General features: G+C 43.5%; 2 protein-coding genes across 3 annotated transcripts; one reads left to right on the forward strand and one right to left on the reverse strand.

Moving 5' to 3' along the window:
• Positions 1-5,510: 5,510 nt before the first annotated feature.
• On the reverse strand, positions 5,511-23,016 carry CCT8 (chaperonin containing TCP1 subunit 8). The gene is made up of 15 exons (XM_050962854.1): positions 22,865-23,016; positions 19,748-19,838; positions 18,907-18,986; positions 17,037-17,186; positions 16,547-16,727; positions 15,012-15,073; positions 13,107-13,244; positions 11,534-11,712; positions 9,757-9,823; positions 9,585-9,672; positions 9,057-9,172; positions 7,913-7,984; positions 7,670-7,834; positions 7,064-7,183; positions 5,511-5,810 (listed from the first exon to the last, which is right to left on the reverse strand). The coding sequence occupies exons 1-15, from the start codon at positions 22,922-22,924 to the stop codon at positions 5,733-5,735; spliced, it is 1,647 nt and encodes a 548-aa protein (XP_050818811.1). The 5' UTR covers positions 22,925-23,016; the 3' UTR covers positions 5,511-5,732.
• A 77-nt stretch (positions 23,017-23,093) lies between these two features.
• Positions 23,094-117,676, forward strand: MAP3K7CL (MAP3K7 C-terminal like). 2 transcript variants are annotated; one of them, XM_050962303.1, is made up of 6 exons: positions 23,094-23,160; positions 29,704-29,851; positions 51,005-51,113; positions 67,098-67,159; positions 99,356-99,471; positions 116,480-117,676. In XM_050962303.1, exons 2-6 carry the CDS (start codon positions 29,834-29,836, stop codon positions 116,658-116,660), a joined length of 486 nt encoding a protein of 161 aa, XP_050818260.1. In that variant the 5' UTR covers positions 23,094-23,160; positions 29,704-29,833; the 3' UTR covers positions 116,661-117,676. The 2 variants fall into 2 exon arrangements, with proteins under 2 accessions (XP_050818260.1, XP_050818269.1); XM_050962312.1 differs by lacking the exons at positions 23,094-23,160; positions 29,704-29,851 and adding an exon at positions 47,970-48,291.
• The last annotated feature ends 26,503 nt before the right edge of the window (positions 117,677-144,179 follow it).

The following is a 144,179-nucleotide window of genomic DNA, read 5'->3' on the forward strand; positions in this document are numbered from 1 at the left end:
AATTCTGTTGGTGAAAGGCAAGCTTTCAAACCACACAGAACTCTCTTCTTCAGAGCCTATTTTACCCTACCTTGCAGGGTCCTTTACAGTATGTGTCAACTACTTATGCTGAACAATCTCTTCCACCTTGAATTTTGCTGTGATGCTGGGAGTACCTTTTCCAGCCCTGAAGAAGAGTTCTGGGTGGCTCGAAAGCTTGTCTCTCTCACCAACCGAAGTTAGTCCGATTAAAAAATATTACCTCACACACCTTGTCTCTCTAATGTGCTGGGCCCGAGATGGCTACAAGTACACTGCATAATCTTCGTAAAGGCAGTTTGCATGGCCAAGCTTTATCTTAAAATTTGGACTTTTTTATTACTTGAGATAGAATCTACTGCTTATAGAATATCACTTCTCACTTTGACTGTGGATCGTATACTGTTCAGAAAAACTTGTCAAGCTAATTTAGTAGTAGTAATGCAATGGATCAACTTTCATCTCAGCTCCAATTTCACTCAGCTTGGGTTTGAGTGAACAAAAATTGTTGCCATCTAATCACTCTATAGTGGATTCTGTAAAATGTGTTCACTTGACTTTTATCTGATGTCAGTTACTATTGATAGCAGTCTGAGCCTGATGATGGAATGGATATAGAACTGAACTTTGCTGTGTTCAGCAGAGCACAGCATCAAAGAGGAGCTAACGAGCAGAAAAGGATTAAACATCTACTGTAAATGTTCTGAGATCAGCATCCTAGTGGGCCAGGTGTGGTACAAACATAGTAAGTAGATAGTATCTATGCTGAAAATCTAGACAGGTTGGGAGGGGAAATATAGGCACAGAAAAGTGAAGGTCACACAACTGGCTTGTAATTGGGCAGGGAATATAATAAAGGGTTGACTCCCAACCCAATATCCTACATGTTTAACTAGGATACCTTATTGACTACAGCATTGTAGGCCAAAAGCTGTATGCTTCCTTGACGAGTATATAGATGCTATTTTGGATAGATCATAGAATAGGGGCTCAGGCCCTATGGTTTGACTTTATTTACCCCTCAAGTTTTTCAAGCAAAAAGCAATGTGTGGAAAATGTAGTTTATTGAGATTTTATGTACCACAACCACGTACCTTAATTTCTTAATGGATTTGTATACACAGCAAGTAGAGTTAGGCTCTGCCCTCTTGAGTAGAGTGCAGAAAGACTACTAGGCCTGTACCACAGAAATACTTAACATCAAGCATTGATTGCGTCTTTCTAGGGAATAGAGCCTTTTCATTTTAAAAGAGGAAGGTTCTTGGCTAGGTACCTCACATAAGATCTCCACTCCTGTATATGTTCAGTTTCATGGCAAAACTAATGTGAAAGTTAAAAGTAGTCAGCCCATATCTAAAATTAACAGCAAGTGAAACAGCCAGCACAAAAACACATTGCTTATCTGGCTATGCTGAAAGGAGGACAGGAGGCATTTGATGTGGGTTTAATTAGGCTTCAACTTTATTATTAGAGTGGAACTACCCTGCAGATAAACGTGGGGTTACCTGCATGGTACACTGTTGTTCCATAATTACCCAGGGGGCTTTCACCAGCTCCCTATTTTTTCCCTCCAGCAAATCGATTACTGGGACCTTATCATACTTGGAGTGGGGGGCTTCCACCAGGTCCCTCCAACCAGGGCTGGATTAAGATTATGAGGGGGCCTAAGGCTAATAGGAGGGAAGGGCCAGGCCTAAGTATGAATTACATCTTGCAAAAATTTTTTTGAAATCATCAAACATTTATCTACGTACATATTATTTATATAAAATTAACAAGTCTGTTCTACTCTCACTACGCTCAATTCTTCAAAGATATACTTCTGAGTAAGAGGTAGCATGAGGGATGCTACGCTGTCCTCTTAGGCCTCATTCCTCCTAGGTAGTGGAGTGCTCATCTGTATGGGGATGAACACTGCAACATTCCCCATCCTGCTCATCTCTTTCAACCTTTGCTTCTACCCTCAGCTCTCCACATGGCACAGTGCAAAGCCAAGCCCTGCAGGTGTTTCCCCCAAGCTATGGCCTCTACACCCCATACCATCTCTCTGGGAGGCAGCCAGCTTTTAATATGTGTTAAAAAAAAAAAAAAAGCCACTCAGGTGTAAAATCCGCTGAAGTAGTAGTGAGAAAATTACGTTGGGTGGCATTGTATTTTAGGCTGTCTTGCTCTGAAAAGTGCCTCCTGGTGTTGCACTAGCTGAGGACAATGAATGTTTTCAAATTGAACCCAAATATTACTTGTGGGATGATACCCAGTTTGTGTAATTAATCTCCAGTGATTCACCACATCAGGCCATTCTGTCACCAAGCTCTTCTACAATTAGAATCATAGGACTGAAAGGGACCTCAAGAGGTCATCTAGTCTGGTCCCCTGTACTCATGGCAGGACTTAAGTATTATCTATTCTAGAATGTGTGATCAGCAGCTCTGACGTGAGGTTTTTTTAGGCATGAGTTCTGAGTGCACCAGCCCCTTATGTTTGCATTTGTTAAGCTTTCTGTAAGAAATAGGTAACATCTAGAAGTGACACAGATCTTTAGATGGTTGCCCAGTCATAATATTTAGCACTTGTGTAGTATGTTGACTTTTCAAAATCACTATACAAACATTAAACCATCTAAAGCCTTTCAGCTTTTGAATGACTAGTAATTGACAGATCTGTTCCCTGTTGTGTTCTCTGCCCACCTGAATAAAAATACTTCATTGAAAATCAGCATCTTAAAAGAATGATTAAGAATCTTTCAGAAGAACAGTCCTACCACAGCTACTGTAGTGACACCCTTGTTACATTAGGTCTGGTGTTTAAGGCTGGGGTAGAATAGAGATTTTTGTTTTGTTTGCATATGTAAATCAAGCAGACCTTGTTCATTTTTTTTCCCCTTAAAGTGCTCAGAGTTTATGGGATGAAAGTGAAGATACTGCTCATACCAGGAGTGAAAAAGCAGAAGGAACCAAAATCTATTCTTGGGCAAAAATCTGTTCTCCCTAAAGTCAATAAGGCTACTTAAGTGTCAGCAGGAATTGGCCTGTGTTCTTATTCCTTTCTCCAATCACTCAGATTGCATATGTACCCTACATTTTCCACTTAGGAAAGAAGTTAGTGTGAGTTGGGGCAGAAAAATGAGGACTAACTTCAGATTTATTTAGCTTTAAGTCTTTGGAATGAAACTCAAAAGAAATCAACTGTGAGGTACTTATGGATTGAACTGTTAGAGAACTAGCAAATGGACAGAATCTGCCTTTAGCCTGTTCATCCAGTCTTTCTATCATAGCCTGTTAAGAAATGGATTTAAATCCTTGAGAGAGGAGGGAGAAAACTACAACATTGTGTGTTGAGCTTCCTCCAGTCCTTTCGCAACCTTTTAAAAGTACAAAGATGTGTTGGCCTGTGGAAGTAGGCTGAGCATAAGGAAAAAACTTAGTTGCCTGTGCATCCCCGTATAGAAAAATACATCACAGAAAAAAATTGGGATTCCTTTTGATTTTTAATACAGGTCAATACAGTATCTCTCAGTGCATCATAAATCTGAAGCTCCTCAGTGGAAGGTACTGTAAATGTTAAAGTACTGGTATCCAGAATGGGGGGGGGGGGGGGAGAGGGAGAAATAAACATAGGGAAGGTTTTACTTTGTATAGTGACCCATCCACTCTATCTTTATTCAAGCCTAATTTAATTTTATTTTCCTCCCTGTTCCTCACAACTTCTTGTTAACTGCTGCAAATGGACCATTTTGATTACCACTACAAGAAGTTTTTTTCCTGTCCCGCTGGAAATAGCTCACCTTAACTGATCACTGTCGTTCGTGTGTGTATGGTAACACCCACTGTTTCATGTTGTGTGTGCGTGCATGCATGTGTATATATATCTTCCTACTGTATTTTTCACTGCATGCGTCTGATGAAGTGGGCTATAGCCCACGAAAGCTTATGCTCAAATAAATGTTAATCTCTAAAGTGCCACAAGTACTCCTGTTCTTCAAGTGAAGATGTGGCTCTTAAGCTTGTAGTTAAGAGACTTTCACAAAACCTGAGACCAACCACTGTTTCCATTTTACAGACCAGTCAGCTTAACTTCAGTACCTGGAAATATAATGGTGCAAATAACCAATCAGTCTGTAAACACCTAGAAGATAATTAGTTCAGTAACATTTAACATGGATTTGTCAAGAACAAATGTCATACCAACGTAATAGCTTTCTTTGACAAGGTTACAAGCCTTGTGGTTTGTGGGGATGGGGGAGGATGAGAGCAGTAGATGTGGTATATCTTGATTTTAAGGCTTTTGATACTGTCCCAATGACCTCAAACTAGGGAACTATAATCTAGCTGGAGCTACTATAAAGTGGGTGCATAACTGTTGAAAAACCATTCTCAGAGTAATCACCAGTGGCTCACACTTAAGCTGGAAAGGATATCAAGTAGGGTCCTGCAAGGATCAGTCCTAGGTCCAGTTCTGTTCAATATCTTCATAAATTATTTAGATAATAGCATAGAGAGCACACTTAAAGTTTGCAAATACCAACCTGAAAGAGTCTGCAAGTGCTTTGGAGGACAGAATTACAATTCAAAATGAAGTAAACAATTAAATTTGATTAGGACAAATGCAAAGTATTCTGTTTAGGAAGGAACAATCAATTGCACACAAAGAAAATGGAAAATGACTGTCTACGAAGAAATACTGCAGAAAAGGATAGCTGGGGGTTATAGTGGATCACAAGCTAAATATGAGTCACCTTTAACACTATGGCTAAAAAAGCAATCATTCTGGGATGTATCAGGAGTGTTGTGAGCAAGACAAGTAATTCTTCCACTCTACGCAGATAAGGCCTCATCTGCAGTCCAATTCTGGGTGCCACATTTTAGGAAAGATGTGGACAAATAGGAAGAAGTGCAGAGAAGAGCAACAAAAATGATTAAAGGTCTAGAAAACATGACCTATGAGGAAAGGCTGAAAAAACTGGGGTTGTTTAGTCTGGAGACAAGAAGACAGAGGGATATAAGTTTCAAGTACATAAAAGGTTACAGGGAGGAGGGTGAAAAATTGTTCTCAACCTCAGGATAGGGCAATGGGCTTAAATTGCAGTAAGGGAGGTTTAAATTGGATGTTAGGAAAAACTTCCTGTCAGGGCAGTTAAGCACCAGAACAAATTATCTAGGGAGGTGGTGGAGTCTCCATCATTCAAGGTTTTTAAGAACGGGTGTGACAAACACCTGTCAGGAATGGTCTAGTTATTTCTTAGTCCTGCCCTGAGTGCAGGCGATGGGACTAGAACACCTAGGGAGGCCACTTCTAGTTCTACACTTATGAGTCTATGACGACATCAGTAAAATGGTGCATGTTTAACTATAATTTCCCCAAATTGTGATTAAAGATTGTTAATGGTATTTAAGGTTTATTTGTTTTCATACACAGGGAAACAGAAGCTGTAGAGAGATTCAAAACAAATTGTTCCTTTAACCAATATAGGTAATTAACACTCAAAAGCAACATGTGTGAAAGTTCATTTTATTTAAGGCTGCAAGTCTAATAGGACAAGTTAACAAATTGAGTCTTTTTATATTGCAAGTTCATTTATTGAAATTATAGTGGTACTGCACTCTTTACTGGATACAGTTTCATAACTTAAGGTGAGGGAGAAAACATGTCAGGCCCCAACTGGAGTATTACAAGTTGCATACAATCCTAGTGCACTCAAAGTACAGTGAAGCTGTTCATTCACTTTGGTCATCATCCCAATCTTTCTTTCCTGACGGAGGTTTGGGCCCACCAGCTGGTTTTGCCATGATGATCTTGGGGAAAAATTAATTAGGTTAGATAACACTCACTTTGGACTTTTCCTTTCTATAGCTTGAGACATGCAGTTTGAGCAGCTTATGCAGATCTGTTACTTTTGTACATTTTAACAGACAAGCTTTTACCAGAGGGTGTGTCCCATATTTCTGCAAATATATTGCAAGTTGGCACATCATAAAATGCTGTTTTCCCCAATACAATTTCAGTATTCCCTCAGTTACCTTTTTTTAAAAGGGAGAGGGGGATTCAAGCTGTATACTTTCACATCTAAGGAAGATCTGTTTACTATCTAGCTAGTGTGTCAGATAGTGACTGGGTTACTAAACACAATGCAATATATTACAGGAAGTGTTTAAAGATAATCTGTAATGCACAAAATCTGAATAAACTGAAAATTTATTTTAAATCCCTGACATCAGGATTTCCCAGCATAAGCAGACTTCCAAAAATGCCAGCTACAACTCGCTCAAGTAGCACTGCAAAATTAATTTCTGTAAATAAAAGAAATCACTACAGCACAGCAATCTGCCATAAATCGTATTTCAAACAAGTTGTTAAAAAGATTAAATTGCTCACACACATGCCCTTGAAAGCCTACAATACATATTAGCTCTGTGCTGAGTGTGGATACATTCATGCAACAGCTGTCTCTCAACTCAATATAACAAATACCACCAGATTTTACAGCTTGCTATTTTACAGGTTCATCTTTCCGTTCATCCATAGCCCAGTGTCTTTGTTGTTTAGGGGCTTTTGGACCGCCTGCTGGTTTTGCCAGAATAATCTACAGAAGTTTTACATGCATCATACACATTTCTGCTAAAGTTCCATAAAATACGAAGTCATTAAACTATCCAGAAAAGCCTTCAGCGCATTCCTTCCATTTTATTGTACAAGATGCATTTAAAATATAGATGTGGAAGGTGTTTTTTTTTTTTAAAATACATACTACACATTTTCTTTGAGACAGTTACACGCTCATACCTGTGAAATTAAGAGCTACCAACTATGGGTCAGGTTGTAAATCCAATATGTATGGATCTCAATGATATGGCACCTTGCCTCACCTTTCCAAGATCTGAATCTAGCAATATGGTCATCAATAATATATCCTGGTTTCACAAAAATAAACTGATTTAAGGTCATCAGTTTACTTTTTATAGCATGTATTCCTGACATGTATAAAGAGGTCTCAAGTTAACTCAGAAGTTTGAAATCACTGTCTCCCAAAATCATATCTTCAACTCACCTGATCTACTCTGAGCACAGTCACTGCAGCATTTGTAGCCAGCTTAATACCCCAGTGTTTTCCAAGATATGTGTCTAACACACCAGTTTCCAACATATCCTTTACAGCTGCAGTTTCAGCCTGTCAGAAAAAAATATGAACATTGTTCAAAGTTTCACAGCACCAGATTTTCCTACCTTATTTCAAAAACTCTTCTACCTTTGTAAGCCTAAACACCAACAGCCACGCCCACCAAATGGTAATAAAATGACTGTCCTGATTTTATCCCCTTTCCTCCAAATAAAACATTCATTTGAGCAACTTTTAGAAATGTGAACCGAATCATAAGTGGAATTATCTGAGCAACTGTCCAAGAACATATCCTCACTTCTCACATACAACCATTGTGTATGTAGTAGTGAAATTTGTCTACTGAAGAACAAGACATCCATTCTCATGGTAGACTAAGCTGTTTGTCTAGCTCACTGATTAATATATTGTTCCAATTACTTTAAAGCTGAACACCTAAAATCTAGAACATAATTTATATCCTTAGGTATTTTATGTGGAGTATTTTTTTGCACAGAACCAAGTATTTTGGCAGGCATAATGTATGACATCATTTACCTCAATATCAAATCCAACATTTTTGTTGCCTTCTTGGTGCACTGCATAAAGGTTGGAGAGAACTTCATTGGCCTTTATTCCTGAATTTTCTGCTAGTGCTCGAGGAATGGCTTCAAATGCCTCAGCAAATTTCTTGATAGCATACTGGTCAAGCCCAGGACATGTCTAAAGCAAAGTTTGAAAACTGTTTAATATTTTAAAGGAAGAGAAATGGATGAAGCAAGAGGAAAACACATTATTTACCTCTCCATAAGATGCGATCTGCTTGGCCAACTCAATCTCTGTTGCACCACCACCAGGAACAAGACGTTTATCCTGTGAACAAAACCCCACAAGATACATAGTTATAAATGCAAAGCGGTTTGAGGTAGTTTTGTTTTAAAGTAACCTGATTAGATTTTTAGTTTCTAGAACTAATTTCTGCCTTCATAAACAGATATTTTTCTTGGTAGAACATTACACAAGTGCAGAAGTGGCACTAATTTCAAAAAGTGAGGCATTTTATTAGTATGACTAAAGGTAAAAATCTAGCATCTATTATTTCTAAATGTCTTTTAGTAAAATAATGAACTTTTCCTAAACAACTAAATGGAAGTGGTAAGAGTAAATTTGTTTTTAATCTCAACTGACAACATGACTTGTTGGGAAAAATAGGAAAGGCATGGATGTTAATACTGCTCCTCAGCCAATCATCTATTCTGGGGAGTCATCATGGAAGAGGCAGAATAAAAACTGCAAGGGACTTAGACCTGGACTCAAACGGTGGCAAAGTTGAAAGTTTAACATCTGATAGTTTCCAAAAGCTTCATGTTTTCTAGCCTGTATTCACACTGAGGATTCCCCATCTTATTTTAAAATCAGTATCTTAATTGCACAGTTTAAAGACAAAACTTTTGGAACAGACTAAGTTGTCCTAATTTATGAACTAAATATTTTTGTACAGTATCTAAGCATATTTAACATCCTTATCACCAATGATAGATACCAAGATCCAGATTTGCTGCTGCTCTCAGTTTCCAATAGGGAAGGCAGGAGGTTGGGAAAAATGGTCCACAGAGTGCCACTTATTCACGGATTTTCTGGCCAGGGTGGAGTTTAGCTCTGCCAGCTTGTATTGGTCTCAAACAGTCCATCTTCAGTGACAAGATGATCTAAGCACAGTGCACTCGGGCCACAACCCATCTCCTAACTCCAGGGCTGCATGAGTGGCATAGGAATCAATTACACACCCGCTCTTTGACCACTGGAGATTTCCCCCATGCTGAGGACATACAAGTAGTTTCTGCATTCCAAGTGACAGAAGGGAGCAAAGCATGCCATAAAGTCTTGACATAAATATCTTGGTCTACAGCTGTTTTAAACAGAGAAGTATATTCATTTTACTCACCCTAGTGAGTACTTTGAAAGTATTAACACCATCATCTATAGCTCTCTCTATGTCATCCATTAGATTGTCTGTAGATCCACGGATTACTATGGTAGAAATGGCACCATCTTCCTTTTCTGTTAAAGACAGACAGACTTTATTCTCTAGAAAACATATTAAGATGTAGAACATTTATAAGGCTACGTCCAGACTACCCACCGTATCGGCGGGTTAAAATCGATTGCTCGGGGATCGATATATTGCGTCTCATCTAGACGTGATATATCGATCCCCGAGCGCGCTTATATCGATTCCAGAACTCCATCAACCCCAACGGAGTTCCGGAATCGACAGGGAGAGCCGCGAACATCGATCCCGCGCGGTGAGGACGGGTGAGTAATCCGATCTTAGATATTCGACTTCAGCTATATTATTCACGTAGCTGAAGTTGCGTATATAATATCGATTTCCCCCCCGTAGTGTGGACCAGCCCTAAGTAAGGTTCTAGTCATGGCACAGAACCATGATCTCCTATGAATAGAAACATACCATGCTTAAACACAACTACTTGTGTATCCCCAACCTCCGACAAATAAACACTGTCACAGTGACCCATTTCTTCTAGTGTAGGTGGAATCTGGAAAAAGAAGCACAAGTCAGAAAAAGATTCCGTTCATACAAAATAAATATCTCCACTGATACTCATCTGCAAACGGCATACCAATTTGGGAAGAGCAGTAGCGCCAACAGTTTTACACAGCCTCCTGAGATCCCATTTTGAGTTCAACCTTTAAAAAAAAAAAAAAGGAGTACCTTTTAGTACATGTTTCCAAGAACAATTTGAAGTTTATATTAGTTTGCATGTAAAAATAAAGGTTTCCTCCATAATTTGGCAGTTCTATGTAATATTATCATAATTAGTTTAGTGGTATCGACTACAACACTACCATGGCATCAACCCCTTTAGTGCATTTCTGCAGTTGCTACTCTATGGTTACAGGAATTCAGTGCTATTACTACAGACACTGAAGTAGTAATTTTTTATTTTTAAGCACTGTTCACTAGGAATCAAATTTTTTTTTTATATCTGTCTAGCACTTTGAAAGTTTAACTATTAATCCTCAACATCTTTGTGACAGAGGAATAGCTAGTATCTCCATTTTACTAATGGAGAAAATGAAGTTTAATAAGTTTAATGCTCAAGGTTACTAGGCCAACATCTGGTCTGCTGTATTAAACCATGTTTCATCTCAAATAACCTCATGGGATCAAAATACTGTTTCTCTGAACATGTTACAACTTTTTTGAAGTGTCACTGATTCTGTTTTGTAAACAGAAGAGTACCTTTTACCTGCACAAGCCTTTTTGAGAGGATCAAAATATGAAAATTTAACACTAGCTGTTATGTCTTTTTCACGGGGCTGTCCTACTTTTAATAATTATACCTATACTCAAAAATGTTCATTTTTATAAACTGAATTTTAGTGCCCATGGAAGATGCTTATTAACAGTCCCAGGGAAGAGTTCTTCCATTAATCCACTACCTATATTGTTTAGACTTCTGCACACCACTACATACTCTGACTTGGAGGAACCACCATTGTGATAGCCCTACTTCTATGCACTCTAACCACTTTACTAAAATCACTAATGTGTCTTTTTAGAATATTTGATTTTGTTGACTGGAAAATTATTTTCAAATGATGACTATATAGACAATGCAACCATTACGCAAAATACGGAGTTTTGGTAAGGTGCAATCCATTATCAGGAAACCTCAAACTATGTTTGGTAACAGACGCACCCTAATCGTAACTAACTTAATAGAGACTCAATTTCACCCTCTACTGGATGAAAAATAATCATCCACATTAGGTAAGAATGTTTCTATTACAAATACCTTTGTATTCTGAGGACTCTGAAGAGACAACAGCAAGTACATCTCGACCCTAATATAACGCTGTCCTTGGGAGCCAAAAAATCTTACGTTATAGGTGAAACCGCATTATATCAAACTTGCTTTGATCCGCCGGAGCGCACAGCTCCGCACCGCCAGAGCGCTGCTTTACCGCATTGTATCCAAATTTGTGTTATATCGGGTCGCGTTATATCGGGGTAGAGGTGTATGGTATGTATAGGTCGGGGTAGGCAACCTATGGCACGCGTGCCTGAGGCGGCACGCAAGCTGGTTTTCAGTGGCACTCACACTGCCCGGGTCCTCACCATTGGTCTGGGGGGGGGCTCTGCATTTTAATTTAATTTTAAATGAAGCTTCTTAAACATTTTAAAAACCTTATTTACTTTACATACAACAATAGTTTAGTTCTATATTATAGACATATAGAAAGAGACCTTCTAAAAACATTAAAATGTATTACTGGCACGCAAAACCTTAAATTAGAGTGAATAAATGAAGACTCAGGACACCACTTCTGAAAGGCTGCCGACTCCGGTATAGGTATTGACATTTAAATTGTTTGTACCATTTTAATCCTTACCTGACTAACATAAGGTTGTATTTATTGGCATAATGAAGTGCCATATCTGCCACTTTGCCACCTGTTACTACAACATTTGCACCAGCATCAGCAATTGCTTTGACTTGCAGATCCATTAGATTTTCTTCTCCCTTGCTGAAATTCCTAAGTTCGTCAGCATTTTTTATCAGTACAGTGCCCTATCAAAAGGAAACATTTTTCAATTTACAAAACACATGCATATTGTGCTTAGAGGTTTTACATGACATTTTAAACCAAAATGAACTTGCCCCTCTCCTGTTCACCACTTCAACTCATGCTACTTTATCACTATTCCTCAAGTAAAAGCATGAGTGAAATGGGTCAGATACTAAATTGCAGGTCAGCAAGCTCTGGACCACCAGGAGAGAAATTTCACAGTTGAAAATCCTCTTTCAGGAATGCCTTAGTTTCTTGTCCAGAGTTCAGATACAGGAACTGTTCATATCTGTTCCTGTAGCTGCTCAAGTGTCAAGACAGTGCTTCCAAAAACAATACTAACCATACAGAATTTTACATACACAGAAACCATCCTAGCTGCCAGTTTACTTCTAGAGTTCAGTGTGATTTATGGAGAATGAGGTGTAATATCCTCCACATGGCTAGCACCAAGTGACCAGCCACATTCTGCACCAGCAGCAGCTTCTATATGGTCTTCCAGGGTAGCTCCACAACACATCATACTAATTTACTCTAGATGTCAAGTAGGCTTATCTCGCTCTGGCAAGAGGAAAGTCACAACCATCCTCTCCAGACACAGGTGGAAAGATGTTTCCAGCTACCACTGTTATCTTTAAAATCTAAGGAAGGCTTTACGGAGGCAAAGAAACAGTAATGTCCCATTTTGAACAAAAAAGATGGATTGCCATCATCCACATGCTCATGTCAGTGCAGTCTAAACCATCTACTTCTTTTGACAGCCTTACATTGGACAGAAGGGTGTGATGAACACCACCACTTTGCACACCGGACATGAGTTCTCAGGGGAGCTATACTTTTGCTCAACACTATCCTCTAGGATTTTTCAAAAGGAAAGAATTGAGTCACTGCAATGCAGCTCCATTCACCTCTACCAGAGTCTATAACTTTTCAGGTAATTTTGTCAACCACCATGATGTACTATAGGTATCTGCAATTAAGTCAGTTAATTAATTTGCAATTAAATCAAATGTCATATTAAACAACCTAGTAGAGCAAACTACTGTGTGTTGGACACAGAAGAGTATCTTGAGCCTTAAACTCTATTTTGACTCAAATTATATTTGTATGCTAACGTTTTGTGTTATCTGTCAGTGGTCTCAAGAACAGTTTGAAAATGCATCTGCTCAAAGAAAAACTTCATATTAAAGTTAGAGAAAAATATGGTTTAGACAGCTATGATAGAAAACCCTGAACTTCATTTTAACATAGAAGCTCAAGTCCCCTATTAAAAAAAGTTGTCACTGTCACCAACTGTCAAGGATATTTAAAGTTAATATAAACCTCAGAATAATACAGACCAAGAACTGCATATGTACATACATTGCTATGGGACTTCTTTAGGGCACCTACATACCTTAGTTTCAGTTATCATGCCATCAAAAGGACAGGAATACACAGCTATTTTGGCATCTTTGACAGAAGTAACATCTCCTTCAGTTTCTTTTTTAAAAACCATACCATGCAGGACTGAAGAGGCAGAGATACCAGAACCCTAAAGAGAATAAAGGGGACAGATAAAAATCACATTTCAGTACACCAATCCAGTACAATAAAGCTACACTTGCTCTTTTAAAAAAGGAAGTCTCACGTTTGAACGTGCTTAGACATGTTTCTATTCCAGGATAAGGAGAAAACACTACACTGATTTAGGAATAATGAATATTCTTCTCTAGAAACACACAGCTGAAGATTTATTCCATGGCAGTAACTATTAGAAATTTATAGTGATCCCTTTTTTTGCTCCCAGTCAGGGAGAAGGATTAACAAGAAAGAAGCTGAGGGGGAGCACAAGTTTAGCCCAACCTGTCATCCTTCCTGAGGTCTAATATCCCACTGACAGAGTAAGAACAACAGGATCAGGCCCTTAAGGTTCTGCATCCTCCCCTACCCCAGCCTGAACATATGGGTTGCATTTTAATTGAAGATACGATTACTGAAAACATATTGGTTGAGCTTTTAGCTCTTGAAGCTGATTTGTTTAACGACCAAATACTTAAAGAGTTCTGCCCCTGAAGACTACAGGCAATTCAGCTCTTAGGCCAAATACCTCACAGAAAATATCTTGAAACTAGGAATGCCAGAGTTTGGTAAAAATAATATATTTGAATGTGCTATAACAATATATCTGCATTACTGAAGCCGTGTCTCAATCTATCAAAAATAAAAACAATCTTAAAGCCTAGCCTGGGTGAAGGACAACAGAAATAACATTTTAAGTGAGCTATTTTCATTACAGTTATCTAATACAGTAACAGGAATACCAGAATTTATTCATGGGGGATTTCTGCGCAAGTGCAGAACTGATATCCCCTGCAGATATTCCCCCCCTCCCTCCTCACAAAATAATTGATTCTGACAGGGAGGCAAAGAGAAGCCATGAGAGGGGTCACACTGCAATTACACGTTTCACCCACCAGGGGCTGATATGGTGCCAGAAGAGAGGGCAGCCAGCTGCTGAGAGGGAGGAGGCAGAGGCTGCCTTCCTCAAAGTGCCGTGCCCACACGACCAGGTTAGGAGGCACAAGGTATGGGGGGACAAACAGAGTGGGGCACATGGGGATGCTGGGGACTCACAAATTGGGATTCAGAAGGGCTAGTGAAGGTATAGGAGTTAGTGGGGTAACAACATTAACCCAAGGGCTGAATGGGAGTGAGGGTACAGGGCCAAATGGGGATATGCCTGGCTGAACGGGGAGTGGGCGTGCAGGGACAAATGTGCCTGACTGAGAGAGTCAGTGTCTGCGTAAGGGATGCTCCCCAACTCCCTAACAATCCCTCCCACCCCCCTGCAAAAAACCTGTTCCATTCTTCTCCCACTCACACCCAATAACCTTCCAGGTTCACTCCCAGGGCTCCTTCCCAGCTATTACTTCCCTCCTGCTCAGCTCCTCCGTTGCCACTGACTCCCGCAAGCTTTCACACTGCTTCTGAGTGTGGCAAAAATGTTTTTGAATTGTAGTTTAAATGAATTACTACTCAAAGTTCCATATTTAATATGCCTAGAAAGAAATCTATTTGTCAAATATTTCCTGAATCTTTTTTTGTTGTCAGTTCAAACATACTTGCTGACAAGTATTGTGAAATAAATTACCAAAATAATTGAAACTGGCGTGATTATATTGTGTTATTTTGACAAATAAAATATGCAGAATTTTGAAGAATTTTTAAATATTGTGCGCAGAAGTTTTAATTTTTTGGTGCAGAATTCCCCCAGGAGTAAGAATTAGTCATGCTTTAGTGAAAAAAGTTCATAGCTTACCAAGATTTTGCATACTCTGATGCTGTCAACATTGAAATAACCAGAATTAGGAAGAATAGATACTGTTTGAGAAAAGAAACATGTATTATATAATTTAAGAGCAAAGTACAAATGTGACACTACAAAATCATATGCATTGTTTATATAGAAAATACTGCATTAATAAGATATTTAGTTTCAAAAGTCTTTAAACAAATAAAGAGATCAAGAAATGAACTGCCAAATTTTACATCAGCAGGAAAACAGTTACCCTCCTCGATGATCAGTTATAGATAAGTATAGAAAGCGGAACTCTTCTCTGTGAAATAGGAGTATCTGGCCAACAAGAGAACACAAATCAAAGAAGCCAACAGATTAAGTTTAGCCTGTGCCCACTTACGCTGAATTTGGCACAGAGTATTTTGAGGAAAAATTTGCACTAATGATGAGAGTTGTATTCTTGAGCTCTAAAAGATGGAGAGCTCTGTAGCCGGGTGGACCCCTACTCCTGCCCTGAAGGGCTTACAACAGCCCAGGAGAGAGCTGTGGCTGGGGCAAGAAGCCTGGGCTGATTAGGGAAAGTAGGTTCAGCTGTGGCCATGCCCTAATCAGGCCCAGCTGGCCCCTAAGAGAGGCAGTAAGCCAGAAGCCCAAAAAGTCTCCCTCTGCCTGTAGAAGGAGAAGGGCCTGGCTGCAGGGAGTTAGACCCAGGGTACCTGAGTGGAGCAGGGCTGGGGAAAGGTACAGGAGCTGGGGAGCACCTGCCTGGAAAGCCCCAGGCTGCAGCCTAGCATAAGGTGAAGAGGTACTGGGGGTTGCAGAGGGCAGCCCAGGGGCAGGCAAAGGCAGCAGATCCAAACCCCTTTGCCTATGATGAGTGGCTGATACTGCAGTATGCCCTAGTGAATGGAGGCTAAATAAAGACTCGGCAGTCGCTAAAACTGAGGCAGAGTGGGGATAGTGGGTTGGGGGTTCCCCAGGGAGGGAAGACCCAGATTGGTGGGGTACTGCCAGGGGCAGCACCTCAGTTAAAAGAGGCACTGGGGTTCAGGGAGGGACTCTGGGCCAGAGGACAGGCAGATCACTAGTCTGCAGAGGGCGCTCCGGGCTGGCAGTGATCAGTAATTCCCAAGGACAACCAGCAGGAGGTGCCGCAGGGGTGAGTCTGCACATCTACAAGCTCTATATAACAAAACTCACGACCATCACACTTAGATTAAGTCATGCATTTAAGAGCATGAGTGCAACTGCAAAGATGAAAATAAATTTTCATCTTGAAAATGTATGTCTTGCTAGAAAGGCATTTGGACTAACCACAGCTGGGCCACAATGACCATGAAGAGAATTCAGTGGGTAAGAGGAAAAGAAATACCACCTCCCTCTCTCCCTTGCCCCCAAAGGCTTGAGACCTGATATATTTAGCTCATTTAGCCTAATACATGAATAGCTGGCAATGCCTTTCACCTATGATGTGAACACTTGAACAACATAACAAAGATTAAAAACAAGCTTGTATTCAGTTTAGATAAATACAAGATGCAAACTTGTTTACTTACCACATGCCTGAGCAATAAGCTTTGCCAGGAAGATTTCATTGCCATATTGTTTACTCATTACTGAAGTGTGCAGCAAAGATGCCACTTCTTCAACATCATGCAGATTCTTTGCAGAACGGCATACTAAGTCAGGAAGAATTTCTAGGGCTTTCTTGCAAGCTTTTTCATAACCTTCTATCACCTATAATGCAAATGACAAAGTTCAGTGACATTCTAACCTCCTCCACCTAACTGTACATTCATGTTCACTATGTTTCCTTCTGAAAAAGAGTCACAAAGTATCAATGCATACATTATTTATATACTGTCATTTGAAAGTTGACTAAAGGGAGCAACTCAAAAGGGATGGCGATCATCAAGTAATACATTCCAATATTCAAGATTATTACAGATGTGATTAAGTAATACACAACCCAAGGTCACTGATTAACCCGTATTAGTTATCATCTACCAATGTTCATGCAGCATGAATATTAAATTAAGCACATGCCTCTGAAACTGAAAGTCCCATCCTCAGAAGTTCCTCTGCTAGCTCAAGAAGGGTTCCAGCAAAAACAAGGACAAAGTTTGTTCCATCTCCAACTTCTTGCTCTTGCATATGGGAAGCCATTACAATCATTTTTGCAGCAGGGTGTTGGACCTGTTAAAGGAGTTAAGACATATTAATTTAACTGTTAATATCCCAGTTAGTCAACTTTAAAAGTATATACCCCTAAAGTTCTTTGTTTGTATCAAATATAAACTCCTTTTTGGTTGAAAATCTGATCTAAAATTAATCAGGATTATGAACTAGATGGGGGGGGGAAAGCAAGTTAAACAGTAAATTACACAATAAACAAGAGTATAAGATATGAAAATTGCAAGACTCTGGAATACTGCTGTGGGGTTAAGACACTTAATAGAAAAAAGGCACTTCCTTTCTTCCCCACTTCTAACTGACAGCTGCATTATTTTTATGGGATACCAGTGTGGCCTTACAATCACACAAGTAGATTACCTTAGACTTTCAACTTACCTTGTCAAGATAAACTTCAAGCAACACTGAGTTTTGTGTATACATATATACACAGTTGATCAGCTCTAAGATACACTTAAATAGCAAAAATGGCAGCTCTTCCGTCTTCCAATAAACAATTTAATAGATAAGTGCTTTATTTATTCTTGTATATATTTATAGCTACAATTACGGTGTCTAAGCCATGGTGAGATGCAAGATTGATTATAATAAGCAATTAAGACTCCTGTATTTAAGAACTCTACTGAAATTTTACAGTACTGAAAATACTGGAAAAACAAGTCTAACCGTGCATGTAAATATAGATTAAAAATATCTAATTAAAAAAGCAGTAAATACATTTTCTTAAACACTTCTGCTGTGTTTGTTCACTTGCTAATTTTAGAATTCAATCATTTATAAGGGTCCCCTGTTTAAAGTAAATTAGGAAAGTTCTATTGCAGTGACACTCAGACCTCAGTGGTTCAGGAGCCAAATTAACAATCAACATCACCCAAAAGAGCCATAATAGTGTGCATGCATTGTTTATTTACTATTTTTATATATTCTCACAGCAAAATAACTGATCAAGTATTATTTTATCGACTACAATTGGTTAATAACATAGTAAAATAACCTGACTGGTTAATGATATTACAGCACTGTGGATTAATATCATGTGCTGCAAAGAGCCGCAGGAGACAAACTGAAGAGCCACTTGTGGCTCAGGAGCCTTAGCCTGAGTATCACTGTCCAGCAGCATACACACAACATTATCCATGGGTTGACACAGAGGTATCACACAATTGAGTTTCTATTTAACTGTTGCAGCAAATGACGTGTCATCTCAGCTTCTGCACAATTCTATTAACTTTCTCATTGCAGGATAATGTCACATCCCCAACATCCCTAAAACCGAAAGTGAGAATTCTACGCAGGTAGAGGGACATGTGAATGTTGGCACCAACAAGAAATTAACATTGCACTTATTTCTCTTAAACAGGAGTCTTCCACAGAAGATGTTAGCAATTACAATCCATGTCTCTTTCATTCCTAAACTCTACTCCTATTTTGAGGAGGAAGAGAGGTAAATACTAATAATAATATTCAATAATCAAAGTGTCTTTGCAGCAGGGCCTGTCACTACTAGAGCTCTGAAAAGCCCTTCTATTTTTTTTTGTCTGTTGTGTGTATATTTTCTACACTCCTCTCAGGATCCAATTATGAATTGGATAATTTAGAAACTGTGGCCCTGATCCTACAAACTTACCCTTATTAATAAAACCGAGTAAAAGTCTTAGATGTTGAAATAAACTTTAGCTAGTTGTGTGCAAGTAAAAATCTTTTAACATGAAAAAGCACTTACCTCCAACTCCCTTAAGATAGTTGCGGCATCGTTTGTCACAAAAAGCTTCTCAAGGTGATTGATAACCATTTTGTTCATTCCTAAATGATAAAAAGCTTATCAATTCTTATTTTACACAACTGTAAATACTTTACAGTGTGAATTGGTGTTATTTGGTTAATTCCTCTCATCTCATGCAATCGATGGACTATTTTTGTTCTTCATATGAAAGTATTTATAAACAAAGCAGTTTACCATAATCAGTTTCCTCTGTAAAGAAGTGGTTTGGGATATTTTGACCGTCATAATTTTTAGCCCTACAAACATTTGTAAATTTGGATTGAGGAACCTGTGAGACCCCTCTCTTCTGAAACAAAGTTTTGAAGTTACATTAAGGGGATACTAACAATTTAAACCAAATTAGTTTTTTGTAAGCCTATTCTTACATAATTTAAGATTACTAACAAAAATGTACCAGCACAATCTGTTTTTCAGTTTACTTTGTGCATTTGATAGTGCAGTGCGTAGTCAGGTTAACCATACCCCCTACAGAGTCAATGTTTCTTCACCTTCTGTGATCTTTCACATAGCAGCAAATAGGACAAACAAAAATTAAATTACGACAATGATGATAATTCTACAAAAACAGACTTGAGGACTCAGAGGCAGGTATGGTACATTAAACTTTTTTTTAAAAAACTGATCAGACTGAAAATTCTCCTTTATTGAAATCATGTGACTAAAGACTTTTATGACTGAAGTTTTACCACAAACAATGGAATAGTCATTCTTCAAGAAAAACAAATATAGCTTCTTTGTACGTAAGCATTACAATAAACAGTATAAAATTAGAGAAAGTTACCATTTGGTCCAAGAGCTGTACGGGTGGTTTGGGCAAGCTCCTTACATGCCTGTATGTTCCTAAATACAGCTTCTTCTAATCCTGAAAAATGCTACCCAAAAAAAACCAAACAAAGAAAAAAAGTTTATTGCTTAGAATCGAAGGTTCTAACAAAAAAAGAATTACAGTCATTTGTCATTTCACAGCCAGGATGAAATGCTGGCTCCACTAAAATCAATAGCAAATCTCCCACTGAGTTATTTTGGAGTGAAATCCTGGCTGCACAAAAGTTTAAACAAAAATTCAATCCTCTTTCAAAAACAGTGACAAAGAAGCTAACATACACTGGCTCTCACCTGCAGAGTTTAGCAACTAAAGCAAATTTATGAATATGAAAGAGGAAAGTTGGGTCAACACTCAACAGACTGAACACCATAAGTCTGTCCAAGTAAATCAGTGACTTCTGGTGAGGTTATGGACTTATGGAGGGCATGACAAATGTCCTCCACACCTACTTGCCTGAGAAAAATTTATGCACCATCATTCCCATCAAGACCATACCCCCAAAGTTATACCATTTACACCACTCCCACATCAGTAAGTCAACTATACCCCACAAGATAAATAATTTCAAACTCCCTCCCACATACACCTCTACCCGATATAATGCTGTCCCCGGGAGCCAAAAATCTTACCGTGCTATAGGTGAAACTGGGTTACATCGAACTTGCTTTAATCCGTCAGAGTGCGCGCACACATACACACCCCCAGAGCACTGCTTTACCATGTTATATCCAAATTTGTGTTATATTAGGTCGCATTATATCAGGGTAGAGGTGTACATACATCCCTTTGTAAATTCAGAGCTCCTGCTATCAGTTAATAAATCATGTCTCCTTTCTCACACACCTCTGCAAAGTTCATCTGGGTGCCCTATAAAAGTCCCAGAGAAAGGTCTGTTTATCAAGCTCTCTCACAACTTCAGGAAAGGTAGAAGCAGCTCCAGCTGTTCTGTTCCTCTGTCTCTTCTTGTTAAAGGAGAACCAGCACCTGTGCCATCTTGTTTCCCCTTATCTCCTCTCCTTTCTACAAGAGTTCAGCAGCTCCTGCAACTATTCCCTACCTCCAACTAATCTCTTGTGAATAAAGAAAAGCATAAAGTTCCCTCAGCGCTTGCGTCTCCCATTCTCCATCCTGTTAAGCAGCAGTGCTCAGAAACCTCTGTTGCTTTCTTCTCCCTTCCAGAGAAGGAATCAGGAATAACTTGTTCCAGAGGTGGCCAGCCTGAGAAGGAGCCAGAATTTACCAATGTACACTGCCAAAGAGCCACAGTAATATGTCAGCAGACCCCTGTCAGCTCCCCCTCTCTCTCCACACCTCCCAATCGCTGTTTCGGGGCATGCAGGAAGCTCCGGGGGTAGAGAGAGGAGTGAGGGCATGGCAGGCTCAGGGGAGGACAGGAAAGGGGTGGAGTGGGAGCAGGGCCTGTGGCAGAGCAATGAGCACCCCCCGGCACACTGGAAAGTTGGCACCTGTAGTGCCAGCCCCGGAGTCAGTGCCTATACAAGGAGCCGCATATTAACTTCTGAAGAGCCGCATGTGGCTCTGAAGCCACAGGTTGGCCACCCACACCTAATCCCTCTCTGTCCATTTATTTGAGCAAAGCTTCTATTCTCCTAGGAAGGTTTGTCAACTCCTGCCAAAATGCATGTTAAATATATTAATTCAATGTTGAGTGTAGTATTGTACTAAGCATTTTGCTTCTCTAGAATTTTTTTTGTATACAGTATAGTAAGAATAGACTGATATGAGGTCATTCCTTGGTAACAGGGGTGAGTTAATTTATTAGCATTTGCATTCCACAGCTGGGGCTTGTCTGTGCTAAGCACTGTGGGGATATATATCAAAACAATTCCTTTCCCAAACAGCTTGCAATATAGAAAGCCAAGGAACCTACACAGGGTGAGGGATCAGAGTCTCAATAAAAACAGAGTTGTGGTTGAATGGCCTGACAGCTGCTCAAATTACCCACTGTCAGTTGCCTAGTGCTTTGGGGGCATTATTGTTAAAACTTTCATAGACTCCAAGGCCTCAGAAAGGACTTTTTTGTATCTGTAGATTATAGGCCATAGAATTTCCCCACAATAATTCTTAAATCATATATTTTAGAAAAACATCCAATCTTGATTTTAAAATGGCCAGTGGCGGGAAAAGGTCACCAGAACTCTTGGTAAATTGTTCTGATGGTTAATTACTCTGTTAAAAATGTACATCTTTCAATTTGAATATCTAGTTTCAATTTCCATCCATTGGATCATTTTATATCTTTCACTGCTAACCTGAGGAGCCCATTATTAAATATTTGTTCTCCCTGTAGGTACTTTTAGATTGCAATCATGTCACTCCTTCACTTTCTCTTTGTTAAGCTAAAAAGACTGAGCTCTTTCAATCTATCACTATAAGGCATGTTTTTCTAATCCTTCCTGTGGCTCTTCTGTGAATCCTCTCCAATTTGTCAACATCCTTCTTGAGTTATGGACACCAGAATCGGGCACCAGATTGCAGTGGTGGTCACAGAGCTACAAATACCTCACGCTCCTACTCCCCTATTGATGCATCCCAGGATTACAGCAGCTCTTTTGGTCACAGCATCGCCCTGGGAGCTCCCATTCACCTGCTTGTCCACCACAGGGCACAGCTGCTCTCCAGGGCAGAGGGGGACTCAGGCAGGAACGGGAGCGGGTGACGCCGCTCGGGACGGCTCCGGAGGGGAAGGAGGCGAGGCCACCTACGGGTCCCGAGCGGCGCGAACCGGGGTCGGGAACCCTGCAGCCGGCTCGGCCCCGCCCGGCCCCTTCCCAGGGTGCAGCTGCGGGCCCCGCCGGCAGCCTCCAGGGCGGCCACGCGCGAACCCCCGTGGAGCGGGACACGCAGACAAGGGAGGAGGTGCTGCCCCGAGCCCGCATCTCGTGGCCGGAGCCCCCTAGTCGTCCGAGGGGGCGGGGCACCGCGGACACGACAGGCCCCGCCCTCCTCAGCGCGTGGAGCCGCAGGGTCCAGCCCGGGCTGCGCTTCTGGAAGCTTCTCCGGCCCGGCCCCGGGGGCGCGCGGGGACCCCAGGCCTGGCCCCGCTCTCACCTTGGCGCCTTCTTTCAGCATCTGGGCGAAGCCCGGGGCCTTGGGCACGTGCATCGCCATGTCCGCTCGGGGCAACACGCCGGCCACGCGCCGCGATGCACGAGCTGAACCACGGGAAACGGGAGAATAGAGGGAGCCTGCGCGCGCAACTCACAAGCACCTCCCCTGGCGCGCAGGCGCAGAAGGAAACAGCTGCGCCAAGCTGGGGCGGGCTCCCTCCTTTCTCCCAGGGAGAAGCGAATGATCCCTAGAGAACATCGATCGGTCTGGGCTGGTTCGTGGCCGCGCGGGAGGAGGTGGAGTCCTTGTGACAGCGGCCGGGACGAGTTGCGCGCGCTCCCAGCGGCCGGGCTGCGCCGCCTCGCCTCGCTCTGCAGCCGCGCCACGGGGCTGCGTCCCCCTGCCCGCGCAGCCAGCCTGTGCTGCGGGTGCAAGCGGAGCCCTGGGGAGCCCCCGTGTGTCCGCACACACGTCGGGCTGAGTGGGGGCAGCAGGCGCCCAGGGCTGGGCGGGGGTAGCTCAGCAGACCCGGTGTGACTCAGGCCCCCCGCCCTGTGATTTTGCAGTGTGGACACGGGTCAAGTCGGAGCTCCTAGCCTGAAGCCCTGCGCCGGGCACAGTCGGCTGCCATAGCACGGCTATGGGAGCCGGGGCCAGCAATTGTAAACCCAGGCTTGCAATGTAGTGTGGATGCTCAGGTGTGGGTTTGGAAACTCCAAGTCCAGGTCCCACAGCCCAGGTTTTCAGCACAGTGTAGGCATCCCTATAGTGCCCAGGGCTTTAGTTACTTGGCCCAGCATTTCCAGAGAACGGCTCCCTATCCCCCTCTTCCATGCCGGGGCCCCTCTCCCATGTGGGAGGAAGAGCAGGGTGTTTGCAGCCCAGCTGTTTGTGGCACCCTTTCCCCCAGGCTGAAACCCCAGAGTATGCACTGTGGGTGTCGACTATGGTGCTGCATCGTCAGTAAAGCTACGTTTTAGTCATGGGTATTAGTAAAAGTCATGGACAGGTAAAAATACCAGTGAATAAAATGTGGGGGGGTTGCTTGAGACCACCGCTGGTGGATGTGTGTGGGGTGATGGGGCGAGCAGGTCCCTACCTGGCTTTGCACCCCCCCCCACAACAGCAGCAGAGTTTGGGTGTGGGAGATGGCAGGGGGTTGGGGCCCAGCCAATGGAAGCTGCAAAGCCAGTGTTCTGGGCGGAAGCAGCGCACAGAGCTACCTAGCCACACCTCCGCCTAGAAGCTTAGGAGGGGGATGTCACCGCTTCTAGGGAGCCTCCAGGTAAGCGCTGCTCAGAGCCCACCTCACCCTGTTCTGTGCCCCAACCCCCTGCTCCCTCCCACACCCAAATTCTGCTGTGGGGTATGGGCATGGTGACCTGGGACTGCCGCAGCAGCAGTTGCTTCCCCTGAGCCAGGCACACCGGCTGCTGCAGAAGTTGCGGAAAGTCATGGAATCTGTGACCTCCATGACAGACTTCACCCATAATCATCAAGGCAAATCCAAAAGGGACATAGCTTGCTTGCAGATCCGGCACCACCCAGATCAATCTTGAAATTGTATGGCTTACTAGAAAGGCATTTGGACTTGATGATCTGGCAGGGTGTTCAGTGGTCTACACTTCAGATATAGGTGGACATGGTGTTATGGTGCTCAGTGGTGTGAAAAAGACGCACCCCTCAGCAATTTAGTTATGTTGGCCCAGTGTTGATTCAGCTAGGTCAGTGGAAGAATGCTTCCATTGACCTAGCCACTGTCACTCAGGTTCCTACAGCAACAGAAAAGCCCCTTCTGTCCCCGTAAGCTGCATCTAACTATGGGGCTATACCTGTATCTGTCATCTCACCACTGAAGCTTTTGGTGACCACGTGATCGCCAACTGTGTAGAGGCCTTCCTTGATAAATGTCCTTCATAATACACAAAAGCTGTGCAGAGAAAAAGGAAGATGCATTCAAATAATAACAATAATCAGTTTAGATTCAGGTTAGGAATTGTAAGCCTTAACTTCTTAGTCCTTTGCTTCTCTAAATTAATTTGTTAGTGGTTATATAAATGAGTTTAGTTTATCTTCTTTCTGTAACCAAATTCTTTCAGCACAGCTTTTGTAAAAGACATACTATCCTTGTTACTTTAATAACTGAATTAAACTAAACTGGTTTATGCCCCACTTCATGATGGTGCAGCATGTCTACTTTAGGGTTTCCACTGGTGTGTAACTAAATCTCTTTATTCTAATCTTATATTTATTTAGCTACACAAATTTTCTTAATGTAGACAAGCTCTAAATAAGGATTGTCACTTAAACAATCTCAAGAGGGTGCACTTACCTTAATGTTATGTCTTGCGTAATTTAACAGACTCATGTGTTTTTATAACATCATGTAACACAGTAGAAAAGAGAAGTAAGAACTACTGTAGAAAGTGAAACTGACAGCAAACCACCTCGTTAATTAATATTTTTTAAAATGTAGGCCTTTCCTCCATAAGTCTACAAATCAGAGCTAGGAAAATTTGCCAGCGAGCAATTTTTGTTATATTTATAGTCAAGGTGTCCAGGAGTATGAAACCTCATGAACAACTGTGTATTCTTTATACCAGTGGTTCCCAAAGTTGTTCCGCCGCTTGTGTAGGGAAAGCAGGCCGGGCCGGTTTGCTTACCTGCCATGTCCTCAGGTTCGGTCGGAGGAACAAGTTTGGGAACCACTGCTTTATACAGTACCAATTCTAATAACACAATGCATGAACTAGCTCCATGTTAGAGGAGAAGGATGAGCTAGTGTTAGGGTGCTAGCTTGGTACTTGGAAGAAGTGGGTTCAGTTACCTGCACCATCACAGACTTCCTGTGTGAGCTACAACAAGTCACTAGTATACACTGAAAAGTTTTGCAGCTTTTTTAAAGTGGCCAATTCTCCCGCTTTCCCCCCTCCAGCATGCTTGCAGTTATACCGGTATAAAAGTGCTTATGCCAGTATAGCTTATTCTAAAGAGGCATGTGAGTTTCCATCATATAAAGCTCTTTGTAGCGAATTTGTAGCTTGCTTTACTGGATGTCAGATAATTTAGTAGTAGTTAATTAATTATATGTAGGGCTGCATGTCTATCATGGAGGTCACGGATTCTGTGACTTTCTGCCACCTCCGTGACTTCTGAAGGGGCCAGTGTGACTGATCCCAGGGCAGCCCAAGCAGCTGGCTCCAGGCCAGCCACACCAGCTGCTGCTGGAACGGCCTCGGGGACAGCCACACCAGCCACTGCTCTGGTGGCCCCCAGTAGTGGTCCTAGGTGGTCAGAGCAGATATGCCCTAGGCAGTGGTCCCTGGGCGGTTGGCCAGAGCCGCCACGGCCCTAGGCAGTGGTCCACAGGCGGCTGGCCAGAGCAGCTGCAGTCCGCACCCCCGGGCAGTGGTCCCTGGCCAAAGCAACTGCAAACCCGGCCGACCATAGCAGACACGGCCCTAGGCAGTGGTCCCTGGATGGTGCAGCTCCAGTCTGCTTCCCCGGGCAGCAGTCCTTGGAGCAGCCATAGTCCGCAGCCCCAGGCATAGGCGGCAGGTTATATACATTTGCGGTGCTCGGGCTCCAGGAATATTCAGGGCTGGGGGCCCTGCTCCAGCAATATTTGGAGCTGGGTCTCTCCCCTGGCCCTGCCTGGATTGGGCCCTGGCCCCCACGGGTCTCTCGCCCCCCGCCGCGTCCCTGCCTGGAGCGGGTCCTGGCTTCCGCCTGCCACCCCTCCCCCTGTGTGTCCCCCCCCAGCCGCGCCGCATCCCTGCCTGACAAAAGCCTCTCCCCTGCCTGCTCCTGCTGTGGGAGTAGAGCGATTCCGGGCAGAACTGCTGTCTGCTGTCCCAGGGTCCTAGTGCCTGCTTTCCCCTAATGGCAAGGCAGGCTGCCCTTACCCTGCCCTAGCCCTGAGCCTCTCCAACACCCCAAACCTTCATCCCCAGCCAGAGCCCTCATCCCCCCGCACCCTGATCCTCAGCCCCAGCCCTGAGTGCCCCCACATCATGAACCCCTCATCTCCCTGCACCCTAATCCTCAGCCCCAGCCAGAGCCCTCATCCCCCTGCACTCTAATCCTCAGCCCCAGCCCTGAGCCCCCACCGCAGCATGAACCCCTCATCCACAGCCCACACCCCAACCCTCTGCCCTGAACCCCCTCCTGCATCATGAACCCCTCAGCACCAGCCAGAGCCCTCATCCCCCCACACCCTAATCCTCAGCCTCAGCCCTGAGCCCCCTCCTGCATTATGAATCCCTCATTCTCAGCCCCACAACCCTCACTCCTGCACTCCCTCCTATCCCCAAACTCCGTCCCAGAGGGCGCACCCCCTTCCCTTCCCACACACCCCTTCCCACCCCCAAACTGCCTCCCAGAACCTGCACCTCTCACCCCTTCCTATGCCCCCACCCCCAGCCCAGAGCCTGCACCCTAACTCCATTCCAAAGCCTGCACCCCTCACCCCCTCCTGCACACCCACCTCCTGCCCCAGCCCGGAGCCTGCAGCCAAACTCCATCCCAAAGCCTGCACCCTGCACCCCTCCTGCAACCTAATCCCCAGCCCAGGATCTGCACTCCAGACCTCCCCTCCCAGAGCCTTAGGCAAGTGGGGGCGGAGGTTGGGGGGTGGGTTCTGGGCACCACCAAAATTTCTACAAACTTGCCACCCGTGGCCCCAGATAGTGGTCCCCGGGCAGCCGACCGGAGCAGCAGCAGTCTGTGGTCCCAGATAGCAGCCACTGACCGTCCGGAACAGCCGTATCCTCCGGCAGCAGTCCCTGGCCAGCCGGAGCTGCCGCAGTCCACTGGCCCCTGGCAGCTGGTGTTGCAGGCCCCGGGCCCCCTCCCCCCCCCGTCCTCCCTCCAGCAGCACCCTCTTCCCCCAGGACACCACTACAGGTCATGGCAGTGAATTTTTGTTTATTGCCCATGACCTATTCATGACTTTTACTAAAAATACCCTTGACTAAATCATAGCTTTAATTATATGAGCTTCAGTGATGGTATCTGCAGCCCTTCTCTTCCTGAGTTTCTCATTTCATAGCTGCGCTGGGTACTTAGGTTTATTGGTAGCACCTGAATTCAGGCATAATGCAGCCAATGTGTTTTTAGTATTACAAAATAAAGACCCTGAGCCTGATCTCAGTTATAGTGGTTTTGGTCTGTTGTAATTCCCTTCACTTCAGTAGATTCATTCCTGATTTTCACTGATATGAATGAGAACAGAATCAGGCCTATTTAGGAAAAGAAACCTTTAACTTTTCATTAAAAGTACCAAAACCCCTCTGTCTCAATGGAGGACTTCTACTCACTCCTCCCTCCAGTCACCCATCATGATAACCTTTGGCCAACAAAGGCTGGATGTTACCATTTCAGAGCCCATGAATGCGGTTCTCAGCTTTTTCAGGTAACAGTGTCTCTGAAGCACTCCCAGTGCCTGTAAGAAGCAAGTCTTTGCTGAGGTGCTGAACCAAGGATTTCTGCATAGTATTATGGAGTGGTAACCTTGCAAGCATTGGGCCAGTCAGAAAGTGACATTCCCTCATTAAATCTACAGTAATTAAAATGTCATTAGTTAATTAATTAGTCAAATTATTACAAATACTGAATGTAATTTGTGGAATGTTGAAACTTGACTAAGACTCAAACTCTCAAGTCATGTGGGCCGCCAGTAACCATCAGATGGTAACCACTTTAGATCATCACTGACTTGAATCAGCAACCTAGGACAAAGACTGTGTATCCTCTACCTTATCCCTTGAACAATCTGATTTGTCCTAATTCAGATGGCTTATTAAATGCAGGTTTTATTTGGAGAGGTAAAATTAACAAGTGTTTGTATCCTTTCACAATGCTTTAGATAAGTGAATAATGTGGGTGGTGTTTTAGAGTATTAGTCAAATGCTTCCAAAAAATTTGTTCTAAGCACAAATTTAAAAAAAAAAATTAAAATGGCTTTGAAGCCAGAACACTTTAAAATCATATAAAATATTAGTAAATAGACCTTTGTTCCTATTCAGTCAAGAATGGGTAGTAAATATTTGTTCAGGGCTGGACGTCTAGTCATGACTTTGACTTGGCCTTGATCTTTATTTAGCTACTCAGCTACTCAGTTTATATTCTACAGGGACATTGGCCATAGCAGAGGACCATCCAAAGGTCAGAGAGTTGGCTCTTGGCAGTTGTCTGCTCCTTCACCAGCCAAAATCTATTACTGCACAAATGGAAATCCCCAGTTCATCTGTAGACACATGTTTCATCAAATTTCAGGATGGTAAAATTGCAAAGATGCAAAGAATAGTATGTAAAAAAGTAGCTTCATTTCCAGTTGTCTGTACAGTACCAGGAGTCTTCAGCTGGAAAATGGAAAGTAAAAAATGTCTGATGAAATTATAAAATTGAAACTATATTTAGCCAAGGGGCCTCCAACTTGACCAATGAAGGGCTCCAGTGGTAACTTGCCAGGAGCCTGAGAGCTATGCTTCATTTTTATAAAGATATGCAGAGTTCATCCTCCATCATATGAAACACAGAGGTGTTAGATCACAAAGAGTACAGGACTGAGTATGGAATGAGAACTATAATCTCTCTTATTATTAGTTGTATTAACATTGAAGTAGTTTCTGGAGGTCCCAGTCAAGTTCGCGTCACATTGTGCGAGATTCCACATATATACATAGTAAGACAGTCCCAGACCTTGTGGCACTTTTGTCTTGTAGATCAAGCCACAAGATCACTCTGTGATCCCCTTTAGCCTTCTCAAAATACTATCCTAGAGAGATCACTTCTTCTTAGAAAATAAAATGTTTACTACAGTTTCTGTAATTTTCTAGCGCCATGAGTAGGAAGACTCCCCTGGAAAAGAATGACAACATCTCCTCCAGGTCTTGCAAACTGGTGAGCTCCATTTTGCTTGAGAAAGAGTTCCAGAACCAGATGAGACCTAGAGAACCAACATGAGACATGGTACGAGCAGCCACGGTAAGTGCATTCTCTGATGGAGAGAACTCTGGTGTAGAAGTTAAAGCTTCCAGGCTGCTGTTTTGACATACCACTCCTTTTTGGAGATAGGAAGGTTTTCTCAGGATCTATGGGATATTTTGATAACCAGAGAGTCGACACTGTGAAAAGATTTTAATGAGCTTCAGGCTGTATTTATCACAGAACTGAAGTGCTAGAACAGGACAACAGTCTGGAAAATGAATGACTGAGACTTTTGCAGCTAACTGTACTAGATCCCAGTTATGGAGATTAAAATAATAAAAATAATTGCAATCTCCAATTTCTGGAAAGAAGCTACTACTTCTGACATAAGTTTCTCTTGTGGTGATGCTGCTGAAGGGAAGAACTTTAGTGGGGGTGCAGATCCTGAGAGAAGACCACAGATTCTCTTGGTGGGCACGTGGGACATGCAGGTATGTAATCTTGTAAATCTAGATAGTACCCCAGCATGTTGGCCAGGATGCCCATGCAGCCAGATGCAATTTGGAACTTCCAAGAAAGACAGAAGTCTTATCATTTCAGGGTGAGGTTATAGAAGAGTTTCCTAGTATATATATTTTTGCCACTCCTTAACTTGAAAGAGTTTGGCCAAGCATTTTCCTGCTCGTGTTCTTCTTGTATTGTCCTCTTTCCTGTTGGGTGATAGTTGGGAGGGTTAACTTTGGAATTCTTAATTATGTGTCATCTGAACCTGTGGTATGAAGATTCCAAAGCCCACTGAATGGGAATCTGTTGACTTCAGTAGTCTTTGGATTAGGCCCAAAGTGTGTAAAGTCTTCACCTCCCTGGTGCCAATGTGGCTGAGGAACATTGGTGTGGCCAGGGGAATTCCCTTGTATTTCACTTATCCCTGGTTGCCATATCACCCCTTAGGGCTGCCATCAGTTAGCAGACTGGCCTAACGTAGAGTTGGCAGTGGATCAGAGGAGTGTAAAGGCCACCTTTTCACCTCCCATTTCTGAACTGTTGTGCACTCCTTGGCTGGAACTGAGGATCTTGACCTCTGAATTTATATAGTGTCTTTCATACACGATTCTCAAAACATTTAAAAAATATTAATGAATGAAGTCTCACAACACTTCAGTACAGTGGGAAGAATTCTTATTCCATTTTACAATGGGAAAATTGAGGCACACTAAAGTAGCTCACTGAAAGTCACAGAATGAGCCTGTGGCATAGCCAGGACTAGAACCCAAGGCTTAGTCCTAGTGCTGTGTTCTAACCAGGAGACTATGCTCCCTCCTTCAGCCTGGTTCATAGAGCACTTTACTTACTACTCTCTCTCAAAAAAGCTCAGTATCTAAAACTGTAGGTTGTTACATATTGTATTCTTAGTGGCTTCGTTTTAATCACTCGTGTGTACATATTCATTTAAACATAAAATGATAGGCAGAGAAAAATAATATACTACCATATATATTTATTATGAATGACAACTGCTGTGGATAGCTGCTGAAGTTACACTTAAGCACGGCAAAAACAATACGTGCGCATATATAAAAGGAATTAGACAGAAACCATTTTATAGAAAAACTATTTTAAAAAACTAAAATGTCACATTGCTGTTTAAAGCCAGTAATGTGTAATAGACATGTGTAAACAGTAATAGATTAGGAAATCAGTGATCTAATATGCATTTATGTATACTTAACATTCTTTTTATAGTGCCCATAGAATCAGTATTTATTCATTAATGTTTGTACTGGGCTGTGAAAATGCAGAGAGCTATATAAGTCCTGCATTATATTTATTACATTCAGATGTGAAATAATTGACTAAGTCTTTTCTTAGCAACAGTTCTACATTCAGCAGAATGAAAGGGTTAAATAAAAATTAACAGGATTAATAAAGAAAAATGTACTGTATGTAGAATTTTCAGGGTACCACTTCACTTGCAATAGACAGGAACTGAAGGTGACAGCCTTGTTTCAGAAAACAAGTAGTCAGCACCAACTCAGCAGTGTCAGCAGTTCTCCATGTTGGATATGAGCCAGCTTTAATTTGGACCCTGTGTATAAATGTTAGGGTCTCTGAAACAGCATCCAACGAGGGAAGATGTCCCTGTCTTTTTGCTTATAAAGGGTTACTAGGCACACCTGCTCTTTGTCATCAATAGTATTTATCTTATCAACTCTGAATACCAGCTGCTTCTCATCTTTTATGGAAGAACAGTTTTCAGATCTGGCCATACTGAGTCTCCTCTCTTCTACTTTTTTTTTGAAACCACTGTAAGAAACAATACATGTCTGAATACTGATTGCATACTTAATGATACTGATCCTGAGTCGTCCTCTTGACTATATTTGGAGCAGGATTAGGCCCTGAATAGTATTCACAACAGATTTTCCATTAGTAAGCTTCCAGTGTGTGGAAACTGTCAGTGTGATCATATCAAAACTGCATATGATTTACTTCTGATAGCCTAAGCGCTGTTGCTGTCTGTACCTGTTGTGTCTGCTAGCTTGTCACCAAACAGTGAAATGGGTTTGACCAATTAGCACATTTGGTGTTTAGACTTGTTTTGTGCCAAGACCCAAAGAGCAATTGTAGAACCAAATGTTAGTACTTTTGAGGTCAATTGACTTCATCAGGACCAGTGTTTGATCCACTGTGCATGGGCAGGAAGTCTGTCAGGTGAGCCAAATGAAAGACCTTCTCTGGGCAAGTCAGTAGGAACTGTGCGGGCTCTGTCTCAGCTGGAAGTTGCTCTTTGTATATCGTACAGAACTTTATTATTCTTTGCAACTGTTGAAGCTCCCATGCTATCAGGTGATAGGGTCAAGGTACACAATGGAAGGCATAGTTTCTCAACCAGGGGGTCATGACCATATGGCTAGATGGATGAGGGGGTTCCGCAACCATGGGATGGGAATTAAAAGCCGTTTTTCTGAAATAACAGGGAGTCATGATTAAGGCTAAGATTTTGTCATGGATATTTTTCATAGAAGTCAGGGACAGGTCATGGGCAATAAAGAAAAATTCATGGAAGCTGTGACATGTCCCTGACTTTTACTAAAAATATCTGTGACAAAATGGGGATCTGCGGGTCCACACACTGCTTGTAGCTACATGGCAGCTAGGAGCTCCGGGGGCCCCTACCGCAAGTTGGGTGTCAGGGCTCCAGGGTCCCCTGCAGCAGATGGAGGTTGTGGGGTACCCCTTTTGCCTGCAGGTCTGGGGGTCCCCCCGTCAGCTGTGGTGTCCGGAAGCTGTGGGTGCCCCATGCCACCTGCAACAGCTGGGAGCTGCAGAGTATCCCCGCAGCTCTAGGGGCCCACGGTGGCAGGGAGCTCGGGGATTCCCTTGCTGCCCATAGCAACCAGGAGCTGAAGGAGACCCCCACCGCCTGTGGGGCCTGGAGCTCTAGGGGTACCCTGCAGCTTCTTGCCCCCACGGGTGGCGGAGGACCCTGCAGCTTCTGACTGCCACAGGCTGAAATCATGGAGGTTGCTGGAAGTCATGGATTCCGTGGCTTCTGCGACCTCCATGACTAAATCATAGCCTTAGTCATGAAATGGAAAAATTTGAGAACCACTGATGTAGGGCTTTATTGGAAAATCAGTTTTAATAACCAAAAGAAGGAATTACAGAAAGTCAGCTGAATACTACTAACCAGATCCTGGATTCAGCTGAACTGCATACAGCACAGGTCAGGGTGAATGTATGGGCTAAACTAGCATAGAACTTATGTTTTTACTGCTCAGATTCAGGGCTGCTGCGTGCTAGAACAGTTTGCGTTTGTGAGGTTGCACAAGTGAAACTGATTGATTCTGTAAATGAAACTTAGTAATTAAGTCGGTGGATAACGCACAAGAATATTAGACTCGAGTGCACTATTGTCGTAGTTGTTTTTGCTCTGCGGTGCTAACAGGAGTAAAAAGCAGTAACATCTCATTTCAGGTATATCAGCAGGTTTGACTGAATCCACGTACGGATAAGATCTGTTGCTATTATTGTAGTCACTTTTCAAAATAGAACTTCACTTTAAGGAAACATCGTTATATACATGCTCACTTTTTATGCTAGCTTTCTTCAAGCCAGAGACACATTTTGCACAGTTTTCAGAAACTTTAAACCAGAAATAGTAATTAGAAAAACGTCAAGAAATGATTTCAGAAGCTTTGTTTTGAGGTCATAGTCAAACACATAATTTGTTAAAAGAGCTTGGGAGAAAGAACCTAATTGGGAAATGTTGCCAGAGACACAGCAGAGAATATGTTAAGGGACACAAACTATATCATATAACGCCAGGCATAAACTACTACAGCTCTAATTTTTGTTGTGAACATATTATACAGCTCTGCAATTTACAGAGTCGGCAGATCTCTCAGTAAATACACTGGAAGCCCAAAACAGGCAAGTTGAGAAATAAAATTTCAGTAGAGGCACTGTCTTCAGGTATAGAGCTAAGAGATATGTCTGCATATGAGGTTTGGAGCAGGGCAACAGGACCTTATTTCTTTCTCTGATCTGTTACCCTGGGAAGGATCATCACGGATGGTTACAGTGTACCATTGGGCCAGGCCCCAAGTAGTTTGGTGGTAGCTATGTGAGGGATCAAATTTCAGAGCATAGACTTTTCCCTTGCTTCCAATGACCGCAGAGGCTGGGAGTGTTCTAGAAGCAACAGAACTGAGCCCTCAAGGGAAGGAAAAGCGTTTAATGTTGTTCCTGAGCAGCACTTTTGTATTAATCCAGGAGCACTGTTCACAGGCTCCCTCTTTCCTGGTTCACTGTGATTCGAAGCCTTTCTGAGGGACGAATTAAGAAGGGGGAAATGGAAGTTATCTTCCCCAAATTAATGTATTTTAGGATCACCATTCACAAGACGATAACTGCAGTAAGGATCTGTTGCATTTCCATTATGGACTATTTTCAGTGTTGTAATTTCTTAACAGTTGTGTCTGGGCTGCAATCTTTGCAAAAAATGAAGATCTAAGCCAAGGAAGAGTAACAACAATTATTTTGTATCAATCAGAAAAAAAGTAGCTTGGCAGTTCTTCAGCTGCAAATAAATAAATAGGAATCTATATTTTATACTGGTGCTTTTGAACACTATCAACCAGATTCCCTCTTTTCCACTCCCCACCATATACATTACACAATTTTAGGCTATCCTAGACTTACCAAGTGTAATTTATACCTTCTTATACCTGAATTTTACTCTCTGTACTAGATGGGGCTGGTCAAATATGGAAATTTTTTTCCATTAAAAATTAAAATATATATTTTTTTAAAAATTCCTGAAATTTTCTGACTTTTTCCAATAACATTATTCAAAATCAATAATCTTGGATTTTTCCACTGGAAAAAAGGGAGGGGTAGAAGAGAAGCTGTCAGAGAAAAACAAAAGCCAAGAAGTTTTCATTTTAATTTGAATCCAGCTATATTAAATTGTTTAATTGAAAATTGGAAAATTTCAAATGATACAAAAAAATTTGCAAAAAAAATGTGTAGTTTGAAGAGACATTTTTGTCAAAAATTTCAACTAGCCATAGTAATGAGAATGAATTTACAGATTTAGAGGCTGGAATAGTGTTTGTAGCAGAAAGAGCAGCTGATGGGAGGTTGTACTTTAAAACAGGAGGTGGCCTATTTTTCCTGCTTTTGGACATCTTACTCCCTTAAATCTATTTACACTCAATTACCAACATGTAAATTACTCCACTTTACATATTACCTCAGAATTTGCCCCTTTGTTTAAAAAAAACAACACTTTTTAAAGCATGAAACTGCAATTGAATAGTCTGCATTGTGGCTTAATCCCAGCAGTGAGGGGATTTTGCATAATACATGTATTTTAATAACACAATGGTGTGGAGTTAGAATTCACTCTGCAACTCTATCCCTATCTTTCCTTGTATATATACTTCTGTCACACATTTCTTAGTATTTTATGTGTATGTGAGAACTGTAGAGTTCAGGCTGATTTAGGAGATTGGGTTGTGGTCAAGTTTGACTCAGTCAGGGCACGATTAAAGATGAATGAGTGTGCGTCTGCGACTCTGCTGGAGACTAGGGTCAGTACTGAAACAGGGACCTGAATTTTTCTGAGAGAATAAAAAGAGTCAGGAATCTAAGAGGAAATTCACTGAGGGGAGATTTTAAAAATAATTTTTTTTTTATTTTCATCTTTTGTTTCCTAGGATTGTTTGTTGAGTGTGCTTGACACTGTATGGAGCAAGGAGGGGACATAGATTGTAAGGTCTTTGAGTTCAGAGCCTAAGTAGACAAACAAGCAATATGAAACAATACATACATACAGTGACCCACATCCGCAGAGGATAGAGGCATCACAGCATGGGTCAAGGTGCTGATATATTTTACCATAGAGGGCAAGACCATCATGATATGCTGCCAAGTATCTTAAAATTGTTTCAGCCTATTAGATGTCACCGTACAACATTACTAGTTTGAATAAAGTAAATAGGTTGTGAAGTATTTAATATGATGGGTTAGATTCATCCCTGATGTAATTCCTGTTGACTTTGGTGGAGTTATATGAGGGAGTAATCTAACCCAAGATGTCAAGGGAAAAACCCTCAAAAATAGGGCTAAAATTTCTGGAAGTAATAGCTACTTTGAGGTGCTTGAGATATTTGCATATATATCCAAAAGCAGGAACTGAAAGTATATTCACAGATAGGGAATGTCAGCATCAGATCTTGATTGAAACACGGTAGAAAAGGGAGTATTAGTAAATAATAAATAATGATTGACGATTATATAATATTTTTCATTCAAAATTTCCCAAAGCACACCTGTGAATACTGAAAATCTCCATTTAGGGAGAAAAGTAGGGACATGTTTTTTAATTCCACTGAAATACCTTGGATACAGAGAACTTTTTGAGGAGACAGCTTGGAAAAATGGCAAATTTATTGCTTAAAAATAAATACAGTGACTCTACATTTTAAGTAGGGACAGTAGGCATGAAGCGTTCTGACAGCCTGATGCATAAACTACATATGCAGCAGTCATTTTCACCCATTCATGACACTTACCTCTGGGATGGAAAATGGCAGCCATTTAATAGTACAGAGCTATAACTTAGAACAGCATAATTTAGGACAGGAAGTGAAGAGTATTTTAATAAACTAAAATGCAAGGACATTTTGCAAAGCAGAATGTAATCGTCTGATTGAAATTTAGCCAAGTCATGATGATAACCAGTCATTTTGAGGAACTGAAGCATAAAAAGAGGAACAGATATTCATGTGCTTTATGCTACAAAAGGAGCAATCATAATAAAGGAAGAACAATACAATTCAGAATAACTAGATAGTCTAAGAACCTGCAGTTCATCATAGAGAAAATATGAAATAAAAATGAAGGATTGGGGAATGTCATCTGTGGAAAATATTGTCAAACAGTGCATAGTTCTTAAGAGCAATAAGACCAAAACCTGTTCAGGGATACATAAATGAAGTTATTAAATTGGAGGTAATTTGGAAGATTATAACGTGGATGGTAGAAAGCTATTAAGCCATTGTGAAATGTAAGGACAAGCAGATATCCCTACAAACTGGAGAAGGGCTCTGCGTATGGGAAATGATATCCAGACTTCTTGCTATTGAGAATAGTTACTCTGCTGGATAAACAAAACAGGTTAGCCATGAAAACAATTGGTGTATGTAGGGTTGGTTTGTTTGTTGTTTTTTAAAGAAGTACTTTATTGGAAGCAAAACTGCTAACTGAGATGGGCTGGCTTTCCTTCTGTTCTGCATTCTTCTTGTGTTATTGTGTTGAATTAAAGACATGTCTTCACTAACAACGTTAAAATGTAGGCTGTGCCTCGCTGCCGCGGTGGCACTTTAACATGGCTTTGTAGTTTATAAAAAAAACCACCTCCACGGGGGGAGTGGCTCCCAGCACTGGTGCACTGTCTACACTGGCACTTTACAGTGCTGAAACTTGCAGCGCTTGGGGGGGGTGTTTTTGAACACCCCTGAGTGAGAAGGTTGCAGCGCTATAAAGTGCCAATGTAGACAAGCCCTAAGTGAACTCTCTATTTTGCTGATCCTGGTAGTTCTAAGATAATACAGGATAATGATAATGCATAATTTTAATCACACCAATTTTGAAACAGTGAAAGGTGGAGCACATGTTCTAAGCGTGTCATATATGTTTTTTGTTGCAAAAAGCCCTTAGAGATTATACAAAATTATTGGTAAGGTTTATTCAGCCATTCTACAACTATGCCAGTTAGAGCAAAGACCACCATCAGAGTGAAAACAAAGATGCTCTTAGACCACCCACATTCGAAGTTTTTGGTCATTTTACAGACATCTGTGTTCATTTACAGACATTCTCAGTGACATTTGTGTATTTTAAAGGTGTAGGATTTCTGTAAAGAAAGTGTAACAATGTTTTTGAGCATTAGGTCAACTTTTTTCCACTTTACTGACTCTCACATTCAACCTTTGTAAATGTTTTTTGTTTACAAATTATGACCTGCAAAGTTTAGTTTTTAGCAAATGAATATTTAAAATAGATCATTTCCCCCATTGTATAACTCAAAAACAGTGTAGCATGTATTTTATATATAGGCTGGGATTTTGTGCACCACATTGTGTTAGTTTGTAACTCCTGAAAATAGTGATTTATAATTGAAATGCCAATACTTAGTCACGATGACACAAACAATGTTAATATAGTAAGCAGCACTACATTATGAGGTTCACAGGCTCAGGAATGATGGGCCTTATTCACTGCTGCATTACTCTGTTTTTATGCAGTTGTCACTCCATTGGTTGCTGTAAAACTGGAGAAACTGGAATAATGCATTGAGGAATCAATCCCATGTATATAGCTTAATGGTTACTTTGTAGAATCATAGAATCAGAGATTATTAGGGTTAGAAGGGACCTCAGGAGATCATTTAGTCCAACCCCCTGCACAAAGCAGGACCAATCCCCAAAGATTTAGCTGAGTTTGAAAAATTTTATAGAGACATTAATAATATAAACTGTAACTCGGCACAATGTGGATACTCTTCCCTGTTCCCTCCCTGGATAGATCTGGTCATGAACCTCATCCCTCACATACAATGCACCCCTCTTTTAATGCAGTCCTGAGCGCTCCTTCTGATATGGGCAAAGGTGTAGACAGTGAGGGCTAAGTAAAGGGTATTTGCACTTGAAATAATGAAACACAAATGCAATTCCATAGCAAAAGGAGTATTATCCCTAATTACACTGGTTATAGTGTCAGAAAGCATGAATTTTGTCTTTAATGTACTGGAAGTTGATTTGGGGACATAAGGTTTTCTTCTTTCCAGAATTGTTTAACCTTTGTACAAAATTAAGGTTTCAAGAATTCAAAATTGTTTCGTCATAAGTGTATCAGGATCTGTTCCCCTGTCAGTGCTTGCATGCAAATGTAAGCCCTGATGCTGCAAAACAGCCCAACTGCACAGAGTTCTGTTGAGTTCTGTGGGGCTCTACACAGGCATGGAGATCCACCTACATAGAGCTCCTTGCAGAATCAGGGCATTACACATAATTAATGGGTACTTTCCTACCCATTTCAGGTACTTAAAGGCAAATCTTGCTTTCCATCTCCATACGGGCATAGAAGACCCCAGTTGCACCAGCACTACTGTGATACCATTATTATCTCGCACCCAAGAGAGGCAGGATTCAGGGAGCATACACAGAGGCTGTACCTAGGGTGAGCAGATAGCAAGTATAAAAAATTGGGACGGGGGTGGGGGGTAATAGGAACCTGTATAAGAGAGAGACCCAAAAATAGGGACTGTCCCTATAAAATCGGGACATCTGGTCACCCTAGCTGTAGAACACCGGCACACTACAGAACATGGTTTATAACCAAGTTTATTTTGAAAGATTTAGCAACTCTTAAAAAATTATTACATAGGTTTAGCTCTGAGATCTTATTGTGTTGCTGTAAAACTTGCTTAACAAGCACAGGAACAAAATCACTTGTAAGTCAAAAACTGGACATTCATTAAAAAGTGTAAGTCAAAAGTGGGAAGGGAAATCAAGTTGATGAACCAACCCCTAGGCAGAAATTAAGCAAAGGAAACTTTTTTTTTTTAAAGAAGTACAACTACACATATTTGTGAACTGTTTCTTTCAAAATGGGCCCAAACCTATGTTGTGCTGAGAAACTTCAGCTCTTGTGGTCTTCAAGGCTCTTGGTTTGCATCTTTGAAATAATGAACTTCTAAAATGTGTCCTCTAAGGGGCAGCAGATATATTTGGATAAATATTATTTATATACATGGTTCAGTGTGGTGTGTTTAAAGAACCTATTATAAGTAATGGACTATGAGCGCTCCAAAAGAAGGATGTTTTGTGTCAAATCATGAGTTTTCTAAGTGTAATTGTATGTATATTTGAGGATCATAATTGCTGAGCTGTAGTCAACGTTATTAGAAATTGTTCAGCTAAAACTCTAAAACCATTGAAGCCTGTGAATGTGGGGTATCTGAAAGCACATAGGAAAACTGCTTTTTGTTGGCCTACCTAACTGGGAAACTGAGGGCACTGTCACCATGCATTACTTGTCTCCAAGAAGCATCAAGATAAGTCATTTCTAAGAATAACATTACATCTTATAATAACACTAATTAACTAATGCAGAGAAGTCATTCCTGGAAATACCACTTTTTTAGGCCATGTCTACACTAGCAGTCTCACAGCGGCTCAGCTGTACCAATGCAGTTGTGCTGCTGTAAGATTGCTCATGTAGCTGCTCTGTGCTGACTGAAGAGAGCTCTGCCGTCAGCATAATTAAACCACCTCCAATGAGCGGTGGTAGCTATGTTGGCTGAAGAGCCTCTCCTGCTTACATAGGGCTGTCCACACTGGCACTTCTGTTGGTATAACTTATGTCGCTTAGCAGGGTGGTTTTTTCACACCACTGAGTGACATTAGCACTTTTGTCAGTATAACTTATGTAGACATCGCCTAGAAACATTGCTGCCCATTGTGACATAATATGGCATCACTCTGGGGTTCTGTGTACCTGCTGGTTAGTCTTGTGTATTGATTTCTATATATATAGCTATGTACCTTCTAGTAGTTTGTTAATGCTGCTCTGTTAACTATTGACTTCACAACTTTAATAATGTTTTTTAATATTTTTTAAATGTAACAAATGCACCTATCTCTAATGTACCAATCACTTTGTGGTATCCAGGTGCCCAACACAAGAACTTTAAGCTGCTGTATTCTTGGGCTATCTTTCCTGTTCTGCCCCTGATGGGCTATATAGTCCATATGTTGTCTTTTCCTGGGGGGCAGGGAGAGGGTGGATATTTATAGAAAAGGAAAAGGGATGGCTGGGCTGATATAAATTGCATTTTTTGAGAACAAACTTCTGCAAATTGATGAGTCTTGCATTTGCCTACCCTACACTTTCCCTTCTACAATTCTGACTGGTGCCACTGCAGATGCAGCTCCAGTAGCGGTAACAGGAGTGGCAGTTCTAATGAAAGGCAGGACATTGGCTGCTGCTGCTGCTGGGCTTTTTAACTTTGTATCCTAGGAATGCTTATTTCTTCCTGACAGCAGGGAAGCTTAGTGACAACATTTTCTGTTTAAGATTTTGAGTGTTTATTTGTGTGTACGCACTTGCTTGTTATCATCAGCATAATGTTGACAATTGAATCTTTAATATCCAATTAAATCGGTGCAGTTACTCCAGGTGTCACCTGAGAACAGAAATTATTTCCCTGAATTTGTTTAGGTCAGGGGTCGGCAACCTTTCAGAAGTGCTGTGCCGAGTCTTCATTTATTCACTCTAATTTAAGGTTTCGCGTGCCAGTAATACATTTTGATGTTTTCAGAAGGTCTCTTTCTATAAGTCTATAATATATAACTAAACTATTGTTGTATGTAAAGTAAATAAGGCTTTAAAAATGTTTAAGAAGCTTCAATTAAAATTAAATTAAAATGCAGAGCCCCTCAGACTGGTGGCCAGGACCCGGGCAGTGTGAGTGCCACTGAAAATCAGCTCGTGTGCCGTCTTCGGCACCCATGCCATAGGTTGTCTACCCCTGGTTTAGATGGATACCAAGATTTATTGACCCAATGGTGAGAGTTAAATATGGTGAAGCTGAGATCCCTATTTAGCTAAGGGATACCAAGGGACAGATGATCCTTAACTGCGCTGAGCTTGTGATCAGTATGGCTGTGGAGAGGGAGGATTCAGGAAACGTGGCTGTAAACCACCTTTCTTCATCATGCTGAGGTCCACCGATACCTTCCAGTGGATCCTTCATCATGCTTGCAGCTTGGGGGCAGAACTAGACAAGTCAGTCACTGGCAGCAGGGCAGCACCTTGTCCCCTGAAGTTCTCTCTGGTTTTCTCTGTCTCCCCATTGGCTGGTGGCTCTGCTTCTGCAGAGCTCTTCTGAGGAAATTCCAAACTTGATTTCAAATTTCTGACTAAAAAATCATCTCACTAATGTGTCTATCTGAGTCCCAGTCATGGCCCAAGGCTGCCTTTTTGACAAGATTGTCTCCTCAGCTGCACCTCCTCTTCTGAGGCATTTGCAGCTACTAGTGCTGCTGAAGGCTTCAAGAGGGATCTAGACTGAGAAAGCCAGAGGCAAAAGGGAAGGTCTGTGTCTCATGCTTCCCTCCTTAACCAAGTGTCTTGATGGAGCATGCAGTTTCTCCCTCAATCCAGTCTGGCTGGGTTCATCTCAGTCCCCTTTTCCTTTAGTTGCAGAGAAGCCAGACAGGATTGAACAGGTCAGCTTTGCTGGCAAGTTGCAGGCATTGTTTTAGTAGCCCAGGTCGGAGGGGCTAATCTCAGCCCCCTCCCTCAGGCAAGAATGGAGCCAGGCAGGTTTGGAAATGAACTGATGCCATAGCCAAGCCGTCCCCTTCCCCTATCTCTGGTGGAAGTGATCCCAGAAGGACAGTGCACTGGATGGAAAAGCCCTATAGTCCACACCAGCAGCCACCCCTCTGACTGTGGCGCTCAGCTGCCTCCTCCTCCTCTGCTTCCTCATGGGTCATGACCGGAGGGCACTGGACACAGTATCGACACTACCAACACCAGAGCATGCAGTAAGGGTCCTTTGGGTTGAGCTTCCTTTGTGATCCAGGGACCTCTTGGTGCTAACTGGCAGAGGACATTTTACTGATCTATACACCTCTGCCTCAATATAACGCGACCTGATATAACACAAATTCGGATATAATGCAGTAAAGCAGTGCTCTGGGTCGGGGGGGGAGGGACGAGGGAAGGCTACGCACTCCGGTGGATCAAAGCAAGTTCAATATAACACAGTTTCACCTATAACGCTGTAAGATGTTTTGGCTCCCAAGGACAGCATTATATCGAGGTAGAGGTGTACGTATATTCATTTCACACTGAGCACTGACACCATGTGCAGCACCTTAAAAGTCAATGAAGTTGTACAGGTTGTAAGCAAAAAACTTAGTTCTGAATGTTTTTATCAGAAGTATCTGGAACACTTTTTTCATTATAGCCATACATTTCTTAAAGTTAAATTGCAAAGCTAAAATCAAAAATTGTGTAATCATGCAAGCACCAAAGTATGTGTTAAATGCCCAGCCAAGGTACTGAGGGCATTCAGCACAGAAATAATTAGTTTAACTTGCTTATAATGGATTGCATGGGACTAATTGTATCAGTGAGATCACAGAATGATGCATTCTGGGATTTCTTTAGTGAACTAGAAAAGGATTAACTGATGGAAAAACAATGGATTTCTAAAATAGCAAGCTTAAATTTATTCAGTGTTTGTCCCCACTTGTTGGGGAATGGGGGGATATACGAAAAGGGGAGAGAGATTTGTGCCAAATTTCTGGGTATAACTCAGTTTCCTATACATTTGGTTAGTATTTCACTTCTATAGAAATTTCCACTAAGTTTTTTTCACCCTGCAAATGCAACTACATTTTTTTTCAATCTGAAGGAGAAAAATATCAATGAAAAATGTTTTACATGCACAAAACACCACCTCCTACTGCACATTCCCTTTCAGTGCAATATTTTAGACCTTGTATTTTATATATTCAGAGGAACTCCCCAATAGAACATTTGGCGGGGAATGGAGTACAGGATCAGGCAAAAAATGCACTCATGAAATATTTTTATTTGACCAAATTCTGTGCCAACTCACACCCGGGCAATCCTGTTGGCTTCAGTGATTCAGCATGTGATGTGTAGTTAAAGAATCTGTCTTGTTACTATTTGTTCCTCCTTCAGAACTCAGTCCTGTGGGGTGTAGAGCATCCTTAACTTCCATCAATCTCCGTGAACATCAAGGGTGCTCTGCAACTTTGCAGGATTGGACCCTTAAACAGTTTTTACTGTAAAAAAACAAGTTAATTTCTGTTTGTATTCTGTCTTGTGTTCTTTTCAGATGAAACAGTGAAATGAAAATTTCCCTAGGAAAAGCATGTTTTTCAACATCTCCTTTGAACATCATCCATGTGTTAGAATATTTTTAAGTGTATTTTTAAATAGTGACTGGCAACCTCTGAAACACCATTTCAGTTTGAATGAGGTCATATGCTACCAAATACTATTCATATTAGGAAACTCACATGAATTGAAAGTAGCACAGCTATAAAAGGGAAGGAAACAGGTGTTTTGTTAGATAGCAAACACTGATCATTTTACTGCTCTTTATACATGTGTAAAATAATTGATACTTCCTATTTTAAAAAATTACAAACTTGTACCAGATATCAATAAGATGCAGTGCGTCTAATTTAAAGTATGATTACTTCAAAATCTTTTGATGACTAAAACTTGATATCCTGTGTGTCACTCTTCTAGAGGAGTTCAGGTTTCATAATGTGATATGGGATCAAAAGAATTTTGCTCGGGTACCAAACATCTGATGACTAAGAGCAGGCTGGCAGGAAAACAGGGTACAGCACCACTATTATGCTTCTACCGGAAAAACCGGAGGGATTATCAGCATTCTGAACTTTTCATAGAGATTATTGTCAAGTGTATATTCAGCCTGTTATGAACCAGTATTTACAGTGCTGCACCAAATCGTGGAGTAGTTTTCTTGAGTGCAATGGGACTGCTCACATGAATAAGAGCCATGGGATTGGGCCACTAGAGTCTGTTCCCAAGTTTTACAGTGCCTTAATAGGAATTTAAACATGTAACCTAATTTCACTAAGAGTCAGTTTTCCTTTTTTGTAAAGTGATTTTGAGAACTTCATATGAAAGGTGCTATATGAGTGCATGTTATTGCTTGTTTTCAGCTTTAATTGAATGTTTTGTTATGTTATATTCCCAATAGTAAACAGGTTATAAAATAATTACAGAATGATAGTAATTATTCAACCTAATATTTCAGATACAGTGCTGTATATGTAAAATGTCTTAATGTTGAGGTTTGATGGATAGGGTCTCGGAGGAATCAGGGAAAACTCCTCTTAAAATGAAAACTCAAACATTTGAAAATATGTCTTAAAAATCTAGTTTGTTTAGGAGCTCTTTAGATGGACAACCACATGACCACCAAATCAGGATCAATGCAGTCACAGAAGTCCATGTCATTGTGTGCTTGGTTTCAGTGGGACTACTCACATGAGTAAGGGCTGACAGATAAACCCCTGGATTCTTGATTCCCACTGTTGTATTGAAAATGTCAGACTACACTGTCATCCACATAGTACATACAGCAGTAGTTCCAGAGGACTAATCAATGTATAAAGCACTGAAATTTAAATGTGATAAAGGTTTTTTTGGTTTATATAGTTTCTGTGTCCCAAAGGGTGACTTGCAGCCCTGCATGGTACTAAACTGACTGAAAAAGATGCACAAGAATTGTTTTATGTTTTTGGAGTTAAGCACTGTTAAGACTGTCTTCTTTTGAAATGTGTGAAGAGTAATATGGAATTTCATCAGAAACACTGATATATAATAAATGGAGAATATGATGTAACTTGCTTACAATAGATAGAAAAATACCAAAATATTATGTTTTGAATTTGCAAATACATGCACTATATACAATGTGATCTGGTAGCTGTGCGCTGTCAGTCAACTATTTTGAAAAGTCATCCATGTGTCATGCATGTGTCATTGTTTCTGCTTCATCTTGGGTGTACCAGATAGATTGCATGAGTTTGACCTACGTTAGTGAGTGATTAGGAATCTTGCTGTCTTGGTTAGTGAAGGTAAGTCTTGTTGGTGCTTAAACACCAAGGTTTTATGCCTCTTAGAAATACCTTATATAGGATCTATTCTTCACTGCATTGAACCTTGTGAGTTCATTCAGACCTTTTTCAACTAGATATAAATGCTATCTATCTGATTTATTTTACATCACTTTCAACAGGTGTAAGTAACTACACACGATGCAAAACAGGAGAGAATCAGGCCCTCTGAAAGAAATCCTGGCCTTGAAGTCCATGGGAGTTTCAATATAGATTTCAGTGGGGCCAGGTTTTCACCCTATGTCTGTAAACCAAATACATCCTTCAAAAATAATTAGTCCTCTAGTTGGAGAAAGAATCCCACGTTGAGATCAATATTAAGTTGCAATGCTATTTTATTGTGAAATTTCAGTAACAATAGTGGTTCTGAACAAAGCTAAATCTTCCTCCAAAATGAGATAAATAGAGATTCTTATAAATATCTTTTTAGAAGTATATTTACAGCTGAGAAAGAAAAAGAAAGAAAGGATGGATGGATGAGCTCCCTCATGAGTGTAGAAGTCGGGGCATGCTGATGCTTTGAAATCATGGAATGGATTCCCTTGGTCAGATTCTTGTTCCTGCTCTGGTGACACAGTGAAGCTAGAAAGCAGGTTTAATCAGCTATCAGGGGAATCTCTAGGTATTGTAGAGCCTGTGTGGTGCTTCCACACCACCTCCTCCAAGTCCCCAGCACAGGGGTCTTTCCTGGAGAAAAGGGAGTGTAAGCAGGGTGGCTCTGTGCCCCAGCTATCTCCAGGTGTGAACCAGCCCCTTGGGTCACAGGGAGCTAGGTGTAAATTAGAGCAGCCAAGGGATAGCTCTTATTTATGCTGAGACTGGATCAGTTCCTGGCCAATGCCAGGATGTGCGGGGAGACAGAAAGTTGATTTAATGCCACCTTTGCGCCTCCCCCTGCTTCTGCGTCTAGTATGCCTCAGATGAACCAGAGTATCTGGCCCCACATGGGCTGTCCTTGAGACAACCTGTCAAATTAAATTTACTGTTTTTTAAAAAATATTTAAAGGTAGGGAAACTAACTTTTTTTAAAAATGTTGTTGTAGCTGTGTTGGTCCCTAGGTCCCAGGATGTCAGAGAGAAAAGGTGAGGTAATATCTTTTATTGGACCAACTGCTGTTGGTGAAAGAGACAGGCTTTTCTTAATTAAAAAACCCCACAGTATAATGATAGGTGCAGCAGATATATTGTCAGTCAATCTCCTGTCCTATAGTATCCTTTGCACTTTCAGGGATCGCAGTTATCCAGAAGAATACATACAGCCAGCAGGGTGTTTAAGCTTGCTTGTTGTAATTGCATCAGTCTGGACAACTGCTGCTTTTTTTCACAGCATTTCCATATTCAGTTACTAATTACTTTGCTTGTAGTTACAAAACTGACTGGCAGTGTCAGAAATAGCAGCAGAATCTACAAGCTGTTAGTTTTAAGTCAATTGCAATTTCAATTCCTGTCCAAAATATTTGTAAATAAATCTGCCTTCAAAATGTACTTATATGAAGACTATACAGGACTCTAATATACTACTAAAATTAATCCATTGTCTCTTTAATATAATAATTCTATCATCCGTTGTTAGTCTGTTATTAGGCACTTTACCAAAGCCATTACAAACCTAGCCTAAAACACCAAGCCTCATCCTCATTGTTAGCTTTGATAGTTGCCTCTATCATTTAATAGTTTGCGTGTAGCCAGTCCAAGTTGGCAATGTCACCCCAAGCTGATTCGAGCCACAGACATTTTTGCTGACTGGAGTCATGCTATCTTTGCCAGTTTGCTGGAATAGACACAGACACTGATTGGGTCATGCTGAAAACATTCCTGTCCTGTGAAGCAAGTCTGTTTGTATTTTAGGTTTGCCAGGACTAATGAATTAAAAATCTTGAACTCTGCACAGTTTGCTGCTTATTAATGCCTCTGTCAGAAGGATTTTTTTCCCCTCTCAAGCATGACAACATCATAAATCTCATTGTTGGAAAGGAAAGGAGGGGAGAGTGGAATTGCGAAGAAAAGCAGAAAAGGGTGTTCTTGTGGGACAGCAAAGCCTATGGGAAGTGCAGGTAGCAGCATGTTGCCTTAACAGCTGTCTCAGCTTCTCAGACTCTGTCAGTTTGTTGCTATGTAGCAGGTGCAGCCTTTTCTTTTATTGAATCTTTACTCCATAAAGACAACGACAAGCCAAGGCAGTAGCTAGCCCTGGATTATACAAGTGCAGACTCTCCACTAAGTGAGGTAAGGCAACAGGTGTGAAAACTGAACTAAACTGATAGAGCTGTAACACACTTAATCTGAGTTCTGCTACAGATTTTTATAAAGAAACAACAGCCTGTTCCACAGACAGTCCTCATGAATATGGAACTGCTTTCTGGGATCCTTTTAAACACCTCATTATACTCAAAGTTGCCCACTCCCATATCCTTCTGTCTACAGAATGATTATCCTTTTTTGTGTGAGGAAAATAAGTGGGAAGTTTGTATGCAGTTGGTCTGTTTCATTTCCCTGAGCCGATGGGACATTCATCATCCTATTTACACACAGAGCACTGAAATGAAGGTTTCTCTGCCTTCTTGTTTTCTTTATTTTATTTTTGATGATGGAGACCATTGAGGATTCTGCAGAAAATCTGGTGAAGAAATAATCTTAATTCATAAAATGAGATAACTGGCTCATGTACAGTGTGTATATATAGCTAGGATTTTCTTTCCATAAATTAAAACAAAACAAAAAAGTCTCTTTTGTAATATTAAAAAATTAGTTATTGAAGGGAGTATTTATTTTTGCCCCCAGATCGGTGATGAAATACTGGTAATTTGTAAACATTGTAGACCACACAGTATGTGAATGGGACAAGACCACTGATTTACTTCAGACAATGTTTAGTTATGGTAAGCTTAAGAATTCCAGCAAAAGACATCCTATCGTGTTTGTTGTTAAAATGGTATTAACTTCCATGAATTTTTTTTCTCATTTCTTAATCTGTGATATTAAACATGAAGCATCTTATTGTGTAGAAAACCTGTCTGATGATGGTTAGCAGATGTGGTGCATGTGTGATACAATATGTAATGATGAACAGTCTTGTTTTCAAAGTTGTGTGAATTTGTGTCTCTCTTTTGTTCTAGGTTTGTTTGAGAGTCATGTGGTGGGAGGGTATGTTATGATAAATAATTTTAGTTTTTGCAATTGTTCTATTTTTTTAAGAAAAAAACAACAAAAAAACCATGCAAGGTCTCAAATACTTTTCACAAAGAGACCATGGAAGAGGGAGATCATTACTCTAGAAAAAGTTACTACATAAACAGACCCCCCCCCCGAATGCATTTTGTCTATTTAAATGACTTTGTGGTCTCTCTTCCAATTGATGCTGGTGCGGGGGGAGTGTTCTTTTGATTAGTAATAATAGGGAAGATGGGGTTATTCATGAGAATCCTCCAAATATTAATATGAAAAGAGGCTGCCTGCGCCAAAGTAAGGATTTTAGAATAATGGTTCTTTTTTTTTTTTTTTAAGAAAATCTAAGCACTGTAAAACATCCACTATTTGATCAAAGTTCATGTCAGTGGCTTATTGTGTAACATTGCCACAGAGTAACAGTATCCCTCTGCTGGCTAAATGCTCAGACAGACAAGACAAAACAAAAAATAAATGTTTAAATCAGTGGGCCAAACTCATGCTTGGTGCTACTCTACAGCCTGCAAAGGATTGATGTAGGGATGAATTTTGTGCATCATCAAGCAAGACCTTTATCTTGTAATGATGTTCTGTTGTACTGGTTTTATTTGATGTTCTCATAATTAAACATAACATCAAATGGGGTGATGCAATTTTAGTGCAGAAAAACAACCATTGCTTTTGAAAGTGTTATGGAAAAGCTGCAATGTTATTGGCTAAGAGAACTGTCTTTTCCCTTTTCACTGCATTGTCTACAGAAGTATAGTGCAGCTTTTAGCAGTTTTGCTATACTTCAATGAATAATTTGATTTCCAATTTTCTGTGGATGTTTTACACTTGTGTTTATTTCTTTAAATGTTATTCATGTAGCAAGCTACGTAGGTAATGTTTGAAGTTTGCTTAGTTCTCTTACCGCCCAATGCTACAATGATTTCTGCCTGGGCAGATCTTTCACCAATGTAAGTTCCATTGGCTTCATGTAGGCTCCATGCAAGGACCTGGCTCATTGCAGGATTGGGGCCTCAGTGTATACTGTTTGTGAATGTTAATTACAGCAGCTTTATGTGAGATATATAGGAGTTTAAGTTGGACATCAAATACCTAATAGACTTTGTTTGGGAAAAAACTTTTATCCGAAAGTCTAAATACACATAATATAACTATAAGTGCCATAAGCCTGGACATGCTTTAAGCTTATCTTGTCAGTTGATAGCAACTGAAGGCCATTAATATTTGATGGTTATTTGGTGTTCTATGTGAAATGAATTGGGATTTGGGGCTGTTTCTTAGTGAAGAGAGATCCACCTCATTAAAACCTCCATTTGGCATTGGCAGAATCCGAAAAAAGGCCACAGGCTAAATTAGGCCCTGATCCTGCAATTGACTTCCTCTAGGCAGACCCTTAACATCTGCAAGGAATCCCACTGAAGGATCAGCACCAAGATTTGGAGAATTAACAATCTTCTGACCCTTAAATGTGTGACTGTCCAGGTCAAGGCTGAGATATGCTGACAGGACAAAGTGGGGAAATTTTCTTTGTCATTGCCTTTACCTGAACTGTGGATAAATCAAGGAATTTAGTCTCTATCACTGAATTTCACTTTAAAAATTTTTTAAAAGAAAAATCAAATGTAGCCCCTGCATGTCACCTTAAATTTGCTTTATTAGAATAAATAATGCAAAAAGTGCAGCTATAAATGTGTGCAAATCACTAAGCTGAGGATGTAATGGCTTCATATGATCTGTAATATATGCAATATTTATATAATTGCAGCTGGAACACACAGATAAACGCGTCGACTCAAGTGCCCACATGATCACCACAGCAAGAGTACCTGCTGATAAGCCAGTCCGAATTGCCTTCAGTCTAAATGACTCCCCAGGTACAGTTCAATTTTATGGAATAAATCAAAATGAAATGTTTCTAGATTTTATATGTTCTTGATAGTATTTATATTACCAAATGAAGTCCAATGTCATGGATGGACTTTTTCCATGTGTGTGAATGATCAGTTTTCCTGTCTGGTAACTGCAATATTGTTAGAGGAAACTAGCAATAGATTAAAATCACTTGTCCAACAGCCTGGATACTGTAAAAGTGAGATTTATTTAAAGAGAATGTGGAATAAACATAAAACTATGACTTAATTACCAATATATTTGCATATAAACTGAAAAAGTGTGCTAAAACTCCTAGACAACATTTTTTTAAATTTTGTTATCTTATTTTGATGGGGAGGGCAAAGCTAGCATCTAAGCAAAGGACAGAACAAAAAGACACTTTCCCATAGGCAGAAAGGTTGAAGAATACCAACAGAATGCCCATGTTGAGGGAAGGATTCAAGAAACAGCCGCTCAACATGGCATTTTCCCTGATAAAGTAGTACAAATTCCATTACCATTTGTCCTGTAAACTAATGTTGACTGAGCATTGACTTCCCCAACGTAACCTGTGCATATGTGAACCCTTGGATTAGGTTCACATTATTGACTGTACCTTAATTTTTGAAAATGCCTAGAGAGCTATTGATAGGCACTTTGTGAAAATCAGAATGAAATAAAGAAACCAGAAACAGGGAAGCAATGGCAGCGTCACAAAGAAGGAAGCTAGCTCTGCTGCCAGTGCTAGGGGAGAGCCTGGAGGCAAGGTGGAAGTGTATACAGAGCCTGAAACCCACAGAGTTTCAGTTATCATTACTTGTGAACCCACTTCCCATGCATGTTTATAGACTACCTGTGCTACAATACTATCTGACTCCCTTTCATAATATGGACAGTGTAGCTCAGCTTCTGCTCTCAGAAGTCGCAGATCTTTTCAGGTAAGTTATTCCATTCTGTGCATTCGTACACAAGAGAGTAACACATATATATTCACACAGCATTCAGGAAACGAAGCATTATTATTCCTACAACAGCCTTAACTCTGCGCCACGATTTTGTTTTTCATTCTTTGTATCCTTATTTCCTCCGTACACTCTTTAGTATCAAACTGATTTTGTGTATGCTTTTTACACACAGGACCACATTCAAACCTGGTATAAGTAGATATAAATCCACACACTTAAGTGGAATAGCATCCATTTATGCTGCATTTGAATTGTATCACAGAGCAGAGTATAGGCTGTTATAGGAATAATAATGCTCTGTTTCCTGAATGCTGTGTGAATACAGTCTCAATTCCAATCTTACATTCATGAAATTTTTGTCATCTTTCTTTTTTCTTTTAGAATATTTTAAAAAATATTTTTAAATAATCTTCCTGTATTTATTACTACTTAATATTACAGTAGCCCACAAAGCCCAATCCACATCACAGCCTTGAAGGGACGTGTAATTATGTATGGTAACGTAGTCCATATATTAAAAACTTTACGAAGACAGGTGGCATATAAAAGTTGGGAGAACGATACAGTTTGGGGGGAGGGAGGGGTTCCTGCTTATATATGCCTTATTTTGTAAATTATAATTAGCAGTATATTATAATATATAAAGAAAGTACCAACTATCCACATCTGCCCGTGAAGCCATCCCTAACAATCTGATTTCTTGTAAACATCACTGCAAAGGTAGGTCTTGAAGAGAGATTTTAAGGAAGGATGGGGAGTGTTCTTATGAATCATGGAAGAATCAGCTGCTTGTGTGAAGAGCTGAAAATCAGGCAAAGGAGGCTTACACAATGGGCAGAGCAGAGGAGATGGAAGGGCAATGTAATAAGGGATAAGAGAAGACAGTAGCGAGGGACAAGGTTGTGAAGGGCATGAAAGGTCAAAATTCAGTAATGTTGCAAGCTGTTCTCTTCTCTCACTCTATCTCCTCTGCTCTGCCAATAATTCCAGACTCTATTAAAATTTGTAGGAAGGTTCAGAACTATGGAAAGGTGATCATTCTCTATTAAATTCCATAGGACTTCCTCATTGCCCACATTATCTGGCTCTCAGCATACATGTGTTATTGCAGCAAATGATCCAGACCATCTGTGAAGATAGGAGAGAGTAAATAGGAACCAGTAGATTAAAGACCATATTTCACACTGAACTGCAACCCCTCGTGGGCTACTCAGAGATATAAATCAGCATAGTATATGACCTCATCAGGAGAATTCAGCACCTGATGTTAACGGAAAGCCTGAATGGAGATATCAATATCAAACATATTTAAACAAGGCGAAGGAAAAATCACTCCAAGCCTGAGGTTTTACAGAAAGCCACATTCAAATGATCCTAGTTCAAACAAGCAACTGAAATGTCTTTTTGTAAAGAGACACTGCAAAGAAACAAATAAATCTGCTCACACAGCATCTCACTGTCACCTTTATCCATTTTAAATTTAGAATCTTTTTTCTTCTTTTCACCTTTTTATATTCCTCTAATCCTTTTTTCATGAAAGGAGAGTTACTTTTCTCAATTCAGGAAGGAGTTTTGTGTTTCAACTCTGACAGCGTCTTGAGAGATTTGGTATTGTGATGGTATGTTAAAACCTTGCCCAGAGCAAGGAGGTGAGTGAATTAAATTCATTTAATTTTTTTTCTTAGATGTTGTCTTGTTTGCCAATCATGGTGGTAGATGTGATGCCCCCGTAAGGCTGAATTATCCTACCACGGTAGTACAAGGAGGAATTTACAACATAACCAGATATAAAAGGGGAAAAGGAGTGTTTCTTCTGGATGGTGGTTATCTCACTGGTTAGAACTGCAACAAAGTACTGGGTCTGAAAGCAGAGACTGTTATCAACTCAAGAAAAGGAAGTTATTTAGTGTAATTTATCTACAGGAAGGGATATGGCTTATGTTATCCATAGCAAAAATTGTTTTACTATGTTCAAAAGTTGGCTCTTTTAGGGCCTGACAATGACCACAAAAACAATTAAAACCGGGTCAGTTTTGTGCTGTATTTTTATTGTAATTGTGGAGTGACCAGGTCCTTAAAAGTCTTGAGGGAAGTCTGACCAATTGCTAACAGCAATGCTATATAAAAATACAATTTTACTGTGTATTGCTTAATCTTGTATATATAGATATCTATATTTGATGCTTTTACTCAAGTTCACTAAACTGGTACTAGACAAAAATTCTCTCATGGCTTGTCAGATTTGTAGCAGTTTAGCTTAAGATGTGATTTAAAACTGATTGAATTAAACCAACACAAAAAGCTGAGTGGACAAGCTTATTTCAATTTTGCTTAAATTGATGTAGGAATAGATTTAAACTAAACCGAATAAGCTGCCCTTAAGCCAAAATAAGGGCACATCCACATTTAAAACAATGCAGCAGGGCAGCTGTACTGATGCAACTATGCAAATATAGCGCTTTAATGAAGATGCTCTAAACTGAGGGGGGAGAGCTGCCCTATCAATTTAGTTAATCCACCTCCCTGGGAGGCAGTAGTTATGTTGGCAGGCACTCTCCTGCTGACATAACATTGCCAAAAAGGGGGGAATGTTAGGTCAGTATAACTATGTTGATCAGGGGTGTGGATTTTTCACAGCCCTGAGCAACATGTTTTACCGATATAGGTCTGTAATGTAGACCAGACCTAAGAGTGACTACACAGGGCTTTGCACCAGTTTAACTAAACCAATGTAATTGAACTAATTAAAGTTTGTGTATAGACAAGGCCTCAATCAAAACCAGAATCAGAGTCCATGGTTAATTTTGTTTTTTATAGGTGTTAGGGCTAAGTGGTTAGAAGTAGGGGCTTTATTCTAATAGGACATGATGGGCATGCCTGTAGTTTGTAGGTGTACCTTATCTTGTTTCGTAGGTAAAATACACAGCTTCACATGCCTAAGGAGAGTTTGAATCCAGCTATAAAATACTGGCAGTGGAATTAGGTTTTACCTAATTGTTGAATACATGCATTTTTTTCTAATTGTCAGTCATTTATTTCACTTGAAGTCAGTCTGCTGCTAATAATCACTTCCTCTGAAAATTTACTGGTAAAAAATGTATGTGCTTTCTTTTAATGACATTCATAGATTGTAGGGCTGGAAGGGACCTCGAGAGGTCATCAAGTCCAGTCCCCTGCTTATTGGGGAGAGGAATAATACAATATTTGGATGTATATGAAATTATTTCTTTTGACAACCTTCTTTATATCCCAAACCATTTTAATCCAATCCTCTTAATGTAATCATGGGGAACCCTTGCTTTTTGTTGTATGTAGCCACATAAACCAGTAACTGTGTTTTACAATAGATGCTTCCTCAGCAGCTCCTTCAAATCCCTCCTCCAGTCTCACTTTTATCATAATGCCTGCAGCTGAAAATGGATAGGTAAAGGACCAGTGGGCATTGTTAATGTATAAAATATATGCCCAAAGTTTACAAACCATGGTACCTACAAGTTAGGCTCCTAAAGCCACACTTAGGGTTATTAACACTTAAAACGTGATAGCCCCATAACTGTGCTGTTGCAGCTGTGCTGCTGTAGAGCTTCAGTGTGGATGCCTGAGAGGTGGTAGCTAGGTCAATGGAAGAATTCTTCTGTTGACCTAGTACTGTCTACATGGGGAATTAGATCGACTTAACTATGTTGCTCAGGGGTGTAGATTTTTCACAGCTTTGACCAGGAAAGGTAAACCAACCTAATTTTCCTTAGGCTCAATGGAAGTGGCCTGCTTTTTCAGAGATAATGAGCATCTTCAGCGCCCAATTACTTCAGTAAGAATTGTGGTGCTCTGAAAATCAGGACTCCCTTATCTTGGGGCCTAGGTATGGATCTATGAGCCTAATCATGGGTTCTCATACTTAAAAATATTGGCCTAAACTTTAAAATAATTTGGAACCATCAAGTTGTGCAATCAGCTAGTTTAACCATGTAAAACCATAATAAATGGCTCCTGCACTGTGCTTTTCATCGCTAGGTTTTAAAGTGCACTGTAATCTTATCTTCACAGTGTTATTATTACTATTATTTATTTGTATTGTGGTAGCACCTAGGAGCCCTAGTCATTGACAGGACCCCTTTGTGGTAGGCGCTGTACAAACACAGACCAAAATGATAGTTCCTGCCCTAAAGAGCTTATAACTGAAGAATGAGACAACAGACTACATGTGGATACAGCAAATAGAAGGGAATAAGGAAACAATAACTATTATTATTTGTACCCTCACCTCTGGCCTTCCTATTGTTTGCCACGCTCACTTGTTGAGTTTTGTCTTTAGTTAGGATATTTCTACACAGCAACTAGACTCCGCATATAGGATTACAGCATCCCTGCCCCAAGGAGCTAACAATCTAAAGGTATGTCTATACAGCAAATCAAAACCCGCAGCTGACCCATGCCAACCAACTCAGACTTGAGAGCTTCAAGCTGCATGGTTGTTACATTGTTGTGTAGGCCTCTGGGCTTGGGCTGGCACCTGGGCTTTCGGACTCTGTGAGGTGGGAGGGTCCTAGAGTTTCGGTGCCAACCCAAGCCCAGAAGTCTACACAGCAGCGAAACAGCCCTGAAGCCTGAGCCCGGCGAGCCTGAGTCAGCTGGCACAGGCCAGACATGGATTTTTCTTTGTTAGCTTCTTGGGGCAGGGATGCTGTAATCCTATATGTTTGTACAGTGCCTACCAGGATGGGTCCCTGATCCTAACTGGGATCTTTGGAAACTACTGTAGTACAAATAATAAATTAATTATTTTAATACAATGTGTGGGCATCAAAGTACATACATTTTCTATTTAGAGGCTCATATAAAGATAATAATATCCCTGATTAATCCTTAAAACCATGTTCTGTTTTTGGTAGACAGTAATGACATTTTTCAGAGGATTTCATAGGACTTTATGCCTTAAAGGGCATGGGACTGAGAATCCCCCACGGAACATCCTTTAGCTTAGCAGAAAGTATGCTGAGCAGGAAGCTCATGGGTGCTGTTAATATTTTTGTGAAGTCCATAACACTTATTATTAAACAAGCCTCTCATATTCCTATCCTAAGGGCAGGCAATTATTTTTCCCTACCCTTTTACAAATAAGGTAACTGAGAGGCTGCACAAGGTCATTTCAGGCATAACTGGGAATAGAACCCAGGGCTCTTATATGATAGAGCCAAGTCTCATTCATTTAGCCACCATGCCTTTTAACAAGCAATGTCTGTATTTGTCTGTCTGTAAACACTGCTCTGGCCTCTAGACACTGACCTCTCTGGGCCAGAATTAGAAATCAGGAATCCTGAGACATAACATTCTCCTGCTGTCTTACGAATAGTTGTGTAGCGCACTGGCAAAGTGTTGTGGATCAACCCTTAAAGAAAGATACAAAACACACTGCCAGTGTGCTGCACAACTATTTGTAAGACAGCAGTGGAATTTTGTGTCTTCCACTCCCAATCAATGGTAAGAAGACTCCCATCGACTTTAGTGGGAGTTGGACTGGGAACTTAAACTGGGATTTTCTAAGGGATTCTAAGGAATCTAAGGGAGTTAGGCTTCTACTGAAATTCACTAGGAGTTGCGTGCTTAACTCCCTTCAGGCTCTTTTGAAAATCCCAGTCTTATACTGTGTATGTGAGTGGAGGTGACACTGGGTTTTTTACCTTGCTTTAGTCTATAAGTATGTGTATGCATTTCTAAATTTAAGAAATTCCTGCCACTTAAGTTCTTTTATCTGGTGTATAACAGCACAAAGAAGTTGATTTAAAGAACTCTTAAACTAGTGTGACTAAAAAAAAAACAAAACCCTTGCAGCTGTTGAGTAGATGCTAAAGCAGGCCCATTATAAAATGTACTATGGTATGCTATAATGGTTAAGATACCAATATGTTCTATTTTTAGTACCATTGACTCAGTCACTTTGTGTTCAGAAAATAAGCAGTGAACATTTGCTTATTGAAAGGATTTCCTCTGAAATTATTTTTTTTAGAGTTCATCTTTTTAACATTTATGTAGGGAATTTGTTTTATTTTTTATTTGCTGCTTCTACTAACTACACTGCAGTTAGTAGTGTAACATTTCTAATAATTTGAAACAGTCAAAAATTCAAAAAAGATATTTTTAAAATCTTGTGCACGTGAAAAATAACAGCAATTCCTGCTTTACGTGTTCTTGATTTCTTTTGAAAATTAAAATCACGAGTGGGTCTGCCTTACTGCTACTGATACAGTATGTTATACTGCTGGACTTGTCAAATGTCAGTTTAACGGCTCTCCACAACTCTGATCCAATATTGCTGTCAAAATGTTTTACAACTATTCATCCAAATGTTGTAGAGCAGCTGTACTACTGATCTGACTGAGTCATAGTCCTTCTTTCCATTTGGCTATGCAGCATTATTCATCTTTCTTCTTTTAGAATATTTGTCTATTTTTAAAAATTTGCACAAGAAGGCAACAGCAACTTAAAAGTAAACACTTGCACAGTGATATGAAGTAACTTTATGCAATTCAAAAACTTAAATATCTTGCAGGAGAAACCTTGTGGGTAGGTGGTGGGGAGATGTTTTTTATAATACTGCAAACTGAGCTCTCAGAATATTAATACTAGATTTTGGTATCTATAGACTTTCTATTTGTTTTACTTGTGTTGTTGCCCTCTTCTCCACTTCATTTTTCTTTGGTATGGCCCTCACTTTTGTTTGTTTGTTAGCAGAGGGACCAGGGACTCAATGGGCATGCAGATAGAATGCCCATATGTAGAGTTATGTCCAGTGTGCAATACAGTATGATTCATGGTAAGACCAGCTCATTACCCTGATCGCTAACTCTCTGTTAGTTAAAGCAAGGCTTTGACTGTAACTAGCCAATATATACTCTTTATACTCTGCCTGGAACAAGGTTGCTTATTTTCCGTATTCCCCACCACAATCACTTCACTCCATGACCACTGATAGTAGGATACAGAGGTGCAAAATATCTGGCAAGATACTCTGTGTGAGCAGACCTCTGCATCCCCTCAAAGCCCTATTGATTCAGTGAGGCTCTGTGGGAGCACAGAGGTCTGCTAGCACAGAGCAGCTTACAAGATCCTGCCTCAGCAGTTTTCTGTGTAAACAACTATGGTTTAATTGTGACATTCCATACAATAGACTTTGAAAGTGAGCTAGTAATGAAGATCTGTAACCTGAAGTGAACAGTGAAATCCAATGCAAAACTGTTAGTGTGACAGTGACTATGAGTAATGAATATTGCCACAGGAGTATGATTCACATTTCTATGCTCAGTCCAGTTCCTAGTGAACACCCCAAAACGGGCATGACTGGCACTCAGTCACACCTGGTTGGCAACCTATGTTAAAAAGCCCTGGATTTTATTGAGCATATGAATGAATTAACTTCATCCCTGCAAGTGGATCCTTCTAGGTCAGAGTAAAGATACATAAGTAATGTGATATGGAGAAGCTTGCACTGGTGCAATCAAGGAACTATGGTGTGATTGGAATAACAGAAACTTGGTGGGACAGTTCTCATGAGCACTGTCATGGATGGGTATAAACTGTTCAGGAAGGACAGGTAAAGGAGGAGTTGCATTGTATGTAAGGGAGCTGTATGATTGCTCAGAGCTCCAGTTTGAAACTGGAGAAAAGTCTGTTGAGAGTCTTTGGGTTAAGTTTAGAGGCAAGAGCGACAAGGGTGATGTCATGGTGGGCGTGTGCTATAGACGGCTAGCTCAGAAGGATGAGGTACACGAGGCTTTCTTTAGACAACTAACTGAAGTCTCCAGATCACAGGCTCTAGTTCTAATGAGGGACTTCAATCACCCTTACATCTGCTGGGAGAGCAATACAGCAGTGCACAGACAATCCAGGAAGTTTTTGATGAGTGTTGAGGACAATTTCCTGGTACAAGTGCTAGAGGAACCAACTAGGGATCATGCTCCTCTTGTCCTGCTGCTTACAAACAAGGACGATTTGTAGGGCAGGTGGAAGTGGGTGGCAACCTAGGCAGCAGAGACCATGAGATGGTTGAGTTCAGGATCCTGAAAAAAGAAAGAAAAGAGAGTAGCAAAACACGGACCCTGGACTTCAGAAAAGCAGACTTATACTCCCTTAGGGAACAGATGGACAGGATCCCCTGGGAGGCTAATATGAGGGGGCAAGGAGTCCAGGACAGCTGGCTGTATTTTAAAGAAGCCTTATTGAAGATGCAGGAATAAACCATCCTGAAGTGCAGAAAGCATAGCAAATATGGCAGGCGACCAGCTTGGCTTAACAGTGAAATCTTTGATGAGCTTAAACTCAGAAAGGAAGCTTACAGGAAGTGGAAATTTGGACAGATGACTAGGGAGGAATATAAAAATATTGCTAGAGCCTGCAGGGGTGTAATCAGGAAGGCCAAGGCACAATTGGAGTTGCAGCTAGTAAGGGATGTGAAGGGTAACAAGAAGGGTTTCTACAGGATGTGAAGGGTAACAAGAAGAAGGTAAAGGGAAAGTATAGGACCCTTACTGAATGGGGTGGGCAACGTAGTGACAGATGATGTGGAAAAAGCTGAAGTACTCAATGCTTTTTTTGCCTCTATCTTCCCAGACAAGGTCAGCTACCAGACTGCTGCACTAGGCAACACAACATGCGTCTGACAAAGTGGGTGTTCACCCATTAAAGGTTATGCTCCAATACATCTGGTGCTTTTTACAGCATGAGGAGTAAGTGAGCAGCCCTCAGTGGTGAAAGAACAGGTTCAGGGAACTATTTAGAAAAGCTAGACGTGCACAAGTCCATGGGTCCAGATCTCTAATGCAGCTAAGGGTGCTGAGGGAGTTGGCTGATGTGATTGCAGAGCCACTGGCCGTTATCTTTGAAAATTCGTGGTGAATGGGGGAGGTCTTAGACAATTGGAAAAAGGCAAATATAGTGCCCATGTTTTAAAAAGGGAAGAAAGAGAACCCAGGGAACTACAGACCAGTCATCCTCACTTCCGTCCCAGGCAAAATCATGGAGTATGTCCTGAAGGAATCCATTTTGAAGCACTTGGAGGAGAGGAAGGTGATCAGGAACAGTCAGCATGGATTCACCAAGGGCAAGTCATGCCTGACCAACCTGATTGCCTTCTGTGATAAGATAAGTGGTTCTGTGGATATGGGGAAAGCGGTGGATGTGATATATCTTGACTTTAGCAAAACTTTTGATACGGTCTCCCACAGTATTCTTGCCAGTAAGTTAAAAAAGTATGGATTGGATGAATGGACTATAAGGTGGATAGAAAGATGGCTAGATTTTTGGGCTCAACAGGTAGTGATTAACGACTCAATGTCTAATTGGCAGCCAGTTTCAAGCGCCCCGGCGTCGGTCCTGGGGATGGTTTTGATCAACATCTTTATTAATGATCTGGATGATGGGATTAATTGCACCCTCAGCAAGTTCACAGATGACACTAAACTGGGGAGAAGGGTAGATATGCTGTAGGGTAGGGATAGGGTCCAGAGTGAACTAGACAAATTGGAGGATTGGGCAAAAAGAAATCTTATGAGGTTCAACAAGGACAAGTGCAGAGTCCTGTACTTGAGACGGAAATTTTCCGTGCACTGCTGTAGGCTGGGGACCGATGGCTAAGCAGTTCTGCAGAAAAGGACCTGGGGATTACAGTGGACAAGAAGCTGGATATGAGTCAGCAGTGTGCCCTTGTTGCCAAGAAGGCCAATGGCATATTGGGCTGTATTAGTAGGAGCATTGCCAGCAGATTGAGGGAAGTGATTATTCCCCTCTATTCAGCACTGATGAGACCACACCTGGAGTATTGCATCCAGTTTTGTTCCCCCCACTACAGAATGGATGTGGACAAATTGGAAAGAGTCCAGCGGAGGGCAACGAAAATGATTAGGGGGCTGTGGCACATGACTTACGAGGAGAGGCTGAGGGAACTGAGGTTATTTAGTCTGCAGAAGAGAAGAGTGAGGGGGGATTTGATAGTAGCCTTCAACTACCGGAAAGGGAGTTCCAAAGAGGATGGAGCTAGACTGTTCTCAGTGTGGCAGATGACAGAACAAGAAGCAATGGTCTCAGGTTGCAGTGGGGAATGTCTAGGTTGGATATTAGGAAACACTATTTCACTGGAGGGAGTGTGGAATCTCCATCCTTAGAGGTTTTAAGGCCCAGCTTGACAAGGGATGATTTAGTTGGGAATTGGTCCTGCTTTGAGCAGGGGGTTGGATTAGATGACCTCCTGAGGTCTCTTCCAACCCTAATATTCTATGATTCTGTGCTACTGGATGTGCAGTATCATTCCTCTGTAACTACACAAAGAACCTGTGGTGTGTTCCACGGGCATTACATTTACTACAGGGGGAAAACTGTTTCTCATACTGTTATTTTAGCTCTACTAAACCTAGCAGAAAAGTCACTTTCAAAACGGTTTAGAAGTCATACTTTTAATTGGGCCCAACCCTGCAATGTGCTGACTATCCTCTAGCAGGCGATGAACTCTCTTTAGAGTCTGTATTGGCAGAGTTACAGTGCCAGCAGTTACATTGCGGCTCAGAGAGTGCTGAAGGGAAACCGCTGTTGTGTGTTCAAAGAGTCTGCTGCCTGCGCAATAGCGTGCTCACACTTGCAGCGGTATTTGGAGCGGTGCACTCTGGGCAGCTGTCCCACAAAGCCTCTCTTCCTCTTCTGCCGCTAAGAGTTGTGGGAAGGCGAAGAGGGTCACAGGGCATCCTGTGTCCTGTCCCAATGCCCCATGATGCATTGCTTCGCATCCCAGAAATCCCTCTGCTTCCATCTGCATTAGACGCCATCTTTCAACGGTTTGTGTACTGCGTGCTCTGCTTCTTCGGTCTGCAGGAATGGATCTCACACTGTTGACCAATATGCTGCTCGCGATCACTAACACATCACAAGTGGCAGTGGAGTTATTCCTTAAACTACAAAGGCAAGAGGAATTCAAGATTGATCTCTCCCCGCATAGTAGCTATGACATGAGATTGCTTGTGGCATTCAAGGAAGTGCTGACCACAGTGGAACGCCGCTTTTGGGCTCTGGAAACAAGCACTGAATGGTGGGATCACATCATCGTGCACGTCTGAGATGACGAGCAGTGGCTGCAGAACTTTCGGATGAGGAAAGCCACATTTGTAGGACTGTGTGATGAGTTCACCACAGCTCTGCGGCGCAAGCACATGAGAATGAGAGCTGCCCTGTCATTGGAGAAGCGTGTAGCAATTGCACTGTGGAAGCTGGCTACTCCAGACTGCTACCGATCGGTCACTAACCAGTTCAGAGTGGGAAGGTCGACTGTTAGACTTGTGTTGACGGAAGTGTGCAGGGCCATTAATTGCATTGTGCTCCTAAAGACTGTGACTCTGGATAACATGTGTGACATTGTGAATGACTTTCCACAAATGGACTTCCCTAACTGCGGAGGGGCGATTGATGACATACATATTTCACTTTTGGCACCAGACCACCTAGCCACTGAGTATATTAATCGGAAGGGGTATTTCTCTATGGTTCTCCAGGCACTTGTGGATCACCGTGGGTGTTTCACAAACATTAACGCAGGCTGGTCCAGAAAGATGCATGATGCACACACCTTTTGGAACACTGGCCTGTTTAGGAAGCTGCAAGCAGGGGCTTCCTTCCCGGACCAGAAGATCACCGTAGGGGAAGTCAAAATGCCCATTGTGATCTTGGGAGACCTTGCCTACTCTTTAATGCTGTGGCTGATGAAGCCGTACACAAGGAACCTTGACAGCAGCAAGGAGCGGCTCAACAGTAGGCTGAGCAAGTGCAGAATGACTGTTGAGTGTGCTTTTGGCTGTTTAAAGGCCCACTGGCGCTGCCTATGTAGGAGGCTGGACCTGGTTGATGACAATATTCCTATGCTTATAGCCACGTGCTGTACACTTCATAATATTTTGACGGGAAGGGTGAAAGCATCACTCAAGGCTGGACCGCTGAGGCTCAGTGCCTGGAGGCTGAACAGTCAGAGACCAGGGCTATTAAAGGGGCGCAGCATGGCACCATAAGGATTATGGATGCCTTGAGGCAGCAATTTGAAGCTGAAAGCCACTAATATCTATAGATTCATAGATTCATAGACTCTAGAACTGGAAGGGACCTCGAAAGGTCATGGAGTCCAGTCCCCTGCCCTCACAGCAGGACCAAATACTTTGTTGTTATGATTTGTTGCTATGCTCAGAAGTGCAGTGCTTGTAATGCTAGGAGGTGATTGTGATTGGTGCAGAAATTGCATGTGAAGGTTTAAGAAAATTGCCTGTTGCTTTGCAGGGCTCTGTTTGCATTCAATTAATGGAATAAAGATTGCTTCCAAACCAAAAGAATTATTTTATTAAAAAAACAACAACCGGAGAACAGAGACAAACAAAAAAGCACATCAGCACTGTGAGGGATGGGAGAAGGGAAGGTCCAAGGGGGAGGTGGGGTCCTGGGACAGTTAAAGATTTGTGTATGTCCAGGTATCATATGCAACCTTGTTCTTTGGAGTACAGTGCAGTGGGTACTGTATTTCAGCAGGGCTAAATTGCAGAGAGATGGATGCTGAGTGCAGTGGGTACTGGATGTCCTGAGGGCTTGGCTGTGGCGGGGCAGGAGTGGAATGCAGACTGGAGCCAGGAGGTTGATAAGCGGTGTCTGAGGGGCGCATGGGAAAGAGTTTTGCAACAGGGAGGGCAGGCACGGAGCTATTTGGTTTGCAGTGCTAGTAGCGCCTGGATAGTGTCCGCTGGGCGCTCTATAACATTTAAGAACTGCTCCGTGGCTTCATTCTGGCATGCTGTGTTCTCCTTTCGATCCCTCTTCTTGCTGTCCTGCCACTCCTTCAATTCTTGTTTTTTGACCACGGAGTGCACCATGACATCAGGCAGAAAGTCCTCTTTAGTTCTTTGTCGCCACTTTCTAATTCTGAGCAGCTGTTCAGCCGGCAATAACAAAGAAGGAGGCTGCACTCCCAAGGTCGTATCTGTGAAGCCAAAATGCAACAAATTACAGGAAGCAGTATTGTTCGCAACACACAAACCTCTGATTTAAAACACAGCTACTAGTCACATACCTGTCACTAACTGGCTGATCCCAGGCAAACACACATGAGCCACAAGACCCCCCCAAATTGTGAGTAGCGGCAGGGACAGTGGAAATCAGTGTTCCAGGACCATACTGTACCCTGGGCACTTGGCTCTTAGGGAGAGCCAGCACTGTAGGGGTGACCTATTCCTGTCCCTACGTTTTCCACAGGCTGTGTTCATTATGGAAGATATCTCGCTGCAGAGGGTGAGCAGGGAATCAAGGGAGGATCTTCTTCAAGACTGCAGCTTCCATCCTGGCCCTTATGCAGCTCGCCTGTGTGCGGCAATGGGCCCCTCGTCCCACAGTGACAACAGAGTGGCACAGAAAAGTTACCCTTAATGAGGCAAGAAATAAAGCAGCTCTCCAAAGAACCTGTGTTAGTGGATTGCCCAGTATCTCCATGAGAGTTTCCTGGTGATCTCTGAGGCAGATTCCTTTGGGGTGAGGGAGTCAATTAACATCCTGTTCTGCCGCTCAGAGTAGGCATGTGGTGGTACACGCATCATACAGACACAAGCCTGCTTTCTGCAGCCCTCCTGCCCTCAGCAACTCACTTCAGCGACTCCCAGAATCAGAGCCACTTACCAGGGGCCTCCTCTCCTGTTTGTGCTTCGCCAAGATCTGACAGCTGTGACTGGCTAGCCTCTTCCAGGGTTGAGAAGAGCTCCTGGCTGAATGCATCGCTGATCTCTGAGTCATCCTCTGTCTCTGGGTCCCCCTACCCCTCCACATCGTCATCCAAGATTTCCTCTTCCTAGTTCAGTCCACTCTCAGCTGGCACATGAGCCACGGAAGTGGCCTTTGCAGTGGAGGTGGGGTCACCACCAATTATCACATCCAGCTCTTTGTAGAACTGGCAGCTTGTGGGCGCTGCACCAGAGTGGCAGTTTGCCCCTTGCGCCTTGTGGTAGGCATTCTGCAGCTCCTTCACTTTGATCCTGCACTGTAGTGTGTCGCGGTCATGACCCCTTTCTGTCATGCATTGTGAAATCTGTCCATAGATATCATAATTCCTACGGCTGGAGCGCAGCTGGGACTGGACAGCCTCCTTTCCCCAAATGCTGATGAGGTCCAGCAGCTCGGCATTGCTCCAAGTGGGGGATTACGTGGTGCATGGAGCAGGCATGGTCACCTGGAAAGATGTGCTGAGACCACTGCACGCATCACCGAACAAACAGGAAGGGGACTTCCAGAATTCCCAAGGAATTTAAGGGGTGGGGCTCAAAATTGGTCACTTGAGGGCAGGGCAGTAATGTTCAAACTGATGATCAGAAAGACAAGAACAGGCATTGTGGGACACTTCCTGGAGGCCAATTGCAGCACTGTAATCAACCAGGGTACCTACACTGGCACTATGGCGCTGTAGCCCAGGCGCAGAAAGCTGTACACCTCTTGTCAGGGTGATTTTTTTTACAGCGCTGCAACTGTGCAGTTTCTGCACACTAGGTTGCTTGTCAGTGTGTACGCTTCAGGAGTTACACCACAGAAAGCTCCTTTACTGTGGAGAAACTTGCCAGTGTAGACAAGGTCTTACTCTTTACTGAAGTCACGAACTCATCGAAGGCATGGGTGTGTATGGCAGAAACCTGAATTATTTGTACTGTAATTGGGAAGCAGGAGATAGAAATTGTCTGAATGTATTGATTGATTTACTGTGCTATAATACATTCTATAAGTGTGACTCTGTTTCAAAATTATTGTAACACAAAGTAAGGCTCCAATCCTCCAAAGATTTAACTTTACATCCCTAAGTAGTTCTACTGAGTTCAGTAGGACTACGCACATGTATCAAGTTAAGTATGTGTATAAGTCTTTGCAGGATCAGGACAGAAGGGACAACATACATGCCATACTATGTCAATTGAGCATGTGAAATGCCTTTATAGTAAGTGTTACCTTTCAAAATGTCTGTTTACATTTTAGATGATACTCCTCCTGAAAACACCTTTCCTTTGGCTTTTCCAGAACTAGAACAGCAACTTCAGGTAAAATTTGATTTTTATTTTTAACTGATTCTAAACCAAGTATATTAGATTTTAAAAAAACTTGAAACAATACATTTGTGCTCCCATAGTTAAGTTACTGTGAATGTTTCAGTGGTGCACATCTGAGCTCTAAAAGTTTTATGGGCCTGCACATTTGCATAGAGAGAGAAACTATATCAACAAGGAGATTGGTTTGAATTTTCAACCCAGTGCAGGGAAATTTGGCCATTATGGCAGTTTCAATTTGTTTTTATTTACAAATTATTTGTGTGCAAACCTTAGCAGGGCCCATCCTGCTGCCATTGGCGTGAATAGGAGTTTCACAGCTGATTCCAATGAGAGAAGGATTGTGCCAATACTTTGTAAAATGGTTTAAAGCCCATATCCAGTCCAAGATAGGCTCCAGGCAAGATACTTCACTGAGGCTACAAAGCATCCAGTGAAGGTGGGGCAAGAAAGGACTGATAAACAAAGGTTTTTCTTGCATTTCACCCCTAAGCTTAATCTTAGACAATCCTGGTACCAGGTCAGTCTCCAGCATAAATTAGAGCAGGGGTTCTCAACCTTTTTCTTTCTGAGGCCCCTCCCAACATGCTGTTAAAAACTCCATGGCCCACCAGTGCCACAACAACTGTTTTTTTGCACATAAAAGCCAGGGCCAGAGTTCGGAGGTAGCAAGCAAGGCAATTGCCCAGGTTCCATGCTACAGGGGGGCCCGCAAAGCTAAGTTGCTCAGACTTCGACTTCAGCCCTGGGTGGCGGGGCTCTGGGCCTTGGCCTTCAGCTCCATGCAGTGGGGCTTCAGCGTTCTGCCCTGGTCCCCAGCAAGTCTAATGCCGGTCCTGCTTGGCAGACCCCCCTGAAACCTGTTTGCGGCCCCCTACGGGGCCCTGTACTCCTGGTTGAGAACCACTGAATTAGAGTATCCTGAAGGTTACCCTCATTTATGCTGTTTGGTCAACAGCCCCCACTACAATAGTCAGTGATCATAAGGATGTAAACACCTCAGCCATGTTCCCTTTGCCTCAGCCACACTTTCAACATAGGAGCTGCTACAGTGATGGGGGAATCCTCCTGCCGCCTGCTAAGATGGCTTTAGGGCTGTAGTTTGTGATGCAAGGATAACACAAAGCAGCCCAACTCACCACAGAATCAGACCATTTCTGTGGGTCCATGGAAACTTGGAGGTTTAGGAGGGAAAGAGCTGGCTCCCTGTTCCTGGGGTCAGTGTCCCTCCACAGTAGCAGCAGAATGACGACAGTTTCGTTTTTGATGGCTGCTTCAGATCATATCTTTCCGTGGAACGCTCAGGCTCATGTAAATGACAGCAGGCGTCCTCTGACATTTAAATGCAAATGTGCATTTAAGGTGCTTTCCTTACGTAAACTGGGAAATATTTTCAAAGGATCTATGTGGTCCAATGATGTTTCCTTAGCTGTCTTCTGTCAACTAAGGAGATGATGACAGGGAGCCACTGATCTGGAGAAACCTCATTTTCTGACCTTCCCACTACTCATCAAAAAGATGACAGGGGAAGGGCTGGAGCAGGGGTAGGCAACCTATGGCGGCACGCAAGCTGGTTTTCCATGGCACTCGCACTGCCCAGGCTCTGGCCACCGGTCCGAGGGTCTCTGCATTTTAATTTAATTTTAAATGAAGCTTCTTAAACAGTTTAAAAGCTTTATTTACTTTACATACAACAATAGTTTAGTTATATATTGTAGACTTATAGAATAAGACCTTCTAAAAATGTTAAAATGTATTACTGGCACGCGAGACCTTAAATTAGAGTGAATAAATGAAGACTCGGCACAGCACTTCTGAAAGGTTGCCGACCCCTGGGCTGGAGGATAACGGAGGCTGTCCTCACCCCCACCCCCATCAGAATACAGAGAACAGAGGTGGGCCTGTGGGATTTGTAGGGAAGGTAAGAGGAATGGGTCCAGAATACAGAATTCTGGTGTAAAGCTTGGTGGGGTGTATGATGGTATGTTAGCCTTTTTTCAGTCTGCTGATCTTCCTGCTGGCTCAGAAGATTCTGGATATATTCTGCAGCATATAGCCCTAATTTGATTGAGCTAGTAGTTTTTAATGGCCAGAGCACTGAATGGGGAACCTGGGTGCTATTCCCAGCTATGCAGTGACTTCCTGTGTGACCCTGGACAAGTCACTTCGCCTCTCTGTGAATCTGTTTATCCTGTGTAAAATGGAAATATTGATATTTACTTTTCTGTGTAAAACACACTGAGATTTCTGGATGAAGAGTGCTATTTATGACTATCTTTGCTTCTTGTGATATTTAAAAACAAAGTTACCCAGATAGTCTGTTATTGCTACTTTACATCCAAAGTACTATTTTTTTAATTTTTAAATTTTTAAAAAATTGTTTACGGTGTTTGGTCCCAGGATGTTAGAGAGACAAAATGGATGAGGTCATATTTTTTATTGAACCAAATTCTGTAGGTGAAAGAGACAAAACCCATGGGTGAACACTTTTCACAAAACGATCCTATCTGACCTCTCAGTCGTCATCTGCAAAGGAAACCTGCACAACACCTTCAAAAGATGAGCTTGGAAACTTAAATTCATAAGACTTTGTCACTAGATCCCTTCACCACAGGTGGCACCTCCTCCTGGCTACTCTGGGAATTAGCTCTTTCTCAGTCCAAGGCCCCCTTTGGCTACTCACTGCACACCCTGCTGCCACTCTCTTGCTCTTTTGTGACTCAAGGTGCTCCTTCTTCATGACTTGGCCCTTCAGCCAGGTCCCTATGCATGTTTCCCGCTTCTGACTCAAACTCAATTCCTCACCAGCAATCTTAGTCAGCCTTCTCATTCACTGCCCCGATGATGCCACTTCCACAGTGGCTGGTAGACCACCCGGGACCACCCTCTACTCTAGATTCCAGCTCAGGACCCTCTAGTCAGCAGCCAAGGTTTGCACCATCCTGAACCTTGCTTCCTTTTTGCCTGAGCCTTTCGTACTCTTTCTGGCTCTTATAGCCACCCCAAGCCCCCAGGTTTGCCAGCCCAATCTTTCTCCTCTCAGGGAATAACTGAAGGCTAATTTCTGTAGCCCCAAACACACACCCCTTCTCCCAGGGAGTGACTACAGACTATTTCCCTGCAGCCTCTCTCTGCTATCAGCTCTCTGGCTTTGTAGAACCCCATTCCTGTTCCTACACAGATGATCTTCCATTAATTAGGGCTTTCCTCTCAGCCTTAGTTCTCCCAGTTTGCAGCCTAAGGGTATGTCTACACTACGGGATTATTCCGATTTTACATAAACCAGTTTTGTAAAACAGATTGCATAAAGTCGAGTGCACGCGGCCACACTAAGCACATTAATTCGGTGGTGTGGGTCCATGGTCCGAGGCTAGCGTCGATTTCTGGAGCGTTGCACTGTGGGTAGCTATTCCGTAGCTATCCCATAGTTCCCTCAGTCTCCCTCGCCCCTTGGAATTCTGGGTTGAGATCCCAGTGCCCGATGGGGCAAAAATCATTGTCGCGGGTGGTTCTGGGTAAATGTCGTCAGTCATTCCTTCCTCCGGGAAAGCAACGGCAGACAATCATTTCGCGCCCTTTTTCCCTGGATTGCCCTGGCAGATGCCATAGCGCGGCAGCCATGGAGCCCGTTCAGCTTTTTTTTACTGTCACCATATGTGTACTGGATGCCGCTGACAGAGGCGATACTGCAGCGCTACACAGCAGCATTCATTTGCCTTTGCATGACAGCAGAGACAGTTATCAGTCGTTCTGTACCGTCTGTTGTGCCATTTGAGATGACGGTTATCTGTCCTTCTGTACTGTCTGCTGCTATCATGGGTGCCCCTGGCTGAGGTCAGCCGGGGGCGCAAAGACAAAAATGAGAATGACTCCCAGAGTCAATTCCTCCATTATGGTATCTAAAAATAGAGTCAGTCCTGCCTAGAATATGGGGCAAGTGTACTAGAGAACCAGTGTACCAGAGAGCACAGCCGCTCCGTGTCAGATCCCGCAGAAATGATGAGCTGCATGCCATTCACGGGGGGTGCCTCTGCAACAACCCCACCCGTTGGTTCCCTCCTCCCCCAACCTTCCTGGGCTACCGTGGCAGTGTCCCCCCCATTTGTGTGATGAAGTAATAAAGAATGCAGGAATAAGAAACAGTGACTTGTTAGTGAGATAAAATGAGGGGGAGGCAGCCTCCAGCTGCTATGATAGTCCAGGCAGAACATTAAGCGGTGTGGGGGAGAGGAGCCCAACATCCCGCTGCTATGATAGTCCAGGCAGTACAGAATCTTTTCTTTAAACATGAAAAGGAGGGGGCTGATGGAGCTCAGCCCCCAGTTACTATGATGAAGACGGTTACCAGTTGTTCTGTACCATCTACCGGGGATGACCGGGAGTTATTCCTATTTTTACCCAGGCGCCCCCGGCTGGCCTCGCCTGAGGCCAGCCAGGAGCACTCAGCAGATAGCAAGCATATTGTACCATCTGCCACCAGGGAGGGAAGAGGAGTGGATACTGCTCTTTACTGCCACAGCATCATGTCTACCAGCAGCATTCAGTAGACATAGGGTGACATTGAAAAAAGTCAAGAAACGATTTTTTCCCTTTTCTTTCACGGAGGGGAGGGGGTAAATTGCCGAGATATACCCTGAACCACCTCGGACAATGTGTTTGACCCTACAGGCATTGGGAGCTCAGCCAAGAATGCAAATGCTTTTCGGAGACTGCTGGGGACTGTGGGATAGCTGGAGTCCTCAGTACCCCTCCATGAGTGTCCATTTGATTCTTTGGCTTTCCGTTACGCTTGTCACGCAGCACTGTGCTGTGGACTCTGTATCATAGCCTGGAGATTTTTTTCAAATGCTTTGTCATTTCATCTTCTGTGACGGAGCTCTGATAGAACAGATTTGTCTCCCCATACAGCTATCAGATCCAATATCTCCCGTACGGTCCATGCTGGAGCTCTCTTTGGATTTGGGACTGCATCACCACCTGTGCTGATCAGAGCTCCACGCTGGGCAAACAGGAAATAAAATTCAAAAGTTTGCGGGGCTTTTCCTGTCTACCTGGCCAGTGCATCCGAGTTCAGATTGCTTTCCAGAGCGGTCACAGTGGTGCACTGTGGGATACCGCCTGGAGGCCAATACCGTCGATTTGCAGCCACACTAACCCTAATCCGATATGGTAATACCGATTTTAGCGCTACTCCTCTCGTTGGGGAGGAGTATAGAAACCAATTTAAAGAGCCCTTTATATCGATTTAAAGGGCCTTATTGTGTGGACGAGTACAGCGTTAAATCGGTTTAACGCTGCTAAAATCGGTTTAAACATGTAGTGTAGACCAGGCCTAAGTAATTGGCGCCTCTGGTCTACATTAACCCCTTCATGGCAAGTGTGAAAAACACACCTGTCCGGGTCTGTTTCCCACTTTGAACTTTAGCGTCCAGAAAGTGGGGACCTGCCTGTTTCCTTCTAAGATTAATTCCTAGCTTAGATCTTATCACGCTGCCACCAACTCAAAATATAGTGTTTGGGTACACTCTCTGTGCCCCAAAACCTTCCCTGGGGGACCCAAGACTCAAACCCTTTGGGTCTTAAAACAAAGGGAAATAAACCATTCCCCTCTCCTTCCTTCCTCCCACCCAGATTTTCCCCTCCCTGGGTTACACTGGGGAATCCCTGTGATGCAAACTCCTTGAATCTTAAAACAGAGAGGAAATTCACCTTCCCTCCCTTCTCTCCCCCTCCCAGACTCTCCCTGAGAGAGAGACAGTGATCCTAACACAGAGAAATTATCCTTTCCCTCCCCCTTCTCTCCTTTCCCCCCACCAATCCCTGGTGAGTCCAGACCCTGTCGCCTGGGGTCTCACACAAGAATAAAAAAAAAATCAATCGGGTTCTTAAAAGAAAAGCTTTTAATTAAAGAAGGAAAAAAGTAAAAATTATCTCTGTAAAATCAAGATGGAATATGTTACAGGGTCTTTCAGCTTCACCTGGACCAGAGAGACTCCCCCTCCCAGCCTAAGTATACAAGTTACAGCAAACAGAGTTAAAATTCGTCCAGCAAAATACACATTTGCTATAAAGAAAACAAACAAATGCCTAATCCACCTGCTATCTAGTACTTACAGTATTGAATAGAAGAGACTTTTTCAGAAAGATTGGAGAGCCTGTATACATGTCTGGTCCCTCTCAGACCCCAGAGAAAACAGAGGACAAAGAAAACAGCACAAAACAAAGACTTCCCTCCACCCAGATTTGAAAGTATCTTGTCTCCCAATTGGTTCTTTGGTCAGGTGTCAGCCAGGTTTACTGAGCTTGTAACCCTTTACAGGTACAAGAGACATTAACCCTTTGCCATCTGTTTATGACAACACCCTATCACACTCGGCTAGACACTAAAAATCTCAGTGAAGACATGGTTTTATGGCTGATTACAACAATCTGTAACCCACTAACCTTCCTTTGTCATACGACTGCACAGGTGTTAACTGCCCACTTCACCTTGCAACATGTTAACTGTTTATGCTTAACAGTAGGTTCCACCTTGTATTTAGCTATGACATTCTGAGTACCTCTCCCAGATCTGAAGAACAGCTCTGTGTAAGCTCACAAACTTGTCTCTCTCACCAATAGAAGTTGGTTCAATAAAAGATATTACCTCACCCGCCTTGTCTCTCTGTTTTTATTAAGACTTTTACAACCCACTTTTAGTACGTATAATACACTCTCTGAATGTATACTTTCACAATAGACTGAAACTGCTCCTCTGGAAGCATTTAAGTCTGTTGGATAAATACTAGCCTTTTACAAAAAAGGAGCTTTCTCAGTCCTCTATAAGCAGAGATTCTGCAGCGGTGAAGAGCCAGATCCAGAATAAATATTTCTAGATGACTAATTGCAAATATTTAGTGCTTTATAGCCATTCTTACAACAGAGCACTTTTGATAATTGAAAGTTAACTGCTTTTTCTGAAAAATGGAACTCTTCACTCCAGTATTCTGATCTACTTAGTGAAGGCACAGCAAGAACTTTGTTCTAAAAATACATTTTTGAAAGTTCCATTTTCCATTACTCTGCAATGGAAAAATTTCAAGGGGTATTACTTGCTTTGTATTAAACAAAACAAACTGCAGCACAGCTCTGATGGTCTGCATCAAGAAGATGTTATAGGTGGGCCTCCAGGGCCTACTAGCCTCAAAGTTCAGTGTGTACTAACTACACAGTAGGCTAAACTATCTAAGTAGAAAAGTTGAATCATTCTGACATATTACAATTAATGAAATAAATAAATCCATATGCAGAAATTATCAGGCTGCTCAACTATGGGTTTGGCTACACTTGCAGGTGTGCAGCGCTGGGAGTTAAAGCTGTCTTCGTACAGCTGTGTAGGGAAAGTGCTGCAGTGTGGCCACACTGACAGCTACCAGCGCTGCAGTGTGGCCATATTTGCAGTGGTGTTGGGAGTGGTGCATTATGGGCAGTTATCCCACAGAGCACCTCTTCCCATTCTGGCGCCGTGGGTTGTGGGGAGGGGGCGGGTCATTCTGCTTCCTGTCCCATCGCCCTGTGATGCATCGCTTCACATCCCAGCAATCCTTGTATTTCTGTCCACGTTTGGCGCCCTCTTGACTCTCTCAACGGTTTCTGTGCAACGCGATTTCTGATTTGGGAAATGGAGCCCAAACTGCTGAGGAATATGCTGACGAGTCTCGCCAGCACATCACGTTTGACAGTTGAGCTATTCCTTAGGAACCAAAGTGATGAGGAGTCCAACTATGATAGCGAGTTGCGTGACGCGTACGACACGAACATGCTTGTGGCATTCACGGAAATGCTCAGCACCGTGGAACGCCGCTTTTGGGCTCGGGAAACAAGCACTAAGTGGTGGGATCACATCGTCATGGAAGTCTGGGATGACGAGCAGTGGCTGCAGAACTTTCGGATGAAAAAAGCCACTTTCATGGGACTGTGTGCTGAGCTTGCCCCCACCCTGCGGCACAAGGACACGAGATTGAGAGCTGCCCTGCCGGTGGAGAAGCGGGTGGCTATTGCAGTCTGGAAGCTGGCAACTCCAAACAGCTACCGATCGGTCGGGAACCAGTTTGGAGAGGGAAAGTCGACTATTGGAATCGTGTTGATGGAAGTTTGCCGGGCCATTAATCGCATCCTGCTAAGAAGAACTGTGACTCTGGGGAATGTGCAGGACATTCTGGATGGCTTTGCACAAATGGGTTTCCCTAACTGTGGAGGGGCGATAGATGGGACGCATATTCCTATTCTGGCACCACCCCACCTAGCATCTGAGTACGTTAATCAGAAGGGGTATTTCTGCATGGTTCTCCAGATGCTTATGGATCACCGTGGGTGTTTCACTGACATTAACACAGACTGGCCCGGAAAGGTGCGTGATGCACGCATCTTTAGGAACAGGCCTGTTCAGGAAGATGCAGGCCGGTACTTTTTTCCCAGACCGGAAGATTCCAGTAAGGGACGTCAAAATGCCCATTGTGATCCTTGGAGACCCCACTTACCCGTTAATGCCATGGCTCTTGAAAATGTAAACAGGGAACCTTGACAGGAGCAAGGACTGGTTCAACTACCTCAGGCTGAGCCGGTGCTGAATGACTGTGGAGTGTGCTTTTGGCCGTTTAAAGGGGCACTGGCAATCTCTGTATGGGAATCTAGACTTGGGGGAAAGCAGCATCCCCGCGGTTATATCCGCATGCTGTACCCTCCATAATATTTGTGAAGGGAAGGGTGAAAAATTCAGTCAGGCATGGACCTCCGAGGTTCAATGCCTGGAGGCTGAATTTGCACAGCCAAAGAGCAGGGCTACTAGAGAGGCCCAGCACAGGGCTGCAAGGATTAGGGATGCCTTGAAGGAGGAGTTTGAGGCTGAAAACCAACAGTAATGTTTGGTGCCTTGCAGGGGAGTGAAGTGCAGTGGTTACAATGTTAGTAGGAATCTGTGTTTCCTAAGCTGATTTGCAGTGCCTGTTTCTTTCCCAGGCTAAGGTATCTCTGACTTTCTGCAATAATAAAGACTGTTTTCAAAGCCAAGAATTCATTTATTGAAAAGAAAATTACTTTATTGACAGACACACAACTTTTTGGGAACCTAAAAGGGCAGGGGGGTGGGGTGGGGAACTGTACAGTCACAGGTTTGAATATGTCCTGTCTGGAGTACTGTGCAATGACTGCTGCACTTCAGGATGGCTATACTGCATGGTGATGGGGGTTGAGTGCAGAGGGTAAGGGTCGTAGTTCTCAGGGCTGGGTGGTGAACGTACAGGTGTTGGAGGCAGCTGGTGGAGGTAAGAACCTGGATGCTGGGGAAGGGGGTTTTGAGCTGACATTGGGGCATAAGGGAAAGAGCTTTGGGATGGGGTGGGGCGGGTGCAGTAGTGCTCTGCCTGCATGGCTATGAGCGCCTGGATAGAGTCCACTTGGCGCGCCAGGATGCTTATCAGCTGCTTTGTGCTTTTCTTCCTGTCCGCTGCATTTTTCTGGCGGATTCTGCTTTCCCTTTCCCTCCAGTCGTGCGCTTTTTGATTCTCTGTGACAGAGTGCTCCATAACTGCTTGCAGCAGGTCTTCTTTGCTTTATCGTGGCTTCTTCCGGAGGTTTTGTAGTCTTTGAGCTGTTGATAACATGGGCAGCCGAGATCTCAAGGTTGCTTCTGGAAAGGAAAAAAATGTAACACTTAACAGAGGCAGCATTGTTTATACCAGACAGTTATTCCCACAGTTAAAGAGTAACATTTTTCACAGTAGCATAATTTTTCCATCCCAAAGAGAGCACATAACCCACGGGAGCCCCGAAATGGTGAGTAAGGGGGACTGATTGCTTCAGGGCTCTAGTGTCCTTGGAGTTTCTGTGCGTTGGGGAAAGCAAACAGCTGCAGGGGGCACCTACAGTGAACACTATCCCAACATTTTTCACAGGAGTTGATCCTGGAAGATATCTCGCTGCTGCAGGTCACCTGGGAAGCGCGGGAGGGTCTTCTACAGCAATGCGGATTCCGACCTGGCCCCTATGCAGCTTGCCTGTGTCTTGCAATGGTCCCCTCACCCCTTGCGGCACAGTGGCGCGGACGTGTTAGCCTGACTGGGACAAGGACCACAGTGGCTCTCCCAATAAACTTGCGCAAGCACATTACCCACGCTCTGGCTGAAACTTTTGAAGAGATTACCGAGGCCAATTACCGCAACGTGATAGACCACATCAGTGCGCTATTCCACATCTAGGCATGCATCAGCCCTAACCCGCCCTCCTCTCCCGAAATATTTCCATCCTGAAAATAAATGCCGCTTACTGGGAACCTGCTCCTCTGTTTGTCCTCCACCAAGTACTGGCTGCTGCGACTGGCTACCTTCCTGCTGGCTTGAGAAGAGCTCCTGGCTGCATGCTTCCAGGGACTCCAGGGTGTCTCCCCCCACCCCAGTACCCTCACTCTCAGTTTCCTCCTCCTCCTCCTCCCCTCGCTCTGAAGTGTCCATCATAGTCGTCGGAGTGGTGATGGGGTCACCCTCAAGTATCGCATCCAGCTCTTTGTAAAAACGGCAGGTCGTGGGGGCAGCGCTGGAGCGGCGGTTTCCCTCGCACGCTTTGCAATAGGCACTCCACAGCTCCTTCACTTTAACCCTGCACTGCAGGGCATCCCGGCCATGGCCCCTTTCCAGCATGGCCCTTGATATCTGCCCATAGGTATTGTAATTCCTACAGCTGGAGCGCAGCTGGGACTGCACAGCTTCCTCCCCCCAAACACTGATGAGGTCCAGCAGCTCACCATTGCTCCATGCTGGGCCTTGTTTGGCGTGTGGAAGCATGGTCACCTGGAAAGATTCACTGATTGCACTCCACACCTGGCTGAGCAAACAGGAAGGGGATTTTTAAAATTTCCGGGGCATTTAAAGGGCAAGTCACCTGAGGCCAGGGCAGTAGAGTTCGAACTGATGAGCAGAGTGGCTAAACAGGCATTCTGGGATACCTCCAAATACCTCTGGAGGCCAATAACAGTGCTTTTTGTGATAGCACTGGCGGAGCAGTGCTGCATCACCAGCGCTATAGTCGTTATTCCCCAGGCCGAGGTGGAGTACAGCCAGCGCTATAGCCAGGAAGATACAGCGCTGTATGTGCCTTGCAAGTGTGAATGGTGAGTGAGTTGCAGTGCTGTAAAGCCACTACCAGCACTGCAACTCTCCAGTGTAGCCAAGGCCCAAAGAAGAGCTGATATAAATAAAGCTCCCTGTTCTTCCACTTTCTTCAGCATGTTGTCCTTGGCCCCAATTCAGCAAAACACTTAAACATGTGCTAAGTACCACTGAAGTCAGGTGCTTCCTGAATAAGGATGGACTTAAGTACATGCTTAAGTGTTTTTCTGATTCGGAGTCTTGGGTCCAATCCTGTTTCCATCACATTGGATTCATGCAGTCTATGGGAGAGAGGACATGCTTTCTGCATTTGGGAGTTTACTGTGAGGAAGTAAAAACCTCTGTCCCTCCCCCCAAAGACTGGTTCTTCTGAAGGGGCTTTCTTGATTAATAGTGCTATGAGAGATGACTGCACTGCCTGAAATCCCATTTTTTCAACTAAAAAATATGCACCATATTTAGACATCTATCACTACCTAATGCGTGAAATGGATATTTAGATTGCTGACTACAGATGAACGTATCCAACTTTAGATACCCAAGTCACTGGGCCCTGTACTATGTCTCTCCAGTCTCTGCTCCTGATATGTTTTGCTCCATCTGTCTCCTCTCTCATTTATGCTTTCCACTCCTGTTGGGTGTTCCTGTTTTCCCCTGAATAGGGAAGAATGTAGTCATGGAAAATTGTTCTTATAAAAATAATGAAATTCCCTTCCATGGCCTTACATGTAATCATGAACTTGATTCTCAGCAGCTCTGGTTTTATGCAGTATAACTCTGTTGAAATCAAGAGTTAGATTAGCATAAAATTGATGTAACAGAAAGATTTGCCTCATTTATGAAGTCACAGGTAAATTTAAGTCAGATTTTATTAGGAAAGTAATGAGAATGTTCAGTGCTATAAAAAGAGAAGTTTGTTATGTAAGAACAGAAGAATGGCCATACTAGGTCAGACCTATGGTCCATTTAGCCCACTGTTACTGTCTTCTGACAGTGGCCAGTGCCAGAGGCATCAGAGGGAACAAACAGAACAGCACAATTATCAAATGATCCATCCTCTGTTGTCCAGTCCCAGCGTCTGGCACTTAGATGTATAGGGATACCCAGAGCATGGGGTTGCATCCTGACCATCTTGGCTAATAGCCATTGATGGACCTATCCTCCAGGAACTTATCTAATTCTTTTTTGAACTCAGTTTTACTGTTGGTCTTCACAACATCTTCTGGCAACAAGTTCCACAGGCTGACTCTGTGTTATGTGAAGAAATACTTCCTTATGTTTGTTTTAAACCTGCTGCCTATTAATTTCATATGTTATGTGGAGGGGTAAACAACAGTTCCTTATTCACTTTCTCCACACCATTCATGATTTTATAGGCCTATATTATATTCCCCCTTAGTTGTCTCTTTTCTAAGATGAACAGTCCCAGTCTTTTTAAACTCTCCTCATATGGAAGCCGTTCCATACCCCTAATCATTTTTGTTGCCCTTCCCTGTACCTTTTTCAATTTCTAATATATATTTTTGAGATAGGGTGACCAGAAATGCATGCAGTATTTGAGATGGAGATATACCACAGATTTATGTAGTGGCATTATGATATTTTCTGTCTTCTTATCCATCCTTTTCCTAATGGTTCCTAACATTGTTAGCTTTTTTGACAGCTGCTGCACATTAAGCAGATGTTTTCAGAGAATTGTCTAAAATTATTCCAATATCTCTTTTTTGAGTGGTAACAGCTGTCATAACCTATTCCCAGATTTGGACCTTAGCGTCCAAAATATGGGGGTTAGCATGAAAACCTCCAAGCTTAGTTACCAGCTTGGACCTGGTAAAGCTGCCACCACCCAAAAAATTAGACTGTTTTGGGGCACTCTGGTCCCCCCAAAAACCTTCCCTGGGGACCCCAAGACCCAAATTCCTTGAGTCTCACAACAAAGGGGAATAAACCATTTCCCTTCCCTTCTCCCTTCCAGGTGTTCCCTCCCTGGGTTCCTGGAGAGATACACAGAAGCAAGCTCCATGAATCTAAACAGAGGGATTCCACCCTCTCTATTTCCAGTCCTGGAAAACACAAGCACCGATATAGCTAATCTCTCTTCCACCCCTAGCCCCCTTCACCCAGAGGGAATGCAAAGTCAGGCTAGTAAATCTAACACACACAGATTTCCCCCTGACTTCTTCCTCCCACCAATTCCCTGGTGAGCTACAGACTCAATTCCCTGGAGTTCCCCGCTAAAGAAAAACTCCAACATGTCTTAAAAAGAAAGCTTTATATAAAAAAGAAAGAAAAAATACATAAAAATGGTCTCTCTGTATTAAGGTGACAAATACAGGGTCAATTGCTTAAAAGAAATATGAATAAACAGCCTTATTCAAAAAGAATACAATTCAAAACATTCCAGCAACTACACACATGTAAATACAAAAAAATCAAACCTATCTTTGTACTTACAACTTTGAAACAGAAGATTAGAAAGCAGGAGACAGAAATCCTCTCATAGCCGAGAGAGAGTACAGGCAGAAGACAAAACCAAAGAACTCAGACACAAACTTCCCTCCACCCAGATTTGAAAAAGTCTTGTTTCCTGATTGGTCCTCTGGTCAGGTGTTTCAGGTTACTCCTTTCCAGGTGTAAGAGATATTAACCCTTAGCTATCTGTTTATGACACGCCCCCCAAATTGCAGACAGTGGGGAAGCTCACTGGCGGCGATTTCCTCCTAGAACTTTAAAATAAACAGATTAATACAACACATGCACCGTTACATATACCACTAAGTATATAACTAACAGACTTCTACATGTTAAGAACACTTTTTAACTACTGGATTCTGGGAAACTCTCACGGGAGAGTGCATCAGCAACTTTGTTAGAAGCTCCTGAGATGTGCTGAATTTCAAAATCAAAATCTTGGAGAGCTAAACTCCAACGAAGAAGTTTCTTGTTGTTCCCCTTGGCAATATGAAGCCACTTTAGCACAGCATGGTCAGTTTGTAGCTGGAACCGCCGTCCCCAAACATATGGGCGTAGCTTTTCCAGGGCGTACACAATGGCATAGCATTCCTTTTCACTGACTGACCAGTGAGTTTCCCTCTCAGATAGTTTCTTGCTGAGAAACACGACAGGATGGAAGTTGTGATCTGTTGCTTCCTGCATGAGAACTGCTCCTATACCACGCTCAGATGCATCCGTGGTTACTAGGAATGGCTTGTCAAAATCCGGGGCCCTGAGCACAGGGTCAGACATGAGCGTTGCCTTAAGTTGGGTAAAGGCCTTTTGAGACTCATCAGTCCACTTAACTGCATTTGGCTGGGTCTTTTTGGTCAGGTCGGTCAGCGGGGCAGCGATTTGGCTGTAGTGTGGTACAAATTGCCTGTAGTACTCGGCCAAGCCTAAGAAGGATTGGACCTGTTTCTTTGACTTTGGGACAGGCCACTTTTGGATAGCATCCACCTTGGCCTGTAGGGGGTTTATGGTTCCTCGACCCACCTGGTGCCCCAGGTAAGTCACTCTGTTTTGGCCTATTTGACACTTTTTGGCCTTAACAATTAGTCCAGCCTGCCTGATGCGCTCAAAGACCTTTTCCAGGTGTAGTAGGTGTTCGGGCCAGGAGTCCGAAAAAATGGCCACATCATCGAGGTAGGCAACTGCATATTCTCCCAGTCCTGCTAGTAGACCATCTACCAGCCTCTGGAAGGTGGCGGGTGCATTTCGAAGGCCGAAAGGAAGGACATTAAATTCATACACCCCTGCATGGGTGACGAATGCTGACCTCTCCTTGGCAGGTTCATCTAGTGGTACTTGCCAGTACCCCTTGGTTAAGTCTATTGTAGAGATGAATTGAGCACGTCCCAACTTTTCCAATAGCTCATCGGTGCGTGGCATTGGATAGTTGTCTGGACGAGTTACCGCATTTAGCTTACGGTAGTCCACGCAAAAGCGAATTTCCCCATCTGGTTTGGGTACCAGAACCACTGGAGATGCCCATGCTCTGGTAGATGAGCGGATTATACCCATCTGTAGCATGTTCTGGATCTCCCGTTCTATAGCAGCTTGGGCATGAGGAGACACCCGGTAGGGTGGGGTTCTAATTGAGTGAGCATTACTTGTGTCAATGGAGTGGTATGCCCGGTCAGTCTGTCCTGGGGTGGCTGAGAACAATGGGGTGAATCCAGTGCACAGCTCCTTGATTTGTCGCCGCTGCAGACGTTCCAGGGTGGTTGAGAGGTTCACCTCCTCCACACCACCGTCTTTTTTCCCTTCGTAGTAGACACCGTCAGGCCACTCAGCATCATTTCCCTGGACTGTAAACTGACAAACCTGTAAGTCTCTGGAATAGAAAGGCTTGAGAGAATTAACATGATACACTCTGGGCTTTAGTGAGGAATTGGGAAATGCTATGAGGTAGTTCACAGTTCCCAGGCGCTCTTGGACCGTGAATGGCCCTTCCCATGATGCTTCCATCTTATGGGCCTGTTGCGCCTTCAAGACCATAACCTGGTCTCCTACCTTGAAGGAACGTTCTCTGGTATGTTTGTCATACCAGGCCTTTTGCTCTTCCTGAGCATCCTTTAGGTTCTCTTTAGCAAGGGCTAAAGAGTGTCGGAGGGTGTTTTGTAGGTTGCTTACAAAGTCCAGAATGTTAGTCCCTGGAGAAGGGGTAAACCCCTCCCATTGCTGCTTCACCAACTGTAATGGCCCCTTAACCTCGTGACCATACAGAAGTTCAAACGGTGAAAACCCTAAACTGGGATGTGGTACAGCCCTGTAGGCAAACAGCAACTGCTGCAACACTAGGTCCCAATTATTGGAGTGTTCGTTGATGAATTTACGTATCATGGCCCCCAAAGTTCCATTAAATCTTTCCACTAGGCCATTGGTTTGATGGTGGTACGGGGTGGCAACCAAGTGGTTCACCCCATGCGTTTCCCACAGTTTTTGCATGGTCCCTGCCAGGAAATTAGATCCTGAATCAGTAAGGATGTCGGAGGGCCAACCTACCCTGGCAAAAATGTCTGTTAGGGCCAGGCACACAGTGTTAGCCCTGGTGTTGCCTAGAGCTACAGCTTCCGGCCATCAGGTAGCAAAGTCCACGAAAGTCAGTACGTACTGCTTTCCTCTGGGTGTCTTTTTTGGGAAAGGACCCAGAATATCCACAGCTACTCGCTGAAATGGGACCTCAATTATGGGGAGTGGCTGGAGAGGGGCCTTGACCTGGTCTTGGGGCTTTCCCACTCTTTGGCATACCTCACAAGACCGGACATACTTGGCAACGTCCTTACCCATCCCCTCCCAGTGGAAGGACTTCCCCAACCGGTCCTTGGTTCTGTTCACCCCAGCATGGCCACTGGGATGATCATGGGCTAAGCTTAAGAGCTTCCCCCGGTACTTAGTTGGAACCACCAACTGTTTTTGCGGCTGCCATTCTTCCCGGTGTCCACCAGAAAGAATCTCCTTGTATAAAAGTCCTTGGTCTATAATAAACCGGGATCGGTGAGAAGAGCTGAGAGGCGGTGGGGTGCTCCGTGCCGCCGCCCATGCTTTCTGAAGGCTGTCATCCGCTTCCTACTCAGTCTGGAACTGTTCCCTTGAGGCTGGGGTCACCAGTTCTTCCTCAGACTGTGGACTTGGGCTTGGTCCCTCTGGAAGCGATGTAGGTGATGGGGTTGTTTCCGTTGCTGGTGAACCGCTCTCCGCTGGTGCACCTGAGGGTATTTCAGGCTCTGGCTGAGCCTTTTGGGTATGCCTGTCTGTTGCTTCTGCCAGTTCTGGCTTGCTGGCGCCCACTGGCGTTGAGTTTGAAGATGTGGTTGCAATTGCTAGTGCTGGTTGCTGTTCCCGTTCCGGGCCTGGGACTAGAGGTGCTGTGGCTGTTTCAGTGGTTGGCATGGAATCCGGGTCCACTACCTTTGTCTGGGTCTCTGGTAACACAGACTGGGCCCTTGTGGACGGCTCAGGAACAGGAATGGGTCTGGAAGCTTGCCTGGTTTGGCTACGTGTAACCATTCCCACTCTCTTGGCCCGTTTCACCTGGTTGGCCAAGTCTTCCCCCCGGTAGCATGGGGATGGGATAGTTGTCATAGACTGCAAAAGTCCACATTCCTGACCAGCCTTTGTACTGGACAGGCAGTTTAGCTGTAGGCAAGTCTACAGCTTGTGACATGAAGGGGTAAATTGTCATTTGGGCCTTTGGGTTGATGAATTTGGGGTCTACGAAGGATTGGTGGATAGCTGACACTTGTGCCCCCGTGTCTCTCCACGCAGTAACCTTCTTTCCGCCCACTCTCAAATTTTCCCTTCGCTCCAAGGGTATTTGAGAGGCATCTGGGCCTGGGGATCTTTTGTGTGATGGTGGTGTAATGAACTGCACTCGGTTGGCGGTCTTTGGGCAGTTGGCCTTGCTATGTCCCAGTTCATTACACTTAAAGCATCTTCCATCCGACTGGTCACTGGGTCGAGGTGGGTTACTGGAGACTGGTGAGGTGGAAGAATAGTGTGTCTGTGGCTTTCCTTGGGTTGTAGGTGGGGTCTTTGGTTGTCCTCGGTTGTAGGGTTTATGGTCGGTGTGCCCTCTGGGGTATTCGTTCCCCTTGACAGTAGCTTTTTTGCTTTCTGCCACTTCCATCCATCTGGCTCCAATCTCCCCCGCCTCGGTGAGATTTTTGGGTTTTCCATCTTGTTTGTACCGTGTTATGTCCTCAGGAACACCATCCAAGAACTGCTCCATTTGTATGAGGAGGTGCAGTTCTTCCAAGGATTTAACATTGTGTCCTGATATCCAGGCCTCATAATTTTTCCCAACGTAGTAGGCGTGTTTGAGAAATGACACATCTGGTTTCCACTTTTGGGTTCTGAAACGCCGACGGGCATGATCTGGGGTTATCCCCATTCTGTATCTGGCCTTGGTTTGAAAAAGTTTATAGTCGTTCATTTGCTCCTTAGGCATTTCAGCTGCCACCTCTGCTAAAGGTCCACTGAGCTGTGGCCTCAATTCTACCATGTACTGGTCTTCAGGGATGCTGTACCCAAGACAGGCTCTTTCAAAATTTTCCAAGAAGGCCTCAGTGTCATCACCTGCCTCGTAGGTGGGAAATTTCTTGGGATGTGGAACCATAATTGGTGAAGGGTTTTTAGGATTGGCTGGAGCCTGTTGCTTAGCCTTTTCTAATTCCATGGCCTGTCGATGGGTCTCCCTCTGGAGTTCCAGCTGTTTTTGGTGCTCTGCATCTTTGGCTGCTTGCTCTCTTTTGTAGGCTGCCTCTCTGGCTGCTTGTTCTCTTTTGTAGGCTGCCTCTCTTTCTGTTTCTCTCAGCTCCATCTCTTGTAGTTTTTTTTTCCATATCTCGCCTGTGCTCGGCTTCTTTGATTTGTTCTTCGGCCTCCATTTTTCTCTTGTTAGGCATGGTTCCTGTTTTCTTGGGTTGGGGTGCCCTCCGGTGTTTTTTGTCTGAACTGCTGGCTCTGTTGTCTCCTGGGGTCTGCCTAGCAACAGTGCTTTTTTTCCCTTTCTTCCTCTAGCTAATCTTTTAAATGTAAAGTAAACCAGAAAAACCACTTTATTTGCATGTGTATTGCTGGATACTTGTCTCACAATGGGAGTGCTATTGTGTCACAAAAGACCCGTAATAGTTCCTTAATGGTTCCTTGCTTAATATGCAAGCCAGAAACTGCAAGAGAGAGCAGAGAAAAAAAAATATCTCTGGTTCCTTTTAAAACCAAACTGTTTCTCTCTGCTTAAAAGCCCTAGCAGAGAAAAAGAAAATAATATTTCTACTGGCTTCTGGATTCTATCTTTCCCACAACGCTGCAAACCATGTCATAACCTGTTCCCAGATTGGACCTTAGCGTCCAAAATATGGGGGTTAGCATGAAAACCTCCAAGCTTAGTTACCAGCTTGGACCTGGTAAAGCTGCCACCACCCAAAAAATTAGACTGTTTTGGGGCACTCTGGTCCCCCCAAAAACCTTCCCTGGGGACCCCAAGACCCATATTCCTTGAGTCTCACAACAAAGGGGAATAAACCATTTCCCTTCCCTTCTCCCTTCCAGGTGTTCCCTCCCTGGGTTCCTGGAGAGATACACAGAAGCAAGCTCCGTGAATCTAAACAGAGGGATTCCACCCTCTCTATTTCCAGTCCTGGAAAACACAAGCACCGATATAGCTAATCTCTCTTCCACCCCTCCCCCCCTTCACCCAGAGGGAATGCAAAGTCAGGCTAGTAAATCTAACACACACAGATTTCCCCCTGACTTCTTCCTCCCACCAATTCCCTGGTGAGCTACAGACTCAATTCCCTGGAGTTCCCCACTAAAGAAAAGCTTCCAACAGGTCTTAAAAATAAAGCTTTATATAAAAAAGAAAGAAAAAATACATAAAAATGGTCTCTCTGTATTAAGTTGACAAATACAGGGTCAATTGCTTAAAAGAAATATGAATAAACAGCCTTATTCAAAAAGAATACAATTCAAAACACTCCAGCAACTACACACATGTAAATACAAAAAAACCAAACCTATCTTTGTACTTACAACTTTGAAACAGAAGATTAGAAAGCAGGAGACAGAAAAATCCTTCCCATAGCCGAGAGGGACAGACACAAGACACAGAACAAAGAACTCAGACACAAACTTCCCTCCACCCAGATTTGAAAAAGTCTTGTTTCCTGATTGGTCCTCTGGTCAGGTGTTTCAGGTTACTCCTTTCCAGGTGTAAGAGACATTAACCCTTAGCTATCTGTTTATGACAACAGCTAATTTAGAACCCATCATTTTGTATATATATATTTAGGATTATGTTTTCCAATGTGCATTACTTTGCACTTATCAACATTGAATTTCATGTGTCATTTTGTTGCCCAGTCTTCTAGGTTTTGTGAGATTCCTTGGTATGTAACAGACAAAGTTAGTAGCCAATCCTGTCTGCTCTCAGCCTTTATAATGACACGTAAAATTCTAGTGACCATGAGTAAAGATGTACAAATTATTTTGCAAAGGTGTAAAAAGTACATTATAATTTTAAATATTCACTTAATTCCGAAAGTGCCTTAATATCCTATATTTGCACTTAATAGTCCATGAACTTATCCATTTGTGCTGTAGTAATAACATTATAATGTTAGCATTTATAAGACATCCATACCAACAGTATTGGGGCACTGTACTAGAGCTAGGAAATAACCAACTCTCTCCAGAGGAGATCCAAAGTCTCTCCACTTCCTCCTAAGCGTGGTAGTACAGTTTCTAGACCAATCATCTGACGCATCCTATTACTTTAGAGGAAAATTAATTGGTGGATTATGGTAGCACGGTGGAAGCTAGTTACCGCTTACCTGGTCATCAGTTTGGTACATAGTGGTTGCTGTTGTTACGGAGGTATGTTGCAGGGCATTGTGATCAACGTGGCAAATGCACAAGAGGTCATTACTGGGCTTCCCAAACTATGCAGGATGTGTAGAGGGAACCCAAATATCCATTCTGTCCCTCCACATCAAGCCCAGGGGTACATCTGACAAAAAGGGCTCTCATGGTGATGCCAGCTTAATGGATTGTAGCGTATATCTATACTGGAGCTGGTAGTCTAATTTCCAGCTGAGGTAGACATATTTGCACTAGCTCTAATTGAGCTAGTGCACTAAAAATAGTAGACGCTACAGTAGTGACGGCGGCAGGCAGTGCTGTAACAAGTGTGAGGTGAGTGAGGCACTTGCCTCAGGCGCAAAAAGTCGAGGGGCACAGAGTGGTGGAGAAAAAAAAAAGCTGTTGGCACAGATATTTATAACCCAGGTGATCTCCCTCGCCCTACCTGCTGCCCCCCCCGCACCTCCCCCGAGTATCCCCTGGCCCTGACTTGCATCCCCCAGCCCCTTCCTGGACCCAGAGCAGAACAGCTCCATGTTGCCTCCCTGCAGCAACTGCTGCCGCAGGGTCCTTTTGCGCCCCATCTGACTGCCAGGGCAGACTGACTTTGAGCCTGCCCTTCCCCCTCCGACCCTTTCATTTTCCAATGGGACCCTCCAGCAGCACACGCCTCCCCACCCGCAGTCACTGCTCCTGCCCTGTGCTGGGCAAGGAGGCAGCCCCATCCCTCACCCCCAGTGAGGCTACAGTCAGGGGCAACAGCAGGGGAGGAGGTTCACGCAGCACCCCCAGCACCCATCATGGGGGAGGTGACGGAGATTCCTGGACCTGAGAGGGGCCTTAGGGAGCATATGCAGTGATGACTGTGGTGGGGGGGGAGTGTGCTGCTGGGAGGGGGCAGGAAAGGGGGGCTCCTCCCCCAGAGCTCACTGCTGCGGCAGGGAAAGGACTGGGGTGAAGCCTCTCTGGCCCCTGTCCCAGAGCAGCCTGCCTGCACCCCACACTCATCCCCAGCTCTGCCCCACCCCAGAGCCCTCACCCCCAGTCAGAGCTTTCACCCTCCACCACCGCATCCTCAACACTCTGCCTGAGCCCTGAGCCATTCCAGTGCCACAAAGCCCTCATCTCCAGTCCCAGCCAGAGCCCTCATCCCCCCCACACCCTGATCCTCTGCCTGAGCCTTGAGCCCCTCCAGCACCCCAAACACCTCATCCCCAGTCCCAGACAGAGTCCTCATCCCCCTGTCCTCCAGCCCTCTGCCTTAGGCATGAGCCCCACCAGCACCAAAAACCCCTCATCTCCAGGCCCAACCAGAGCCCTCATCCCCCCCACACCCTGACTCTCTGCCCAAGCCCTGAGCCCCTCCAGCACCTCAAACACCTCATCCCCAGTCTCAGACAGAGCCCTCACCCCCCACGCCCCTCCCACACCTCAAACCTCCCATTCCCAGCCCCAGATGGAGCCCTCACCCTGACTCTCACCCTGAGCCCCCCCACACTCCAAACCCCTTATCTATACCCACAACCCTCACCCCTGCACCCCATCTCTCTGCACGCCTCCCATCTTCAGACTCCCTCCCAGAACCTGCACCCCCTCCCTCTGCACCCCATCACAGCCCCAAACTCCCTCCCAGAGCCTGCATCCCAATCCCCTGCCCCAGCCTAGGGCCTGCACCCCAGACCTCCTCCCTCACCCAAACTCCCTCCTAGAGCCTTGGGCCTGTGCGGGGGTGGAGTTTGGGCGGGGGCGGGTTCTGAGCACCACCAAAATTTCTACAAACCTGCCACCTCTGATCCTGCCCTGCAAACCTGAACTCCCAGCATTCTCAGGACACATGCTGATCCCTAGTGGCCACTGCTGATATCCAGCACTTCTCTCCTCTCTTAACCTGTGAGCCCCTCTCTGGATTGGAACTGGACTGGAACCAAAGACCATCTTGGAAGCAACATTACCAGCCCAAGCAGTCAAAAATCATGAGTTGATCCCCCAAAATCACAGGCTCTAACACTGCCCCTTCATTCATTCTTCGGCGGCAATTTGGAGGCAGGCCCTTCCCTCCGAGAGGGACTGAGGGACCCACTGCCAAATTGCTGCCGAAGAGCCGGCCCTGGGAGGGCACAATTTTATATTCTTGCCTTGGGCGCAAAAATACCTAGTTACGGCTCTGGTGGCAGGACAGCTAGTCACCGCAAGTATGATCCCATTCATCACCCTACCTACTTAGCCCATCCTGCTGCAGCTACACTTCTATTTTTAGCATACTAGCTTGAACAGAGCTATATCTATCCAAGCTGGAACTACACCTCCAGCTCCAGTGTAGTCATATCCAGGTTAGCTGATCTCTATTTGTGTACACAGGCAGGCCAGACACAGTGTATGATGCAAACATTTTTGTGAACGCCAAGCTTTTCGGGAGCGGACACATCTCTGCCACTGCTATCCGACAAAATTTATATTAATGGAATCTTCATGCCCACATTTATTCTCGGTGAGCCTGTGTATCCAGTGCTTCCCTGAATTAAGAAGATATATCCCAACTCACTGTTGTCAGCTCTCATGATTTTATCATGAGTCTCACAATATTTGGTGTTTTTCTTTAAGACCCAGCTCCTGGAGTTATGAGAAGCTCAGCATTTTATTTTTTATGAAAGTTTCTAGCCCTCATGGTTGCAGAGAAAAGCTTGAAAACATGACCTGAGTGCACCCTAAAGGCCCTCAAACAGAAGGTAAATAAAAAGAATCCAAAATGTTTTATTTTATTATTATTATTAATCTCATGTTTTAAAGCCAGTCTCATGATTTTTGAACATTTGGGTTTGGCAGTGCGACCAGCTACCCAAACTAGGAAAATTTAACTACAAACTTGGTGGGTGTAGGATGGTGATGCACTGTGAATTTGAAAGGTTAAGTGCAAAGGGGCAGGTGACAATGGCAAAGAATCACGGAACATCTTCATTAGAATAAGAAAAACAGTATAATCCCAAAAGATTCTCTCTTCTTTGCTATGGGGCTTCTTCCTAGACTCTTCCTCCAGGCTGTCCTGCCTGGCTTCCTGCTACACTGAAAGAAACAGTGCATATATCCTCACACAGAAGGACTGATGACATGCAGTTACAGTACAAAATCTCCGAATGTCTAGCAGTTGCATTCTGTATAATGTTTGTGCAAGCCTGACGGAGTGTTCAGTAAATTATGGAGGCTTTAGGCTTTGCCGCAAATTAGGCACAGCTGGACAGAAAACAACGTCACCTGAACCTGTGACTTTAATCAGTGCTGCTTGTATTAGCTCGGTGAACCTAATGAGAATTGCTGTGGGCACATATTTTGCCAGTGCAAGGGAATGAGGTTGGATGATGCTGAAATAAGAAGGATTAAGTGTTGGCAACTGCTGCTATTAAATAAAACAATGTTTCCTTTGTGGCAGAGTGTTTGTTTTTTTAAAAAAAAATCTTTTGTTGCAGATATGCTTTTATATATTAACTGTACGGCATAGTGAAATTATACTGTATTGAGAATAAACTAAAGTATGCCTACTGGACTCAACACAAATCCTGTAAATCAAATTGATAAGTAGTCTAATATGCGGGCCAGACACAACCAGTGACCAGTGCAACATAACAAAATATTACCAAAAAAATGCACAGACTTTAAGGACAAGAAATGCATGTTCTGGGAATTCCTGTTCTCTTTTTCCCTGCTCTTTAGTAGGTTGGATTGCTGTGGAAATTCATTGTTGGGAGCCAACAGGACACTAATAATTACATGTCATTGTTTTGTGAAGGTGAGATGATATATGCTGAACCACTGCAATGGCTTCTTTGAGATAATGGTGCCTGTGGCCTTTGCCCTTGCATTTGTTCTTTCAGGACTTGCCTCTGCAGACTCATTTCTTGGTGGTGACAGATTTATTCCCTCATTAATTCTCTGTCCGCTTGCCTAAATCAAAAATACATTCTCCTTTCTGCAAGTAAACATTCTAGCAGAATCGCCTTGCCATGCTCCTCTGCAGGTCAAAAGAGAAAACTTTTCTTGTTTTCCCATTTCGTTCCCCAGAGATGGCACTTGTGATGCCAGATGCCCAGCACCTCTCCTGCCCTGTGATGAATTTGGTGCAGTAGTGGCCGGTAAGCCAGTGGGCTAACTAATCAGCCTGTGCACTAAAGTACACTCTCCAGCTACAGGATTCCAGTCCTTTCTTCAGAGGTTCTCTTTTATTTCTTCAAAATAACACAAGTTCTGTATACCAAATTATCCTTTCCTCTCCTTGACTTAGGTTCCTCCGGAAGATTTTATTTACTCCCCCTGCAGGATCACACTCCACAGGCCCTCTGTCTGGGAGTTAAGGCGAGTCTCCCTCCTTCTGCAGGCTACCTGTCTGAGAGTCATACATAAACCCGTTTCTTTCCCCTGACCCAGGGACTCCTGCAAGAGCCTCCCCACTCTGTGTAGCTTTCTGGTTCAGCTGAGCTACTTTTAGGTTTTTTTGTGAGGACCAGGTGATCAAGTTTTCACCTTATCTGTAGCCTCACAGCATCGGCTGTGAGGCAGCTGATTTATCACAGCGGGGCTGGATCTAACTGCCTTTAAGGAGCCAGCCAGCCTACGACATGGTCACTGAAATAAAATGAGAAAGTTAGCACATTAAGTAGTGGCACATCCAGTCCTCAAAATAGCAAGAAATATGATACAGTGTTGATTTCAAATTCCAATTTTGGTGTTTTGGTGATTCTAAATTGTAAAGACACAAGACAACACTGCCCCAAAAAGAAAGTGGGAAACAAAGTTTGGGGTGGGAGACAAATGGTGGAGTGTCGTTCATGGAGACTAACAAAGATTACTTATTGCAGACAAACAGGAGCCTTGACAGACCCTAAGGGCCCAATAAGGGAAAGGAAGGCCCTGTTCAAGAAAGTTTTAGGCAAAAGTACTAAGTTTGCTTATTCTCAGTCATGGATGATAGCTGAGAACACACTGTGAAGCTAGAGAGGCATAGTGAACATCTATGGGGATACCTGGACTTTTTCACCAAATTTGATTGCCGAGCTAGAGCACTTAGAGATTATTCCAGAGCAAATTATGGCTCATATAAACTCTCTCTGCTAAACTGAACATTCTGGTTGACAGCCAGGGAGTTGGACAAAGCATTATACCTCCCATTTTACCTGTGGTTGATAGAGAGTGCTTTGCTATCAAATAATAAGTCTGCCTGTATTTCATATAGAGCTGGTAGAATTATTTTTTGTGAACGATGTAGAAACTTTTTGCAAATACCTTTCCTTGAAATTTCAAGTTCTCAAGAAATTTCAGTTACTCAGTAAGCTTGTCAAAATAGAAAAAAAAATGAAAAGGTTTTGACGGAATTTCAAAAATTCTCAACCAGCTTTAGTTGCATGCCAGTTTAGTTTCATTAAAAAAAAAAGGCAGAATGAAATGTAACTGCCCCTGGATAATAGAAGGTTGCTAAATAGGTCCCCTAGCCCAGCATGTGTATCGCAGATATGATGTAATGTACACACTGTCCAACGTATAGCTTATTGCAATAAAATTCTCCTAGTTTGACATTGTCCATATTTCAGTGCATAGTGGCTAGATGCAAAGTATGGAAAACAAATAAAAAGTCAAGCAGAAAAGGTACTCTTGGGAATAATGTTGTGTTGGGAGGGAGATGGAGATGATAAGCCTTCTCTATCTTCTGTGGAACCTCAAATTAAAAAATGTAATATTCTCTCTCAAATGCAGCTTTAAAAATAAATCAAGCATTATTAGTAACGGCTTTTCTTAAGTCCTCAGATGGTCACAAAATGAGATCAAACTAGCTAGAGATCTAAAGGGTAGCAAAATAACATTCTACAAATACATTAGAAGCAACAGGAAGACCATGGACAGGGTAAACCCATTACTCAATGAGGTGGGGAAAATAATAGCAGAAAATGTGGAAATGGCAGAGATGCTTAATGACTTCATTGTTTCGGTTTTCACCACGAACGTTGCTGGTGATTGGTGTCTAACATAGTGAATATCAGTGAAAATGAGGTAGGCTCAGAAGAGGCAAAAATAGGGAAAGAACAAGTTAAAAATTACTTGGACAAATTTGATGTATTCAAGTCACTGGGGTCTGATGAAATGCATCCTGGAATACTCTAAGAGCTGACTGAGGAGATATCTGAGCCATTAGCGATTAGCTTTGAAAAGTCATGGAAGATGGGAGACATTCCAGGAGACTGGAAAAGGGCAAATATAGTGCCCATCTATAAAAAGGGAAATAAGGATAAGCCAGGGAATTACAGACCAGTCAGCTTAATTTCTGTACCTGGGAAGATAATGGAGCAAATAATTAAGCAATCAGTTTGCAAACATCTAGAAGATAATAAGATGATAAGTAACAGTCAGAATGGATTTGTCAAAAACAATGTGTCAAACCAATCTGATAGCTTTCTTTGACAGGGTAACAAGCATTGTGGAAAGGAGGAATTGGTTAGGGTGACCAGACATCCCAATAAAATCGAGACCATCCCGATAAAATTGGTAGGTTGTCCCGCATCCTGAGCGATCTTTGGTCGGGATGCAATTTGTCCCGATATTTTGCTCTGCCAGCAGCACTGGGTATTTTTAGTTGCTTGTTTTTTTGGCTCCACCGGCAGCACTCGGGTTTTTTGGTTTTTTTTTCCCCTCTGCTTGCGGACTCCTCCTCCCCCTATGTGTCTTGATATTTTCTTCAACTCATCTGGTCACCCTAGGAAATGGTAGACATGGTATATCTTGACTTTAGTAAAGCTTGTGATACTGTCTTGCATGACCTTCTCATAAACAAACTAGGGAAATGCAACCTAGATGGAGTTACTATAAAGTGGGTGAAAAAAATGTCTGGAAAACTATTCGCAGAGAGTAGTTATCTGTGGTTCACAGCCCTACTGGAAGGACATAACAAGAGGGGTCTGATTCTGTTTAATATCTTCATCAATGATTAAGGGCTTGTCTACACTGGCACTTTACAGTGGTGCAACTTGCTCATTCAGGGGTGTGAAAAAACACCCCCCTGAGTGCTGCAAGTTTCAGCGCTATAAAGTGCCAGTGTAGATGGTGCACCAACGCTGGGAACCATGCTCCCAGTGCTGGTAGCTATACCCCACATGGAGGTGGTTTTCTCTCCCCCAGCGCTATTTTGCGACTACACAAGCCACATCAAAGCGCTGCCACGGCAGCACTTTAACGTTGCCAGTGAAGACATGGCCTTAGATAATGGCATAGAGAGTACACTTATAAATTTTGCGGACAATACCAAGCTGAAAGGGGTTGCAAGTGCCTTGGAAGATAGAATTAACATTCAAAATATCTGGACAAACTAGAGAAATGGTCTAAAGCAAATAGGATGAAGTTCGATAAGGACAAATGCAAAGTACTCCACTTAGGAAGAAACACTCACTTGCACACATACAACATGGGAAATGACTGGCTAAGAAGGAGTACTGGGAAATGACTGGCTAAGAAGGAGTACTGCAGAAAGGGATCTGGGGGTGATAGTGGACCACAAGCTAAATATGAGTCAATAGTGTAACCCTGTTGCAAAAAAAGCAAACATCCTTCTGGGATGTATTAGCAGGAGTATTGTAAGCAAGACACAAGGAGTAAATCTTCTGCTCTACTCCGTGCTAATTAGGCCTCAACTGCAGTATTGTGTCCAGTTCTGGGCACCGCATTTCAGGAAGGATGTGGACAAATTGGAGAGAATCTAGAGAAGAACAACAAAAATGATTAAAGGTCTAGAAAACATGACCTATGAGGGAAGATTGAAAAAATTAGGTTTAATCTGGAAAAGATAAGACTGAGAGGGAACATAAGTTTTCAAGTGTGTAAAAGGTTGTTACAAGGAGGAAGAAGAAAAATTGTTTTTCTTAACCTCTGAGGCTAGGACAAGAAGCAAGAAGCTTAAATTGCAGCAAGGGTGGTTTAGTTTGGACATTCGGAAAACTTTCTGTCAGGGTGGTTAAGCACTGGAATAAATTGCCTAGAGAGGTTGTGGAATCTCCATCACTGGAGATTTTTAAGAGCAGGTTAGACAAATACTTGTCAAGAGTGGTCTAGATAATACTTAGTCTTGCCACGAGTGCAGAGGACTGGACTAGATGACCCCTTGAGGTCCCTTCCAGCTCTATGATTCTGTGGTATACTCGAGCTGGGCTTGCCCTAAATCTTATTAGGCTTTCTGGGAACATCAAAACATGAGCCTTCACACCTTGAACAAGAGACTCCATGGAAGGAAAGGGAATGGGCCCAAAGTCACAGGATCCAGAGCTTGCCTCTTGGTTCTGAGGACTGAAAAAAAGTGTTAATTTTGTATTCTGTTTTATCACTGACCGATCATGGTTTTTGAAATGCTACAAAGCAATAGGAAAGCTTTTTTACATGGGGGGAAATGGTTTATACAATTATTGTTTTTTTTAAATTTCTATAGTGAAAAGCTCCTAGATGTTTGAGTTGGAAGGGACCTCTTGTGATTGAGATGTGTAAACAATATGTTGTCTGATGAATTGTTTAGGATTTTTGCTGGGGTTTAGCTGTTAATATGTGTAATGGAGTTAACTTGTCATTTTAAGAAAAAAGCAACACTGAAGAGGAAACAATGAGGGAAGCAGGTTTGAGAGTCAGCAACTGGTTCTAAGTGAGAAATAGCTACAAAGTCTCAGAATGACTAGATAATTTTTAGCTCTCTAAATGTATCTTTTGAGTGGGAAGCTGTAATGTGGAAACTGAATGCTCCTTTAATTTTGGAACTGGTGTAAACTGGGTAGATTTGAAGAAGCTAAACTTTTTCCTTTAAGGACCATAGTTTAGGGGCTTTCTCACTGAGTGCTTTTAAAAGATTTTGTTGTGATAAACTTGTGTGCTGGTAACTCTGGTGGATAGCAGAGATTGTGCTTTGGATCACCCTGGCATTCCTAGAATAGAACACTGCAACTTATATATTTTTGTCTTGTTAAATTTACACTGATTATTTGGGTGGATGTACAGATGGTGCTGTAGCTCACCCACAGTGAAATATAATTAAAACCCCTTTCCCAGGAAACATCACTGCCACCAACCAATATAACAAATAGGAAACCTGATCCAGTAGGTGCCAGATGGCTTTAGGAGAAAATGGGGTGTATATACAGGGGTAAGCCCTTCCTCCCCAGATGCTCCATTGCCTGGTGGCCAGCTAGAGAGTTGTGAGCTTGCTGGCTCTTGCTTCCTACAATCATTTATTTAAATCCTGGCCTGGGATTTATCAGGCCTCTGATCCAATTTTTAGTTGAACCCAACCTGTCTCCCTATATTTATATAATATAGGAATTGTGTTTTTTTAAGTTGCTGAGGGTCTAGCTGATCACCTGTTTAAGGGGTCAGGAAGGAATTTTTCCCATTGGGGCCAAATTAGCTGAGGCCTAGTGGGTTTTTAACCTTCCTTCTAGCATGATGGAGACATGGTTGGATTAAATAGGTATAAGATTTAGGAATTTAATGTGAGGAATTCTAAGAGTGTTAGTTCATCCCAATTTGCAGCAGTTGTGTCCAGATAAGAGATATGGGATTTCACTGGTGGACCCCAGGTCTATGGACTAAGGAATACCTGAAGTTGTTGCAGACCAGGGTACCTCTTTGGTATCTTGTGTTCCCTTCATACTGTGAAATGTAGGGGATTCAGCAGAGCAAAGTGAATCCTTGGGGTATGCAGTGGAGAGTGTACCCTGAGTTATGAGCTCTATGATAGATGCCCTTTAAACACGGCGATGGACGCTCCTGAAATGCCTGGTAAGAGATAGGGCAGATAGTGCCTCTCTCCAGTGTTAGATTTTCATACAAGTTGTGGCCTGCCATTTAAAATCCATCCCTGTGTCTGTCCTCATTCCCTTGGATGTCCTGAGGAACTCTCTCTCTGGGGCTCTGACCTCACCTGAACTCAAAGCTGTTTCTTAAAAACAACTTGTTAACAGCAGTATTATTATAAATGTCTTAATTTAAATTCTCAGAACTCATGTTGTATTGAAAATGAATGTTTGTACATCCACATTTCTTAAAAACTACATACTACTTACAATTAATTCAGATGGCCTGCATCACATCAACCATTTTTCTTCAGTAAGGCACCTCTGAAAGAGACTCATTATTAAGTAAAAACCCGTTTGTTCTTTCTCTGTAAGTAGATTTAATCAAAACTATGCTTTGTAACTTTAGCTACAGCAAAAGATTTCAGAGTCAGGAAAAAGAATAACTGAAGTACCAGTGCGCTGCCATTCCTGCCATAGTCACTGAAAGCATATTCCTCCCTAAATAGAAGAGTCCAAATAGAGCTATGAGGGGTAGAAATAGATTCATTTTTATTCCAGAGGGCAATTGGATGCTCCTTAGCAGGACAGTAGAAGAATTATTTTTAACTGTTTCCTTTTGATTTAAACAGGTGGCATAATCATGCTATGTGGCGTTCATGTGCTGTTGATTGATTCATGGCTACCAATTTAAAAATATTAAATTTCCTACCAGTATTATGGACAAAGTGTGCAGCTCATCTCTGATGTCTGAATTAAGCTGCATTTTTTTAGAAGGAGCAATACCCATCAACCTCCACTTCTCCCAAATTTACTTTCAGCACATTAGTTTTAATTCTTGAGAAGAGTTCCAGGGTGGGGTATTTTTATTTGCTGTATTTACAATAGTGGATTTCGAAAGTTTACATTCTTCTTTTAAAAACAACTTGCTGTACTAATATAGGGACTGCATAGAGTGAAGTCAGCGATAAAACTCCCATTAATTTCAATGGTGGACAATTGGGTCCCTATTATCTGAATACTCTTAAAGAAGTGTTTTCATTGTCCTCATAGTTTTTCACTTCTACAGCACATTCCAACACTGGAACTCAAAACACTTCACAAATATTAGTGAATTAAGCCTCACCTCAGCCCCTAGGTAAGTACTATCTGTTTCCTTTTGCAGTTGTGAAAACTGAGACACAGAGAGAGAAACTTGCCCAAGGTCACATCAAAGGCTGTGGCAGAGCAGGGATAGAGACTAAGGTTGAAATTCTGGCTCCCTGAAAGTAAATTGCAAAACTCGGCCCCAGATCTTCTGGCTGACAGTGGTGTTCTTTAACTATAAGACCATGTTCCATAAAGTGGCATGTTGAGGGGGGGAAAGCATGTATATGAAAACAAAACTATTTAGCCAATGGTTTCTCAGTGTACCCTTTTCTAATCTTATAGATGTTTATGTTTGAATTAGAGCTCTTCCCACCATCAGCTCAAATTAATTTTCTGCTTGATTCTGCAGTGAAATTATAAATACCATGTTTTATATTGTGGTGTGGATATAACTGGTGCTCCAAATTTAGCATTATTACTTCACTGTACCTGACGAAGATGTTGTATAAGGAGAATATCCTTCTAATCCAAATTTCACTGCTGGCTTGCAAAGGTAGCAAGGAAAATTATGAAAATATTTGAAGGGTTAAAAGGTTTATGTTTACATGTGACCGATGGGAAATAACAGTAATAACATTTGGTCTGGTCCTGCAGTCCTTGCAGTAAACAGATGTTTTCCCTGAAAAAGGACTACAGGATTGAACCCACATCATATCTTGGTTTTTAAATAGGCAAGATTTCATTTCTAATGTTTGTCACGTGCATAAGCATTAGATTATTTTTTCTTTCTGTTTGTGAAGCCTCTGCCTCCTTGCCATGACTCTACAGAATCTATGGAGGTGTTCAAGCAGCACTGCCAAATAGCAGAAGAATATCATGAAGTCAAAAAGGAAATTGCACTGCTGGAAGAAAGAAAGTAAGTAACTTTTCTCCAAAGAAACCTCAGTATTTACTTATATGTTCAAAGGAAAAGAACAGTAATTTGCATGAAGAAAAACTTTCATCATTATTTTTAAAATTACTACAGAACCATTCACATGGAATATGATTTCCAGGTTAGTGAAGGAAAAGTGGAAAATGCTGCCAGAAGTAGGTATTAAAGAAAAATAGTATTTTTGTTTTAGTAAAGAGACTAAAAGAGTAAAAGTTTGAATAAGGAAGCTAACATTCAAGATCTTGATCTATAGAAACCCTTAATAATCTAAGACAGAAGGTCTTTGTGACCCTATTCCCATGCCTGGGATAACTGCAATTGGACAGAGCAGGCCGTCTCTCTGTCCTAAGGTTCGGCCATGACCAGGACGAGAGCAGAACTTTAACTATTCAGGGCTCTCAATTATGCAACTGACCACTGAAGGACATCCACCAGAATCCCTTTATTGGCTGCTTTTAGGACACTGTATGGCCTTATTTGCACAGACTTTCACCAGTCTAAACTAGTGCAATCTCCTGTGTAGACACCCTTATTTCAGTTTTAAGAATGATTTAGTTCTGTATAGCTTAAATTTGTTTTTTATTAACTTTAGTTAAACCTGGCAAAGATGGTGTGGACCCTCTGATTTGTAGTTTAAAGTCACACCTTAAATTAAACTATTGCAACCTTGCATGTAGACAAGCCTTCTGGAAGACCCATTTATTATGGCATATCTACCTTTGACCATTTTTTTCGGTCCCTCTCTGTCCAGTTGTTTTGTGTTGCGTTTCCAGACTATTCCTCTTCTTTTTCTGTTTTCCTTTTGCCTGGCAGGGTGGTTTGCCTGAGTTACATTAAGTTTATTCTCTTGCTAGACCTTTCTGATCCAGTTGATGGCTTATTCTGACTGTCTCATCCTTTTTATAGTAATGGTTTGCATTGACTTTATGGCATGGTGCTCAGTTGATCACCACAATTATATAAACAGATTAAACAAAAAATTTTTGATGCGAATTGGATTCTTCCAAGGTGTCATTAATGTTAAATCAAATGCCAGACGTTGACAACCAGAATGATTCAGCATTTTCAGTAAAGAACGAAAGAGTGAGAATAATTCAGTTGAAAAGAATACTCTAAGTAGATCCTTAATCTACTGTACTTTCCATTTCTGTTGTATAGTATTTGGATTTTATTTTAACAAAAGGCCAGCCATCCCACAGAAAAAGGCATTTTTGCTGTAGCTGTGTTTCACCAAGCCTTGGATTGAGGTGGAGTGAGAGAGGGTAAAAAGCTAATTCAAGAGATGCATCCTTCTTTAACAAACCATTAATTCTGATGCTATGGGACTTTGGATTTTCCTCAGTGCAACAAAAGCATAATTTTCTGCCTCAGTTACCCCAACTCAGGAGATTCCTTCTGAGGTCATGTAAGAAGGAGAGGTGTGATCAGAGACCCAACTATAAAGAATGTTAAGATTTTAAGCCCCAGACCTACAAGTGGGTCCAGATGAGTGAACACCTGCCCTTCTTGCAGAATCCCACTGAAGTCAGGGCTGGCTCTAGGTTTTTTGCCACCTCAAGCAAAAAAATTTTGGCTGCTCCCCATCCCAGCCCTGGGCTCCCCGCCGCACCCTGCTGCTGCCCCAGCCCTGGGCTTTCTTCTCCCCCGACCCACATCCCCTGCCACCCCAGTGCTGGGCTTCCCCCTTTCTCCCCCACCAGTGCCCTCCATACACACCTCCTGCCGCCCCAGCCCTGGACTCTCATCTCCCCCAACCTGCACCCTCCTTCCGCCGCAGCCCTGGTTCACTGGTAACTCGCTCCCAGGGCGGGTCATTCAGCAGGAATTTTAGATGTGCACAGAACGCAGACAGGATTGGTTCCCATATGGTTACAGAGCTGCAGTAAAGTGGAACAATTTTCAGCTTGTGTGATTAGAGGATATCTGGATGCATATTATAAGACTGTCCTCCATAAATGAGGAAAAGTTGAGGTGCTTTTATTATTCTTTTGTTCCATTCTTTCTTTCTATGGGGAATTTGCCAATGCAGTATCACTGTCGTCCTTTTAAACAAACAAACAAAAGACAATGGCTGTTGAAAATAGCAATTCCAGTCCTAATAACCACTGGGAAGCATTTCTTGCTCAATTTTATTCTACTTTTTCTACAGCAAGTTACAGTGGATCAGTATATTTGATTTGGGAGAAATGAAGTAACAGCTGCCCCAACTGAGCTTGAGCACTCCTGAATTTTGAGGTGTTCAAATCTGGAAGGCAGGTGCTGGGTATGTGTGGGGGGGAGAGGGGAGCTGTGGGCTCTGTGGGGAGCACGGCGTGTGTATGCAGCAGCGTGTCTGGCACTGTGCGGAGCCAGACAAGCTGGTCTGAGTGGCACAGTAAGGGGGCTGGGGGGTTGGAGAAGGGGTAGGCGGTTACAGGGGGCAGTCAAGGGACAGGGAGCAGGGGGCTTTGGATGGGGTGGAGGTTCGGGGGGGCAGTCAGGGGACAGGCAGCAGTTGGATAGGCATGAGAGTCCCGGGGTTTGTCAGGGGACAGGTAGGGGGTGGGGTCCTAGGGGGGAAGTTGGGAGGGGTCTCAGGAGGGGGCAGTTGTGGACAAGAAGCAGCGGCGCTTAGATAGGGGCTGGGATCCTGGGGGGGCAGTTAGGGGCAGTGGTCCCGGGAGGGGGTGATCAGGTGATAGGGAGCAGGGGGGTTGGATGGGTTGGGGTTTCCGTGGGAGGCAGTCAGAGGGAGTGGATGGTGGCAGGGTGGGGCTTCCCTCCCCATGGAGCGTCCTGTTTTTTGAATGTTAAAATATGGTTTCCCTGCCATTCACAGTGCAGCTCGCTGCTCACAGCACGCTGTCGCATGAGGTCCCCCTCCTTCCTTTCTGGTTGGCAATGGCCAAGGGAATTCTGGGAAATGTAGTTCTTTCCCTGCTCCAGGGCTGGCTCTATAAGCAGGGAGCTAACCAAGAAACTACAGCTCCCAGGGCCCCCTGTTGGTTCTCAGCTCCCAGGCTGGATCCCTGCCTGCTGCCGCCCCGGCAAATGGGCTGCCCCAAGCAAGTGCTTCCTTTGCTGATGCCTAGAGCCGCCCCTGACTGAAGTCAATAAGAATCTGTAAGGATGCAGGTATCTGCCATCAAAGGGGCAATCATAGGACTGGGGCCTCAGTTATTACCTGAACAAACTTCCTACTAGCAGAGATTTTTCTACTAATTCCAATGATTTTTGCAGTAATTCCTTATTTTTTTTCCTCCTGCTTTAAGCCATGCAAGTATTTTATTGTCTGACAGATATGATTGCTAGCTGAGGCCAGCTGAGAGAGCTATGATATTAAGGATACATTCCAGAATGTGGTCTTTTATGCACTGTTAGAGCCCATAGTTTTATCTTTAAGAATTGTTTTCAGAACAAATTATAATTTCTGTTTTGAGACAAATTCGTTTTTATGCATAGGTGAGATAGGGAGTGTTTGGCATTAGTAGTTGGTCAGGATATACCACCAATGTCAGTATATTGATAGTATATGTAGGGTAGGAAAAGCCATATTCTTTGTACTAAAGGTGGAGGATGAACCAAATGGCATGAAAAATCCAACAAATCTTGTCATGATTTAAAAGATTATTGAATTTGGGATCCTAAAACTGACAGATTTTCCAAACTGTCCACCTAAGTTGCACAAGCATAATTTACCTCTGGATGAGCAAATACAAATATGCATGTGTAAAATAAATGTCTGTGTCCAAATGTATGGTTGTATGTGTAAATTTCGATATATGCATTTATTGGGATTTGGGCCACCAGTTCTGAAGGTTTGATCCAGAAGTTGAATGGAACCGATTTATTGTGAGTAGATCTAAAACAAGGAAAATAAATCAAAATTAAAATTAATAACATAATATGTAAGTGCTAACAATGTATTTTTGTAACTTTATATGGGAAGAAATTGAGACTATTTATCTGTTCCACCACAGATATTAGTCCAAAATTTTCAAACTTGTCTAAACTTGGTTATCTAAAGTCAGTTACATATTTATAATCCATATTTAGCACCCAAATTATTTCAGTGGAAGCCATTGATGCTTGGCACCTCTAATAATCCAAGTCTGATACTTATATATCAAATTATGAATTTAAGTGCCTAACTTTAGGTACGCAGGCTTAAAAAGATGGCCTTATTTTTTTTTCAGAAAGCTGATTATAAATGTTTTATTACAAGTGATACATACCTGAATGAACTACACACATTTTCAAGCAAAACACACTTGAGACTTTGAGGTTTTTCTTTAATAAAAATCTTTTAAAAATAGTTTATTGCATATGATAGAATGAAATTTGTCTTTTGGGAACAGAGTTATGTATATACAGATTCTATGACAATAGGCACATAAGAAATGTTTAATTCTGGAGAATTCCAAATACATATACAAAAGTATATCCAAGCAAGAGTGGCTATGTAATTTCTTTCTGGACTATTGTTATATACCTCCTAATAATATACGTGATACCTAGATACCATGGTGGTGGGTGCATTAGAAATGCCTAGACAGATAAGGATGTCAGTCCAGCACCTTTTACTAGCTCTCAATTCATTTAATCTGAAAAAAAAACAAAAAAAGGAGAAAAAGATTTTTGGCCTGTTGAGTAATTTTTTTGATAGTACAATACTGTTCAGACAGAAACAGTTTGAAAGTTACAGGGAACAAGATATAAGTGGGGGTATTTGCTGAAATTTAATAGACTAAAGTGATTCACACTGGCTGGGATGAAATGGGATATTAAATATTCCATAAATTAGAAGAAAGGGATGTTTTGTCTCTTCTAAAAAGAAGTGGGCTGGAGTGAAAAGTCTGTCTGAATGACAGAAGTTCAAAAATGGAGTCTTTTCTGAGCTTTCTGAAACTTCACTAGTTTAGGGATTACTGCAGATGTCCCAACTTTACTACATAATATTATCACATTTTAATCTACATTTATGGAAATATGGATTCATAATAGTGTAATATGCCAGGTAAATATAATCCTTGCTTGTAAATATTGAATACAATAAACCGATAAATACACACATGATTTCTCCCTTTTATTTTGAACAAATAGTAACTTGTGTAATCTTCCACTCCGTTCACATCTTTACTGAAGCAAAGAGATCTTATGTTAGATGGCTACCCTGCCAGCATTCTTAACTTCCTCTCCACAGATTAGTTTATCTGTGGAATGCAAAGGTCAATCACTACCTGGCAACACATACTGCCAGGAAACCTGATGATACAAAACTCTGTGTTCAAAATATTGAACAAGATGATGGTCTGCTATCGTATGGCAAATTAGCACTATTGCACAGATCAGAATTTATCAAGGAGGAACTTAATCAGATCATAATGATATCATAAGTATAAATAGATGTCAGTGCCACAAGCACATCTGAATAACTACAGCTGAAAAGTGTTATTTTATAAAATGATTTCTTTATAACTTTGTTTACATACCAAAGTGACAGATGCCTTAGAAATATGGTAGATAAATAATGTGTAATTTGTCTGTCTTGCCATCTCTTCTTTCCAAGGACCTAGAGCAAATGCAGGGCAGTTAACAATCTTGTTTTTCACTTTTGTCCTGCATGCTAGCCCACCAGCCGGTGCTAAGAAGTTAGCACCAGCCCATGTCTCTTTTGGCCTCCTGTTGCTTAGGGGCCCACTTCTGGCTGCTTTCTCTTCCTGGCCTCAGACCTCTTCCTTCACAATGTGCTTTTCACTACAGAATGCAGGGGGAGGCAGGAGTACAAAACTATAAAGGGAGGTGGTGAATTGACTGCTGCACTCTACAGCAGGAGCCTTTTTGCCCCATTTTCTTTGTGGGAGAGGCAGCTAGTAAGAGCACAAACCATGGTAGGTGTGGGAGCAATGAACACATTTACCACATGAGGAAGAGGGGATCAAAAATTGAGAATTATAGGGTAGAACAAAGGGCAAGACTGGTGGGAGAACATGCTGTAAATGAGCATAGCTCTGACTTAATTTGAATTCTGCCCATTTACACCAGCAGAGAATTTGTTCTGATATGTAGGGCAAGGGATAAACTCAACCTGAAATGGAAGAAGAGATAGAAAAGGAAGAAAGGGATGTGGAGGCAAGAATACACCACACTTAGATCAGTGAATGTAATTTAATTTATGTTCCTTTAACTTCTTATATTTCCATGACAGATGTGTTAGATCTCTAATTTTGGGTGAAAGGGATAGGATGGCTGGTTATTTTGGGCACTTATTACTGACTAGCTAATGACCCTGGATTATGCAGTTAAATATTAGAGTTATCTTGTTGCTAGCTATATTTTGTATTATTAGCTCTGGCCAGTTTTATCTTTTTCCTCCTCCAAACAATTCTAACACATGTGTTTAGTAAATGTGGCCTAGGATTGTCCCTGTTCTGTGCCACAGATACCTTTTCACTTCCCTTCCTCTATGTGTATTGTAGTAGACCCCTAGTTGAGGGTATGCTTATGCCCTGACTTACAGGTTAGTTCACTCTTTTTCTACCACCCCACTCCCGTCCCCACCAAAAAAAAGAAAAAAGGCTGCCTGCTTACACAACCTTTTATGTGGTACAAACATTCAGGTGAACTGGAGATGGGGGTTTTCCATCCTTTTATTAGTGTTCATCCTCATCGCTGGATACTGCTAAACCACCATTGACCTAGATGATTACTGGCACATGAAGAGAGTTCAGAGAAGCAACACTTAGCAACTATTTACAAAAACAGTTTGCCCACGGAACATAGGAATTCCCATATTGGATCAGTTTAGTAGTCCATGTAATCCAGTTTTCTGGCTCCAATAATGGCCAGTACCAGCTGCTTCAGAGGAAGAAACTCTGCAAGAACGTATTTATGGAATAATCTGTCCTTAGGGAAAATTTCCTTCTAATTTCCCATAGTTAGAGGAAGGTGAATGTGCCAAAGCATCTGGGTTTATATCCCTCCCACAGGTCTTGATTATTTTTTTTTAATTGCTGTTATACGTTCTAGATATTCTTAGTAGCCATGTGAGGCTCAGGCATTGCTACTCTGCAATAAAACACCTGCACCTGGCCTGTGTCAGCTGACTCAGGCTTGGGCTGCAGGGCTCTGAAATTGCAGTGTAGTCATTTGGGCTGGATTCCAAGTTCAGGTACCTGCTCCCTGATGGCTCCAGCCCCAACCTGAATATCTACACTGCAGTTTTATAGTCCTGCAGCCTGAGCCTGAGTCAGGTGACACAGGTCAGCTGCAGATGTTATATTGCAGTGTGGAAATACTCTAAATGTCTGATCCTCTTAGGCTTAGTGATGACAATGTGTTACACAGACTAACTGTGTTGTGTGCTTTTGTTTTTTTTAATCTATTTCCTTTGATTAGTTTTGCATGTCACCTTTCAATTTCATGGAATGTTTTCTTAGTCTTGTAATACAAGAGTGGGGAATAGAAGCCCTTACATTACGTTCTGTATGCTGTTCTTTATTTTATATGCTTTTATCATGGTCTCACTTATTCATCCCCTTTAAGATAGTCCCAAACTTTTCAATCTTTCCTCATAAGAGAGCAAAGAGTCCTGTGGCACCTTATAGACTAACAGACGTATTGGAGCATGAGCTTTCGTGGGTGAATACCCACTTTGTTGGATGCATGCATGCGTCATGCATCCGACGAAGTGGGTATTCACCCATGAAAGCTCATGCTCCAATACGTCTGTTAGTCTGTAACGTGCCACAGGACTCTTTGCTGCTTTTACAGATCCAGACTAACACGGCTACCCCTCTGATACTTGACCTCATAAGAGAGTTTTCCTGCTCCTAATCATTCCTGTCACTCATCTCTGAGCCACCTCATACTTCAGTTTCCTTTTTAAAATGTGATCATTACTGCAGTGTTTCAGATGCATTATAGAATGGCAATATAATTTCTATATTAATTTTCATCCTAGTCCTTATGCATCCTAACATCTTGTTTGCTTTCTTTGACTGCTGTTGTACATTGAGCAGAGGACTTCATTGATACCTGTGATGTTCCTAAAAATGCTGTGTATCCCAAACCCACCAACTTCCTATTCTGCAAATTGCTCAGTTTACCCACATTAGGCTTTATTCTCCACTGACTTGCACCTTTTGTAACTATTTGCGCTTGTGCAAAAAGGTTGTAAAACACTGCCAAATCAGAGTGGTACGCTGGCTTCATTTAATCCCAAAAGACTCTTCAGCTTGTTCTGCCATGCTGATCAGTGCTCAGATGTGCTAGGACTACACGGCTGAAGCATGCTGTAAATGGCACGACTACAGACTCTGCCTTTATAGCTTAAAAATACTGGTCCTTGTTCGAATATCCTTCCCAAGCAGAAGCTCATTGCAATCCCTGCACTCTCCTAGTTCCCTCTGAGATGAGAACATGGACAATGTTCCCATCTTCCCCCCAAACTGTAAACCTCAAGCAGGTGCAGAATTTTTCCCCTCACGTGTGGCCCCGTTGGCCTGACTGGAGCTGCCCATCCAAATACAGAAGTCAAACTACACCTATGGGTCAGAGCAGCCCCAAAATGTTGAATGAGGAGGCAGGACTGTGATCCTGCCACCAGCTGACAGGCATGCATGCTACATCTTCCTAAGGGGTGGCACATGCCCCTGAAAGTCACACATCCAGAGGCATAATCCTTCCTATTCCTCACACAGGAGAGGGAGGGGAGCGACTGTGCACCACTCCCATGAAGGGACAATGCCTACAAGGTACATTCCACCCCATATCTGTTGTTTTTTTATTTGTTAGAAATGAGCTAGCAGAATTTGCTTGTATTTATTATTTATTCAGAATGAATGAAATAAAAAGGCACCTCTGCTTGCCACAAAAAGAGCCTTTACTGTGCAACACTGCAGGGGTGAAAATCATTTCATTAAGGCTCTGCCAGTTTCTTTAATTTGTCTTTTTGCTACTGTAAGACATGCATTTCATTTTTACCATGTAAACCATGCTTTTCATGGAAAAAACAAAGTGGACATCGAAAAAGGACACTACAGATTCCCTCATAGCCTCAAGTGTCTTAGCAATGGCATAGAAAATGCTTTATCAATTATGTTAGTTTAACCACAGTGTAGCTGCTAAAAGAAAACACAGATTAAAAAAATGCTAGAGCTATTTATTAAGCATTCATAACTAAGGCTAGGTGGTGCAAGAGTTTATTGTGGTATCCTTCAAACTGTGAACGCTTAGTTCAAATCCAGGGTTAGGTCACAAGCAAAAATTAGTAGGTGGTCTCAGCCTTTTTTGAGCATTGTAAACCACACCATTCATAACATTTAGCAGTTCCCTGGTATTCTAATCTTAGGCCTTTGTAACAGGCTGATAGTGTTTGCCTGAAACATTACCCCACTCTGTTAACAGGTGTTGATACTGACAATAAAAGAATAAGTAAGTTCTGCTGACTCAGAGGCAGGCAATTCTTTATACTATTTGAATATAAGAGAGGTGCAATTGGCTTTCTAGGAAAGAGGATCTAAGGTGTGGGCTGAGCAGCAAGGGAAGGAGCATTAGACACAAACTGTTTGTGGAGAAGGTTTGAGGTGATCTTGATTATCTGTTTTTTTTTATTACTTCTTATTTAATAAAGCCAAACCCAGGAAGGGGTTATAGTCTCTTGGTTCTGTTTGTAGGGCAAGTTGGAAAAAGTGCTTGCTCAGAGATTTGATCGAGGTTTTGCAAGTCAGGATTGATATTCATTTACAGATTTGTGCAAGTTTGTATAGTGTCTGCCTGCACTTCCCCTGGTTTGAAGCCAGCTAAGTATTGTTGGTGTCTGACTTTCATAAGTACTAATATTTTTTTCCCTAATATTTGTCATGGATTTAAAAGCCTTTACCTGCTGGTGCTGAAAAGCAGTGAAATGAGATTCTGATTACTGATTGCTTTCCTTATTCTAACTCTGTTTAGTGTAACTGCATACGTATAAGAAAAGTAATGAAGAATAAATCTGAAGTAATTTACCTGGAATATTCATAAGTTAGGAAATGGTTGCTTGAAAAAGCTCAAGCCTTCAGTCCAGCATTGCACCCAATGGAATAAGTGGAAAGACATTCTGAGGAAGACCTTAGCTGGCCCCAAGTGATGAAAATCATGGAAAGGAAGTTTCATGTCACTAAATTATTAATACAGTTAAATTAATACAAACTGATTCCTCTTAAATAGATTGCATAGCCCATAAAAATGTTTAGCTATTACTCATTTGCACTTGATCCTTAGGCTGGCAAAATTCCTGTTGATAGCAGCCTAGTAAGAAATGTTCTCTTCAACTCAACTTTGGCATTGAAAAAAATAGTCGTTCCAGTATAGGATAAGAAAAGAGGAATGAATCAGTCAGTAACATTCTGCTTTTTAACAAAGAATATGATATAGTTAGCAAGGGGAAGTTTTCCATATTATGCTATAAGATTTTCCTGTATAAATAAATTGAGGTACCTTAAAAGGATGCTGAGGGAAGAACAAAGAGAAAGAAGACAATGGCCTCAGATAAGGCTTGTCATAACATTTCTTCCCAGATCTGGACCTTAGCGTCCAAAACATGGGGGTTAGCATGAAAACCTCCAAACTTAATTACCAGCTTAGATCTGATATCGCTGCCACCAGCCAGGAATTATACAGTGCCTAGCTCACTGTGGTCTCCCCAAAACCTTCCCTGGGAGACCCCCAGACTCAGATGCCTCGAGTCTTACAACAAAGGGAAATAACCCCCTCCCCTTGTTTCCTTGTTACTTCCTCCCAGGCTCCCCTCCCTGGACGACCCTAGGAGATTCCCTGCTTCAAGTCCTTGAAACACAGATACTGAGAGATCAAATCTCCCTCTCCCCTCACCCACAGGGTATTCAAAGTCAGGCTTAGTAAATCTAACACAAAGAGAGTTTCCCCCTGACTTCTTCCTCCTACCAATTCCGTGGTGAGCTGCAGACTCAATTCCCTGGAGTCCCCACTAAAGAAAAACTCCAACAGGTCTTAAAAAGAAAGCTTTATATAAAAAGAAAGAAAAAGGACATTAAAGGGTCTCTGTATTAAGGTGACAATATACAGGGTCAATTGCTTAAAGGAAAAAAAATGAATAAACAGCCTTATCCAAAAAGAATACAATTTAACACATTCCAGCAACTACACACATGTAAATACAAAAAAAAACAATATAAACTTATTGTCTTACTATCCTTGTACTTACAACTTGGAAACAGAAGATTAGAAAACCTGGAGATAGAAAAATCACTCTCAGAGCCGAGAGGGCACAGACCCAAGACAAAGAACAAAGAACTCACACCCAAAACTTCCCTCCACCCAGATTTGAAAAAGTCTTGTTTCCTGATTGGTCCTCTGGTCAGGTTTTTGGTTCCCTGTGTTAACCCTTTACAGGTAAAAGAACATTAACCCTTAGCTATCTGTTTATGACAAGGATACCAAGCACAGACTTGTCCCCGCTCCCCAAGTTGCAAGCATTATTTTGCCCAGACTGGGAGCTAACTGCTCACAGGGCTATAAATGCTTAAAAAGTTACTTAATCTGTGGGAAGCAGGATGATGAAAAGGACAAGGCAACTTATAAAGGAAACTCTTCCTGAAGCAAGGAGTTGAACTGGTTGGTGAGTTAAGGGAACAGACTATGCCAGTCAGCCCCTAGTTGGACTTGGAACGTGTCTTAGGCCATGTCTGCACTACAGAATTAAGTCGATTTAAGTTACATTGACGATCATAAACTGCTGTAATTACATCGCTTGTGCACATTCACACAACGCTCTTTCTGTCGGCAGAGCACGTCCACAGTTGGTGCTCTAGCACTGAGAGAGAGAGCAGTGCACTGTGGATAGCTATCCCACTGTGCAAATCGCCAACTTCTCCCACTAGGAGTTCTGGGAATGGATCACAGTGCATCATAGGGGTGGGGTCACCACCCCATGATGCAGTTTTCTCTGTCCCATGATTCCAAGGACTTTTGACTGTATTTCATGCTGTTTTTCAACTGCACCTGTAAACTTTGCATCTGCCATTTCTGCCTGAAAGCATGGATCCTGCACTGATCACCGGACTTGTGATGAGCTTTGTGAACACAAAGAGGCTGATCCTGCAGTATTTCATGAGCTGTGAATCTGAACAGGATTCCGTGGTGCCTGCCCTGCTGTGTACAATGGAAAGAAACAATTAAAAACGGATGTTGGCATTCATCAAGCAGCTGCATCTGGTGGACTATCACTATTGATCTTGGGAAACAAGCACCTAGTAGTGGGATTGGATTGTGATGCAGATATGGGATGATGAGCAGTGGCTGCATAACTTTGATATGCGCAAAGCCACCTTCCTTGAACTCTGTGTGGAGCTTGCAAGAACATGAAAATGAGAGCTGCCCTAACAGTGGAAAAGCATGTGTTGATCACTGTGTTGAAGCTGACAACTCCAGACTGCTGCCAGTCAGTTGCCAATCAGTTTGGAGCTGGGAAGTGTGCAGGGCCATTAATCGCCTTCTGCTATGAAGGACTCTGACTCTGAGCAATGTGTAGGAAATAGTGGGGAGCTTTGCGGCAATGGGATTCCCTAACTGCTGTGGGGCGATAGATGGCACACATATCCCTATTTTGGCCCTAGACAATCTTGCGATGGAGTACATCAACAGAAAGGGCCATTTCTCTATGGTATTGCAAGTGTTGGTGGATCACCAGGGTTGTTTCACTGACATGAGTGCAGGGTGGTCAGGGAAGGTGCGTGACGCATGCATCTTCAGGAACACTGGCCTGTATAGAAAGCTGCATGCATAGACTTTCTTTCAAGATGAAAAGATTCCAATAGGGAATGTGCAAATGCCTATAGTGATCCTGGGAGACCCAGCCTACCCCTTACTCCCATGGCTCATGAAACCATACACCACAGCCATTAGGAGTGCTTCAACATTTAACTCAGCAAGTGCAGAATAACCAAGAATGTCCGTTTGGCAGATGAAAGGGTCACTAGTGCTGCCTTTTTGGCAGGTTAGATCTCAGCGAGGAAACTATTCCTGGGGTCTTAGCAGCCTGCTGTGCTAGGCATAACATTTGTGAAACCATGTGAGGAAAGTTTGCCCAGGGGTGGAGTTCTTGAGATGGATCACCTGGCGGCTGATTTTGAGGACTCAAACACCAGGACTATTAGAGGGGCTCAGTGGGGGACTATTCAGATCAGGGAGACTTTGAAGCAGCATTTTGACAATGAGCCCCAGCAGTGTGTCGTTCAGTAATGAATTGAGCCAAGCATTGTTTACTTGCCACATTGAATGACCCCTGTAATGATTCCTGCCTGAGCATTAATTGTAGTCTGCAAATGTGGCAGTCACCACTGTGTATGAATTTCTGTTGCAACCACCTTGCATAGGTCACAAATAAAGACACACTGAATTTGTAAAACTAAATTTTTATTAAACTGCAGTGCACAGATTAACATTTCTTACAAGGGACATGATAGTGAGCAGCACTCTCTGAAGTGAGTTATGTGTAAGTCCAACTTTCGTTATAGGAGATGTCCCTGCGGGTGGTGTGCCAGGGGTACTGTGGCAGGCCAGAAAGTGCAAGGAATATACGGGGGGAGTTTGGGAAGAGAATGGAAGGCAGGGAGTCAAGCACTATAGTGCAGTCAGGGATCCAAGGATCTCTGTTTGGTCCTCCGTGAGCTTTATTATCTGCTCCTGACCCTGTATTATCTGCTCCTGGCCCTGTCTCCTCTCCTGGCTATCCATTTCTAGCTTTTTGTTTACTGTCTCTCGCCACATTCTGTGCTCACTATCAGCCTGATCTGACAATTGCAGAACTTAATGAAACATGTCCTCACTCCTCCTCATTTGCTTCGTTATCTGATAGAGGTGTTCTGCTGGTGTGTAGGACCTGGCCCTCAGGCACACATCTGCAGAAGCAAAAGAAACAGTACACAGAGTCAGTATTGTGTGTGCACTCACTGTCTTTGGGAAAGAGGTGTATGTAACTTTCATTATTAATTTTCCTTGACAAGCACACACTAAACAGAGCACTAAACATTGTGAGTTTGGCCAGGGGGATGTGGGGAGGGGATAGTGGAAAGGGTCTGGGTGGTTTCAGAAGGGGATCAGTACAAGTGCCTAAGGACACTATTTTGAATACTGGCACCGTTTTCCACAGGCAGGGGCAACTGAAGCTGAAATCACACTACTGAGGGTAACCAAAGACGCAGAGGTGCATTTCCTGTGTGCGTGCGGCTTCCAACAGGTTCCACATGCTGCTTGCTGTGTGCTGCTTTGGTGCCTCCAGAAGTAATTGCCAATTGGTGCAGCAAAGTTTCCTACAATGGGGGAAGAAACAAAGCAGTTCTGCCAAGGAACCTTTGGCAAAGGATTGTAGCATATCTGCAGGAAAGTTTTCTAGAGACCACTATGGAGAATTCCCGGGAGATCTTAGTGTGCATTAACAAACTTTTCCTCAGCGCCCCCACTGTGTAGCTGCACAGGGGAATGAGAAGCAGATGCAAACAATACCAAGTGTTGTTAATTTCAATCCCTTCTTGCATGTGCACCATGTAACAAAATAAAGGTCACCTCTAGCTCATATAACCATGCACTACCAAAGCAAAATGAGTACTTACCGGAACTCCCCTCTCTTGCTTCAGGCACACTAGAGCTGGACCGCTGTGACTGGCTAGATCCCTCTGGAATCCAAAAGAGGTCTTGGCTCACCTCACCATGCCACAGGACAAGCCTGTTGCTTGTTCCATATCATCCTCCAACTTGACCTCCTCATCCACCACTTAATCCTTGGGAATGACTTGACTGGCCACAGCCTCCAGTCCCCTCAAAGTATCCATGGGGCTCTTGGCGGTGAAGGTGGGCTTACCACCGAGGCTGGCGGGCAGCTCCTTGTAGAAGTGGCATGTTTTTAGCACCGCACCAGAGTGATGGTCGACCTCCCTTGCCTTCTGGTATGTCTGCCTCAGCTCCTTGATCTTAGCATGGCACTGATGCATACCCCTTTCATGCCCCTTCTCATCCATGCCACAGGCAATCTGCTCGTAGGTGTCAAAGTTCCTATGTCTGGATCGGAGCTGCAGCTGCACAGCCTCCTCTCCCCACAGACCCAACCAATCCAGCAACTCCTGTGTACTCCAGATGGGAGCATGTTTGCTGCAGAAAGCCGGCATGGTTGGCTGGGAAGATGTGATGTGAGCTGTCCATGCCAAGCAAACAGGAAGTGGAATTTCAAAAATACCCAGGGCTTTAAAGGCGGAGGGCTGCATGCTTGTGTACCTGGCTGCAGGGCAGCGGAGTAGAAACTGCTTATCAAAGCAGTCATGATGGGCATTGTGGGACACCACCTAGAGTCCCCTTAGGGCGACATAAATGAGCACAGTGTCTACACTGACGTGTCACTCTAACTTTGTCTCAAAAAGCTCTGTGCCACTCATCAAGATGGTTTTATTATGTTGGTGTAGCAGGAGAATTAAATTGGCGGGAGGAGAATTGTGTGTACACCTCCACAGTTTTGTCAATGAAGCCTGACTTTTGTTGACAAAACTGTGTAGTTTAGATAAGGCCTTAGTAATGTCATACAGTAGAATCTTATAACTTTACATACAGTGTTTCCTTACATATTTTACCAGGACAATAATGATCAGCAAATTATGAGTTTTCAAATGATGCCTCTTCAAAGGCATACTTGTTGTACAAAATTTCATACTCCTGTAAAAGGAGTGAACATTGGAGTACACCTCCCTCTTACAAAGCTGTGGCTAACCCAGAGGCAGTTCGTCAGGGCCTTTTTCCTGGACAGGGCATTTGTTACCTTGTTGTCTTTTCTCTTTATGTGCACAATTTCCATATCAAATTCCTGAAGTAAGAGGATCCAGTGTAGAAGCTTTGAATTTGAGCCTTTAGGTTTGTTTAGCCTAATCAATGACTAATGATCTTTAAGACGCTGAATTTTCTATTGAACAGGTAGGGCCTGTTCTTTTGAACAGGGTAGTTGCTTAACTGCCCACACTATAACATAGCATTTCTTTTCTATGACAGACATTCTATTCAGTTGATGTAAATGTTTTGCTTAAGAAAGCAATTGTGTGTTTCATGTTATTCTCCCCTGTTTGCATTAGCACAGCACCCAGACCAATGTCTGATGCATCTTTACGCAGTTCAAACATTTTGTCAAAATCAGGGCTAGCTAGAACAGACTTTTCAGACAAAATGTTCTTTATCAAATCCTTCCTGGCATGCTTTCATCCAACCGACTTTGTTTAGCTTGGTCTTTTTATACAAATCTGTGATGGCAGAGACAACGTCACCGGACCCACACACAAACCACCTGTAATAATTTACCAGACCTAGAAAGATTGGACTTATTTTTTGGTTTGGAATACCTGCCAATTTACAATAGCTTCAACTTTCAAAGCATAGGGATGTTTGACCTTCCCCTACCCAGTGTCCCAAATAAGGAACTCTGGCTACTTCAGTTTTACAGAGGCTTTTATAGTTAGGCCTGCCTCTTTTGAGTTTTGACAGCACAGTTCCCAAGTGTTCTTTGTAATCAACCCAAGTGTTACTAAATACTGTAGTGTCATCCACACATGCTCTTGCAAAGTTCTGTAAACCATTTACCGCTTGGTTTACCAGCCTCTAGAAGGTGGCTCCAGCATTAATTAAATCAAATGGTAACACTATGAACTCATAGAGTCCTATATCGGTGATGAAAGCAGATTTTTTTCTGTGCATCCTCACTCAAAGGGATCTGCCAGTAACCTTGAGTTAAATCAGAAGAATTGAGATATTTGCTTAAAATGTCCAGTATATCATCAGTTCTAGGCATGGGATATATATCTAATACTGTAACAGCTTTAAGTTTTCTATAATCAACACAAAAAACCTTACAGTGTTGTCTTTCCTAGGGACCAAGACCACAGGTGATGTCCAAAAGCGTACCCTGGGTAATGGCACTTACATACTTCAACTTTTATCTTCCTGTTTTCTTAATCCTCAGAAAGGAGCTGATTGCCAGACTGGAACAGGCAGAAAAGGAGAGCATGGATGCTGCTCAGCTGACTAAGGAATATGCAGAACTGACAGAGGAGAATCGGACATTGAAACTGGCTCAGATGCAGTGTGCAGAGCAACTGGAAAAGCTTAGAATACAATACCAAAAGAGACAGGGCTCTTCATAACTCTCAACTAACCAGTGAGAGGCAGTCAAATCCAGTCTTTGTTTTGTGCTGGCCAAGAGGTTTTAAAAAAAGGTTCTATTGTAACACTTCACTAGAAATACAGAATATATAAAAGTCTATATTTGATTTAATGCTTGCCAGCCGGTAGCTTAATATAATGGATATTTTATTTCAAGTAACATAATTGAAGCTAATCTAGCCCCATTGTATGTTCTAATAGATCAGATTTCTTTTCTAAAGATATTTCTTCCAATTTAAGAAGATATGGACACACTAGAAACTGATATAAATAGTCTCTATGTTGGGAGTTGGACCATACTAAGACATACAGCAGGGGCAGTGTTAATATATGGAACACTGGAACACACTCATGTGCTTCTATTTTAGTTTAGTTTTCTTTTTAGTTTTAATTTTTTTCATGCCTAAAATGTTGGGAAATTGTCCTAAATCTAATCTGGCTATGGCTCAAGATTATGCTCCAGGTATCTGGCATGTTGATAATGTCAACTTTAGGTTGTTTTAGAAATTCTAAAAGATTGCACATTTTTAAAAAAGGACTTGCATTAAAATAACACTAGCAGATCATTTTGATCAAAGAATTACATCGACAGCAATCATTTTCAAGTTACAAAATTGTGAAGAAATAGATAAGAAAGTTTTCTTTCCATCGCCATATACTTGGCTAGAAATTCTTTTCTTTTGAAATTCATTTGTACTGTTTGGCATGCAAGAAATGGAAAAGTTATGTATGGACACTACAGTGGTGAATAAATAAGACTTTATGGCTGCTAATGGAGAATACTTCAGTAAAAGTACCATATATTTTGTTTTTATTTTGTAGGCTGTTTTGGAACAGAAATGACTGAGGGTAGGTACTAACAGTTCAGTGATATATGAATAACTGAGAGTTAAAATGGCTGTTTTTCCTTGCTCTACTTATCACTGTATTTTCCTAAATCAATTGAAAATCCTTTGTTATACTTCCATTTCTATTCATACAGTATTTTTTTCATTAAAAGTGGATATACAAAAAAAGCTATTTTGTGCCCTTCACTTCCTTAATCTTTCCCATATTTTAAACTCTGCTCAACTGGAAGTATATTACACTTTTGTGAGGTTAGAATTAAATACACAAATTTGATGATAAGGTTACACTTTTTAAAATTAAAAATGTTAGGAATTGCAAAAGGTCAGATATGCACTGTAACCTTTAACTTTGACCCCATTCTTTTTGTAGGACCCAAGATTTATACTAAATTAACCCAGGCAATTCTCACTGAAGTTATTTAGCACCAAATTTTACCCCAGCTAGTGCAGCACAGAGGCCTAAAGGAGCCCTTACATCTCTCTGCTGGCTAACAACATCAGGTAGCAGCACAGACATGAAAGTAGGTTCCATAGGGCTGCTGCTTACTTCCTCTTGGAGTATGGGGACAGGAGGGCGTGGGGAACAGGCAGAATCTCAGCTCCAATCTCCCCAGCACACTGGGCAGCATACCTTGTACTGGGTCTGTACCTGGGGCAGTTTACTCTCTTCCCAGAGCAGTAGGAAAACAAGAAGGGTAATTGTGTCTGAGTCACAATCTTTTTTCCTGGGATGCTTAAAGAACATGTAATAATGTGCTGCCCATTATTTAGTGCAGATCATTATCTCACAGTGTAGTCCTTGTTGTGTGTACAAATTTGAAAGCAAAACTGGATCCATACATTAAACATATAATGAATCATATTAAATACTTAAGATATGGAATGTGGGCAAGGTAAGAACTTTTGAGACAAATTCTATGCTGACGTACACTGTGTGTAATCTTGTCTTCAGTGGGATTGCACTGAATGCATGACAAATATTGTAAATTCTCTGTTTCCTCCTCCCTATGGTACTGGAGTACTGTGGTCTCGCCACCTGGAATAAATCTGGAATTCTTTAGATAAGGTTCTTATTCAAAGCCCATTGACATCAATGGAAACTCCCTTTGACTTCAATTAATTTGGGATTTTTTATTCCACTGATCCGGTCTTTTTCCATTTAGCCAAATGCTGTTTTTTTCCCTCCTTTATATTGTTAATTAGAATGCACAATCAAAAATAGCTCAATTTTAATTTACATATATGTACTAACATGAATGCACGTGTTTTTGAGAATAGCAGCTCAAAGACATTGCATCACCTGCAAAATGAATAAAACCAAAATGGAGGTAGATGAAAAAGAAAAAAATAGTCAAGAAAATATCAAATAAGAAAAAGAGAAGAAAAACTAAATGATCTGACAAGTGGACAAAATTAGATCCACTGAACTTTGCAAATCCATTTGTAGGAAAATGAAACTGTAGAAAACTGAGTATAACCAAGAGGCTACTCACAGCGTGTAAAGTATGATTCAGTCAGATTAGCCTTCTGAAAAGAAACTCTTTGTTTTTCTACCAATAGATTCTTTAAAAGAATATCAAAGCATGAAATAATAAACTTTCACATAATCAGAGTAACTATGTAGTCTTGACACCCTGGGTTTTTCTTAAAGCAACAACACTGCTAAATGATTTAATACCAATTACATTTTATATGAAAAGATTTGCTCATGATTTATGCTCTTTTCCTCTACTATTTTGAGCTTTAAGACTGAACTATTCTGCTAAAAAAAAATCCATTCTAAATGTAATACTATATACAAAAGAAGATTTTAGGCAATCATGTTAAAGGTGATTTTATATTGTATTTCATCTCAGAAATTTTGAATGCCAAGTTCTGTCTCTCTGAGTGTATATACCCAGCTGCCAGTGAGACCTTAAACTTTGTGAACTTTGCCTACCTCTAACAATTGCAGTTTTCATATGGAAAGAGGGTGGAGTGATCCAATTTTGGCACCAGTGCAGCAGGAGTCTTTTTTAGTGGATCCCAATAGGTTATTCAGTCTGAAGATATTAAACATATCAGTGCAGTAACATAAATGCAGTTATTTCAGGTCAGGTCACTAGAGAATGGTGGGAGAAGAAAAATGTTTTAAAAAAAATCTAAGTTTTTCATTTCCAATTACTATTTACTCACTTCTTTACAAACATACCTAATGCTGAACAAGCTTACTTAAGTATTCCAGTTAGCGAGGATATGACTCATGCAGTCCTGAAACTGCCAAATGCTTGGGTGATTTTATATATTAAAAAAAAAGAAAGCTGGAAAAGAAGAAGCTGCAATTTTTCAGAATTGTTTCCTTTTCCTGGAACATGTTACTATTCCAGCTCCCTTGTGAATTTATGATCTTTGGAAAATTCCTAGAATTGATGCTTTTAAAAATGTGGCTTATTACAGGCTAGTTCTTAATGAAAGATGGAAATCGTTCATGGTAGTTACAAACAGGCACAGGTAAGACAGATAAGTTCTTTCCCATACAGTTGTGCTGTGGTGCTATGGCATGAACCTTTATGTTCGTATCACATTAGCCATGGAACCCAGTTTGAGCATGGAGTTGACCTATCTGAGGTTCTGGTATAAGGTAAGTAAATTTTTTAAAAATCATATATACATATACTACATGTTTTTCAAATAGTAAAACATTTTTATACATTAAGAAGATGTCAGTGTTCTTTGCTGCTGAAGCTGTGCAATAGTTAAAATAGCATAATTATTAGATCCTACATATTAGAGACACAAAGTGGGTGATCACAGGTGCCAACTTTCTAATGTGCCAGGGGATGCTTGACCCCCTACCCTGCCCCAACCCCACTCCACTCCTTCCTCCAAGGCCCTGCCCCCACTCCAGCCCCGGAGCACCTGTGGAGTCGGTGCCTATGTAGGTGAGGTAATATCTTTTATTGGACCAACTTCTGTTGGTGAGAGTGACAAGCTTTCAAGCTACACAGAGCTCGAAAGCATCTCTCTCTCACTAACAGAAGTTGGTCCAAAAGATATGACCTTGCCCACCTTGTCTCTTAATATCCTGGGACAGACATGGCTACAACAACATTGCGTACAGATCCTACCTATGGCAGTTTGGTTTCACACTCCAGTGGGGCTCTCATTAATTTCATGTTATCAAAGTAGTGGAGTTAGGGAAATCATGGCAGTGTGGGAGCTGATTATGAAAGTGGGACTGGACATTGTGCTTGTTCTCTGAGAAGTGACTATTTAAATGGCATTGTGAGCTTTCACATCTGTTTTGGTGGCTCCTGCTTAACGTTGTTCACTTTGCTACTAAAAAGTTGAGGGTGGGTGTTTCTAACTACCCACTCTGCAACTTATTTAAGGCAAGCTGTTCATTTTTGTTTGTTTCCTGGCTTGCATTTCATCACCAGTAATAAAGCTTCTGTGGCCCAAATTTATTACACCAGTAATAAAGCTGCTGTGGCCCAAATTTATTACACCAGTAATAAAGCTGCTGTGGCCCAAATTCTGCCCTGTTATACTTGGGTAAATCTGTTGTAACTGCAATGGCTAGACCTACACCAGACTTGTATGAAGTCTTCAAATTCCTCTGCTCCATCCACAGGGCTGGTGCTAACATTTAGACGGACTAGGCGGTTGCCTAGGGTGCCAAGATTTGGGGGTGCCAAAAAGCGATGCCCCCAATTTTTTTTAAGCGTTTCAGTGGCTGCTGAGGGAGAGGGAGTCTGAGCTGCCCCCGGCAGCCCAGGGATTCCCCTGGGTCAGTGCGCCACCGCCGGCAGCCAGCAGCCCAGGGGTTCCCCTGGGTCAGCACACCGCCGGCAGCCCAGGGGTTCCACCGCACAGTCGCTGCTTCGCTTCTCCCGCCTCTCAGTCTTGCAGCGCCAATCAGCTGTTTGGCGCCACAAGCCTGGGAGGAGAATTAGAGCAGGACAGCGTGCTCAGGGAGGACGCGGAGCAGAGGTGAGCTGGGGTGCGGAGGTACTGCAGGGCTCCTTGGGCCAGGGGGTGGGGAGCTGCTGCAGGGGGCGGGGAGCTGCTGTGGGGGTGGAGGACGTGCCTCGGGGGTGGGGAGCTGCTGCAGCGCTGGGGGGCGCAAGGTGGAAGTTTTGCCTAGGGCGTGAAACTTCCTGGCACCAGCCCTGTCCATCCACCACAGAATCACATCCATAGAGTGGGGTTTGACCCACAGAAATGCAAAATTATTTGACACCATATCTAGCCACCTTCTCACTAGCAAATGATCATCAGTTGGCATATGCTTTTCAAAGTCTTCAGTTAAGTCCTTGAAGAGTCTTGTATCCTAACCCCTTTAGAGCAATGGTACAGGAAATCTTGAGAGGATTTTGTATGTAACATTTATCTGAAGAACATACTATTAAAAAAAAATTAATTGTGGTTACTCCTGCAGCATGCAATGATAGAAACATTTGCTGAAAGAGTGTATTCTTCCCTAAAGAAAACCAGCCAACACCAACCAGATGCAAAACAGAATTCTTTTTATCAAATTCTAGGCAGTGCTAGATTATTAAGGTTGCCCAACACTTCCCAATATAAGAGCAAGTTTTCAGTTGCTTCTAACTTTGCCAAACTTTCTGGTTGGGCTGGAATTTTCCATGCCAGGTGTCAGCCTCAGGCTGATATTTAGTTTTGAAATTTTCAGCCAAAATAGTTCAGTTGTTTTTGAGAAAGAGGCTAGGCAAAAATATGCTTTTTGCCTGTGTTAGATTCTGATAACATTTGAACAGCTCTAGCACCCCCAAGCTTTGGCATAGAGCCACTGAAATTTGGCAGGGAGGGTAGTGACCTATGTGTTTTGCTGTGTCCATGAAAATCCACCCCAATTTGGCCAAGTTATAAGCCTCTGAAAAATCAGTTTGTACATGCTCAGTAGAAGCTTTTTAGATTTTAACAGCTAAAATCTCCTTAGATTCCATGCACAGAACATGCTGCTAGGATGCCCAGACTGTGCATGCACCATCCCCACAGAGTGACTGAGCCTACTGCTTCCATTCCAGGGTTACAATATGTTATATATTAAAATATATATTATCCCCTGCTATTGTGTCTTGAAGAACCCCAACATCTTCAGCTTGTCGCCTGTCATGTACTTCTGTATCAGACATGGACTGGTCACAGAGTTTCCTTCTGTTCTGAGCAAGATAAACACTGGATGTGTTCATCATAAAATCCTTTAATACTCTGACAGGTATGGCTGATGCTTGTTTAAACAAGGTATTTTACACACAGTGCTACAGAGTGGCTGAACAGGATAATACGGGTTACATTCCATTCCATTTTCCCCGGTAAGTACTACATTCGTACCGTTTATCACACTAGCTTTAAAGTTCAGTACCTATCGGTCTATTAAGTATCTCTGAATCGTACTGGTTTTCTAAGTACACAACTTAAATGTTTAACAACTCGGTCATCTGGCTGTCCATTAGTTTCAACGAGTGCCTGTGGTTGGTTTGGAATCCTTGAGTCGTCATCTTTCTGTTCTGCATCTGCCATCTGTAGAGTTTTGTGATGCAGTAGGGACTGTCTGTGTGGGGAGTGGGAGAGCAGGGGAGGACTTTAGGAGATGGACGATGCCAGAGCCTGTAACCTGAGCTAGGTAAGGGAGGGGAAAGGTCAACACCTTTGCCCGGGAAGGGGACAAAGGAAGGGAGTGGCAGGAGGGAAGCAGTTTGAGTTTGGGCTTGGGGCTGTGTGGGCGGAATTCAGGGTATCCTAGCTAGGATCCAAGCACCCTGAAAGCCCAGAAGGACTCGGTGGAGGGGTCCTGACTGTGCCTGCAAGCTCTACTGTAACCTGTGTTCCTGTTGTCCAATAAACCTTCTGTTTTACTGACTGGCTGAGAGTCACTGTGGGGCCCAGGAAGAGGGGAGCAGGGCCGGACTCCCCCACACTCCGTGACAACTGGTGGCAGCGGCGGGAGATACTGCACCCCGTGGACGGCGCTTCCTGCAGTAAGTGACTGGGGAGCAGTAAAACGAAGGGGTGGTTAACCCCTGGGAGTGTGTGCCCAGTGAGAAGGACTTTGCAGTAACAGGGTCCCCCGGGGGATTGCAGCGAGCAGTCCCAGGGGCGGAGGAGTCTGCAGCTCGACCCTGGCAGAGAGGTGATGACCTCAAGAAGGGCTGGTGCACTAGGGGTCCCCCTGGAAACCGTGGGGAGCGGCGAGCACCCCGGCCTGTGAGTGGCCAGCAGGAAGATGTATGCCAAGCGGCGCAAGTCTGACCTGCTAGAGCTGTGCAAGCAGAGGGGGCTGCACCCAGGGAGACGCACCAAGGACCAGCTGATTGCCCAGCTGGAGGAGGGAGACCGCATGAATGAACGGAGCCCTGTCTCTGAGGGAAGCAGCTGAGCAGATGCAGCGCAGGCACCAGTGTCTGTCCCTGCTGGGAGTGGTCAGCCGGCAGACGAGGGCTTCCCGAGACCCCCCCTTCCTAGGCGTAGAGGAAGGGCGGGGAGGAGCCCAGTGTATACCGAGGGCACCGTGACCCCCCCGGCCAGCAGGGGATACTCCCGGCGAAGCTCATCCCCCAGCAGGGGATCCTCCCGGCGACGCTCGGCATCCGTGGAGCGGAGGCGGCTGGAATATGAAAGGGAGCTGAGACGGGAAGAGCTCGAGTTAAAGAGGCGAGAGCTGGAGGAGAAGGCGAAACAGCATAAACATGAGGAGAACCAGCATAAACATGAGCGGGAGGAGAAGGAGAAACAGCGTAAACATGAGCTGGACCTGGCCCGGCTGAGGAGCAGTGAGGCCCCGGCTGCGGTGAGTGAGGGGGGACCCAAGCCTACAAAGAGCTTTGATAAGCACTTGCTGCCCCGGCGCAAGGAGGGGGAGGACATAGATACCTTCCTGACGGCCTTTGAGAATGCCTGCGAGCTGCACAGGGTTGACCCTGCAGACAGGATCGCAGTTCTCACCCCCTTACTGGACTCCACAGCCGTGGAGGTGTACAGCCGACTGAAAGGGGCGGAGGCAGGGGACTACGAACTGTTCAAACAGGCCCTGCTCCGTGAGTTTGGGCTGACTCCTGAGATGTACCGGAAAAAGTTCCGGAGCCAGCCTTAAACCCGTGAGGTCACATACCTACAACTGGTCAACCGGGCACAGGGGTATGCCCGCAAGTGGACAGCTGGGGCCCAAACTAAAGAGGACCTGCTTGACCTATTCATACTGGAGCACCTGTACGAGCAGTGCCCGTCCGACCTGAGGCTGTGGTTGATGGACCAGAAGCCGGAGAACCCGCAGCATGCAGGCCAGCTGGCTGACCAATTTGTGGACAGTCGGGCAGGGGATGGCAGGGAGGAGACTCGAAGGAGCAGGCCTGCCTCAACGCATAGAGAGAGTCAACATGGGACCTCCCAAAGGGGGCCTATGGAGAACCCCCCCAAAAGGGGAACATCCAGCGGCAGGTCCCTCCGCCCCACTCAAGGGGACCCACGAGATATGGGCTGCTATCGCTGTGGCCAACGAGGTCACATACGGGCCCAGTGCCCCAAGCTCAGGGACAGACCAAGCAGACCCAACCCGCAGAGGGTGGACTGGGTAAAAACCCAATCGGAGGAGGGGCTACATTCCCAGGAAAGGGGGGTTGGCAACATACCACCTATGGATGCTCCCGGTTCCGGGTTTTTGGTTTACCGGGTGGGCGCGGGGCTGCCCCTCCGGAAAGAGTGCATTGTTTCCCTGGAAGTGGATGGGAGGAAGGTCACTGGGTACTGGGACACGGGCGCAGAGGTGACGCTGGCCCGGCCCGAGGTGGTGGCCTCAGATCGGATGGTGCCCGACACCTACCTGACCCTGATGGGCGTGAGCGGGACCCCATTCAAGGTACCCGTGGCAAGGGTACACCTGAAATGGGGGGCCAAGGAGGGCCCCAAGGATGTGGGGGTACACCAATATTTGCCCACTGACGTGTTAATGGGAGGGGACCTTGAGGACTGGCCTAGTAACACCCAGAGTGCCCTGGTCGTGACTCGTAGTCAGAGTCGGCAAATGGCACTGCACCCAGAAAACGGGGTAGGTACTCGACCTGAGGTGCAGGACCCTAACTCAGGGAGCGGGGAACGCCCAGGGGCACGGTGCAGAGAGGCTGCGGCCTCAGACCCAGCCAGCAAGAGAGAGCTGGTCCCCATTCCTGTCCCAGCTGCTGAGTTCCAGGCCGAGTTGCAGAAAGATCCCTCCTTGCGGAAGCACAGGGACCGGGCTGACCTTAGTGCGGTACAGACCATGAGGAGAGGTTGCAAGGAGAGGTTCCTGTGGGAGAAGGGGTTCCTGTACCGAGAATGGGCTCCCCCAGGGGAAGTAGAGTCATGGGGGATCAGGAGGCAGCTGGTGGTTCCCCAGAAGTTCCGTCACAAGCTGTTGTACCTGGCCCATGACATCCCACTCGCAGGGCACCAGGGAATCCGGCGCACCAGGCAGAGGCTGCTACAGAACTTTTACTGGCCTGGGGTCTTTACCCATGTCCGACAGTACTGCCAATCCTGTGACCCCTGCCAGAGGGTGGGGAAGGCCCGGGACAAGGGGAAAGCGGCTTTGAGGCCTTTACCCATCATAGAAGAACCTTTCCAGAAGGTGGCCATGGACATAGTGGGACCTCTCAGCAAGACGACTCGGTCAGGGAAGAAATACATCCTGGTGGTGGTGGATTTTGCCACTTGCTACCCCGAGGCGGTGGCCTTGTCCTCTATCGAAGCAGACACAGTGGCAGATGCGCTGCTGACAATTTTCAGCCGGGTGGGGTTCCCCAAGGAGGTCTTAACGGACCAGGGGTCCAACTTCATGTCGGCCCTGCTCCGGTCCTTATGGCAGAAATGTGGGGTCCAGCACAACTGGGCCTCAGCGTATCACCCCCAGTCCAACGGGCTGGTAGAAAGGTTCAACGGGACGCTGAAGATGATGCTAAAAACATTTATGAACCAGCATCCGCAAGATTGGGACAAGTACTTACCTCACCTGCTGTTTGCGTACAGGGAGGTACCCCAGGAATCTACCGGGTTTTCACCTTTCGAACTGTTGTATGGAAGGCGGGTGAGGGGGCCCCTAGACCTGATGAGGGACGAATGGGAGGGGAAGGCCTCTCCCGAGGGAGAGTCAGTGGTGGAGTATGTCCTGACCTTCCGGGAAAGACTGGCCGAGCTCATGGGCCTGGCCAGGGAGAATCTGGCCCGAGCCCAGAGGAGGCAGAAGGTCTGGTATGACCGCACAGCACGAGCCCGTGCCTTCGCCACCGGGGATCAGGTGATGGTTCTTATCCCCGTGAGGAGAAACAAACTCCAGGCCGCCTGGGAAGGGCCCTTCAAGGTTATCAAGCAACTGAATGAGGTAAACTATGTGGTGGAGCTGTCAAACCGGGCACATCACCGTCGGGTGTACCATGTGAACATGATGAAACCATACTATGACAGGGGGAATGTGGTGTTGGCCGTGTGTGGACATTGGGAGGGGCAGGGAGATGACCCCTTAGTGGATCTATTCCCTGGGACAAAAGCTGGTTCCCCCCTGGAGGCGATTCCCCTCTCTGAGCAACTGACCCCGGGCCAGCACGCTGAGATCAGAGGGGTGCTGCATCTGTACCGACAGCTGTTTTCCAACCAGCCTGGACGCACTAATTTGACTGTCCACCGGGTGGAGACCGGGTCACACCCCCCTATAAGATGCTCCCCTTTTCGGGTCACTGGTAAAACTGCCCAGGATCTTGAAAGAGAGGTCAGGGACATGCTGGCTTTGGGGGTGATCCAGCCGTCTTCCAGCCCTTGGGCCTCGCCAGTAGTGCTGGTTCCCAAGAAGGATGGGTCAATCCGGTTCTGTGTGGACTATCGAAAGCTCAATGCCATCACCGTATCTGATGCCTACCCTATGCCCAGGCCTGACGAGCTCCTAGACAAGCTGGGAGGTGCACGGTACCTCACCACTATGGAACTTAACAAAGGCTACTGGCAAGTGCCGCTGGACGCAGATGCCAGGCTGAAATTGGCCTTTATCACCCCTCTGGGGCTCTATGAGTTTTTGACCCTGCCCTTCGGCCTCAAGGGAGCGCCGGCCACCTTCCAGCGCCTGGTGGATCAGCTACTGAGGGGGATGGAGAGTTTTGCCGTGGCGTATATTGACGACATCTGCGTCTTCAGCCAGACCTGGGAGGACCACGTGTCCCAGGTTAAACAAGTCCTGGACCGACTCCGAAAGGCTGGGTTAACAGTAAAGGCTGAGAAGTGCAAAGTGGGGATGGCTGAAGTATCTTACCTGGGCCATCGGGTGGGGAGCGGATGCCTGAAGCCGGAACCAGCCAAGGTGGAGGTGATCAGAGACTGGCCTGCTCCCCAAACCAAAAAGCAGGTCCAGGCCTTTATTGGGATGGCAGGGTACTATCGAAGGTTCGTGCCCCACTTCAGTGCCATAGCCGGCCCCATCACTGAACTGTGCAAAAAGGGGAAGCCAGACAAGGTGATCTGGACTGAGCAGTGCCAGGAGGCTTTCCGGGCGCTGAAGGAGGCTCTGGTTAGTGACCCAGTTCTGGCAAACCCAGATTTTGACAAACCCTTTATGGTGTTCACCGATGCCTCAGACACGGGACTGGGGGCGGTGTTAATGCAGGAGGATGAAAAGGGGGAGAGACACCCCATCGTGTACCTGAGTAAGAAGCTGCTACCCCGGGAACAAAGCTACGCGGCCATCGAGAAGGAATGCCTGGCCATGGTGTGGGCCCTTAAGAAGCTAGAGCCATATCTCTTTGGGCGACACTTCACCGTGTACACCGACCACTCTCCCCTGACCTGGCTGCACCAGATGAAAGGAGCCAACGCCAAGCTCCTGAGGTGGAGCCTGCTCCTGCAGGACTATGACATGGACGTGGTCCATGTGAAGGGAAGTGCCAGCCTGACAGCGGATGCGTTGTCCCGGAGAGGGGACCCTGAACTTCCCCAGGTCACTGGGCAGAGTGACCCCGCTCAGTTCAGTCTCGAAGGGGGGAGAGATGTGATGCAGTAGGGACTATCTGTGTGGGGAGTGGGAGAGCAGGGGAGGACTTTAGGAGATGGACGATGCCAGAGCCTGTAACCTGAGCTAGGTAAGGGAGGGGAAAGGTCAACACCTTTGCCCGGGAAGGGGACAAAGGAAGGGAGTGGCAGGAGGGAAGCAGTTTGAGTTTGGGCTTGGGGCTGTGTGGGCGGAATTCAGGGTATCCTAGCTAGGATCCAAGCACCCTGAAAGCCCAGAAGGACTCGGTGGAGGGGTCCTGACTGTGCCTGCAAGCTCTACTGTAACCTGTGTTCCTGTTGTCCAATAAACCTTCTGTTTTACTGACTGGCTGAGAGTCACTGTGGGGCCCAGGAAGAGGGGAGCAGGGCCGGACTCCCCCACACTCCGTGACAAGTTTGCTCATTTGATTGTTCTTCCTGAGGAACAAACTGTAGATGTCAATGGTTTCTGTTGAACTCTCCACTGTTGGTCTCAATCACATATGATCTGGATGCTTAATTCTTTTTTCTTTATAACAGCTGAAGTTGTCCATCCCTTTCCTCAATCCAATTGGACACATAGTCACCAGGTTCTGAACCTGGTAGTTCTCTGAGTGAAATACGTTGTAAAAGTGTTCATTAGCTCCTTTAGCCTTTTTATCCGATTTGGCTACTCTCTTCGTGTCGGGCCACTTTGGAAATAGGTTCTTTTCCTAAGATGGAACAGTGGTTCAACATTGTCTTCTCATCAGGAGTTGTGCTGGACTATATCTAGTAGCTGCTATTGGTGTTTATCTGTAACTCAGAAGAGCAAGGAATGGATATTTCTGCTGTAGGATTTTCTTGGCTGGCTGTACAGCTCTCTCAGCCTTTTCATTCACTTCTGGGTAGAGGGCTGCTAGTAATATCAAAATGATATTTTGTTCAGAAGGACTTAACTTCTGCTGCAGCGAATTGTGGTCTATTGTCCATTCTTAGTTGTTCTGGAATACTGAAGTGAGCAAAAGTGTACTTCAGTTTTTCCATAATATTGCGACATGTTATGTCTTTCAAGTACTTTATTTTTATATACTTGGAAAAATAGTCTACAAAGATCAGATAAGGATGTCCTCTGAATTCACATATATCTGAAACTAGTCTCCGTCAAGGTCTGTGTGGTAGAGGTATTGTTATTAAATGGTCTTTGTGTTGTGTTGGTCCGTTAGTTCTGCAATGTTCACAGGCAGATACTTTATTCTTTATGTCCCTCACTGATGCCGGACTACCACACTGGTTGGCCCATTCTTAGCATTTAGTTAATCCTCTATGTCCTTCATGGATGAGGTTTAGGATTTCGCCTCTACTTTCATTTGGAATTACGATGCCATTGCCTTTAATCATGAGACTATTTGACTCATTTAATTGTCCATTCACTGCAAAGTAGTCTCTTGTCACTTCCTTAGTGTCCTTTACCAACTTGGTCCATAGATAGTGAGTTTTATGGGCCCGGGGTGCCCATGCTCCACCACTATTTAGGAATGTGGGCCCGGCTCCACCAATGTTTGAGCTTACCGCACTTTGGGGATCCCCACGCTTGAGGGGGATGCACGGTCCAGGATGGCCTGGGGAGCTAGCAGGTGGGACCTGGCACCAGCAGTAGCAAGCGACCTGGCTCCAGCCGGCTCCTTCCCACCGGCTCTCGATGTTGCTTGGGGGAATGGGGGGAAGCCAGAATGAGGCAAGGTGGAGGCTTCGGGGGAAGGGGTAGAATGGGGCAGGGAGGGGGCGGAGCAGGGGCGGGATGGGACCAGGTTGCTTGCTGCTGCTGGCGCCAGGCCCCCCACTAATTCCCCAGGCCACCTTGGACCCTGCATCCCCCAGAAGTGCGGGGCTCCCAAAGTGTGGAGCCTGAGGCGATTGTCCTGGTCCATCCTATGGATAGGATGGCTCTGCTTGGACCGCATGTCCCTCTGAAGCGTGAGGCCCCTCAAAGTTTGGGGCCCGGGGTGTTGCCCCAGTCTGTCCTATGAATGGGATGGCTCTGTTCTGGGCACCACCAAAAACTGTATAAACCTGGCCCCCATGCTTAGGTCTGCCACCTCTAATGTAAGTTAGAAGTTCCTGAAGCTGCAAGTCTGCCAAAGGTGCTTTTTGTAGCTGGAGTAATCTCTTTTCTGTCTCATATCTGTGTGCATCCACAGCATCCATGTACACCTTTATGTCCTCTTTGAGCTCATAGGTAGTTGGGTGCGATGCTGGGTTCCGTGACAGAGTGTCTGCTATGACCAGATTTATCTGAGGAACACATTTAATAATTGGGCTAAATCGCATTAACCTTAGCAATAGACATTGGTATCCCAGTGGTGCTTGGTCCAGGTCTTTTCCACTGGTGACGTTTGCAAGCAGTTTATGGCCTGTTATCAGTACAAATTAATCCAGTCCCCACAGATATCTGTAAAAGTTCCTACATGCCCATGTGCTTGCCAGGCACACCTTTTCGATCTGTGCTTATTGCTTTTTTGCTTCTATGAATGTGTGAGAGCAAAATGCAACTGGCTTCCACTCAGAGCTATGTTGTTTACCTAGGCCATAGCTGCCTGCATTCGCACCAACCACTGCGGGTTTGTTCATAGCATAGTACTTGAGAACTGGAGTTGTTGATATAATTTATATTACCTTTTTGAAGGCAATTTCTTGCTTTTGGCCCCTGTGTTTGACTTTAACAGTTCATTCAGTGGTTTTGTCACTGTAGAAAGGTCTTGTAGGTATCCATCAAGGTAATTTTAATAGTATGTTCTTTAGATAAATATTACATACAAAACCCTCTCAAGATTTCATAGTCATCTTCGTGACTGTCTTCAGTAAAATCAAAGGATCTGAAGATATGCTCTGCCTGCTTCCCCATAGCATAAATTTTAAAAGATACGCGTATATCCCCCGTTTCTCAATAGAATTTGGTAATAATGTGATATCTTGCGATATATTTTTTACACTCTATCCATTCTGAAGGTTTGTCAAAGCTGAAGTTCTCTGGGGCATTGAAGAGTGGCATGTTGATGGGATCCTGCAACCTTTATTGCTTTGTTCCTTCTGTTTGCACCTTTGTTGCTTTTCCTTCTGTGTCTAATCTTAGTTTACACCTGACACCATGTCACAGACTTCTGCACCAGATATGGACTGGTCACAGAGCTTCCTTCTGAGCAAGATACTCGCCAGATGTGTTCATCATAAGATCCTTTAATACTCTGCCAGGTGTGGCTAAGGTTTGTTTAAATAACTTATTAAATGTGGCTGAGGTTTGTTTAAATAAGGCATTTAACACACAGTGCCACGTAGTGGCTGAACCAGACAATACAGTTTAGCATTCCATTACACTACCCACATGTCCATTTGACTCATGCCACCCCTCTATTTGGAACCCAGATAGCCCTCCTGTTCCCCCACCCCACAGACTTGCTCCCCTAGGGCTCTGCTTTGCAACATCCCAGTCCTGCTCCCATCTATACTATCTTTATATAGTTTGAATGATCGCTCTGATTTTTAAAGTGCATAATCAGAGGTGAGCAAATAACCCAAAACATTTAAACTATTATTGGCTCAAAAAACCCGCTCCATTTGTATTCATTTTCTGCAGATATTACCGTGAATAAATCTACTGATAAATGCTAGAGGAAACCCTGAATTGTAAGCAAATATTAAAGAATATTTATGGAAAGCAAGATTCACACTGAAAAGTAAACATACACAGTGGAAACATGATTGTAAACATTAGGCTCAAGCCATCAGGAAATTTAATATCATGTTATTCATCTGATCAAATCTAAGCAACAAAGTTTGAATTTCACATGTCAAATAGTCCCAACCAGCAGCAGTGAACCATTTACATAATAATAATCATTTGCAAAATTATTTGTCAAATAATTTCAGATAAGAAATACTCAGGAAAAAAAAATCTTAAACTGCCCCCAAACAATTTGTAACCAGACAGAGTTTACATTCATTTAATAAACTATTTGCTAAAAATACCCATACATCTATCTATAATCCTTTAAAAATAAACTTTAATTAGTTTATCTTAGGAAAAGGTATATTTCTCTTACATTTATTAGACTGTATGGCCTCTCTCTAGTGATTAATTTAATACCTACCACTGCTAGAAATATCTAACAACTCATGTTGTGTACGTTTGTCCAGAAAATTAGAAGTACAAAAGCAAATGGGGTTCTGATTTTCTTTAAAATTTATATCTAACAAATATTTATGGAATAGCAGACTATTCCACCTAAGTATCTCTGTGTACAACTAATGGTCTTAACATATTAAAGACAATTGTAGAAAAGCATTATTTACAGCAGTGTTGAAAATGGCCAACCATTTGAACATCCAAGTTAAATAAGGCATACTATAGCTAAACAGGCATCCAAGAGAAGCTACAAAGAATTAATAATACTTACTGGCCTCTGATACCCTTACTCATGATGAGTAGTCCCTTCCTCCATGAGTAGTTTTATTGATTTCAGTGCGGATTATTTGTGGAATTCAACTGAGTAAATGTATCAAAATCTGAGCTATAGTGGTTTACATTTTCAAAGTATTGTACAAACATTAACTGAGAAGTGATTGTCACTCCCAGAAACTTTAACTAAATTTGACATTTAAAATAATGCTGTAAGAACTGAAAATCGTTGGTAGTCTGTTGTACATAACAGGAGTGCCTGGATTCTGGTCTATTATTTTTGCTAGCAAATTTCAGTCCACATCATGACTCAGTGTTTTCATGAGTTCCATTCTTATATTCATAAAAGGAAAGTAAATGAGGTCTTCCTACTTTTCTCTCTGCACATGCTATCCTATGCTTACTGTTAAGTAATTGCAGACTCTAAAGTACTAGAATTCAAGAGTACTCTAAAATATAGACAACATTCCTGCTACAGTACAAGTTTTCAAATTTTCAAGCTACCCACAATGCTGACGCTTAGTTAGAACCTTTCTTAAACCAAACAAATTGTGTATATTTTGTACATGCACATGATCTGAAATCCTTGTGTAAGATTCATTTAGACAGGATTAGCCTTACAAAATTCTGAAATACTTTTCAGCTGTATGACCAGAACACTGTTGCAAGAACAAGTGTGGGAGTGGGAAGTGCCTATAAATTCTCTCTTCAACTTTTGTTTCAGTCTGGAATTCCCCTTTAAATAACTGTGACAGGTTTTTGTTTGCTCTCCACAATTGAAACCTGGATAATAGCCAGAACATTATATACATAGTACTTCAGTGAGAAGTATGAAAAGGGAGAAGACATAATCAGGATTTTACCAAACGCAATAAAATGTTTTTTATTAGCTAGTAGTGATACTTGTAGGTCTGCTGACTTGTACTCTGCATTCATTAACTGTTCTTAAATGTGTGTGGTGTTATTATCATCCTTCAATTTGTATCGAAGACATTTCATTTGAAGTTTGATTGACAGTGCTATGAAGTAAGGCCCATACAAAGCAGAATTGTCACTGAATTTTTATCACAACAGGATGATATTTATATCTCTCTAAAATAAAATGTCTTCTGAAATCGGTATAAGCAACAAAGAATCCTGTGGCACCTTATAGACTAACAGACATTTTGGAGCATGAGCTTTCGTGGGTGAATACATGCATCTGACGAAGTGGGTATTTACCCACGAAAGCTCATGCTCCAAAACGTCTGTTAGTCTATAAGGTGCCACAGGATTCTTTGCTGCTTTTACAGATCCAGACTAACACGGCTACCCCTCTGATACTTGAAATCGGTATGACTATTGAAGTTAGTAAGGCTTGACTGGTCTGCAAGGGCAAGAATTGCAAACCCTAGTGAAACTGATTTAGGCCCTGAATCAACACAGCATTTAAGGATTAAATCCTGAAATGTGCTGAGACCTCTGTTCCTGATATAACAAAGCACTTAAGCACATGCTTAACTTTAAGCCTGTGAGTGGTCCCATTAAATTCCCAGTAGGACTACTCAGGGCCTTAGACTGATATCTGTGTGCTTGTTGGATCAAGGCCAGAATGCTCAACATCTTCACTTTAAAAAATGGAAGAAGACAAATCCAGGGAAGAACACACCAGTCAGCCTCACCCTAGTCCCTGTAAAAATCATGGAGCAGGTCCTCAAGGAATCCATTTTGAAGCACTTGAAGGGAAAGGAAGGTGATCAGGAACAATCAACATGGATTCACCAAGGGCAAGTCATGCCTAACCAACCTGATTACCTTCTATGATGAGATAACTGGCTCTGTGGATATGGGGAAAGCAGTGGATGTCATATACCTTGATTTCAGCAAAGTTTTTGATACAGTCTCCCACAGTATCCTTGCCAGCAAGTAAAAAAAGTATGGATTGGATGAATGGACTATAAGGTGGCTAGATTGCCAGGCTCAACGGGTAGTGATCAACAGCTCGATTTCTAGTTGGCAGCCAGTATCAAGCGGAGTGCCCCAGGGGTCTGTGCTGGGGCTGGTTTTCTTTTGATCCAGATGATGGGATGGATTGCACCCTCAACAAGTTCGCAGATGACACTAAAGGTATGGCTACACTTGCACTTCAAAGCGCTGCCATGGCAGCGCTTTGAAGTTTCGAGTGTGGTCGCAGCACCAGTACTGGGAGAGAGCTCTCCCAGTGCTGCATGTACTCCACATCCTCTACGGGTGTAGCTTGCAGTGCTGGGAGCCATGCTCCCAGCGCTGTGGCACTGTTTACACTGAGGCTTTACAGCACTGTATCTTGCAGTGCTCAGGGGGTGTTTTTTTCACACCCCGAGCGCGAAAGTTGCAGCGCTGTAAAACGCCAGTGTAGCCAAGGCCTAAGTTAGGGGGCGAGGTAGATATGCTGGAGGGTAGGGATAGGATCCAGAGTGACCTAGACAAATTGCAGGATTGGGCTAAAAGAAATCTGATGAGGTTCAACAAAGACAAGTGCAGAGTCCTGGACTTAGGACAGAAGAATCCCATGCACTGCTACAGGCTGGTGACCGACTGGCTAAGGGGCAATTCTGCAGAAAAGGACTTGGGGATTACAGTGGAGGAGAAGCTGGATCTGAATCAACAGTGTGCCCTTGTTGTCAAGAAGGCTAATGGCATATTGGGCTGCATTAGTAGGAGCATTGCCAGCTAATCGAGGGAAGTGATTATTCCCCTCTGTTTGGCACTGGTGAGGACACAGCTGAGTATTGTGTCCAGTTTTGGGACCCCCACTAAAGAAAGGATGTGGACAAATTGGAGGGAGTCTAGCAGAGGGCAACAAAAATGATTAGAGGGCTGGGGCACATGACTTAAGAGGAGAGGCTAAGGGAACTGAGGTTATTTACGCTGCCGAAGAGTGAGGGGGGATTTGATAGGAACCTTCAACGACCTGAAGGAGGGTTCCAAAGAGGATGGAGCTAGACTGTTCAAAGTAGTGACAGATGACAGAACAAGGAGCAGTGGTCTCAAGTTGCAGTGCGGGATCTTTAGGTTGGATATTAGGAAAAACTATTTCACTAGCAGAGTGGTGAAAAACTGGAAAGAGTTACCAAGGGAGGTGGTGGAATCTCCATCCTTAGAGGTTTTTAATGCCCGTCTTGACAAAGCCCTGGCTGGGATGATTTAGTTGGTGTTGGTTCTGCTTTGAACAGAGGGTTGGACTAGATGAGCTCCTGAGTTCTCTTCCAACCTTAAACTTCTATGATTCTTCTATGATTCTATGAAGTTAGTTTGATTTAAGCATGTGCTTGAAATGCTGAATCAGGGCCTTCTATCTGAATTGTCATAAAACAACAAAGCAGATAACAGACTATCTTGGTATGAATGGCACTCTAGTTTTGGGAAGGCTCTTCATATTATGAAGGAAATTGAGATGTTTTAGCCTGAGCTGAGCCAGAACCACAAAATTCAACAATCTGGCTTTGGTGTTCTGAGTTGAGCTCAGTTCCAGTTTTAACTGCAAAAGAGCTTATGTAGATGATAGGTTTCTTCTTCCCCACTCTAAATAACTAAGAAAACATTCTCTCTGCTTGTTCTTCCAACAGTCATGTTGACTTTCCTATTAACTGTACTTGTCCATACTCACATGACCTACAGCCTCTCTGCTTTTAACACAGTGACTCTGAAAAGTTAGGATTGTTCGGGAAATTGGGGTTAAAATAATAAGTAAACAGAGGAAAAAATGTCAAATATTTACAAAACCCTTAAAATTTATCTTTAAATTGATCTTGGAGTGATAGCTAAAGGATTAGCAGCAAAATACCTTGCAAGTAGTTTATAAATACTGGGCTTGATTCCCGTTTCCAGAGAAAAAGGTAATGGAAGTGGCTGGGTGGAGGGGAGGGAAATTCCATAAGCAGTTCCCTGGCCAAATTTCCTTCCAGTTCATCCATTGAGGGCAGGGTTTGTTTCTTTTGACTCCCAAAATAAAAGAAATAGGGACACCCCAAGATCCACGTGGATCTTGGAGTGTCTGCTGAAGGCACAGGACCATCTGTATGGAAGCCCTGTTTGTTCTCTGCACTGGCTGCAGGTGCCCTATCTCTGTTCCAGCTCCCTGCAAGTGCTGTACTGCTCAGGCTTTCTGCACCCATGGCTGCCCAAATCTCCCACAACAGAGGGTTCCCTGGCAACAAAGGCTTATGCTAAGGAATTAATACACTTTCAGGCTTTGCCAACTGAAACTTTAGAAGGAAGATTTTTAAAAGGATGTCAGGAAGGCCGAGGGTCTCACATAATAAATGCTGTTTAAGCACTACATCCTCTAAGATACTAAGCAGAAGGAAGAAGAGGAAGAGGTGCAATAAGTGCTTATGTCACTGTTGAAAATGGGACTTAGGCTTCTAAGTCATTTAGGCACTTTTGAAAATGTTACTGTTGGTTTTCACATAGTGCTTTTGATCCATAGATCTCAATGCACTTTACAAAGGAAGGTATGTATCATTATCCCCATTGACAGATGGGAAACTGAGGTATAAATCAGTGATGTTACCTGCCCAAGCACACACAGCAGGTCAGTAGCAGAGGCATGAATAGAATATAGGTCTCATGACTCATCCACTTGATTCCCTGCATACTACTTCTCTTTTTATTATAAATGAGATTGATAATACCACATGTTATTAAGGTTGCCTGACAATTCCAATTATAAGACCCTTTCTCAGTTGCTTATAACTTTGCCAAACTTAAACTTTTGGGAGTAAAATTTTCCATCCTGGTTCTCTGCCTCAAGCTGAATTGATTAGGACAGATTCTGTTAAATCTGTCCAGCAGTTTCTGAGAATGAGGCTACAGAAAAAAAATACATTGTTTGGCAATGTTAAAAAAATCGATGGCAATCTTTTATTTGAGAAGCTGTAGCACTCCTAGTTTGGAGTAGGGACTTGAAATTTGGCAGTAATGTGGATTGTGTGTCAAGGATGTGCTTTTTGCCATCTTCATGAAAATCTGACCAATTCTGGCCAAGTTATAAGCCTTTGAAAAATCTCACTTGACACATGTTCTGTAAAGAGTAACGAGTTTAGCAGCTAAAATCTCTGAAAATTCCATCCTCACTGAGTATGCACCATTGCCTCACAGCTCCTGCATGTGATGTGCTATTCCCATAAAGCAGTTGAACATGCTCCATTCCCTTATAGTTCCTACATGTGACTGGCCTGCATGTGTGCCATCCCTCTCAGAGTGACTGAGCACGCTGCATTCCTGGGTTAGAGTGGCAAAGGTGGCTTTTCCCATAATTTGCAGCTCCCAGCTGCTCAGGGCCAGATGCTGAAACTGGGAGCAGGGAACCTCCATCTTCTGTGCTCTCAGTGACTCCCTGATGGCACCCAAGCAGTGTGGAGGAGGAAGCCATCCAATTCAAATGCAAAGGGCGGAAGAGCCATACTGAGAGGAGAGAAAGAAGCAGGTTGGGACAGGGTGTCTGGTGAGACAAGGACTTTGGTAGGGGGCATGAAAAGAGAAACTGTGACTGGAAGTTGTGGGGAGACAGACTGGGGCTGACTGGACAAGGAGACTGGGACTGAGATCTGAGGTGAGGAAAGAAGTGAACAAGGAAACTGGGAGTTGGGGAAGGGGAAGGAAGTTGGTACCGATTCAGCAGGGAGACTGGGAGCTAGTGAGGGGAAATGGGAGCCAATTTGTAGGGAGAAGAGGGGAAGACAACATTTAAATTGGACAAGGAGCTGGAGGAAGAAGGGGAGACTGGGATTGTCTGACTAAGGAAACTGGGACTGGAAACCCATGGCAAGGAAATAGGGCTAGCGGGAGAGGGGAGATGGATCTAATGAGGAGCTGGGGTGAAAGAGGAGAACTGTGAATGGCTAGAAAAACAGACAGCAACAGGGAGCCGAGAGTGGACGGGGCAGGAAATAGGGGCATGAGCGTGGGTGGCAGGTGAACTGTAGGCTTGGAGAGGCTAGTCTTCGGCTGGCCCATCCCTTCTGCCCAGGGTCCCACCCCTCCAACCTCCCTTCCCCCACCAGAGCTCAGAACCCTCCTCTCCCCCACACTACCAGTCCCGGGCTGCCCGGGCACCGAGCCCCCTCCAGTCCCAGCCCCGGAGCACCAAGTGGGGGGGCCACCCAGAGTCCCTGGCTGCAAGCCAGCCCCCCGTAGCCCCAGCCTGCGGAAAGGGTGCTGGAGCCCTCCCAAAGGTGGAGGGGCCCCTACCTGAGGTGAAAGCAGCTCCCTCCTCATGTCCCGGGGCCCCCCACCCAGGGCAAGTGGAGGGACCCAGGCTCCCAACAGCTGCTCACACAGCTCTCCCCAACCCAGCTCCATCCAGGGTGGGGGGGGGGAGCCTCGGGGCAGCAACCTGGTCATAAGCCGGGCAGCCAGCTGTGGGGAGCCACGGCAGACCCTCTACCTGCCCTGGGCGGGGGGCCTGAGCAGTCCCCGGCCTATGTCCCCACCCCCCAGGCTCCCTGCCCACCCAGAGTAGGAGAAGGGTCTGTGACTTCATGGCTCCTCAGAGCTCCGGGTGGCCAGGGAGCCCGGAGGCAGGGACATGGGCCAGGAGCTGCTCTCAGCTCCCTCACACCATGGGCAGATGGAGGGTCCACCGCAGCTCCCCACAGCTGCCTGGGCTCCATGCTGGCCCAGCCAATGGTGGGGCCTCGGGAAGAGGAGAGGAAGGGGGCGGAAAGTGGATGGGCCAGGCCCTGGTTCTGGTGCCACTGGCCTGGGGCCCCGGTCACATGGGAAGGAAGAGCCACAACCACAGCAGAGTGCAGTGGGAAGCAGGAGGGGGTTTGGGGGTGAAGTGTGAGCGGGGCTACGCTGGCTGTTTGGGTAGGCTTAGCCTTCTGCCTTTAATACCTGCTGCTCATGAGCATGAGGGGAGACAACTGGAGGCTGGAGAGATGGTAGAAGCAGATCGTATGAGGACCTGGGAGGGGAAAACTGACTGGGGGCTTGGAGGAGGGGGGGCAGGGACTGGCTGAGACAGATAGTGGAGAGAGACTGGGCCTCAGATGGGGAAACTAGGACTGACTGGGCAAGTAAACTGGGACTGTGATGAGTAAAAACAGTATGTGATCATGTAATTAAAGACTGTATCATAATGTAAATGCACAGGGGAATTGAATTAAGGCTGCACTAACCTTTGAGTGCTTGATGATGCAATTTTAATGTGCTCTCAAGTAGGGTTTTTTTTTGTTTGTTTCTAACTATGAATAGAAATGACCATGAAAACCGAAATATGTCCCTGACACCAGGTGCAGAGTGATCTCAACTCCCAGTGACTTTAATAGGAGATGAGAATAACTGGCCTAAATTCTTTATCTGTGAACAGATAGTTTTCTACCAATGTACAGACAAATTTGGAAAATATTGAACTAATCAACACTTAGTTCATCAGATCGTTAATAGAAATTCTTATGACATGAAATTGTTCTTTTTAAAAGCAAATAACCAAACAAACACAAAAACCTGCCTTTAAACCTCAGAAGAACATGTGGAACTTTCCCTTGACTTGCTTTAATGTCCCCTCACTAGTCACTGAATGCTGAGCAAAACTGAACTATTTTTAGCTTTAAAAGAATGTTCTTTATTCAGGAATATTAAAACACACGCGAAGGAAAGAGAAGCAATTTAAGTGGAGTGATTTTATAAATACACTAGATATGCAGTGAGCTTAGACCTACAGTTATATGTGCAGCTGAACAAACAAAATGACTATTTTAGTATGATCTTAAGCATTTGGAGGTTTTTGTCTATTGACATGCTTTCCTATTTAAAGAATAGGTATTACTTAATATATGTCTGAAGTAAGAAAAGGTTTAAAATACTGCACAAGTATAGCAGCAATTGTGAGACACTTTTTATTTATTTATTTAATGTAAACTTCCAGTAAATACCACATTAATTAAAGTAGCAAAGCCAACCAAGGGGAAGGGAGAAAAGAAGAGAAAAACACTCTCTGCACTATGTAGGCATTGTGGCTATGATTCACTGAAGTAGAATTTAGGCTGAAATTTTCAAAAGCACCTAGAGATTTTTGGGTACTCAGCTTGAGGGAGTTTAATGGGGCCTGATAATCGAGGCTGAGTGCTCTACGCTTTGTAAAGTTAGGCTTCTTTAAGAACCACAAATTAGTACTCAGTAGGGTTGCCAACTTTCTGACTGCAGAAAACTGAACATCCTGAAGGTGACCCACCTCTGCCCCACCTCTTCTCTGAGGCCCCACCCCTGCTCACTCCATCCCCTCTCCCTCTGTCACTTGCTTATTTTCACCAGGATGGGGCAAGGGCTTGGGGTGTGAGAAAGGGTGAGGGCTCCGGCTAGGGGCGCGGGCTCTGATGTGGGGCCAGGGATGAGGGGTTTGGTGTGCAGGAAGGGACTCTGGACTGGGGCAGGGGGCTGGGGTGTGGGAAGGGGGTATGGGTTCTGGGCTGAGGGGCGCAGTTTCCAGGCTGGGTCCAGAAATGAGGTGTTAGGGTGTGGGAGGGGACTCTGGGCTGGGGCAGGCAGTTAGGATGGGGGATTGAGGGCTCCAGCTAGGATTGCGGGCTCTGGGGTGGGGCTGGGGATGCGGGGTTTGCAGAACAGGAGGGGGCTGTGGGCTGGGGTGTGGAGTTGAGAGGTTCGAAGTGTGGGAGGAGGTTCTGGGCTTGGGCAGGGGGTTGGGGAGTGGAAGCGGGTGTTGGCTCTGGGAGGGAGTTTGGGTGCGGGAGGGAACTCCAGGCTGGGGCAGAGGGGGCAGAGTGAGGCTCAGGACTGTGACAGGGAGTTTAGGTGTGGGAGGGGGCTCAGGGCTGGGGCAAGGGGTTGGGGTATGGGAGGGGGTGCGGGCTCTGCACGGTGCTTACTTCAGGTGGCTCCCAGGAAGCCGCGACATCCCTCTGGGTCCTAGGTGCGGAGATGGCCAGGGCTGGGGGCTCTGCACGCTGCCCTCCGATACCTGGCAACCCTAGTCCTCAGTTTAGAAAATGTAGGCCTTAGAATTTATATTGCAGTAGGCCTCAAAGTCCCCAGTGTTGCTCCACTGGACTAAGTGTTGTACAAACACGTAGACATAGACCTTCTGCTGAAGAACTTGAAACCCTGAAATATAAAAAACAGACAAAGTCTGGGGAATGGGATACAACATACAAACAAAGGGATCAGAGAGATTATGCACACAGCTTGTATGCCCAGTTCTTTTTCTACTTCTTATGAAGGTAGGCGAGTGGTTGAGAAGTAGTGGCAGCAGAAGTGAATATATAGGAGCAAGGGAGCAGTGGAAAAGGAAGTAGAGGAATGGAGGGCAGGGAAGTGGGATGGAGAGAAAGGGAGATAAGAAGAGGGGGGAGGAAATGAAGGATGGAAAAGTGAGGCTGCCAGCAGAAGAATTGTAAGCGACAGAGGTGGGAGGAGACTAGGGCAACAAACAGAAAATGTCCAGAGTTCAAACTGTAAAAAGTAGTCTGCTGCTGATCCTGCCATCCAGCAATATCCTCTGGATGAGCTTGCTGCTGCCCTGCTGCTGCTCGGGCAGTCCTTATTCTTTCCAAAGGCTGGCTTCACCCAAGAGGAGGTCCTGCTTTGTGTTCTCCATCCCTTGTGGCTGAAGGGCAGGGAAGTGATTTACTGCCCTGGAGTGGGCGGGTGTCTTTAGAGGGGTTTCCCCCCACTGGAATCTAGGTCCAGGAGAGCAGGGAGCCCCAGAGCAGCTGCTCAGCTGCTCAGCTGTTGCTAAAGAAAGTTACTGGTGCTCAGAGGGTCTGGCTTGCACCCCAGAGGTCCTGCTCTGTTTCCTTCATTCCACGTGCTTGGGGAGAAGTAGCGAGGGAACTGGGGTGCAGTCTTCCAGCTAGTCACAGAAGGAAGTGAGCACTGCTTGTCATCATGGCTTTTCAGCATCAACAGAAATGAGAAGTCCAAAATAAACCCAAGTCTGCAGACCAACTTAACGTTCTGAGGGCTCAACAGTGGGTCCTAGAGCAGGCAAATTCTTTGAAGTGCTTCTCTCTTCCTACTGATATCACCTTTTAGTCTTGGGTTCAGCTTCAGTTAGCTGCTTTTAATGCAGGTGCTGATCTCAGCTAGGTAAGGAGAAAGCTGTTAGATGGTGCTATTTACATTCACTGTAGAGGAGATGCAGAACTGGGTATAATCTGTATATGGCTGGCACTTCAGTCTGTGTTGTCTCACTAACTCTCCCGATGTCTTCATGTAGATGTTAAATGATACGAGGAAAGAAGATTGAGATTTGTAGGATTCTGATGGTGAGATTTAAGAGAGAGAACAGTTGCCCATAACATGCTTTGGATTTCGCCTGATACAGGAAGGCCATGAGCCATTTCAGGGTGTTTCTGTTCATCTTGCAGCTTCTCAGAGGCAGCATGGGAGTACTTCGTGAACAGTAGTATCAAATGCCAGAGACAGGTCCAAAGGAATGCATAAGTATTTACTTTGTCTGTAGACAGTAGGGAGATCATCCACCAATGCAACAACTGCTGTCCTTGTACTGCTCCCTGGCCTGAAATCTGACAGATAGGAGTCCAGGACTCTGTCAGCTAACAGATGGTTAGAAACTGTTTTGTGCTTGTTTGGAAAGTATTTTTCCTAGCTAACAATTCTTACACAAATAATATGACCCAATCTTGCAAATAAGTTATTTTTTAGTCATTCATAGGTCCTCACTGACTTTCAGGTATGGGCCCTTAATTTAGACAGAAGATAGTTTACATTTTACAAGATTTTGGGAAGAACTTATATAAAAAGATAACTAAATATTAATCCCCTGTGGCAGTCCTTGTGGGCTGTAGTGGGGAGCTCTCTTGGGTTAGTTCTACTGAGAGAGAGTGTATGGGTGGGTGGGTAAATAATCTCTGTTGTCATGGAAGAATTGTTGCATCATGTGGAGCCACTACAGTAATTCCCCAACACACACACAGCCCTCTCACAATGTAGGGCATGTTGCCAGGGCCCCTCTGTTTCTGGTTGATTGCAGCTTCTGAAATAATTCCTGGGGTTTATTGGAAGCCTGTTGCCCCGCACTTTGGACTTTCCCTCAGAACAGTTCAGTTGGCCTGGATAATCTAGCCAGTTTATTATTAGTTACCACTTAGTTTACTGACTCCATCTGATTTTTCCCTGATGCTGTTGCTCATTTTTATTGGCATTACATTAAATATTCTGTGGATTTATTTCCAATTTTACCTGTCTTTATGCTTAATTATTTCTTGAAGGTTTGTGTTTGTTTCATC

This window comes from Gopherus flavomarginatus, chromosome 1 (assembly GCF_025201925.1).
Source record: "Gopherus flavomarginatus isolate rGopFla2 chromosome 1, rGopFla2.mat.asm, whole genome shotgun sequence".
Lineage (NCBI taxonomy): Eukaryota > Metazoa > Chordata > Testudines > Testudinidae > Gopherus > Gopherus flavomarginatus.

Bases quoted from the DNA above. Each gene is read 5' to 3' on its own strand.
- CCT8 (XM_050962854.1), bottom strand. From the start codon at position 22,924: ATGGCGATGCACGTGCCCAAGGCCCCGGGCTTCGCCCAGATGCTGAAA. The intron at 19,839-22,864 runs GTGAGAGCGGGG...TTTTTTGGGTAG, and splicing joins TGCTGAAAGAAGGCGCCAAG to CATTTTTCAGGATTAGAAGA. The intron at 7,985-9,056 runs GTGAGTAAAATG...TTTTGTTCACAG, and splicing joins CTTTCAAAGTACTCACTAGG to GATAAACGTCTTGTTCCTGG.
- MAP3K7CL (XM_050962303.1), top strand. The intron at 51,114-67,097 runs GTACAGTTCAAT...TTTACATTTTAG, and splicing joins CAGTCTAAATGACTCCCCAG to ATGATACTCCTCCTGAAAAC. The intron at 67,160-99,355 runs GTAAAATTTGAT...CTGTTTGTGAAG, and splicing joins AACTAGAACAGCAACTTCAG to CCTCTGCCTCCTTGCCATGA.